Raw genomic sequence first — 143,776 nt, 5'->3', positions numbered from 1 at the left:
CAGCCCTCAGGCCCCACCCAGCTCAGTCACCAGAAGCAAGCTGCTTCCGGGAAGGTGTGAGGCCAACCTGGAGGGGCTGACAGCTGGGGGAGGCAGCAGACCACCCCTACAGTTGGGCAGTGGGTCCTCCCCGAGGCGTCTGGCACAGCTCTGTGTCTGTCGCTCTCATGGCACCAACAAATGTCATCTCTGTGCTCAGTGCCACCAAGGGTCTGGACGAGGGCACTGGGAGACCTGCTGCAAGGCAAAGCTCACCCAAGTGAGTGCTGAGAAAGCAAGACAATCACAAATGCTGGGTTATGACCATTTTTAAACTCCAAGGATTACAAAATACTTTCATATATTAACTTCTGTAATCCTTAAAACAACCCTGGGAGGTATGAACATTATTACCAGATTCATATACACAGACTCTGAAGTTCACAGTTTCTGACACTATTTGGCTGGTCAGTGGTGCCACCAGCTGTTGATCCAAATCTTCTCAATCCCAAGCCCATGTTTATGTAGATGCACTTGCCACGTCACACATGAACACTGGGCTATGCAATCCTAGATATGCACGAGTTTTCCACCTTACATAGAAAGAGAAAAGGGAAGGAACATTTGCTGGGAGCCTGCAGTGTCCAATCAATACTGTGGTCTGCATGTCCGAATTCTCAGTGAATTCTCCCAGTAGTCGTATAAAGTCAACATTCTTCCCACCACCTCACAGCTGGGGAAGCCGAAGCTCCGAGGAGTCGTGTGACTTCTCGGTTGGTGATGAAAGCAGGATCAGGATCTGAATCCAGACTCCCAGGTGGTGTCTGCGCTTAATCGCAGTCTAAGGACGCAAGCCCTATGCCTGGGATCCCAAAGGCAGGCAGAGAGGAACCGGGGGAAGGCATGAAGCGAAGGGAAGAGAGTTGGACAGGCAGAGAGGCCCGTGAGGGGTACAGGGTGAGCCAAAGCACGTTGGTGGGAGCCGGGGCTGAAGGGTGAAATGCGGTCACCAGGCGGGAGGAGGCTGGGGAGCATCCAGCTAGGGCGCTAAGGCGGGAGGGGGAGGGAGAGTGCCAGTGACTGGGGAAGGAGCTTGTCAGGGCACGCAAGGCTTTGCAGGTTCTACGAAGGTTCTGAGGCTAAGAGCAAGGGGAAGCCTTGCCAAGGCTTAAGCAGCAGCACAACAGTTTCAGATCTGCGGTGTTAGAGCAGCCCGGCCACAGCGAGGAGATGGCACTGGAGCAGCTCAGGTGGGAAGACGGTGGCGCATCAGTGGCAGAACCTCACAACGAGATGAACAGGCCCCTGGGCTGAATCCCTTTCTCCACCCCCTGCCTGGGGATGCTGCCAATTCATGCTCAGGCTCAGCTCTTTGCAGCTGCAGCAAAATTACCAAGTGACTTTTCCTCCCTGACTCTGGGGTGTCAACGCTGACAACGAAAACTGGCCCTGAACAAGCTTCACACACTGTTGGCACAGTGGGACCCTCCCACCCCACCCTCAATATTCCCTCCTCAAGCCAGAAAAGAAGGACTTGAAGTGTGGGGTTTGGTGTGGGATTTGGGGGAATTTTCACATTTCCGTTTTGGTTTTTCGTTTCTATTTAATGTTTGTTTTGTTTTGACCGCTAGAAAGATGTAATCTCTGCAACGCCATGTAGGTCAAGATTCTCAAAGTCCCTGGGGAGGGCTGTGTGTGAAATTGCACACACCTCTCATTTTTGAACAGGACCCAGTAAGCATCCTTTGCACTTAGTTCAAAGCTGAGGATGTCAGACCAAAGACCGAATAGACAGAGTCCTTTCCTTCCAGAAGCACATAGCTCCTGATAAGCAACTGAACTCACTGGGCTCCTGCGGATGGGTGTGGAATCGCTCACTGGGGAGATGCTCAGAGATGCCTTAGTCCAGCACCCAGGCAATCACTGGGAAGTTAGATCTGGAGAGGAAGTCTCGTTTCCAGCATTTCAATCTTGCAGTTCTTGTAGTTACTTAGCCAATTTTTGCTAAGAAGACTCTTCAATACTAATTGTTACTTCAGGCTTCTGAAAAACTTCTTGATACTCCTCCTACCCAAAATTGTTTCCATCTCTCCTCTCCTTTGTCCTCTAAGCTCCCGTTCATCCTTTAGGCCCAGGCCCGCACCTCCTGCTGGGACTGTTCTGTGGACACCCCTACACCTGCCTGAGGGGCGGCCCTCTTCACTTCCCCACCCCAGCTCCCATCTCAGCGCAGGGTAATTGTCTGCCTGTCTCAACTCCTGCCCCGGGGCACTGTGAGTCCTGCTGCACAGAGGACTCCCAGTGGTGGCCCCAGTGACCACCCAGCGCTGGGCGGACCCCTTCCAGCCACGTGGGCCCAGTGTGGCCTGCACAGCTCTTTAGCTACAAGGATTCATTTGAGGGTCAGCCCGTGACCCAATCCAGGCAAAAGAGATTAAAGCAGACTTCTAGGAACTTCTGGGAAGGAATGTTCTCCTTCTTCAGTGGCAGCTACCACAGAGGTGCACCGTCTCCACAACTATGAGTGATTTAAAGCCTAACAGAGCCCTGGTTGTTGCTGTCCACCTGCTTTCCACCCGGGGACAGCCAAGCCTCGGGTTGTGCCAGCATCGTGCAGGACCAGCCTCGAGGTGTGAGCAGAAGCAGGACCTGGTGCTGCTGACCCCACTGGTCCAGACCTTCACAAGCCTGAGTTTTTCTGGACTCTTCAGTTCCCTGAGTTAATACATTCCCTTTATCGTTTAAACAAGTTGGATTTGGTTTTCTTATTCTTGCCACCAAGAAAATCCTAGTCCTCAAATCCCACTGCACACTTAACTTCTCTCTGGATTATTCTATCATATCACAGCCTAGCAGAGCATCAGATTCTTACATCCAGTCGTCACCATCTTAACATTTCATAAAAATTATAAATGCACAGTGGCTCACAGCAGAACAATACTCTGGCTCATTACTGTGCTTTCAGCCAAACCAGCAGGGCCACCGGTCAGTGCGGACGCACATCCATATTCACGAACATCCAGAAAGTCCGTTTCTGTGCCTGCATCAGAGATGCTCTCTGCATCATTGACAATCTTCTCTGAGCACCTAACAACCTTAACAGCTTTCAAGTTAAACAGCTCTCGCCTCCTTCTCACTGTACAGTGTGACTGTGTGTTATGAATGCCCATTTGAGTTGGTTATGAACATTCAGATCCACTTTTCTTTCTGTCATTACACAGCCCTTCCCTAGATTGATCAACACATTCTACTCAGGATTATCAGTCTTCCTTGTTACAAAATTCCAGGCTGCAAAAAATAACGTCGGAAGACACTGGGAGAAATACTTGCGGCATGTATGACTGAGCACCATTCTCTCTTCCAGACCACTTAGAAATCAGTCCTCAGGACACAAGGAAGACACTGCAGCAGGGAAATGAGCAAGAGGTGTCTGCAGCCTCCTCCACTTAGTCCCTAGCTTCCAGGGCCCCAAAGCAGCCACCCCAAGCCCAGCCTGCATGACCTGCCGTCTGCCAAGAACCACAACCAAACCATTGCTAGTGTAGGGGTCAGCTGTGGCCTCAGCAATGCTGCATAATAAACTACCCTAAAGTATAGGGGCTTAAAATGAAAATGACCTAGTCTCATGCTCAATTCAACTGCAAGGCAGCAAGGCTATGCCAGACCTTAGGCTTTTAGACCCAGATTGAAGGTGGTTTGAAGTCTGCTCAGGCCTTGGCCCAGTGGCTAGGAGGTGCAGTCTACCTCACTGGGGCTCAAAGATGAGGGGACAGTGGCGGCCTGGGGCATATCCTCCTGCCAGACCATGAGAGCTAGGCACCATACTTGAGGCCTATGATTGGGACCATTTCATCTACAAAAGCAGGTTGCATGGCCAAGCCCAACCTCGATGGGCAGTGAAGCACTCCACCCGGACTAGGGAGGGAGACATGGAATAAATACTTCCCAAGCAATAATCCAGACCATCACAGCTGGTCTCTGTGACCAAATGCTCAATAGCTCATCTGATTGGCCCAGCTCCTGAGTCACTGATCAGGCATAGGCCAATCATCTTGGCCAGGTCCGGTGTTCACATAGTTCCACACTCAGTCCAGGGACCCACTTCTTCTTTCTTCCTCCAGGATGGAGGAGCATTCAGCACGCAGAAAGGGCGACGGGCATGAGGCCACCACCGGAAAGCTCCTTCCTCACTTTTCATCACTGGCGTCTGGACAACAGAGAAGAGTTTTGACCTTTGAAAGCCACACACTGAAATCCCAGCGCATGTGACAAGGGTATGTATGACTTTGGCATAACCCATTTATTTCAAGAAGAGAGTTAAGAGAACAATTTTAAAAACTGTAATGTTTAAAAATGTGTTTTATTTCAAAGAAACCAGTGATTTGAGAAATAAATATAAAACAAATTACATAGAATTTCACATGCAGTTTTCTTTCTTCCCCGGATAGCTTCTTTTCTTTTTCTTTTTTTTTTTTTTTTTTTTGAGACGGCGTCTCGCTCTGTCGCCCAGGCTGGAGTGCAGTGGCCGGATCTCAGCTCACTGCAAGCTCCGCCTCCCAGGTTTACGCCATTCTCCCGCCTCAGCCTCCCGAATAGCTGGGACTACAGGCGCCCGCCACCTCGCCCGGCTAGTTTTTTGTATTTTTTTTAGTAGAGACGGGGTTTCACTGTGTTAGCCAGGATGGTCTTGATCTCCTGACCTCGTGATCCACCCGTCTCGGCCTCCCAAAGTGCTGGGATTACAGGCGTGAGCCACCGCGCCCGGCCCCGGATAGCTTCTTTAGGCATGGAGAGGAGGTAAATAATGAGAGAAAGAAATATCAGTCAATCAAGAAATGTTTTTCAAAAGTATCCACAGTGGGTAGTAAAAGTCTGCAATGTAACGACAATCACAATGAGTGTTTACTCACTGTCTGCCTATAAAAGTGAGATATGTGTCAGTGATGGAGAATATATTTCTTCAGTCCCCACAGCAGATCATCGATATTAAGGTTTTACTGTTGCGATATTCTCTTATTTATTTCGTATTTTTAGAAACTGTATTTATTCATTTGGAAAGCTTGAGCCATGAGCTCTTTCGTAAGAGAGAATGCAACTGAGGGTAGTAGCCCAAAGCATTCCAGGTCCATTCTGTGGACCACACCTTCTGAGCTCATGTAGGTTGGCATTTAGACTTCTGCCATCATGCACCATTTACTAAATACCGTGTGAATCTAAATTTAAGTAGAAACTAAGGAAGAATTTTCATGGTCCTTCCATTTACTTCTTGAATTTCCTCATTTCCACACATATCAAAGACACACATAAAATAGATATTGGTCTTGGCCTGGTGTGGTGGCTCATGCCTGTAATCCCAGCACTTTGGGAGGCTAAGTTGGGTGGATCACCTGAGATCAGTATTTCAAGTCCAGCCTGGCCAACATGATGAAACCCCGTCTCTACTAAAAATACCAAAAGTAGCTGCGTGTGGTGGTGCACACCTGTAGTCTCAGCTACTTGGGAGGCTGAGGCAGGAGAATCACTTGAACCTGGTAGGCAGAGGTTGCAGTGAGTCAAGATAGTGCCACTGTCCTCCAGCCTAGGAGACAGAGTGAGACTCCATCTCAAAAAAAAAAAAAAAAAAAAAAAAACGATACTGATCTTTCAAAACTCGCATAGCCACTGAAATCCACAATGTGAAGCCACTGAAATCCACAAATGTGAAGAGGCACTGCCAGGTACGTTGCTAATCATCATAATTAATTGTTTTTTGCAATGAACATCTTTAGGATGATAGCTTTATCCTTCATTTGGACTATTTCCTTAGATAAACTCTCACCAGGGGGTAACAGGGTCTGCCTAAACTCTAGCAGTAATGTAAATATCAATTGCTTGCCTTAAAGACTAACGTTGTTAGTTTTCCATGAATGCTTCTTCGTCCTCACAAGTTTCTAGTTGCATGTGGATGAGTTAGAGGGAAAAAAGAAGCATTTACTCAAAAATACCTCTACACAAATCAAGCAGTGTTTCATTTAAAATCTGCTTAATTCTTGTCTAAATTATGCTACTATCAAAGTCAACATGTTTTCTATTAATAAGAGTGAAGTTCAATTTAAAAAATACTCAATAACAGGCTGGGTATGGTGGCTTATGCCTGTAATTCCAGCACTTTGGGAGGCTGAAACAGGAGGATCCCTTGAAGCCAGGAGTTCAAGACCAGCCTGGGCACCAAAGCAAGACCCCATCTCTACAAAAAAAAAATAAATAAAAATAAAATAATTAGCCTGGTGAGGTGGCATGCACCTGTAGCCCCAGCTATTCAGGAGGCTGAGGCGGGAGGATTGCATGAGCCCAGGAGCTTGAGGGAGCTGTGAGCTATGGTCACACCACTGCACTCCAGCCTGAGTGACACAGCTAGACCCTGTCTCTGAAAAAAAAAAAAAAAAAAAAAAAAAAAAAAAAAGGTTTTTTTTAAACGTGCTCAATAACAGACCGAATGTAAATCCACTCCCAGAAACTAAGGCAAGCAATTGATATTCACATTACTGCTAGAGTTTAGGCAGACCCTGTTACCCCCGGTGAGACTTTAAAGAAACAGTTCAAATGAAGGATAAAGCTATCATGATGAAGATATTCATTGCAGAATCATTCATAATTTCAAAAAAAAGTAACAATAGGATAATGATAAATTAAATAATTATGTCTACTGAGAGGACTATTACCCAGTCATTAAAAATTATGACACTCAAGGCCAGACACAGTGGCTCACGCCTGTAATCCCAGCATTTTGGGAGGCCGAGGCGGGTGGATTACCTGAGGTCAGGAGTTCAAGACCAGCGTGGGCAACATGGTGAAACCTCGTCTCTACTGAAAATACAAAAATTAGCCTGGCATGGTGGTGCACACTTGTAATCCCAGCTACTTGGCAGGCTGAGGCACAAGAATCAAGAATCACTTGAACCCAGGAGGCGGAGATTGCAGTGAGCCGAGATCGCACTATTGCACTCCAGCCTGGGCGACAGAGCAAGACTCTGTCTCAGAAAAAGAATTAAAAAAAAGAAAATCACTAGTCAGGTTTAAAATGTTTACAATATAATAAGATGCAAATGTACATTACGATTATAATCATGTTAGAATATTTATGCATTTGGACAAAGGCCTGTGGGAAATAAAAATGAAAATGGATTAGGGCATTGGGCTCAAAGATTGTTTTCCCACACTTTGAGTTTATTAATTTTATGATGCCTGACCTGGAGCATAATGAAGTTTGACATCAGTCAGTGCAAAGTTCCAAGGTGACCCCAGTCCCTGTAAGACAGGACAAGGCATACGGAATGCTTAGTGGTGCACCCATCTGATGGAAAATGGTACAGATGGTTTTTTAAATTTTTACATATATACATATATATATATGCCTATGGCTAAATGTGTGATCGCAATTTTGTTTAGGTAGATAGATGATTGATGGAAAACAATAGATAGGACTTTCAGAATCAAAGCAAACAGACCACAGATAACCAAAATTGTTACCTCTTGTTGGTACAATTATTGGTGAATGTTATTTTCTTCTGCATACTTTTCTCTAGTTTCCGATCTTCTACAATAAATATATTTTATATTTGTAATGACAAAGTATAAGCATTATTTTTAAAATAAAAAGCTGCGTCTCTCAGCGGTGTGTCAGTAGGGGATAACTTTGCAGAACTCTCTGGCCCACCCCAGTGGGCCTGACTCCCATCCTGCTCAACTCTGCTAGCTTTTGCTTTGCTCACTGGGTTCTCCTCCAGAAATTCGAGCCCCTGCTGACACAGTCAATCCCTCTAGAATGTAGCACCAGGTAACTCCAGCTTTGTTGCAATAAACACGCATTTGCCTCTGCTCCAACTCTTACCTTCCTCAGTGTTAGCTGGTATCATTTCCCCTGGGTTCTTACGTTGCCTTAGTTGATTCCTGGGCAGACCCAGCCCACAGAATTGAGACTCATGCGGCTCTTTGCTGCCCTCTCCTGATCGTAGATGGCACTACCTCAGCTGCCCCATGGAGGTCTGTCCTACCAACGTCCGATGTTCAGAAGAAACCTGACAACATCAGGCTCTGGTAATTCGGGAGCGCCGCCGTAGAATTCATATGCTGAAAACCTTTTACTCTATCTTAACCCAAATAGAGAGAACAGAACAAAAGCCTGCTGCATCTCTGTCAACTCGTGGGTCTCATTAGCCATAACAAAATTATTACTCATCACAGCTTCAGATAAGACTGGTGTATTTGGAACTTTTGGGATTACTGATGTTGCAATTTTCAGCAGCTCGTGATTGTTCTTAGGCTTAAATTTCACAGATGGATCAGATACTGCAGTGTCTACCTTTGCACAGGAATGTGAGAATTTTGAAAGGCTAGCCAACAAATTGCCAAAAACAAAGCTCATGTTGACACTTTCCAAATAAACCTCTTGGCTGAACCAAGCGTAGCCATTCATAAGGACCTAAGGGCACATCCTGACATGAGATGATGCTTTGCCACACGTCTCAGATATTAAAGGACAACGCCTGCGACAAACGATGCACACATCAGAGCAGGTGTTCTTGCATTCAGGGTCGGCAGAACAACGTAAGTGCACATGCCCCCAAAACAGATCTGCTCAGATCTAACCGTACCTGCTCCACCTCCACAGGCTGACTACTTGAAAGCTGTTTGTAAGGGTGTGAGGAACACATTCCACACTGAGGGCAGCCATGGAGATCTTCCTTCTTCACAGGCTTCGTCTTGCCCAGTGATGTGCATAAAAGGCCGTGAGAACGAGATGGAAATCAAGTGCACTGATCCTATTAGCTTCAGGACAGGAACCTTCCACAGCAGCGTCTCAGTCTGCTCTTTTGGGGGGGTTATGGGTTCCCCGCATTTTCCTTCCAGCTTCTAGGCTGTGTTCAGGGATCCATTTCCCCCACCACCGCCCACCGCCGAGAAAGCCAGGCACCCACAAGGTTTTGCTGATTCTGATCAATTCAGGGAGCCTGCTGAGGGGTTCTGGGGATGGTTCCTTCTCAGAGCTATAGGATGACAGTCCTCTTCTTCCTCTGGGAGTCACCAAGCGTGCGCACAACTCCGGGGACTACGAAGCCGTCCTCCTCCAGCGTGCACTTGGGCCATGGTGGCATGGAGCAGCGGACTGGACGCCACCTGCGAACCTGACTCACTTCTGAACCGGCCAGCTCGGAGGGGCCTTCTCCCTCTGGCCCACCCGCGGCTTAGGGGAGAATTAATTCCTCTTCTTAGGCTTGTCTGAGTCCGGGCCCTTGTGCTGCCGTGGGGTTCATCCTAAGCAGTACAGTCCTTTCCCCAAGCTGCTGATGCCCCGACGCGCTTCGGAACGAACGTGATTTCAGTGTCCAGACAGCGCAAGATGTGCGCGAATGAGCAAAGTTCCCACAAAGAGGCTCCACTTGGAATCAGCGCGGGGCCGCGGGGAAGCCGTGGGAAGAGCAGATCCACACCCCGCAGGTGAAACAGACGAAGCCAAACCCGCCCAGGCTTTCAGGCGCCGCCTCACCCGCCAAGTTAGAACCGTCTCCGCTGCAGGTGTGGGAGGCCGTGGCCATTAGGAAGCCAGATTTCTGCTCCGACGTCGGGAATCTCCCGGCGCGGCTGCAACGCGAGGCCCCTGCGGAGAGGAGCTGCACCTGCGCCGAGGAGCTGCACCTGCGCCGGTCCCGTCCGCGCAGATCCCCAGCGGCGGCGCTTGCGACAGCAGCTTTCCTTTTCCTCCATCCTGTCAAAGAACTTACGAACGGAGCTTCCCTGAGCGAGCCCCTTTGCAGCCCAGTATTTTCAAGCAAAGGCTGAAAAGATAGTGCAGGCTATGGTTTTTTTTTTTTTTTTTCCAGTACACATTGAATCAAATTTTTTTTTTTTTTTTTTTTTTTTTTTTTGTTTTTTGAGACGGAGTCTCGCTCTGTCGCCCAGGCTGGAGTGCAGTGGCCGGATCCCAGCTCACTGCAAGCTCCGCCTCCCGGGTTCAAGCGATTCTCCTGCCTCAGCCTCCCGAGTAGCTGGGACTACAGGCGCCCGCCACCTCGCCCGGCTAGTTTTTTGTATTTTTTAGTAGAGACGGGGTTTCACCGTGTTAGCCAGGATGGTCTCGATCTCCCGACCTCGTGATCCGCCCGTCTCGGCCTCCCAAAGTGCTGGGATTACAGGCTTGAGCCACCGCGCCGGCCTGTGTGTTGATTCTTATTATTGTAGGCTGCCTCTGTGCCAAGGATTAGCTTGAGGTGTAAACTTGAAGATTTCTTAGGTCTTTTCTGAGCCCGTGCCTTTCCCTGGGCATGTGAGATTACTCCTGGTGCTCCCTACTCCATTGTCTTCACAGAATCCTCTCTGCTGCATATTCTTCTTTGACTTTTCTCCTCTTCCTCTTCTTTAATAGTAGTTTGCAGACTCCTGTTATCTGCAAAATATTCCCCTTCACCTTTTTCAGTTACTTGCAGTTGTCACCCTCCTCACCCGCACCCAGCTCCAGGCAACCATTAATGTACTTTTTCTTCTATAGCAGGGGTCTGCAAACTACTGTCATGGACCAAATCCAGCCTGTGGCCTGTGTTTATAAATACACTTGACCCTTGAACAACACCGGGGTTAGGGACATCAACCCCATGCACAGTCAAAAATCCATATATAACTTGACTCCCCACAAACATAACTACGAATAACCTACTGTTGACTGGAAGTCTTACTAATAAAATAAATAGTTGATTAACATATACTTTGCATGTTATATGTATTATCTATTACATTCTTAAATAAAGTAAGCTAGAGAAAACATTATAAAGAAAATCATTAAGAAGAGAAAATATATTTACTATTCATAATAGTATGTACTGTCATAAAGAAGTGGAAATGAATTATCATAAAAGTCTTTATCCTTGTCATCTCCATATAGAGCAGACTGAGGAAGAGAAGGAAGTGGAGGGGTTGATCTTGCTGCCTTAGGAGTAGCAGAGGTGAAAGAAAATTCCTATATAAGTGGACCCATACAGTTCAAACTGTGTTGTTCAAGGATCAACTGTAGTTTTATGGGGACACAGTTCTGCCCATTCATTTATATATACGTTGTGGCTGCTTTCTCCTGAAAAATGCAGAGTTGAATAGTTGTAACAGAGCTTTGTTATATGGCCAACAGAACCTAAAATATTGACTATATTGCCCTTTATGGCAAATGTTTGTTGATATCTACTTCGTAGACTTGTCTTTTCCGGACATTTCCCGTACATAGAAATCATACTATATGTAATGTTCTAAATCTGACTTTTTTCATTTAGCATGTTTTCGAGGTTCACCCATGCTATAGCATGGATAACAAGTTAGTTCCTTTTTATTATTTAATGATATTCCATTCTAAGGATATATCATATTTTGTTTATCCATTCACCACTTGATGGACATGTGCATTTAGCTGTTGTGAATAATGCTTTTAGCTGTTATGATTCCTAAACAAGTCTTTGTGTGGACATACGTTCTCATTTTCTTTGGGTAGATATCTAGCAGTGGAATTGCTGGGTCATATGGTAAATTTATGCTTAACATTTTAAGAAAATGTTAAACTGCTTTCCAAAGTGGTGGCTGTGCCGTTCTACATTCCCACCAGCAGGGTATGAGAGCTCCTTTTTCTTTTTCTTCTTTTTTTATTTTTTTTGAGATGAAGTCTTGCCCTGTCACCTGGGCTGGAGTGCAATGGCGCAATCTGGGCTCACTGCAACCTCTGCCTCCTGGGTTCAAACGATTCTCCTGCCTCAGCTTCCTGAGTAGCTGGGATTACAGACGCCCGCCACCGTGCCCAGCTATTTTTTGTATTTTTAGTAAAGATGGGGTTTCACCATGTTGGCCAGGCTGGTCTCGACCTCCTGACCTCATGATCCGCCAGCCTCAGCCTCCCAAAGTGCAGGGATTACAGGCTTGACCACTGCACTCAGCCGAGGGCTCCTTTTTCTCTATATATTCTCCAATACTTATTATTGTCTGTTTATTTTGATTATGCCATTTTAATGGGTGAAAAGTGATATTGTGTTGTGTTTGAATTTGAATCTCTGAATGACTAATGATGTTGACTGTGCCTTTTAGCTATTCACACCTTTTGTGAAATGTCTATTTAAATATTTTGGCTATTTGTAAACAAGATCGTTTGCCTTATTATTGACTTGTAAAAGTTCTTTGTATATTCTGAATAGAAGACTTTTGTCATAACTATTATTTGCACATTTTTTTACCGTTATGCAGATTGTCTATTTATTTTCTTAATGACCTTTTCTGATGCACAAAGTTTTAAATTTTGACAAAGTCCAATTTGTCAATTTTTTTTCTAATGTATTCTTTTAGTGTCATATCCAAAACACCTTTCATTAACCCAAGGTCATGAAGATTTTTCTGTGTTTTCTTCTAATGATCCTATGGTTTCAGTTCCTAAACTAGGTTTTAAATCCATTTGGAATAATTTTTGCATATAGTGTGAGGTAAGGTTTAAAGCTGTTTGATCATTATTTGTCAAAAAGACTATTATTTCCCTACATGTATTGGCACCTCTCTTGAGAATCAATGGACGTAAGTATAAGGGTTTATTTTACATTTCATTCTATTGATCTGTATGTCTGTCTTTATTCCAATACCACACTCATTGTCTTATTGTGGAATTATAGTAATTTTTTAAAATCAAGAAGTATGAGTTCTTCCACTTTGTTCCTTTTATGAATTGTTTTGACTATGCTGAGTCCTTCGCATCAGTTTATAAATTTTAAGATCAGGTTGTTAATTTCTGCAAAAAAAAAAAATTGCTGAAGTTTCTATGGGGATTGTGTCAAATCCACAGATTACTTGGAGGAGAACTGACATCTTAACACTGAGCATTCCAATCCATGACCATGAAAGATCCCTCCACTTACTTAGATCTTTAATTCCCTCAGCAGTACTTTTTATAGTGTCAGTGTACAAGCCTTACACTTTGTTTGCTACATTAATTCCTGCATTATTATTGTTGTCAATTAAATTTTTTCTCTGTTTCATCTTTAATTTGTTCATTGCTAAGACATAGAAATACAACTACTTTTACATATTGATTTTGTATCACATAACTTTGCTGAACTCATAATTTCGTGAATTTCCAAGGATTGTCTATACATATCTCATTTTCTTGCTTGATTACACTGGCTAGAACCTGCAGTCCAATGTTAAATAGGAGTGTGAGATTGAACATCCTTGCCTTGTTTCTTCTTTTCTTTCATCTTTAGTTATGATGTTAGCTGTAGGTTTTGTAGATGCTTTGATCAGATTAACGAGGCTCCCTTGTATTCCAGTTTTATTGAGCGTCATCATGAAGGGATGTTGGATTTTGTAAAAATGCTTCATCTATTGAGATGATTGCGTGGTTTAGTCCTTCATTCTATTAGTACAGTGCAATATATTACTTTTCAGTGCAAAGTCACCTTTGCACTATGGAATAAGTCCCACTTGATCATAGTATACAAATCTTTGTATATGCTGCTGTATTCTGCTTGTTAGTGACTTGTTGAGGATCTGTGCATCTATGTTTGTAAGAAATGTTTGTCCGTAGGTTTTAAAAAAATAATGCCCTTTTTTGCCTCTGACATGCAAATACTATCCTCATAGAACAAGCTGGGAATTGTTCCCTTCTCCTTTATATTCTGGAAGAGTTTATAAAGGGTTAGTATTATTTCTCTAAATGTTTGAGAGAAATCACCAGTGAAACCACCTGGACCTGGGCTTTTTTTTGTGAGATTTTAAGGCATTAATTACATTTTTTTACTAGTCAGAATTTCTCGTTCTTCTTGAGTCATTTTTAGTATTTTGTGGTTATTTTTGTCTTTGAAGAAATTAGTCTGTTCAGTCTAAGTTGTCCAATTTGTTGACCTAAATATGTTCATGTTTTTCCACTATAGTCCCTTAATTTTTATAAATTTGATAGTGAAGTCGTCTCCTTTCTCATTTTACTAATTTGTCTTTTTTTTTCTTGATCAGTCTAGCTAAAGATTTGTCAGTTTTGTTGAATTTTTTAAAAAACTATTTTTTAATTTCACCCACTTTCTCTATTGCTTCTCTGTTATCTATTTCATTGATTTTTCATTCTAGTCTTCATTATTTGCTTCTTTCTTCTTGTCTTGAGTTTAGTTTTTTTTCCCAGTTACTGAGTGAAAGCTTTGTTTATTGATGTGACATCTTTATTTTCTAATATGTCTTTGTAGCTATAAATTTCCCTCTAAGTATGCATCCCATATGTCTTGATGTGTTTTTTTCATCCCACTTAATATATTTTGTGATTTCTTTCTTGGTCCATGAAAATAAAAGTGTATTAATTTCCAAATATTTCTGGATTTCCCAAATGTGCTTCTTTTATAAATTTCTATTGTGGTAGAAAAAATATTGTACATGATTTTAATACTTTAAAATTTATTGACATTTGCATTTCTTTGATAGTGATGTTGAGCATTTGTTCACATACCTGTTGGTCAGTTGTATGTCTTCTTTTTTTTTTTTTTTTTGAGACAAAGTCTCGCTCTGTCGTCCAGGCTGGAGTGCAGTGACGTGATCTAAGCTCACTGCAAGCTCTGCCTCACGGGTTCAAGCAATTCTCCTGCCTCAGCCTCCCGGGTAGCTGGAGCCACAGGTGCCCACCACCAGCCCAGCTAATTTTTTGTATTTTTAGTAGAGATGAGGCTTCACCGTTTTAGCCAGAATGGTCTCGACCTCCTGACCTCGTGATTCACCTGCCTCGGCCTCCCAAAGTGCTGGGATTATAGGCGTGAGCCACCACTCCCGGACCCCTTTGCCCACTTTTTAATGGGATTCCTGTTGAGTTTCTTGTTGTATATTCTGGATATTAGTACCCTGCTGAATGAATAGTTTGCAAATATTTTCTCCCATTCAACACATTCTCTCTTACTCTGTTATTTCTTTTTGTGTGCAGAGGCTTCTCAGTTTAATTAAGTCCCATTTGTCTATCTTTGTTTTTGTTGTCTGTGCTTTTGAGGTCTTAGTCATGAATTCTTTGCCTAGACCAATGTCCAAAAGAGTTTTTCCTAGGTTTTAGTATTTTTATAGTTCCAGTTCTTACATTTAAGTTTTTAATCCATCTTGAGTTGATGTTTGTATGTGATGAGAGAGAAGGGTCCAGTGTCATTCTTCTGCAACTGGCTCTCCGATTTCCTCAGCACCATATTGAAGAGGGTGTCCTTTCCCCAGTGTAAGTTCTTGCCGGCTTTGTTGAAGATCAGTTGACTGTAAACACGTGGCTTTGTTTCTCAGTTCTCCATTCTGATCCGTTGGTCAATGTATCTATTTTTATACAAATATCCTGCTGCTTTGGTTACCAAAAACTTAGAATGGATGATTACATTCATATATCATAAACCCTTTGTGGTTTTCCATTGACTTTAGAAAAATATCCAGATTTTCTCCTCCACCTACAGGGTCTTACGTTACCTGGTCTCTGCCTATCTCTATGCGTCCGTTATATAACACATCACTTTACTCAATTAACTCAAATAAGTTACTTTCATTTTCTGAATTTGAAGTCTTATTCTTGACTTAAGCTTTTGCATATGCTGTTCTCCTAGACTGGGGCGTTCTTGCCTTATGTGATTATTTGGGTCTGAGCTCAAATGTTACCTCTTGAAATCTTCTCCAACAATCAAACCTATTTTCTTTTTTTTTTCTTTCTTCCCCCCTCCCCCCACCCCCACCTCTGAGACGGAGTCTCTCTGTCACCCAGAGCTGGAGTGCAATGGTGCGATCTCGGCTCACTGCAACCGCCACCTCCCTGGTTCAAGCAATTCTCCTGTCTCAGCCTCCTGAGTACCTGGGATTACAGCTGCACGCCACCATGTCCAGCTAATTTTTGTATTTTTAGTAGCGACAGGGTTTCACCATGTTGGCCAGGCTGGTCCCGAACTCCTGACCTTGTCATCTGCCCACCTCAGCCTCCCCAAGTGCTGGGATTATAGGCGTGAGCCACCATGCCCTGCCTCAAACCTGCTTTCTACTCCACCTCCACTAAGTCTTTTTATTAAATCATTCTGACGACTTTCTTTATACGTTGCCACTATCTAAATTTACCAGTGGTCATTCTGTGCCTTGGACCACCTGCTGGGCTTGCCAGATAATAGCTGTTTTCATGAGTCCACAGGAAAAATTTATTGTTTTCATCATTTGTCCACTCAGGGTGGCACTCTCAATTTCCGATGGTAATTTTATTACTGCCCTCTCTATTTTATGTGCTGCCTCCTTCTGAAACTGCTCTGGTGTAGACTCTAGAGCTATTTCTATTTACCCTAAACCAACCCCCAACTACTTCAATGGAAATTGTAGTTTATAGTATTCTGTCTCCTAGTTAAGCTGTATGTGTGAGCTATGGGTAATTTTTATTTACTCTTCTTGTTAGCCCATGTGGGTTTTTTGTTTGTTAGTTTTTGGTTTTGGTTTTTTGAGACGGAGTCTCACTCTGTCATCCAGGCTGGAGCGCAGTGGTGCAATCTCGGCTCACTACAACCTCTGCCCCCCAGTTTCAAGCGATTCTCCTGCCTCAGCCTCCCAAGTATCTAGGATTACAGGCACCTGCCACCATGCCTGGCTAATTTTTGTATTTTTAGTAAAGACAGGGTTTCACCATCTTGGCCAGGCTAGTCTTGAACTCCTGACCTCATGATCCACTCTCCTTGGCCTCCCAAAACGCTAGGATTACAGGAGTGACCCACTGCGCCCGGCCACCTGTGTGTTTTTTAGAAACATTCAACTTTGCTTTTTTCATCATCATGATTAAGAAAATAATAATAGGCCAGGCATGGTGGCTCACGCCTGTAATCCCAGCACTTTGGGAGGCCGAGGTGGGCGGATCAGGAGGTCAGGAGATTGAGACCATCCTGGCTAACACGGTGAAACCCCATCTCTACTAAAAAAAAAAATTAGCCATGCATGGTGGCAGGCGCCTGTAGTCCCAGCTATTCAGGAGGCTGAGGCAGGAGAATAGCGTGAACCTAAGAGGCGGAGCTTGCAGTGAGCAGAGATCACGCCACTGCACTCCAGCCTGGGGGACAGAGCGAGACTCCGTCTCAAAAAGAAAACAAAACAAAACAAAAAAAGAAAATAATAATAATACAGTAGTTATTTTGTATTAATGCTGGAAAGATAATGTAGTTAATGGTAACTGCTTTAAAATATTAGCTATCACTATTATCATCACATAATGCAAAAGGCCTAGCACAGTGGCTTATGGCTGTAATCCCAGTGCTTTCAACTGCTGAGGTGGGAGCATAGCTTGAGGCCAGAAGTTTGCAACATGCCTGGATAACATAGCAAGATCCCTGTCTATACAAAAAAGTTTTTGAATTAGCTAGGTGTGATGGCATGTGCCTGTAGTCCTGGCTACTTGGGAGGCTGAGGCAAGAGGATTGCTTGAGCTGAGAAGTTCAAGGCTGCAGTGATCTATGATTGTACCACTGTGCTCCAGCCTAGGTGACAGAGCAAGACCTTATCTCTTAAAAAAAAAAAAAAGAAAAAGAATAGTGAAAAGATTTACCATGTGATCAACAGTGATATATTCACTTTTGTGAGAAGAGCAATGGATTTGCATATAGAGGTAACTTCATTTTATTACCAGTTTAGGAGAAGTGACACATGCCAAAAAGAAAGAAAGAAATGTTAGGAAGAAGCTGTTAAGAATTCCATTCAATTTACTGGTATGATTGGATTGCCATTGCTAGAAAAATTAATAGTTATAAATTATATGAAAAGCTGTCTGGAGAAAAGCTGCAGGGCTTGGTGGCTCACGCCTGTAATCCCAGCACTTTGAGAGGCTGAGGCGGGCGGATCACCAGAGGTCATTAGTTCAAGACCACCCTGGCCATGGTGAAACCCCGTCTCTACTAAAAATACAAAAAATTAGCCAGGCATGGTGATGAGCGCCTGTAATCCCAGCTACTCAGGAGGCTGAGGCAGGAGAATCGCTTGAACCCAGGAGGCGGAGGTTGCAGTGAGCTGAGATCACTCCACTGCACTCCAGCCTGGTGACAGAGTGAGACTCCGTCTCAAAGAAAAAAAAAGAGTTACAAGCCACACTGTGACATTTCTGCCTTACACTTATTTCTGCAGGCTTATTACCTTCTGACACCTAACCTTCATGTAAGTGGCCAATTGCTCTTTGCTGACTACTCCCCGAGTGTTTGCTTTTACAAAGTAAGTTGTATCCCACTGATAAGGTGTGGGGAAAAGAAAGAGAGATCAGACTGTTACTGTGTCTGTATAGAAAGAAGTAGACATAAGAGACTCCATTTTGTTCTGTATTTGAGATGCTGTTAATCTCTGACCCCACCCCCAACCTTGTCCTTGCAAGAGACATGTGCTGTGGTGGCTCAAGGTTTAACGGATTTTGGGCTGTGCAGGGTGTGCTTTGGTAAACAAGTGCCTGAAGGCAGTGTGCTGGTTAAAAGTCATCACCATTCTCTTAATCTCAAGTACCCAGGGACGCATACACTGCCAAAGTTCCCAGGGACCTCTGCCTAGGAAAGCTAGGTATTGTCCAAGGTTTCTCCCCATGTGATAGTCTGAAATATGGCCTCGTGGGAAGGGAAAGACCTGATCATCCCCCAGCCTGACACCTGTGAAGGGTTTGTGCTGAGAAGGACTAGTGTAAGAGGAAAGAGGGCCTCTGGGCAGTTGAGATAGAGAAAAGCATCTGTCTCCTGCCCATCCCTGGCCAATGGAGCATCTTGGAGTAAAACCCGATTGTATGTTCTGTTTACTGAGAAAGGAGAAAACCGCGTTAGGGCGAAAGGTGGGACTTGCTAGCGCAATGCTGCTCTTCATGCACTAAAAAGGTTTATGAAGATGCCTGTATATGCATATCAAGGCACAGCACTTTTCCTTAAACTTACGTCACAGAGATCTTTATTCATATATCTTACTGCTGACCTTCTCCCTACAATGATCCTATTATCCTGCCACTTCCCTTTTTCTAAGATGGTAAAGATAATTATCAATAAATACTGAGGGAACTCAGAGACCGGTGCTGGCGCGGGTCCTCTGTATGCTGAGCGCCGGTCCCCTGGGCCCACCTTTTCTTTCTCTATACTTTGTCTCTGTGTCTCATTTCTTTTCTCAAGTCTCTCGTTCCACCTAACGAGAAACACCCACAGGTGTGGAGGGGCAGGCCATCCCTTCAATAAGGGTGGTTGGAAATCTGCTTTTATATTTGAGAAGCCATGGTTGATGAGGGAAAGTGATATAGTTCGGATATTTGCCCCACCCAAATCTCACATTGAATTGTAATCCCCAGTGGTGGAGATGGGGCCTGATAAGTGGTGATTGAATCATAAGAGCAGATCCCTTATGAATGGCTTGGGCCATCCCTTTGGTGATAAGTGAGCTCTCGTCCTAAGTTCACATAAGATCTGGTAGTTTAAGCCAAGCTTGGTGGCTCACGCCTGTAATCCCAGCACTTTGGGAGGCTGAGGCGGGTGGATCACCTGAGGTCAGGAGTTTGAGAGCAACCTGACCAACATGGTGAAACTCCGTCTCTACTAAAAATACAAAAATTAGCCAGGCATGGTGGCGCGTGCCTGTAATCCCAGCTACTCAGGAGGCTGAGGCAGGAGAATCGCTTGAACCCAGGAGGCGGAGAATGCAGTGAGCTGAGATCGCACCATTGCACTCCAGCCTGGGCAACAAGAGCAAAACTCCAACTCAAAAAAAAAAAAAAAAAAAAAAGATCTGGTAGTTTAAAAAGTGTGGGACGCCTCCCCACCCACCACTCTCTCTCTCTTGCTCCTGCTTGTGCCATACGATGTGCCAGCTCTCACTTTGCCTTCTGCCATGATTGAAAGCTCCCTGAGGTTTCCCCAGAAGCTGAGCAGATACCATTGCCATGATCTCTGCACAGTCTGCGTAACTGTGAGCCAATTAAACCTCTTTTAAAATAAATTGCCCCGTCTCAGGTATTTATTGCAATTCAAGAAAGGCCTAACATAAAAAATTGGTATCAAGGAGTGGGACATTGCTATAAGATACCTTAAAATGGAAGTGATTCCGGAACTAGCTACAGGGCAGAAGGTGGAAGAGTTTCGAGGGCTCAGGAAGGTGAGCGAAAGTTTTCAACTTCTTGGGTACTGGCAAAATGGTTGTGACCAAAATGCTGATAGTGAGATGAACAGTGAACTCCAGGCTGACAACGTCTCATATGGAAATAGGGAATTTATTGGGAACTGGAGAAAAGGTCATGCATATTAGGCCTTAGCAAAGAACCTGCCTGCATTGCATTCATGCCCTTAAGGATCTGTGGAAAAGATTTAGGATATCCGGTGGAAGGAATTTCTAAGACAGAGAGGAATTTCTGAAAGAGGAATTCAAGCAGATTGTGGAGCAACCACTTGCTAGAGAAATTTGCATTACTAAAAGGGAGTAAAGTGCTAATATCCGAGAAAATAAGGAAAAGGCCTTAAGGCATTTCAGAGACCTTGGCAGCAGCCCCCCATCATCACAAACCCTGAGGCCTAGCAGGGCTGAATGGTTTCATAGGCCAGGGTCAGGTCATTGCTGTACTGTGAAATCTCAGGACACTGCTACCTGCATCCAGGTGACTGCAGCTCCAGCAAGGGCGTAAAGGGGCCAGGAGTTCAGGCTGCCACTTTGGAGAATGCAAGCCATAAACCTTTATGGCTTTCATGTGGTGTTAAGCCTGCAGGTGCACAGAATGTGAGAGTGATTGAGGCTTGGCAGCCTCCACCTTGATTTCAGAGGATGTATCAAAAAGCTTCGGTGTCCGGGCAGAAGCCTGCTGCAAGGGCAGAACTCTCACAGAGAACCTCTACTAGGGCAGTGACGAGGGAAAATGTGGGATTAGAGTCCCCACACTGAGATTCCACTGGGCACTGTCTAATGGAGCTGTCAGAAGGGGGCCACCATCCTCCAGACCCAAGAATCACAGATCCACCAGCAATTTGCACTCTGTGCCTGGAAAAGTCACAGGCACTCAACTCCTGCCTGCGAGAGCAGCATCTTGAATTGTAATCCCAACACGTCGAGGGAGGGACCTGGTGGGAGGTGATTGGATCATGGAAGCAGTTTCCCCCCTGCTGTTCTGATGCTAGTGAGTGAGTTCTCACAGGAGCCCATGGCTTAAAAGTGTTTGGCAGTTCCCACTTACGCTGTCCCTCCTGCCACTAAGTAAGATATACCTTGCTTCCCCTTCACTTTCTGCCATTGTTGTAAGTTTCCTGAGGCCTCTCCAGCCATGCCCAGCTGTGAGTCAATTAAACCTCTTTTGTTTATAAATTACCCAGTCTTAGGTAGTATATTTATAGCAGTGTAAGAACCGGACTCATACAGGAGCCCGCCTCTCGCACCACTGTGCCCTGGATGTAGGATACGCAGTCAGAGGAGATTGCTTTGGAGCTTTGTGATTTAATGACTGCCCTGCTTGGCTTCAGACTTGTGTGGGGCTTGTAGCCCCGTTTCTTTTGGCCAGATCTTCCCTTTTAGAACAGGAGTGTTTATCCAGTGCCTATACCCACCATTGTATCTTGGAAGTAAATAGCTTGTTTTTTATTTTACAGGCTTACTGTTGGAAGGAACTTGCTTTGTCCCAGATGAGACATTGAACTTTGGACTTTTCAGTTAATGCTGCAGTTACAGGTGTGCGCCACCATGCCCAGCTAATTTTGTATTTTTAGTAGAGATGGGGTTTCACCATGTTGGTCAGGCTGGTCTTGAACTCCTGATCTCGTGATCTGCCCACCTCAGCCTCGCAAAGTGCCGGGATTATAGGTGTAAGCCACCGTGCCCAGCCTGCTTTTATCTTCTTTGATGCCATTGAGGGTTTAACTGTGGTGTAAGCAGCAGTGCAGTGGGGTGTGCGTGTGTCAGCAGAGTTAGGGTACTGGTGGGAGCAGGATGGTGAGACTGCCGGTGGGTGCCAGCAAAGTGGTGCATGGGAGATTGCAGTGGGAAGAGGCTGTGGGTGGGTGGGTGTTCACCGGTAGGGGCCAGTCTGCTGGAGCTCTGTGGCAGTTAGGTATGGTCTGCCTGTAAATGAGCTATTTTGGCTGCCACTGGAGGGCACCCTAGTTGGGCATCTGTGGCTGTGCTGCAAACGGCCACGGCCAGGCAGGGACCCCCAGAAAGGCCAGATTAAGGGAGCAGGGGCACTCAGGTAGACTGGCCTTGTCCCAAGGGCAAGACCACCCTGCTCTTTCCAGGTCTGACAGTTGACAAAGCCAAAGTCACCCAGAGGAGTGTGGTGAGTCCTAGGGGATGGGTGTCCTTGGTTGTACTCCACTGTAGCCATTCCAGTGCCAAACCCTCTGGGTTCTGCAAAGGCTGGAGTCCCTTCCCTGCCACCGCTCCAAACAACTCTCCCTGTCAGCTTAAATGTCCATGGGGTTGTGGGGTTTCCTGCAGCCAGGATTCCGGAGGTCCATGGTAAGAGTGGGTCACTCGTCTGTTTAACTCACCCCTTCCCCAGGAGCCACTGAGGACCAGGAACAAATCCTAGTGCTCACCGGTCCTGGGCAGGGTTCCCCGCTTCCTTCCCCTTGAGCCCAGCGTCTGTATTTTCCCACTGTCCACTCTCAACACCTTCCTTCCAAAGATCTGCTCAGAGTGTGTCAGTTTTCTTTTTTCTTTTTTTTTTTTTTTGAGACAGAGTCTCGCTCTGTCGCCAAGGCTGGAGTGCAGTGGCCGGATCTCAGCTCACTGCAAGCTCCGCCTCCCGGGTTCACGCCATTCTCCTGCCTCAGCCTCCCAAGTAGCTGGGACTACAGGCGTCCGCCACCTCGCCCAGCTAGTTTTTTTGTATTTTTTAGTAGAGACGGGGTTTCACCGTGTTAGCCAGGATGGTCTCGATCTCCTGACCTCGTGATCCGCCCGTCTCGGCCCCCCAAAGTGCTGGGATTACAGGCTTGAGCCACCGCGCCCGGCCAGTGTGTCAGTTTTCTTGATGGTCTGGTCTCTTGGTGAGAGATGCTCTTCCTGGCCGCATCTAGTCAGCCAGCTTAGCTCCCTCCCCAACTCTTTTAGATTTCTCCAAACATCATTGTACTGATCTTTAAGGCTCTGGTATTCCTGTTTCCACTTCCTGGTTCTCGAGTGTACTGGTATCTTCCCTACCCTTGCAGGTAACAGGGTGACAGGGCAAAGGCAAAGGAGCAGTAGAGGGTAACTGAGCCGCGGACACGTAGGCACAGAAGACAAAGGCCCGGAGAGATCCTGCAATATTTGCTTCTGATGAGGGCCTCAGGCTGCTTCCACTCATGGTGGAAGGCAAAGGAGAGCTGGTGTGTAGAGATCACATGGCGAGAGAAAGCAAAAGATGGGGGAGGTGCCAAGCTCTTTTAAACCACCAGGTGTCATTGTTGTTAATTGGAAAAAAATTAACTTGTCCCTGGGAAATGAGCAAGAACTCACACTCCCACCACCGTGAGGCATTAATCTATTCATCAGGGACCCACCCCCATGACCCAAACACCTCCCACTAGGTCCCATCTGCAACACTGGGGATCAAATTTCAACCTAAGATTTGGAAGGATAAACATTCAAATTGTAGCACATTCCTAGGCAGAAGTACGTACCTGGGTGCACCAAAATTCATGTACTAGAGTATCTGGACAGTACTAGCTTCCAAATGGTAAATGAACCAAACAGCCGTCAGATAAATAGTATGTGGTTTATTCACACAATGGAATATTATACAACCATGAGAATGAAAAACCATGTACAAATACATGCAACAAAAATCTCACAAACATAATATGGGTGAAAAGAAACCAGATACAAAGAATGCATAATTCCATTTATGTATCATCCCAAACCAGACAGAACTAATCTATGCTCTTAGAACTCAGGATAGTGGTTTCCCTTGGAGAGGTAGTTAACTGGAAGGGAATCTGATAGGGGGCTTCTGGGGTGCTGATTGTATGCACGTGTTCCATTTGTGAAAAATCATTGATGTGTTTCTATAGTTACACTTTAATAAAAAGTTAAAATGATTTGCCTCTGTCTGGATACTCAACTCAAAACTGAAAAAAAGGCCTCCTTTTCTCAGCCTCCCTTTGGCTACACTCTTGTACTGCCATTCCCAGCTCCGGCCACTTGCAAACGGTGAGGGTGGGAAGAGAACCGTCTCCCTGTCATGCAGGCTAAACTAGATTTGCTACAGGTTGGGCTGCTAAAGGAGGAGGCCCATCAAACTTAAATTCAAGTCTTATCTTTGCTTCCTGCCAGTGCACTCGAGGGCCGTCTTGCTCTCTCTAACCCCCCCTTTCAACAAAGCCCCTTACTCAGAAAGAAACACTCCTCCCAGGGAACATCTACGTAGGTACCAACGTTTTGAACCAAAAGGATGGAGCTCTAATCGTGAACATCTCAAGCTGCAGGTGGTGGATGGGTGGAGTCATCTGGGCTGACACCCACGGAGGTATATAACAAGCACTTGGAGGGCAGGCCCGACTTGGGGAGGGGGTGTGGAAATCCTAGCTCTCCTTTGGGCAAGTCTGTATCCTCTATGACTCAGTTTCCTCATCATTAAAATGGGAATAATGGTGCTGAGATGTTGTAACAATCAAAATGAGTTACCACAGGTGAAGAATTTGGCGAAGTGACTGACTCAGGTAGGAGACTAATAAACGTGAGTTGTCAGCTCGGCTTTGTCCAAGGTACGCTGTCCCCAGAAAAGTACAACCCAGGAGAAGTCCAGGGCGCAGGGGACTTGAGGGCTTGCTCAAGTCTCCACAGCCAAACTGTGCAGAGTACCCTTGGGTGTCCTCAGCGTCCTCAATATCGTGGTGAGGCGCAGGCACTACGGAGTGGGGTGGCTTTTAGGCCTACGTGGGAGCAGAGGACAAACTGGGAAGCACAAGAGGGAGAGAAGTGCTGACAGTGCCCCGGGATCCAGTCCCGTCCATATCTGCTAAAGATCATGACAGAAGTGTAGCAGCCTTTGCACTGGTTGCCTTCAAACAATTAGGAATGTTGTTCTGTCCGAGGGCGGGGAATGAAAACGCTTGTCAAGTGTGTAGTATTTGATACAGCAGCAACTAGGGAGGTTCTAACATCACACACTCACACTTCCTATTTGACCAACAGGCCGTCAAGTACCACAGGGATTTTGGTACAACTTCCATTACTGGGGCCTGGTCCCTGGATTTGGCCTCTATTTTGCAGACCCTAGAGACCCTCTGTGGTGACTGGCTCGAGATAACCCAAACGCACAAGGCCTGAGGTAGACAACAGAAAGTCAGTTTTTCAACAAAAAACAATGTTCGGTAGCTAGAACATTCACACTGGCATTTTCACCGTGCAGGCAGATCTCTACAAGTAACCAAACCTTCATCACAAAGATACTTGAAGAGTACTTGAATACAAATCAAAATGACATAATGGCACTAAGCTAAAAAACAGGTTAAGAAGAAATTCCCGAGTTAACAAAACTGGATACCTGGCCCTCTCATGGCTCAGCAACCTTTGTCTGCTTTTCTATGATGCTGACCAATATACTCTCAGCTCTGCTCTGATTCTCTACTAACATGTGAAGTGAGACAGCGATCGTGCTCCCTCGATTTCCAAGTGTGGGTGGGGGAGCAGGCTGGGAAACTCACTGTGCTGGCAACCTGCCTTTCAGGCATTACGAGAAGGCGTTAACGTAAGTGAGAGTCTCCACCCCGTGTTTTCTCCGGCTGATGGCCAGTTTCTTTGCGAGTCACCCTGGACCCAGAGAGCGTGGCTGGGTGCTGAAGGCACAGGAGGGCCAAGCCGGACGCTGCAGTGGCTCTGCAGAGGCCCTCTCACAGAATCGCAATACTCTCCGCAGGTTAGAACACGGCTTCCTCAGAAGTGGTTAAAAACTGCCAGCTCCTCTCCCTGAACACAAGCCACTAGTGCTTTTTCTCAAGTATATCCTGGGCCCAAAGCATTGAACATCAGCAGTCTTCGTTCCATCACAATCCAGCCACGGTCCCAGATCAATCAGCGCAATCCCCAGTTCCGTCATCCCACCAATAGCTGGCTGGGTCTTCATTTCTAATTCCATTCTCGGAGGATAAACTGCACGGCAGGTCTGGGAGGGCCCCACTTCACTGAGCTTACGGCAACAGGTGCTCTTCCTGGCCTGATGGTGAAAAGCCACGCCCCCTCACAACAGTCACCTAAGTCCTGAGTAGAAAACCGAACATTTCGACTGCAAGGTGGGTCGAGGGCGTCCTACTAGGTCCCTCCACCTTGGTGGTTGGAGAGGATAGGCAGGGGTCCTTTTCCTTTTCCTAACAGTTCTTAAGTCAATGTCCAGAAACTTAATTGTAGCAAGGAGACACGGGCTGGGGGCGGGTGGGGGGTGGTGGAGAAAGAACTGATAAGGCAAGCGACAGGCAAAGCTCAAGGAGGAAGGCGGCTGCCTGAACGCAGTGCCTGCAGACGTGGCTCCAGTGAGCCTCCCCCACACCAGCAACAGTGGGTTCAGTCCCCAGAGCGTCTTCTCAGATCTAATCTCACTCTCTGCTCCTTTCTGTTCACTGAAGGCCTGAGGAACTCTACCTTTCTGCTTTGTATTACCACTGGTTACTCCATCCTTTGCAGGATTCTCCTCTCCCCCAAATTACCCATGGCGTGGAAGAGGCTGAAAGAGGCTAAAAGTACATGTATTATTATTACCTGTTAAGACCAGTAAATGCGAACTGAGGAAATGATGATGATGCTTTTCCTGTACCTACAAGCTATCAATACACTTCCCGGCACTGCGCTAGAATGAAAACGAACCGTGTATGTGACAGGACGACTTCCTTTCCCCACCTCACCAACACCATCTGCAAACTTCTCCTAGCTAATGGCAGCCACCAGAGTCAGATGCAGTATTACTTACTTCCCAAACGACTTAAGGCAAAAAGACTTATTTTTGTAAACTGGTAACACTTTGGAGATTCACAGGTTGCAGAAGGAACTGAAATGAGGAAACCCTATTTTCTTGCTAAAAAGCTTGCAACTCTAACACCATGAACGGTTAATAGACATAAACTAATAAAGACACTATGTTTTTAAAACAAGTATTGTGAATTACTACAGAAAGTGATGTTTTTGTAAACCATGGCTTAATAATTTAAAAAACAATACTCAATTGCTCTGCTTCATTCTTGAACTTTTTCACTACATCTACATCTAAAAACTGGCAAGTTTTCCAAATGGTGGTGTAAAGTAAGGACAACAGTTCACATAGGTACCAGTTTTGGAAAAGCAGTCAATTATACAAGTGACAATTTTAACAATGGCTCGTATGGTGCAAAGTGCTGAGGCTGTAACAGAAGAACAGGTATTGCTTATTTCTGGGCTGAAGTGGGTATACAGCATCAGTTGGTGAGAATATTCCTAATGCAGTTCTATCTATAAATTTGGAAAAAATGTGCAACATGTTTACATGGGAGGGATTTTCACTAAATTTTGAGAAAAATAACTATGGCACCATTTGTTCAATGAAGAAAGGTAAATGTGTCTAATCACAATCTTGGTAACTGGAAACATTAATTGCTGTGGTAGTAAATTCTCAAAAGAAAGCCCCCAAATTCCAAAATTCTATGCTGCCACTTAAAATGTTCTAACCAGCTCCTGAATTGTGGCATGTTAATGATTATTTCAAAATGCAATACATTGCTAAAATTTCAGCTAAGCAACTTTCATGAACATCTGAAATTGAGTTCTAAACTTTTAACTTGAACAATACATATTGAACACTTACATTCAACTGTACAGACCATTAAATCTTGAAAAATGCTATATAACAAAACCATAGAAATGAACATACTATGAAAATGCTCTCTGACCAATTCTACAACTGCAATAAATTGAATACTGTAGACGCACACAGGACAAATCTGAGCACTGAGGAAAGAGTTTAGTTGCTTTAACAAGTCATATTATATTTGTATGAGCTAAGATCATAGAGGCAAATGGAATTCTTAGAACATTACCTAAAAATAGACTTTTAAAGACAGAGGTCCCAATTCATTCTTATATACACATGCAAAAGTTCATCTGTCACAGACAGCAAATGCTGAATTTCTGCACTGCAGTTTCTGGCAGCATCCTGCACATTTAGAATTAAAATCAACAGACAGAGAAATGTCAAATATATCGAGATGAGTTGTTCACATCCGTGCAGGGCAGAACATGGCCCCTCTGGGACTACTGCCTGTGCTCACTGCTGTTTCTCAAAGGCAAACACCAAGTAAATACCTAAAAAGGAAATAAATAAGAGTTTAGTTTCTCATATGATTACAATAAATAAAACAATCTGTCTTGTTCATAATTTGGGGAAAATTCTTAGGCTCTCAAGCAGCTTCTGAAAAGGAAAATCCCCGTAAATTCTAAGAGTTCCTCTATTATCTGAATCATTTTTAGGCAGACATGGGATGGTATTTGTTTACTTTAAAACAATTATCTACTTACTATAATACTCAGTGATATAGCAGCCCATGGGAAAACCAGTTCAACAGCTCTAAAAATCAGTTTTTTTTTTTTTTTTTTTTTTTTTCTGGAGACGGAGTCTCGCTCTGTCGCCCAGGCTGGAGTGCAGTGGCCGGATCTCGGCTCACTGCAAGCTCCGTCTCCCGGGTTCACGCCATTCTCCTGCCTCAGCCTCCCGAGTAGCTGGGACTACAGGCGCCCGCCACCTCGCCCGGCTAGTTTTTTGTATATTTTTTAGTAGAGACGGGGTTTCACTGTGTTAGCCAGGATGGTCTCGATCTCCTGACCTCGTGATCCGCCCGTCTCGGCCTCCCAAAGTGCTGGGATTACAGGCTTGAGCCACCGCGCCCGGCCTAAAAATCAGTTTAAGGTAAGAAAAATCAAAGTATAACTAAACTAAAAGTATAACAAATTAAAATTATAAATTAAATTTTAAATTAAAAGTGTAACAAAGAAAACTAGAATTAAAATATTAAAGCTATTTTATAAAAGAAGAATTAAAGGAACATACATGTTAACAATTCACCCAATGACTGTGTTGCAGGGCCTTGTGAAGAAAGTGCGCCTGAAGCTCTATGACAATTAATACTTACAGACACTATTTCTATTTCTGCATGTACTGGCCCCAAGAGCTCTCTCCCTGAAATAAGGTTTCCTGCTTCGACTCAAAAGACAGCTAAATGAATTTACGATTCCTTGTTCTGAACCAAGCTGAAACCTATTAAAGGCATACCTAACTTTATTTAGCCTCACAGATTTTTTTTTTTTTACAAATTGTAGCTCTGTGGCAATACCACGTCAAGCAAGTCTACTGGCACCATTTTTCCAACAGCACATGCTTGCTTCAGGTTTTATATCACATTATGGTAACTCTTGCATTATTTCAAGCTTTTCCATTATTATCTGTCATGACGATCTGTAATCAGCGATCTTTGCTGTTGTTGTTATAACTGTTTTGGTGTGCCACAAACTTTACAGAAGTGCCTTTGTAAGATGGAGAACTCCTAAATGTCATGAGTGCTCTGATGCTCCACTAATTAGCTGTTCCCCCATCTCTCACCCTCCCTCTCCTCGGCCTCTCTGTTTCTGGAGATCCAACAATATTGAAACAAGGCCAGTTAATAACCCTACAATGGTCTCTACATGTTCAAGTGAAACGAACACTTGCACATCTCTCACTTTAAATCAGAAGCTAGAAATGATTAAGCTTAGTGAAGAAGGCATGTCAAAAGCTAAAATAGGCAAAAAGCTAGGCTTGAAATCAGGTGTTATGAATGCAAAGGAAAAGTTCTTAAAATAAAAGTCTACTCCAATAAACACACTGGAATAACAAAGCAAACAGCCTGACAGCTGATTTTCAGAAAAAGTCTGAGTGGTCTGCAAAGAAGGTCAACCAGTCACAACATTCCCTTTATCCAAAGCCTAATTCAGAGGCCCTAACTCGCTTCAATTCTATGAAGGATGAGAGAGGTGAGGAAACTGCACAAGAAAAGTCTGAAACTAGAAGTTGGTTCAGGAGGTTTAAGGAAAGCAGCCACCTTCATAATGTAAAAGTACAAGATGATGCAGCAAGTGCTGATGTAGAAGCTGCAGCAAGTTATGCAGATCTAGCTAAGATCACCGATGAAGGTGGCTACATTAACTAAGCAAGATCTTCAATGGAGACGAGGCAGCTTCTATTAGAAGATGCCACTGAGGACTTTCATAGCTAGAGAGGTCAACACCTGGTTTCAAAGCTTCAAAAGACAGGGTGACTCTCCTGTCAGAGGCTAATGCTGCTGGCGACTTTAAGGTGAAGCCAATGCTCATTTATCCTTCCAAAAATCCTGAGGCCCTTCAGAATTATGTAGAATCTGCTCTGCTCATGCTCTATAAATGGAACAAAGCCTGGATGACAGCATATCTGTTCACAGTTTACTGAGTATTTTAAGCCCACTGTTGAGACCTACTGCTCAGAAAAAGAAAATTCTTTAAAAAATATTACTACTCATTGGCAATGTACCTGGTCACCCAGGAGGTCTGATGAAGATGTATAAGGAGATTAATGTTATTTTCATGCCTGCTGATACAACATCCATTCTGCAGCCCATGATCAAGGGGTGATTTTCATTTTTAAGTCTTCTTATTTAAGAAATACATTTTGTAAGGCTATAGCTGCCATAGATAGCGATTCCTCTGATGGATCTGGATGAAGTAAATTTAAAACCTGATGGAAAGGATTCACCATTCTAGATATCTTTTTTTTTTTTTTTTTTTTTTTGGAGACAAAGTCTTGCTCTGTCACCCAGGCTGGGGTGCAGTGGCCGGATCTCAGCTCACTGCAAGCTCCGCCTCCCGGGTTTATACCATTCTCCTGCCTCAGCCTCCCGAGTAGCTGGGACTACAGGCACCGCCACCTCGCCTGGCTAGTTTTTTGTATTTTTTAGTAGAGACGGGGTTTCACCGTGTTAGCCAGGATGGTCTCGATCTCCTGACCTCATGATCCGCCCGTCTCGGCCTCCCAAAGTGCTGGGATTACAGACTTGAGCCACCGCGCCCGGCCATTCTAGATATCATTAAGAATGTTCATGCCTCATGGGATGAGGTCAAAATAACAACATGAACAGAAGTTTAGAAGAACTGGATTCCAATCCTCATGCATGACTTCAAGGGGTTCAACACATCAGTGGAGGAAGTAGCTGCAGATGGGATGGCAACAGCAAGAGAACTAGAATTATAAATGGAGCCTGCAGATGTGACTGAATTGCTCCAATCTTATGATCAAACTTGAACAAATGAGGAGTTGCTTATGGATGAGCTTGAGATAGAATCTGCTTCTGGTAAACACCCTGGGAACACTGTTGAAATGACAACAGAAGATTTAGAATATTAACATTACAAAATCTTAGTTGATAAAGCACCAGGAGAGGTTTCAGAGGAGTGACTCCAATTTAGAAGTAAGTTCTACAGTGGGTAAAACGCTAGGAAGCAGCATTGCATGCTACTGAGAAATCTTCTGTGAAAGAACGGTCAGTCAATGAGCCACAGCCACACCCATCTTCAGCAACCACCATCCACCGAGAGTATTTCTGTCATCGAGCAAAGACCTTCCCTTCACCAGCAGAAAAGATTCGGATTCACTGAAGGTTCAGATGACCTTTAGTATTTTTTACCAATGAAGCATTTTTAAATTAAGGTGTGTATACTGTTTTCAAACACTACTGCACACTTAACAGACCACAGTACAGTGTAAACCTAACTTTTATATGCACTGGGAGATCAAACAATCTCAGTGACTTGCTTTACTGCGGTGGTCTAGAACTAAACTTGCAGTATCCCCAAGGTATGCCTGTGTATCTTCTAATAAAATACCAATAGATTTTAGGGCAAGAAAATACCTGAAAAGGTGACAAATCCTGAAAACATCACAAGGATGTTCGGGGCACGTGCTAGGATACTCAACCGTGAGTCGAGATCAAGTCCATCTAAGCTGGAGGCCTCACTCCTTGAGACGACTTCTGAAGGGAGGGTAGATGAACACAGCTAACTGCCTGATGGCCTCCCAAGACTCCAGCTTCTTGTTCTTCCAACCCAACTTGTACAGGAATACCATGGCAGTTTTTCCAAAATACTACTTTGGTCCTGCTACTATCTGCTCCTTATTTACCGGTTTCCAATTTCCTTTAGTTGAAATGAAACGTGGCTAGCAGCACAGTGACAGGACAGAAAGCAGGCAGGTGTTCATCAAGTCTGCTGCTCCTGCCAGAAGGTAAGGAGGAACGCAGTCCCCAGCACTTGTAGCACATCAGTGTGCACAGCACGTCAGCACTCACAGCTGGCTACTATCACTCGTGCTGTCCCCCGCTCTGGGTGGCCTTTGTGCAGTCCAGCCTTGCCAAATCCCACCTCCCACAGGCCCGTACCAATTGCAAACAACCCCTCAGTCCTGTTCTCTCCTCATTTAGGGTCATCTGAAACCACTAACATGCTAGAGTCTGATTTTCAATACATTGTAACTTTCTAACTTGAAACTCCTAAAAAGTTCCACTTACTGTATAAAATGCCTTCTATGCAGGCATTTCAATTGGGATTTAAAAAATCAAATCGTGAACCACTTCCACTTCCAGAAACAAATCAATAGCAATTCTCGCCTTTCTCATTTAAAGCCATCTTCTAGAGGAGCAGCAGCTCTGATGATAGCTTAATGATCAGACCAGCAGAAGTCTAAAATATCGCTTGGGCCTTGTAGACTCGTGATGGCATGCAAGATACGCTCAACCCACGAAGCCCTCTAGCTTAGAACAGTGCAGTTCATCAAACAGCCAAACAATCCTGGGGTGCCACACTCTAGGTGCAATTTGGCCATTGCTCTCTTCACATGTCCAGCCCATCTCTTCCAATTGTCTGGGGCCATCTAATTTTTCATTTGTACATGATGACTGAAGTTCAGACAAATAGGCAATATAAAAATACAGTTCTAAGCCACAGCCAGTACCACCATCATGATGACTCTTGATCAAAATTTACACCCTACTTTGGGACTAGCAGGATATCTAAGACAGGTAACCAGTCTCCACTGAGGGAAAAAGTAATAAAATCCATAGTTTATGCACACGCTCACTAGTGTGTCCAACACGATCACATGTGTATAACACCCTCCAGTCCCAGTTCTAGTCATAGTACCAATGTTCAGAGACACACAGCCTCAAAATACTGGTCTTGTTTACTCCTTTGCTTTTCTTCTCTATCCAACTCAGGAAGTCTTACTAAATTTTCCTTCTGCCAGGCTTCCACAAAACACGGTTAAGATGACAGATCACTTAGGTAAGCTAATCACAGGTGAGCTCTGTGATCTTAGCAGTTTAGTTTTCTCATCTGTGAAAGGAGATATAATACTCATAAAGTCATTGTGAGGATTAAATGAGTTACAACATGTTATTATAAGGATTAAAGTTACACGCACCTGCACGTGTTCAACACTCAGTAATATCGATATTATTACTACCTCCCAGATTTCATTAGTTTTCATTAAGCTCTCCTTCACCTTTGTTCCCCACTATAGTAACATTAGCACTTAAAAGTCTGCCTAGTAGTATATTTATTTGTGTCTGTTCCTTCCACTACAGTGTAGATTTCTAGAAGGTAGAGATTTAACATCTTTATTTTACTTTACCTTTCACAAAACTTCATGTAAATCAATAATGTTTATCAAATGCATTGTCCTTAATGACCACTTGTGCCTCAACATTATCACCCACCATGTAAGGGGGATTCCTGGGGTAACAGCGAGGCTCTGCGGCCCGACTTCCTCACACCCACCGCTGAAGAACCACCGGTCTTCACAGATGTGCTGTGCTTCTGGCTTCTCTTCTGAACACAGGAACTCCCCTTCAGAGTATCTGTGCACCACGTCTGCCCCTATCGTGCACACCTGTAACGCGTCCTGCTCACGGATGGTTCACTGAACGTTCTAGTGTTATTATGCCTTCACGGTCACATCAGAGTGGCCAAATAAAAAGAAAAAGGCATGCAAGTATTCTATAAGCCAAAAATTCCACTAGAACTCTGAGGTAAACACTTCAAAAAGAGATGGCTACTGAGTAACAAATAGGCAATGAGATTGTCTACACGTGCTCACAAGTTTATGCTGAGGAGACCCTATGTACAGTGTGTCTTCTCTTGGCACTACACAGCTGTGCAAGAAACCAAGATTAGACATATATAGAGATACAGGTATTTGTGTGTGTGTGTAAACACAAACACAACCTAAAATGTGTCAGAAAAACTCAAAGTTTTCAGATTTTATTTTGAGACAGTCTCACTGTGTCGCCCAGACTGGAGTGCAGTGGTGTGATCACAGCTCACTGCAGCCTTGAGGATCAAGCAGTCCTCCTACCTCAGCCTCCTGAGTAGCTGGACCACAGGCACAGGCCACTACACCTGGCTAATTTTTTTGTATTTTTGGTAGAGACAAGCATTCGCCATGTTGCCCAGACTGGTCTCAACTCCCGGGCTCGAGGAATCTGGCTGTCTCGGCATCCCAGAATACTGACTTCTGGTGTGAGCCACCGCGCCCGGCCTTTCTGCAGGTTTTAATGATCATTTTGAAACAGGAACTTTGACATTATCAGTTAATCTATGCTGATGATATACTCACTTGTAGCTTCCCATTCTGATTTACTTAAGGTTCCCTAAAATTACAAAAGAGAAAAAGAAAATTTTAGATTCAAGATGGAAGTAAACATATGCTTATTTCTAAATAACCAGCACAGATGTCCAAAAGACCCTAACTTCATTGTAAATACACATTCAATTCACTCCTATAATGTGATTTGAGTATATAAAAGAAATCAGTGAGATTAACTTTGAAAGCCATCTTCTCACACTTTTACCCTCCTGCCAAATTCTCTAACTTGCAAATTCTCAAAGACTGAATGTATGTGAAGAGGGAATAGTGTGTGAGTGTGTGTGTGGGTGTAACTGGAAAATGCATCTATCTAATATTCTTAATCTGGAAAATGAAAAAACAAAAAAGGCCTATCTTGAAACAATAAACAGCACTGGTGGAAAAAATACAATTTTTGTGTTTTTTCAAAGGAGTAACAAAATAAAGTATATATTACACAAAGGAAATAAATTACATTTATGTAGCTATCAAAATATTAAAGATATGTGTTGCTTTGCACACACCATTAACTATAATAACAAGATCTAGCGGCAGTTCTAGTGATGTCATTTTTCCAGACATGATAAATGAAAACAATATTCTAAGATATTGGCAAAAATGTGCTATGAAAATATCTGTAATTTCCACTGATGACAAAGCCATAGTAGCAGCTAATTATCACTGTGGTACTATTGTAGTAATTATTTTTAAAAACTTTTACACAGAAATTAGTGTAAGTTAAGATGTAATTTTTTCCCATTTAAATTCCTGGACCCCTGAATTCTATCTATGAAATGCTGTGATTCATTGGTGCCTACATTAGCAGGGAACTTGCACACCAAGCCTGTAATGTTTTCACTATCTTCACTGCCTTAGATATAGCACTCCATCTCAGTCCATTGAACTGAATTTTATTCCATATTCTGTGGTTATAACAAGTCAACATCGCTTAGGGGAAACAACTGATTTGTAAGTCAATGAGCCCAAGTATTGTAAGCAAGTGAAATAATTTCCTATGTCTCCATATAAGGCATGTTCTTTTTCTCATTCTCTATAAAATACTTTCAAAAATTAAAACTTACCAAAGGTAACTTTACTTGACTGTTCTTCATGTACTTGGCTGCATGTTCATAGTCATCCACCCTCTCAGAGACAAGTTTAGAACTCTCATTTGCAGGATATGGCTGGGCAAACAAATGAAAGTCCTAGTTACAATAACACATTGAAATTTAAAATTCAGAATTACACATGCTAAATCACTGAAATAACATAATTAGAATAATTCATAAGTACTACTGCAGGAATACAAACTACAGATACTTTTGAAATATGAAAAAAAATAAAGGAAGAATCCTCTCTTAAACCAATTTTTTTTAAAAAATTATACTTTAAGTTCTAGGTTACATGTGTAAAACGCGCAGGTTTGTTACATAGGTATAGATTGGCCATGTTGGTTTGCTGCACCCATCAACTCATCATTTATATTAGGTATTTCTCCTAACGCTATCCCTCCCCTAGGCCCCCACCCCATGACAGGCCCCAGTGTGTGATGTTCCCTGCCCTGTGCCCATGTGATCTCAGTGTTTGACTCCTACCTATAAGTGAGAACATGTGTTTGGTTTTCTGTCCTTGTGTTAGTTTGCTGAGAATGATGGTTTCCAGCTTCATCCACGTCCCTGCAAAGGACATGAACTCATCCTTTTTTATGGCTGCATAGTGTTCCACGGTGTGTATGTGCCACATTTTCTTAATCCAGTCTATCACTGATGGACATCTGGGTTGGTTCCATGTCTCTGCTATTGTGAATAGTGCCACAATAAACATATGTGTGCATGTGTCTTTATAGTAGTATGATTTATAATCTTCTGGGCATATACCCAGTAATGGGATCACTGGGTCAAATGGTATTTCTAGTTCTAGATCCTTGAGGAACTGCCACACTGTCTTCCACAATGGTTGAACTAGTTTACACTCCCATCAACAGTGTAAAAGCATTCCTATTTCTCCACATCCTCTCCAGCACCTGTTGCTTCCTGAATTTTTAACGATCACCATTCTAACTGGCGTGAAATGGTATCTCACTGTGGTTTTGATTTGCGTTTCTCTGATGACCAGTGAAGATGAGCATTTTTTCATGTGTCCGTTGGCTGCATAAATGTCTTCTTTTGAGAAGTGTCTGTTCATATCCTTTGTCCACTTTTTGATTTTTTTTTTTCTTGTAAATTTGTTTAAGTTCTTTGTAGATTCTGGATATTTAGCCCTTTGTCAGATGGGTAGATGGCAAAAATATTCTCCCATTCTGTAGGGTGCCTCTTCACTTTGATGATAGTTTCTTTTGCTGTGCAGAAGCACATCTAATTTAGTTTAATTAGACCCCATTTGTCTTTTGGCTTCTGTTGCCCAGGCTGGAGTGCAGTGGCGTGAACTCAGCTCGCTGCAAGCTCCACCTCCCAGGTTCACGCCATTCTCCTACCTCAGCCTCCGAGTAGCTGGGACTGCAGGCGCCCACGATCACGCCTGGCTAATTTTTTTTGTATTTTTTAGTAGAGACGGAGTTTCACCATGTTAGCCAGGATGGTCTCAATCTCTTGACCTCATGATCTGCTTGCCTCGGCCTCCCAAAGTGCTGGGATTACAGGCGTGAGCCACTGCACCCAGCCTGCTTTTGCTGTTTTAGTCATGAAGTCTTTGCCCAAGCCTATGTCCTGAATGGTATTGCCCAGGATTTTTTCTAGGGTTGATATGGTTTTAGGTCTTACATGTAAATCTTTAATCCATCTTGAGTTAATTTTTGTATAAGGTGTAAAGAAGGGATCCAGTTTCAGCTTTCTACATATGGCTAGCCAGTTTTCCCACACCATTTATTAAATAGGGAATCCTTTCCCCATTGCTTGTTTTTATCAGGTTTATCAAAGAAGATCAGATGTAAACCAGCAATTTTTTTTTTTTTTTTTTTTTTTGAGACAGAGTCTTGCTCTCTCCCCTAGGCTGTATTGCAGTGGCAGGATCTCTACTCACTGTAACCTTGGCCTCCCGAGCTCAAGTGATCCTCTACCTCAGCCTCCTGGGTAGCTGGGACTACACGCACAAGCCACCATGCTGGCTAATATAAAAAAATTTTTTTGTAGGGACAAGGTCTCAGTATGTTGCCCAGGCTTCTGTTAAATTCCTGGTCTCAAAGAATTCTCCTACCTCAGTCTCCCGAAGTGCTGAGATCACAGGTGTGAACCACCACATCCAGTCTTACAGTCAACTTTTATCACAATCTTAGGATATTCACAGCTGGAAGAAGCTACATAATTTAATCACCATCAAGAACCATTTAGCAGCAAACACTTGCAACTTCTCTATTGTTAGCCAAAGGCTTTGTATATATAAATACAGAGCTTAAAGATGTCATAAAAAGAGCTAAATATTAAAATGATGGCGATTTAATAGCCATGAAAAGCATAAATAGCAATTACAAATAATACAAATAAAAAAGTCAAGTCAACAGAGAACCCTGTTTAATAATCTAGCCTCCAAATTACAGACATTTCCCACATTTACATAAGACTATGGAAAAGGGTCAGAAAAACATGCTGTGTTTTTAAGGGTATGCTGGCCAACTGTTTATCCAAATTACTTCAAGTGCTATTTTTAATCCATTTTAAGTGATATCCCTTCATAGTATCTGAATTTTGCCTTTTAATAGATGTAAATCAGGCCTGGCTGGGTGGCTCATGCTGTAACTCCAGCACTTTGGGAGGCCGAGGCAGCCAGATCACTTGAGCTGAGGGGTTCGAGACTAGCTTGGGCCAACATGTCAACATCCTGTCTCTACATAAAATAGAAAAAGTAGCCAGGTGTGGTGGCACATGCCTGTAGTCCCAGCTACTCAGAAGGCTGAGGTTGCCTTCTGAGTATCACTGAGGCCGGGGTTGGTGGAGGCGGGCGGGGGGGTGGGTGGGGTGGTGGTGGTTGTGGGGAGGGGTTACAGTGTGCCAAGATGGTGCCAGTGCACTCCAGCTTGGATGACAGAGCGAGACTCTGTCTCCCCCACTCCCCTACCAAAAAACAAACCAGATACATGTAAATCAAAACACAATAAATTACATAAAACATTTAACAGAACCATCTACTCTACAAAGTTTATATTTTTTAATAATTCATTTATAATTATTTGTCTTACAGCAACAAACCAGCTAGAAAGGAAGCACTGTAAACTTACAACTCCCTAATAAACTTTTAAGAAAGGATCTATGAATATCTGCTGTGCAGTCTTCTTTGTCTCTTTTTTTAATAAACATCCTGTGGCAAGTTCAGGCATTAGAAATTAACCCATTTATTTGCTGTTTTAAAAGTATTCGGCTATTTAGGACTGCTGTATCATTAGCATAAGCCACTTTACTTTGTATCACATCCCAGCACAGGGCTATAAGAAAGAACACAGACTATCAATCAGGTTTTTGGAACTTTAATTCTACGTGTTGTAGTTTTACCATATCACAAAGACTCAGAACTTCATTTCTAAATGCCTGCCAAACTATTTTGTTGTACACTTGTTCTTTAACTTATCCTCCATGTGATTATCTGCTTATCACTGGACACCCAGTTTCTCTTCTCTACCGATCATTTTGAAAGACCAACCAATACACGATTATAAAGCTGCAAAACATCGTTATTTTTTAAAATTTATTTTTTGAGACGGAGTTTCAGTTTTGTCACCCAGGCTGGAGTGCAGTGACATGATCTTCGCTTACTGCAACCTCCACCTCCCGGGTTCAAGTGATTCTCCTGCCTCAGCCTCCCGAGTAGCTGGGATTACAGGCGTGCACCACCACATCTGGCTAATTTTGTATTTTTAGTAGAGATGGAGTTTTACCATGTTGGCCAGGCTGCTCTACAACTCCTGACCTCGGGTGATCTGCCCGCCGCGGCCTCCCAAAGTGCTGGGGTCACAGGCGTGAGCTGCCACGCTGGGCCCAAAACTTATTAAAACATATATATCTTAGTGTCTCCTCTAAAAGCAGTTACTTTTCCACAAGTGTCCCTAGAATATTTTGCTGGTGGAAAAAAAAGAAAACAGGTGTCAGGACCTAGAGTTGCATGGCCTACATCTTTTCATTCTTTCTTCTCTCTGTTCCAATGCTCCAGGAAAGCAGAAAAGTTGTACTGGTTCTAGTGCTGAACCCAGACGAAAGCTGGATGCTTCAGGAAAAGACTTTTTGTGGCAAATATCAAGACACAGATCCATTTAAACCTCTGACCTGGTCAAAAGCAGTGGCATCTGACTGCTCTTTCCACCTCTGGTCTGATCTCAAAGTCCCTCCAAACCGTCCCCCATTATGCCACCCAAGTAGCGTCCTAACTCTTATCTGGGCATGTCCTTTCCTGCTCCCAGTCCTTTACATGCCCACCAGAGTGACTTGGTCAAGAAGTAGGAAAACCAAAGGACATTTCAAACTACATGCTATTACTGCTTCTGTCCGCAGACAGCCATGGTAACAGGTCATAACCCCAAGTGCAGTACTGGGAGAGACGGAAGACTGCTGAAGAACTGTGAAAGCCATTAGTACTAGTCCCTCAAACATCCCCTGTGCTCTCAGGTTTCTCTGCCTGTCCTCTACCAGTCTTCTTCCTTCCCAAAAGGCCCTTATATACACTCACTGCACTTGGAATGCTTCTTCAATACTTCAGTCCAGTTCCCATCATGGACTGCATAATTCACAGAAACAACATGCCATAAAATCCTTATTATCCCATACCCTACTATACCTAAGTACATTTTGACATAAATTACACAAGTGAATTCATCACCCATATGCTAAGAGAAAAGCTAAATAATTGACCACTGTCACGCAAAGCACCATCAAATAAAGGCGATATGCTAAAGGTATGCTGTGTATGTGGGACAGGGGGACTTATCCACACATGGTTTGCTAGTTTTCTCCTCTTCCTCAAGACAAACAAAACAAGCCTCCCTTCCTAATATAAAGCCAGTAAAAACATTCTTAGACCTAAAGTATAGGAAATACAACTAATGAGGAATATAACATTTTACTGATTATGTCTCTTTAAAGACAATTTAGAATTTATAGAAAGTTTTCTCACTCAACATTGTGGGAGTGGCTGGGTGCAGGTGCAACTTCAACAGGAGACTTTTGTTTGAGTATCATCTAAAAACTGAAGAACATCAAAAGGTTAGCATGGCCTTGAGATAGTCATTGATCCTCTGAGCCTCAGGCTGCCTACTAAAAAATAGTGAAAACTGGCCAGGTGCAGTGGTTCACACCTGTAATCCCAGTACTTTGGGAGGCCGAGGTGGGAAGATCGCTTGATGAAGTCAGGAGTTTGAGACCAGCCTGGGCAACACGGCAAAACCTCAGTACAAAAGTTTAAAACTGAGCCAGGTGTGGTGACACAAGCTTGTAGTCAGTTACTCAGGAGGCTGAGGTGGGAGGGTCACCTTCCAGAGGGTGAAGGCCTCAGTGAGCTGTGATTGCATCACTGCACGCCAGCCTGGGCAACGGTGTGAGATCCTGTCATTTAAAAAAAAAAAAAAAAAAGAATAGGAAAAATAAAGGAAAAGTTACTGTTCTGCCTACTTCATGGAGGTCATTAGAGCACGCTTAAAGTACCTAAACTGAATCAACTCTCTAAAGAAGTTTAATGTCCACTTGATGAATATAATTCTACTGATCAATAATAAAAATGCTCACTAAATATTTTAGGTCTGTCCAACCAGACATTGTCTGATAAGGAGAAAAAGGAAAAACAATCAATGGCTATGTGCTTGAAGCTTATACAGGTACCTTCATTGCTGCATTAGGTCAGGAGAGGTCTCAGCAACAGCACAGTCTAAAAGACTGGAGCCTGCTAAAGAATTACCACACAACAAAATTACGTACAGTGTGAGCTCCTCTGGACACTGGCCAGGAAGGTTCTAAATTACTGTCGTAACCAAAAGGCACTGTTGTAAAGAACGGGTTCTCAACCTGGGGCAATTCTGCCCACGAGGGGACATTTGGCCATGTCTGGAGAGTTTTCTGGTGATCATAACTGGGGACAAGAGTGTTACTGGAAGGCATCTAGTGGGCAGAAGCCAAGAATGCTACTGATATCCTACAATGCACAGCATCCCACAGCAAGGAAATATCCAGAAGAAAATGTCAACAGTCCTGAGGTTGAGAAATCCTATTTTAAAGCAGTACTATCCAGAAAACAGAATTTGGTAACAGCAGTATTCGTTCTTTCATCAAGCATTTACTGAGCATTCACCATGCAGTTTCTGTATTAAGCTCTGTCCTAAGTGCTGAAGAGCGCAATACATGTAACTACTTCATGATCAGATGGCCTTGCGAGGATGTCAACAACAGCCGAACAAGTTCACCATGACTGGAATTTTTACATCTTCTCTAAATACTCACCTCCAAGGCCTGCATTCGTTTTAACAGCATTTTATTTTCATTGTTCTTAATCTTTTCTTCGTAGAATTCCAGAAATGTTTTTTTGTAGACTAGTTTCATATTGTATTTCTTTGCCATTCTGTCCAAAAAAAGATACTTAATGAAAAGCTTCTGCATGTTTGTAATTCCCAGCAGTGACATCTTCTGGACTTAACTAAAGAAGCTACCATTTCCTCGATAAATTCACAATACAGTCATACCAAATGAAGCAAGAGTAACATATCACACCTAAAAGAAACGTGCATTCGAAATCTCAGGGGGTTTCAGAGAGCTCTACTGGTATGACACATAGGTCAGGAAGCAAATGGTCAGCTGTGGAAGGAAGCTGTGGAGCTGTGAGATGGGGAAGAAGTAGTGTAGGAAACTCTTTTCTACTGATTCCATTCTACTTTACTTGATCTCTCACAGCTGCACTGAACACAGCCGCCGACTTCCTTCTTAAAGATTCACTTTCATCTCTTGACTTCTCTGGCAAGATACACTATTAATTTTTCCCCTACATCGTGGACTGCTTCTTCACAGGTTTTTTTTTTTTCTTTTTACTTGCAGGTTTCTGTTTTTTACCCAACTTCTAAACTTCAAGGTTCTGAAGAGTACAGTCCACAGTCCCACTCACTTCCACCCCACAGCTATCGGTAGTTCAGCTCTCTCTCATCACTCATGGATTCTACCGCTTATTAGAAATCTTCACCTGCATGTGTCACTGGCACTCTCTAACTTCCCATATCTAAGGCTGAACATCACTACTCTTTTTCTGCCAATCTTTGCCACTTCAGTAAATCCATCTAGTGATCCATGCCATCTCCCCCTTTTGCCCGCTGTGCTCAATATACATCACTAAGTCCTTTCTATTTTACCTAGAAAACATCAATTTCAAATAGGTCAACTTCTTACCTCCTGCATTTGGCACCATCCTGCTGCTTCAGTCGCCATCACCACTCAGTGGTACCAGTCCATAAACTCACTTTGCTTGTCCCCTGCTTCCATTCTTACTCTCCCTCAATGAATTTTCCAATCGCAGCCAGATTAAGCTTCAGAAATGTGGACCTGAGTCATGTCTCTACCCTCCTTAACACCCTCCACGGGGCTCCAGTGCACGCAGGACACAGAACATGGTCTCTAAGACATGCATCTGTAAAGGAATGCTGCCTCGTTTTGGGACACCCCCACTATCGGTCACGATGGGCCTTCTTTCAACATCCTGGACTAGCCTAGCCTTCCCACTGCAGGGCCCTCACACACGCTGTCCTCGTGTCAGGAGCATTCTTCCCTCCAGTCCTCAGCTGCCCACCTACTTTTCCATCCTTTAGATCCTGACTCAAACATTGCTTCTTTACAGGTATCCTCCTTAAATCTTCTATTATATTAGGTCCCTCCATTAGATTCTCAGGTGTTTTTTTTCCTCACTGCATTTACCAAGTTTATAATTATATATCTGTAGACAACAAGAGGGAGCCTGGAGATGACTTCAGGCAGCAGGTAAAGGAAGAGTGGAAGGAAGTGGGGAAACCCTGAAAGTTAGGTTGGAGACCTCGTGTACAGGGTGGCACTTGAGGGGACAGGGCAAGGGCAAACAGAGGCCACCGAGGTTTCTATGTAAGAGGTTCACGTAGGGCAAACAGGGGCCACCGAGGTTTCTACGTAAGAGGTACACGTAGGGCAAACAGAGGTCACCAAGGTTTCTATGTAAGAGGTTCACGTAAGGCAAACACCAGAGGCCACCGAGGTTTCTATGTAAGAGGTAGAAGTAGGGCAAACAGAGGGCCACCGAGGTTTCTATGTAAGAGGTTCACGTAGGGCAAACAGGGGCCACCGAGGTTTCTACGTAAGAGGTACACGTAGGGCAAACAGAGGTCACCAAGGTTTCTATGTAAGAGGTTCACGTAAGGCAAACACCAGAGGCCACCGAGGTTTCTATGTAAGAGGTTCACGTAGGGCAAACAGGGGCCACCGAGGTTTCTACGTAAGAGGTTCACGTAGGGCAAACAGAGGCCACCGAGGTTTCTATGTAAGAGGTACACGTAGGGCAAACAGGGGTCACCGAGGTTTCTATGTAAGAGGGTCACGTAAGGCAGACACCAGGGGCCACCGAGGTTTCTATGTAAGAGGTTCACGTAAGGAAGACACCAGGGGCCACCGAGGTTTCCATGTAAGAGGTTCACGTAAGGCAAACACCAGGGGCCACCGAGGTTTCTATGTAAGAGGTTCACGTAAGGAAGACACCAGGGGCCACCGAGGTTTCTATGTAAGAGGTACACGTAAGGCAAACACCAGGGGCCACCGAGGTTTCTATGTAAGAGGTTCACGTAAGGCAGACACCAGGGGCCACCGAGGTTTCTATGTAAGAGGTTCACGTAAGGAAGACACCAGGGGCCACCGAGGTTTCCATGTAAGAGGTTCACGTAAGGCAGACACCAGGGGCCACCGAGGTTTCCATGTAAGAGGTTCACGTAAGGCAGACACCAGAGGCCACCGAGGTTTCTATGTAAGAGGTTCACGTAAGGCAAACACCAGGGGCCACCGAGGTTTCTATGTAAGAGGTTCACGTAAGGCAAACAGAGGGCCACCGAGGTTTCTATGTAAGAGGTTCATGTAAGGCAGACACCAGGGGCCACCGAGGTTTCTATGTAAGAGGTTCACGTAAGGCAAACAGAGGGCCACCGAGGTTTCTACGTAAGAGGTACACGTAAGGCAGACACCAGGGGCCACCGAGGTTTCTATGTAAGAGGTTCACGTAAGGCAAACAGAGGGCCACCGAGGTTTCTACGTAAGAGGTACACGTAAGGCAGACACCAGGGGCCACCGAGGTTTCTATGTAAGAGGTTCACGTAAGGCAAACAGAGGGCCACCGAGGTTTCTACGTAAGAGGTACACGTAAGGCAGACACCAGGGGCCACCGAGGTTTCTATGTAAGAGGTTCATGTAAGGCAGACACCAGGGGCCACCGAGGTTTCTACGTAAGAGGTTCACGTAAGGCAGGATTCTGTTACTTCAATGCATCCTCCTTGGAAAGGCAACATGAGCAAAATTAAATCTTTTATTCCAGCCCATTCTCTTTGTAAATCTCTAAAATAAACCTTTAGAAATGAAACCAAGTTTCACACCTAAAAAATCTCATGATTCCAAGAATTGAGGCCCAATTTGAGTAAGTTTTGCCACACAAAAAGCTTCTGTTCAATTTCTTAATGAAATGGCAAAAAGGCATCTCAAAACCCCTACACATTTTCAGATTCTATTTCATCCAATACTGTTTCAATAAATAATCTTTTAAAAAATTAGATATTAAAGTGATGACTTAGGTTTACCATCATTAGGCAATTCAAGTTAAAAAAAAAAAAAAAAACAAAGACCTCTAGGTCTTGTTCAGCATTTAAAACGAATCTTTTGTTTTATACTGTTAACTAAAACCTCAAGCTAACATATTAAACATTCTCAACAACATGCCACAAATAAGTTCTTTTTTAAATAAAGTTGAAGAGCAGTAACATTTCCCCCAAGTTTATTAGTTTTAAAAACTAAAAAGCAAAATGCAATTGATATTTTTAAATTTTGTAATGGTTTATATTTATAAAATTATGCATAGTATTTTCCTCATGTTCAGTCACAATGCTACTTGGCTTTCTTATACTATTGAATAAGCTATTACAGAACTCCTGAAAATACTGTAACCCTAATTTTAGACTGAGTTACAATTAAAATCATCACCAAGCAAAAGTAAACAGACAATATACCTCTTCTTTTTCTCAGCTAATATTCAAAACAAAAGATTTTTGTTTCGAAAAAGTAGAAAATCAAGTTCAATCAATCATGACATGGCCTACATTTAAGCTGACTTTTATACTCTCCCCACCAGGGAAACTCTGGAAACCAAGGTGTATCACAAGGCCTTGAAGCCTTACCTGGTAAGGCCCAGTTACCCCCAGCTTTTCCTGTGTCTACAGTTTGCCAGGACTCCTAGGAATTCAGGCACATGGGAGAATACATTCCTGAATCAGGATTTTAACATCGACACTGCCTGTGAGACACAGGCAATTTCAAAGCTGTAGTGAAATGCAAACAACTTTTAATGCTCATCTCTGTCAACAGGAAGACCTTTGATTTATGAAGACTCATTGTTTATCATCAAAGCGACCAACAGTCACTAAAAAAAAAACTTTCGCTATTTGCAGTGTCAGGCGTTTTGTGCCACAAGCTGAAGGCAACTGGTTCCCCTTTTCACCCACAGGATTAAAAAATTCCAGGAATGAGAAAAAACTAAGTTAGGCTATATGAGACCTATGGCAATAATCCCCCAGATTTGAGGCTAGTCTTTAAAAAACAAAACAAAACAAAACAAAAACCAAACCAAAACAAAACAAAAGAAAAAAACAAGACTATACTTTTTCTTTGGCCCCCATTTAAAATAAAGAGTAAAAGAAATACTGCTTTTCCCCCCTTTTCTTTCCCTTAAGACAAAAAGAAAAGAGTGAACAGATTAATCTTCTTACTCATTTAGCAATGGAAAATAGACCAAGAATTCAGGAACATCCACAACACCTTCCAGGTTGAAGTCATATTTGCAGCCAAATAAAGGATAATCTCCTTTCTTCTGAAATTTCACAGTATATATTTCATTTCCAAATGATTCTGTTTCTGAAGCTTCAAGGCGTCTTCTGTCAAGGTTATCCCCCAACCAAAATAAAAAGAATAAAATTGTGATTAATGTAGACTTATTTTGATCAGATTTTGCATGTGAAGAACTACATGATGCACACTTGATTAGCTTTTTAATTAGATATGGGCTTTTTTTTTTTTTAAAGTGACAAGGTCTTAATCTGTCACTCAGGCTGGAGTGCGGTGGTGTGATGATAGCTCACTACAGCCACCAGCTCCTGGGCTCAAGTGATCCTCCTGCCTCAGCCTCCTGAGTAAGGACTACAGGGGTGTGCCACCACGCTGGCTAATTTGTAAATTTTTCGTAAAGACAAGGTCTCACTTTGTTGACCAGGCTGGTCTCAAACTCCTGGCCTCAAGCAATCCTCCTGCCTTGGCCTCCCAAAGTGCTAGGATTATAGACATGAGCCACTGCACCCTCCTGATCCCAGTTACTTTTAAGAAGCAATATACTAAAAGATCATCAACAGTCACACCAATAAAATTAAGCTGGAAATAGGAATCACTCTCATGAGCGCTGGTTAAGTCTCCGTGACTGTCTGTCGGACCTGCAGTTTGTCTATCACTGTAACTTCAGTCTCTAACTCACACATGAAGATTGGTTCAGTCTCCGTGACTGTCTGTCTGACCTGCAGTTTGTCTATCACTATAACTTCAGTCTCTAACCTACACATAAAGATGAACTTTTAAAAGTTCATCTGTAAATTTGTCTATTGAATTTAAATTCTGAATGCCTACTCAAATACCTTATGAGTGTGTTCAATACTTATAAGATTAAAATAGCATACTTTAATAAAATCGACCTCTGGTAAACATTTGCTACTTAATACTGAATATTTTATAAACCACAATATATTTAAAAGTACTTACATCAATTCAAAGCTATTGGGAGTAGTACCAATAAAATAGCCCCCAGGGCTAAGTCTCTCACACGCATTTCTCAGCATCATGTCAGCCTGTTCATAGGACTCAAATGAGTAATGACAGACAAACTGACAACTGCAGATGTCAAAGCACATTTGTGGGTCACGAAATTTTTCAATCAGAAGTTCCTGAAACAAATTAAAATGAGTTAAGATTTTGAGGTAACTACAACACAGGTTAAAAACCTTTTAGTAAATTAACTTCTAGAATGTAAGGTTCTTCCTTTCCCTCACAATCTTCAACCTATGCTTTCCCTTGTACAATAAAGGACACACAGAAATCATGCACATATTCTAGTTTAACAGAATAATCTGATTCCCATTTTCACAGTATTTAAAAACTGAGGAATTCTGAAATCATGTTTAAAACATATTAGTCAATTACGACATTTGAAGTTGATTCTTTCATCACTTTACTTGACAGCTAAAATAAAATGACATTCAACAATAACTTGGGTCAAAAAACAACATCTGGGCCGGGCGCGGTGGCTCAAGCCTGTAATCCCAGCACTTTGGGAGGCCGAGACGGGCGGATCACGAGGTCGGGAGATCGAGACCATCCTGGTTAACACGGTGAAACCCCGTCTCTACTAAAAAATACAAAAAAATTAGCCGGGCGCGGTGGCGGGAGCCTGTAGTCCCAGCTACTCGGGAGGCTGAGGCAGGAGAATGGCGTGAACCCGGGAGGCGGAGCTTGCAGTGAGCTGAGATCCGGCCATTGCACTCCAGCCTGGGTGACAGAGCGAGACTCCGTCTCAAAAAAAAAAAAAAAAACAAAAAAAAAACAACATCTGGTGTTTGGCATTTTAAAAAAAATGCAAAAATGTTTTGAAGGTATTACAACTTTCTGGCAGTACACTCCCACTTATCTTTTTCACTTTCAAATTTCTTTTTTTTGTTTTTTTGTTTTTTTTTTGTTTGTTTGAGATGGAGTCTCGCTCTGTCGCCCAGGCTGGAGTGCAGAGGCCGGATCTCAGCTCACTGCAAGCTCCACCTCCCAGGTTTACGCCATTCTCCTGTCTCAGTCTCCCGAGTAGCTGGGACCATAGGCGCCCGCCACCTTGCCCGGCTAGTTTTTTTGTATTTTTTAGTAGAGACAGGGTTTCACCGTGTTAGCCAGGGTGGTCTCGATCTCCTGACCTCGTGATCCGCCCATCTCAGCCTCCCAAAGTGCTGGGATTACAGGCTTGAGCCACCGCGCCCGGCCCACTTTCAAATTTCAAACAAAATGTGTATGATTAAAGGTATCTACAACATTCAACGAGCTAATAAGTCAATGAAGAACAAAAAGTTCATGGTGAGACCTTCACCCCTGAAGCAGTTCTTTATAAGAAATTCAGAAACAGGTGGAAGGTAGGAAAAAACCAAACAGGCTCTGATATGTTGGGAAACTAATAAATTATAAGGTGAACAAGACATAGTATAAGTTCAGTTCTATTTCAAAGTACTGGAAAATAAATGATGTCCACACAGAAAAGCAACAGCTAATTTTAACTCGAATTGTTAAAAGCAAAAAATTACAAGTGTTCAGTGAGTCATTTAAGGGAATTTATCATAACAGAATTTCCAGTCGAAAGTGAAAATGTCTGTCCCAAGGTTTTTAAAGTTTCAAAACATATTTTAAAAAATGAGTGGCCAGGCACCATGGCTCAGGTCTGTAATCACAGCACCATGGGAGGTGGGCGGATCACCTGAGTTCAGGAGTTTGAGGCCAGCCTGGGCAACATGGCGAAACTCCATCTCTATAAAATACACAAAAATTAGCTGGGTGTGGTGGCATGTGCCTGTAGTCCCAGCTACTCAGGTGGCAGGAGAATTGTTTGAGCCTGGGAGGTGGAGGTTTCAGTGAGCTGAGATTGCGCCACTGCGTTCCAGCCTGGGCGACAGAGTGAGACCCTGTCTCAAAAAAAGAGAATAAAATTTTTTTAAAAAGTAAAAATTGAGTTGATTTTTAAAACAAATTATTTACCCAAACTGAAAATGAAACAAACTGTACCTTTGAGCAGTCAGCAGTTATAAATTCTGCACTGAAAATATATTCACTATCGCGACGATTTTTCATGTCCTCATACCGCTGCTGACACTGTTTGATAGAAACATCAGCAATATCTGGAAAGATGGAAGGGTATTAGTAAGCATCAAGACAGAATGCCAGAAATTGAGACATTGATCTCGACTGATAAAACTCTGGCATAAAAGTCAGCTTTAGTACCAGTGAAAAGGTTTTATTTCTTTTAAAATAAAATTAAAAAAAGGGCTTTATTCTGACGCAAATACCCCATCAGTTTTCAAGAGGAACTAAAAGTGTCTCAATAGGTATGGATGCTAGAAAAGTTCTATCATGATTTTTAAATGCTTATTCAAAGTAAAAAGGAGAAAGTTTTATTCCAATCTGAATTATAAAACCTAACACTATCAATAAGCCCAGTTTTGGAAATACCAAGGGTATATTTTTATAATAAAATGTTATCTGCCCTTTTCTTCCTTTTTTTTTTTTTTTTGAGACGGAGTCTCACTCTGTCGCCCAGGCTGGAGTGCAGTGGCCGGATCTCAGCTCACTGCAAGCTCTGCCTCCCGGGTTTACGCCATTCTCCTGCCTCAGCCTCCCGAGTAGCTGGGACCACAGGCGCCCGCCACCTCGCCCGGCTAGTTTTTTTGTATTTTTTAGTAGAGACGGGGTTTCACCGTGTTAGCCAGGATGGTCTCGATCTCCTGACCTCGTGATCCACCCGTCTCGGCCTCCCAAAGTGCTGGGATTACAGGCTTGAGCCACCACGCCCGGCCTACTTTTCTTCCTTTTTGAGAGAGTCTTGCTGTACTGCCCAGGCTGGAGTGCAGTGGTGCGATCTTCACTCACTGCAACCTCCGCCTCCAGGGTTCTGTGATTCTCATACCTCAGCCTCCCAACTCGCTAGATTACAGGTGTGTGCCACCATGCTCAACTAATTTTTTTGTATTTTTGGTAGAAGATGGGGTTTCACCACGTTGGCCAGGCTAGCCTTTAACTTCTGGCCTCAAGTGATCCACCCTCGCTTGCCCAAAGTGCTGGGGATTATAGGCATGAGCTACTGTGCCTGGCCTGCCCTTTTCCCTGTTTAAAGATTCACACTGATGATGCAAAGGCAATGGTAGGTAAAACACTGGGATCTTATCACAGATACAAAGTAGCAACACTAGGTAGTACCGGCAGCACTTCGTGTATTCTTCACCACTATACAATACAAAGGGGGAAAAAACAGTTTCATTTAAGAACGCCCTTGAAAAAATACTGAAAATTAATTTTATTAAACCTGGGCTTTTGAATACACACTTTTAAAAATGTTGTGTGATGAACTGGGAAGTAAGAAAACATTTCTGCTACCTAACAAGGTTTGATGGTCATCTTCAAGAACAGTACCGATATGACTGTTCTGAGTTTTGAGCTGTACTGGCCACTTTTTTTCTGAGAAAGTCATTTTGACTTGAATCACTGACAAACCATGGTTATGCAGACTTGCGTAACTGGCACACATTTTCCTGAAAATGAACAAAGTGAACCTGTCACTTAAAGTTCCCCCACCCCTGGGCTGCAAACCAGTACAGGTCCGTGGCCTGCTGGGAACCAGGCCGCACAGCAGGAGGTGAGTGGCAGGTGAGCCAGGCTGCACACTCCTTACAAGAATCTAACACCTGATGATCTGAGGTAGAATTCCATCCCCCGCTTGTGGGGAAAAACCGACTTCCATGAAACTGGCCCCTGGTGCCAAAAAGGTTAGGGACCACTGATTTAAAGGGAAACAATGGACAGCGTATTTGTTGCCAAAAATAAAACTGACTTTCAAATAAGAATTACAATCCTGAAAAACTTGTATTGATCACTGTGGGCTGGACTTCTTCCCAATACTTTTCTGATTGGCAGTGATACTAAACACGTGATTTTTTTGATTCTCAACAATTAGATCTGCATAACTTTAGTGAACAATATTTTCCAAATACTATAAAATTATGCAGGAAGTGCAAGACAGACCAATGGATTTTAATGTTACACAGTATAAAAAGTTCATCAGTAAGGTTTCAGATTCCATATTGTAACTACTCTTTAAGAAACTACCACTTATTGAGTTTTGATGTAGTAACAAAGATGAATATCTACAATTATCAAAAAAGGCTATTAAACTACTCCTTTATTTTACAACTACATATCAACCAAAATAAAATCACAACATATTGGATGCAGAAACAGGTGTGAGAATCCAGCTGTCTCCTGTAATTCCAAACTCTAAAGGGATTTGCAAAAATGTAAAAGCCAGCCTTCTTACTTTTATTTTAATGAACTAAAAAATATTTTCAAATTTCTCAGCTTTAACTTCTAATATAGTAAATATCAATAGCTACTTACCATAATTACATACAAAAAAGCTTTCTGGGGTCCTCAATGATTTTTAAGTGTACAGGGCTCATAAAACCAAAAATTTGAGAACTGCTAATTTGGGCAGTACTTCTGTAGTGGGGGTATGTATCTCTTTTAACTCACCACATCAGAAAGATGCTGACGTCTGCTCGTCCCACTTCAGTGTTTAGACTAACCACTGGGCTAAGGTGACTGATTGATTGATTCATTGCATTACTATCGACTTTTCCCTTAATGGCTTCGATAGTAAAAAAAAATTATTGCCTAGATCTATTATTTCATAAAGAATGAAAAAATAATTTTCTAATTCTATCATTCCTCTTCGATTTATCTGATTAAAAAAAAAAAAGAATTGCCCTTTTCAACCATCTGATTACAAATGTTTGATTCCCTCTCCTTAATTTATAAGTTTCAGAATAGTAAGTTTCTTAGCAACCTCCAAGGGTGAACAATGTTTTTTCTGATTTGATGTGTCCAACTGCTATTTTTTTTTAATGTTAAAATTGTCCTATTTTTGCCAATGGAAACCTTTTCAAGTCTGCCCTTTAGACATGACTCCAACCATCTTTGATAGCTTCCGTTCTTTTGGGAAGGAAACGTTATCCCAGGCTTATGTAATCTTACTATAAAATAAAACTATCAGGAAAGTCTTGTAACTAATTTTTTGTTGTTGTTGTTGTTTAGAGATGGAGTCTTACTCCGTCACTCAGGCTGGTGTGCAGTGGCGCGATCTCGTCTTACTGTAACCTTCACCTCCTGGGTACAAGCGATTCTCCTGCCTCAGCTTCCTGAGTAGCTGGGATTACAGGTGTGCACCACCATGCCCAGCTAATTTTTTGTATTTTTGGTAGAGACAGGGTTTCACAATGTTGGCCAGGCTGGTCTCAAACTCCTGACCTCAAGTGATTCACCCACCTCTGCCTTCCAAAGTGTTGGGATTACAGGCGTTAGCTACTGCGTCAGGCCGTAACTAATTTAAAAAAAAAAAAAAAACAAAACCTCATCTCATGCATAGTCCCAGATATCTTGTAATCAGAGATAATCCTTCTTATTTTCCATTTACCTGACTACAAATTATTCTTTCTCATATCATTATTTATCTTACCAGTACAAACTAGCTTGTTAATTCTTCCTTTTTTCCATTTGAGCAAATCTCCACCTTTACCACATCCCAGGTCCAAAACAGTGATATCACGTTTTTTCTTCTGTCGTACCTTTTCCAAAAATTCTCCTAAGAGACAGAAATCAGTCACAATAAACTACCTCTTCTTCAATTTTACTGAAGTATAAACTGTTACCTCTAATAACCTACTATCTTTTGCCCAATATGTAACATAAACGATTACACATCCATTTATGTAATTTGTAACTTTTGATAAGTAACTAAAAATATGACTAAGAGTTGATTGATCTGATCCTCTGTCATTAAAGACTATGTGTCTGGTGTTTTGGAAAATTAAGGCAGCATTTTGAATGTTACTTTCAAAAATGAATTTTAAATAGCAGATATGTAAAATTCTAATTAAGACAACACAACACTTGTTGAGGATAAGAGAAAAAGCTAAGTAAGGATGAGAAAAACTAATTATTCATAATTTGTTTTGTAGCTTTCTCTAGGTGTTTAACAGCAGACACATAAGTAAACCAAAGTTGTTATGGAATGATAAAAGAGCTTGATTACGAAAGATGTCAGGCTTACCACCAAGAGAAATATAAAAACTAGAAAAACAAAAAAAAATGCACTATGTCTTTTAGTTTTAGCATCATCAGAATTTGGTAGACCCCAGTCTACTAAATGACATTAACAGCCAACAGATAAAATCAGTAGGCCTCCAAACATCAATAGGCAAATTGTTCAAACATCAATTAAAGGCATATTAATACTCGCAGGCAAGTTAAGTATTCAACAGTTCTAAAACCTGATATAACACTGAATCCTAGACACATTCTCCTTGTCTTTATCACTGAGTTGAACACTTTCGAGCTCAAGCGTGTATTATTTTGATGGCTAAAATATCCTGTACAAGTACTTTCACCTTCTCCAGGAACTTAAAGTAACCTCAACAGAAGCACAAGTGTTCCATAAAATTTAACTTTCTACCATGAATCTTAATAGCATAAAAATACTGAAAGAGTGAAAAACAATTATAAAATCTTGCATTTATCTACAGTAAGACTAACGAGACAGGAAATCATCAAGAAACAATTTCAAAAAAGCCTTTATCACATTCCAGAACTGTACTCAACTGTTTACTTACCAAGCATAAGCACCAAGAAGAAAGAGAAAATGAGTGACAAAGAATGAGTGTTGAGAAAGGAAGAAGTCAGAGAGAAAGCTTGGAACAAATCACACTGATTGCATTAGGACATTAAAGACAGGTGCAAAGCACACATCAAGAGAGTTGCTAGAACAGTTGAAGAAGGAAAGAATACCCTGTATTTGCTGAGACAATTTTGCCAACTCTGACTTCAGTCCTTTAAAAAAAAAACCTCTTTTCTGATTATACAAATAATACAAGTTACAATGTGGAAAATATGGACTCGAAAAAGTTATTCAGTAAAAAATAAATGAATAAATAAGAATTCATAAAAAATCCAGTAAGTTATCTGCATCATTGAGGATAATGAAGGAAGAGAAAGGTTGAAAAGACATTAGGACTGGGGTAGAGAGAGAACCTTATGAGTAGAGACTGAAAATGCCATTACATTAATCTTGAGGAAAAAAAAAAAAGTGAACACTCATTGAGCCTAAGCTGACACATGGTAGAGTCAAATAAATATTTTTGTAACAAAACATGAATGTTAAAAACAAGTGATACACAAAATATTAAAATGTGTTCAAAATAAGCCTAATTAGTTCCTGCTAATACTTCTCAGAATAGGTAATTAATTTATCTTTCAAAATTAGTAAATTACCATCAAAACTAGTAAGAAGTACCCATAATTCGCACTTTATTCTTTCTAACATTATTAAGAAAGCATCCTCATTTCTTCTTCGACTGGCTTGAAAAAAATATTACGAAAAATTTTAAACCACTTTTTAAAGTTCTCTAAATTGAAGAGTCTGACTACTCAATGCACTAAACATACAGAGCAATAATTATATTCCTCTTTTACCCTATCTTATGGTGCTGACAAGAACTGTATTCTGAATCATATTTTCTCTGCTCACTTTCATTCCACAGATAAAATGTTGGCTCAAAAAAGTTGAACGTCTTTATCTATCCTCAATGTAATACACATGATCTTTATCAACTAATTGAAGGCCTACACAAATCAAGACACTGCCTATTTCTTGACTTAATGAAACCTAAATGTTTAACCAACGATATGCAGTTGCTCCAAAACTATGAGGGTAAAACAGAATCATTACTTAATAGTGCTGGGTAACCTTAATTCTGTGCATTAAAGAAACATATTGCCTTCTGAAAACCTGGTCAACATATCAACTAAACACCCATTAACATCTTACCGTCGTCAACGTATCAACTAAACACCCGTTAACATCTTACCGTCGTCAACCTATCAACTAAACACCCGTTAACATCTTACCGTCGTCAACATATCAACTAAACACCCGTTAACATCTTACCGTCGTCAACCTATCAACTAAACACCCGTTAACATCTTACCGTCGTCAACGTATCAACTAAACACCCGTTAACATCTTACCGTAGTCAACGTATCAACTAAACACCCGTTAACATCTTACCGTAGTCAACATATCAACTAAACACCCATTAACATCTTACCGTCGTCAACCTATCAACTAAACACCCGTTAACATCTTACCGTCGTCAACGTATCAACTAAATACCCGTTAACATCTTACCGTCGTCAACGTATCAACTAAACACCCGTTAGCATCTTACTGTCAACGTATCAACTAAACACCCGTTAACATCTTACCGTCAACGTATCAACTAAACACCCGTTAACATCTTACCGTCGTCAACGTATCAACTAAACACCCGTTAACATCTTACTGTCGTCAACGTATCAACTAAACACCCGTTAACATCTTACCATCGTCAACATATCAACTAAACACCCGTTAACATCTTACCGTCAACCACAAGTATTAGAAGAATCTGTCTTCAAGACCTAGTCTTGGCTCTAGCTTTATAAAGTCAAGGTTTGATAATTAAATGAGCAGGAATTAAAGACTCAGTCGCTTGGCGCTGGTTACACCAGTGGGGAGAAAAAAGGAAACATAAGCCAAAATGAAAAACGGCAAGCTAACAGCAAAAAACCACCCTACCAATGAGAACACTTTTCATCCAATTATTAAAGTTTCTTAGGTAAAAAATACGACTTTGACTACGCTTCTCCAAACCAACTTCCTGAAGTTCATTGTAATGGGCAGCCACTGCTGAGCTGTGTCCTTCTTCCAGATTCTGAAAATAAAACAGAATAGAAAAACATCAAGGATCAGAACATGGTAAAAATAAGCCTCAGAACATTTCACCTGGGAATGGATAAAATACTATTAGAATTGGTAAACTTCACTAAACAATGGCAATTAACCACAGAAGTCTCACTAATTATCATTAGACCTAAGATTTGTTTTCTGAGTCCTTGGGTATCAGTCCGTCTTCATGCTGCTGATAAAGACACACCCGAGGCTGGTAATTTATAAAGAAAAAGAGGCTTAATGGACTCACAGTTCCACGTGACTGGGGAGGCCTCACAATCAGGGTGGAAGGCAAAAGGCAGGTCTTACATGGCAGCAGGCGAGAGAGAACGAGAGCCAAGTGAAAGCGGAAACCCCTTATCAAACCACCAGATCTCGTGAGACTTCTTCATTACCATGAGAACAGTGTGGGGGAACCGCAGTGATTCAATGATCTCACACCAGGTCCCTCCCACACATGTGGGAATTATGAGAGCTACAATTCAAGATGAGATCCCGGGAAGGACACACCCAAACATATCACCCTATTTTGAAAAACATCTCTAGGTTTAAAATTTTCATTGTGATATTTCATCTGTATAATTTTAGTGTCAGTGTCTTAATAAACCCAGTACTCTTCCAGAATTCTGATTATTCAGTTTGATAAATGACAATGTTTGGTGTTTCTATAAGAGAATAAATTAGGAATAAGCTATAATTACATTATTTTTATAAAACTTGTGAAAATTAAATAAAATAATGTATATAAAGAGATTAGGGCTGGGAGAAGTGGCTCACGCCTGTAATCCTAGCACTTTGGGAGGCCCAGGTGGGAGGACTTGAAGTCAGGAGTTTGAGACCAGCCTGGCCAACATGGTGAAACCCCATCTCTACTAAAAATACAAAAATTAGCTGGGTGTGGTGGTGCAGACCTGTAATTCCAGCTACCCGGGAGGCTGAGGCAGGAGAATCGCTTGAACCCAGGAGGTGGAGATTGCGGTGAGCCAAGATCGGGTCACTGCACTCCAGCGTGGGCAACAGAGCGAGACTGTCTCAAAAAAAAAAAAAAAAAAAGAAAAAAAAAAGAGGTTAGAATTCAGTAGGCAATGTGCAGTGTTAGTGATTTCTATTATAATAATGCTATCATATACGTTATATGTAACCCAACAGTTTTCAATTTGTGCTTCCTGAGTCCCTAGAAATCCTGTAAAAATGCCATGATAGTTTGTAAAGGGCTTCAAATCCTCCTACGTCCCTTTTCAGCCAAAGTGCTGAATCTCACTGATGTGCTGAACGGCCTTTCAGCAAATCCTTGACCTATTTTACATAACAGGTTTAAGTGTAAGATTTTCATTTGAAAAAGGGGTTCTAGGGCTAGTAAAAGTTTGAAAACTATGTTTAAAATACAAGCTCCCAGCCAGGTGCAGCATCTCACGCTTATAATCCCAGCACTTCGGGAGGCTGAGGCAGGCAGATCACGAAGTCAGGAGTGTCAGGCCTCTGAGCCCAAGCCAAGCCATCGCATCCCCTGTGACTTGCACGTACGCCCAGATGGCCTGAAGTAACTGAAGAATCACAAAAGAAGTGCAAATGCCCTGCCTCGCCTTAACTGATGACATTCTACCACAAAAGAAGTGAAAACTGCCGGTCCTTGCCTTAAGCGATGATACTATCTTGTGAAATTCCTTTTCCTGGCTCATCCTGGCTCAAAAAGCTCCCCCACTGAGCACCTTGTGACTCTCACTCCTACACGCCAGAGAACAACCCCCCTTTGACTATAATATTCCTTTACTTACCCAAATCCTATAAAACGGCCCCACACTTATCTCCCTTTGCTATCTTTTCGGACTCAGCCCGCCTGCACCCAGGCTTTATTGCTTTACAATAAAAAGCTTTATTGCTCACACAAAGCCTGTTTGGTGGTCTCTTCACACGGACGTGCATGACAAGGAGTTCAAGACCAGCCTGGCCAATATGGTGAAATCCCATCTCCACTAAAAATACAAAATTAGCCGGGCATGGTGGTGGGCGCCTGTAGTCCCAGCTACTCGGGAGGCTGAGGCAGGAGAATCACTTGAACTCAGGAGGTGGAGGCTGCAGTGAGCTGAGTTTGCACCATTGCACTCTAGGGAGACTCTGTCTCAAAAACAAACAAACAACTCCCCTCTGTTAAAAGAATTCACATTCCATTAATGACAAAAGCCTCACTATCAGTCACTTTCCTCATAAGGGCCAATGGCAGAATTTTATTTACTCATTAAAGTACTTTTTTCCTCTAACTGCAAATTCTGCCTCAAATTCCTTTCTAATGTGGTACTTCCAGATGAAAACAACTTGCTCTGTAGTATCTTCACTACATATTAGGCATCTGTATTCACTTAACTAAAACAGTATGTAAAATACATTAATAAGTTGAAAACAGTTTAAGGAATTACATTAATAAAGGGATGTAAAGCTAGGTATAATTTTAAAAGTTATCATTTTTAAGTGATAACTTCTGACAAAAAAACTGGAGCCGAACACCTAATAAAAAAGAAAAATAGGTAAATCACTTGGATCTCATACTCTAGTATGAGTTTTTAAAAACACCAACAGACAGCAAAGTAGCTTTCAAGTTTCTAGTTACGGGTGAGGCCTGCTAATGCCCAGGAGGTTGTGACTGCAGTGAGCTTCGATCACACCATCACACTCCAGCCTGGGCGACGGTGCAAAGACTCCGTCTCGGAAAAAAAAAAGTTTCTAATAAAGAAGATTCTAAAATAAGATAAAGATTATCTCATTAGAAAATAAAACCAAACAAAAACTAAAAAATCTATCTCATTAGCAGGAGACGTTTCGCCTTAACAGAAATCGTAAGAGTTAAAAGCCTCCTTTGTCTTAAGACCACATCTATTAAAAACAGAACATTCTTACGCTATTAAGATTATGTAAAAAGATCAGTATGATTGCACAGGTGTTCCACATTTCAGACTTACATATTCCGAGTAAAAGAAAATACACTGAACATACTTTCTGCTTTTCAGGAACATCCTCAAGTGCTATTTTTCTCTTATTTTGAGTGCCATCTCCAGTAGAATATTCATCTTTTGGAACATCCTCAGTTTCTCTTTTTCTTTTCTTTGAATTGCCTTCATCATCACCACAATCTTTTTCCTCTGGGACAATTTCGGGATCAAGTTTTCTCTTCTTGGATGGAGTGCCTTCCCCACAACTAGAACTTTCCTTTACAAGATCATCTTCAAACTCTTTTCTCTTTCTTGCTGTGTCTACTTGTCTACAGACAGAAGTCTTTCCAGAAAGCCCAGTCCCAGAAGCTGTTGTGTTTTCATTAATACTGAACGAAGACTCTGCTTCAGAATTCACGGAAGCTTTTGCCTGTTCAACAGACATCTTTTCATATTCCTCTGCTTTTGTAGAATTTGCCATTTATGATTGCTTGAATTGATGGTAAAACTTCATGAACCAACACTAGAATGACAAAAAATTGGTATTACTTGTAAACACTAAGACTTTAAAACAATTTTTTTTTTTTGGAGACAGTTTCACTTTTGTCACCCAGGCTGGAGAGCAATGGCGTGATTTCGGCTCACTGCAAGCTCTGCCTCCAGGGTTCAAGCGATTCTCCTGCCACAGCCTCCCGAGTAGCTGGGATTACAGGCGTCTGCCAACAGGCCCAGCTAATTTTTTCTATGTTTAGTAGAGTCGCGGTTTCGCCATGTTGGGCAGGCTGGTCTCTAACTCCTGACCCCAGGTGATCCGCCTGCCTCGGCCTTCCAAAATGCTGGGATTACAGGCGTAAGCCACCGCACCCGGCCTAAAATAATTTTAACTAGAATTTGATCAAAAAAAAAAAATTTGATCAACTAGGAGTTTTAAAAAATCTCATTGTAGAGAGAATATTAAAAAATGTTAATCGATATTATGCACGAATTTCTGAATATGGTAATACTAAGTATAATCCCCCCGTAATTCTATAATCTTATTCATAAAAGTCACTGTTGGCATTAAAGCTGATGAATGAAGTGGGGATACACATGCACTAGCTCCATTTCAGTTCTGACCCTTACTCCATAACTCTGGTTCCCAAACTGCATGGTTGGCACCATAACAAACAGCACCACAGGACGTAACGTGGAAGATATCACAGAAACTACCAGCTTTAAGTGCAGCACAGTTCCAACTGAATAGACTGCACTACATACCTTTCAATGACTTTGTGAAGCTGAGATTTTGGTATCACAGAAAATCAAGGTGAAACAGGAGATGAGGTTGGCGGTGCCTATCTGATTTCGAGGCTTGAAGTTGTACAGTACCCAACAGGTTCACACATCCTGTTAGCAAGGGATTGTGATTAATTAAGAATAAAACACAAACATTACCTTTCCCCCCAATTTATGTGTATTAATTTTTTTAAACAGACATAAAGTTGTTAGACCACAAATACTTTCAAATTCTTTGGGGTAAACTACTTAATAAATGGAACTGTTGCATTTCTTTTGGCCTATGGACACTAAGGGCATCAAGAACAGAAAAAGTTTGGGATTCTACAGCAAGAACTTCTGAAATCATATTTCATAATGGTTTCATAATGAAATCATATTTCACAATTAGGTAGAAAGTGGAGAGAGCAGAAATGACTTTAGACAAGTTTCAAGACTCAGCCTGCAGTTTGATGACCATTAAGTCTCCTTCAAATATGTTCTTAGACCTACATTAAGATGGGAAAGAGAGAGAAATAACTGAACTATCTATTGGTTAAGAATTACGGTGGGTGATTTATTAAGTCATTCAACAAACTTAGTGACCTCCTACTACAGAGAAGCTCAAGGTAAATTATGTTTTCAAGATGTTTATAGCTTACATACCACTATTAAAATGTTAAGCTTTTGTTCGGCACAGTGGCTCACACCTGTAATCCCACCACTTTGGGGGACCGAGGTGGGCAGACTGCTTGAGCTCTGGAGTTAGAGACCAGCTTGGGCAACATGGCAAAATCCCGTCTCTACAAAAAATACCTGGCATGGTAGCACATGCCTTAGTTCCAGTTACTCAGCAGGCTGAAGTAGGAGAATGACCTGAGCCTAGGAGGTCCATGCTGCAGTGAGCTGTGATTGCGCCACTGCACTACAGCCTAGGTAACAAAGTGAGACGCCCCCTTAAAAAAAAAAAAAAGCTTTTTCATGAAGGAAGTGTTTGTGTTGTGCTAAAAATAGATAGATAAATAAATAAGCCTTTTGGATAACGAAAAAGAATAAGAAATTAAGTTGCTTAAAGGAATGGGTAACAAGTCACTACGAATGGGTAACGATTTCAAGGGTTATTAGCTTTCATGATCCACCATTTGAGGTAACAAAATACCAAGAGGTACCAAATAGAACTGAATGAGAGAACAACAACAACAAAAAATCAAAAAAGTAATTTTCAGAACAAATACTTAAAATGATTATCTAGAAAAATTGGCTACCAACTTATTAAATTCCTAGTTCTCCTCCTCTGCCATTGATTTCTTAATGGAAATTGGCTTTAAATTCAAATAAAGCAACGTGACTTATCTTTAGCTATAATTATTACCTAAAATTAGTATCGAGATTTAAGCATGAATTTTACTTATGTCACTTACTTTTATGGTATCACAGATGTGACATCATAAAAACATAATCAATTAGGTCAGCAGAAATGACACAGCATTCCAGATGACCACAAAAATGAGTAAGAATGTTTAAAACCAAGCACCATGTTTACAGCCAACTTGTTTTCAACAAATGTGCCAAGAACGTACATAGTGAACAGTGTCCTCAAAAAATGGTGCTGGGAAATCTAGACCACTCTCTCTCACCATATGCAAAAATCAAATAAAAATGGACCGAAAACTTAAATTTAAAACCCGCAAGTATGAAATTACTTGAAGAAAACATTGTGGAAATGCTTCAAGACACTGGTCTGGGCAAAGATTTCTGTGGTAAGACCTCAAAAGTACAGGCAACAAAAGCAAAAACAGACAAATGGGATTATATCAAGCTAAAAACTTCTGCACAGCAAAGGAAACAAGAATGAAGAGATAACCTACAGAAAGCGAGAAAGTATCTGCGAAACCATTCATCTGACAGGGGATTCACAACCGGAATATAGAAGAAACTCAACTCAATAGCAAAAAAAAGAAGCAATCCTACTACAAATGGGCAAAAGATCTGAATAGACATTTCCTAAAAGACACACAAATGGCCAACAGGTATATATGTAAAAAATGCTCAATATCAGTAATACCAGGGAAATGCAAGTCGAAACCACAATGAGATACCATCTCATCTCGGCTAAAATGGCTTTTATCAGAAAGACTTTTAAAAAATGGATACTAAGGCCGTCGCGGTGGCTCACACCTGTAATCCCAGCACTTTGGGAGGTGAAGGTGGGCAGATCACTTGAGGTCAGGAGTTCGAGACCAGCCTGCCAACATACTGAAACCCCATCTCTACCAAAAATACAAAAAGTAGCCGGACGTGGTGATGTGCGCCTGTAATCCCAGCTACTCTGGAGGCTGAGGCATGAGAATCGCTGGAACCCAGAGGTAAAGGTTGCAGCGAGCTAAGATCAAGCCACTGCACTCCGGCCTGGGCGACAGAGCAAGGCTCCGTCAAAAAAAAAAAAAAAAAAAAAAAAAATGTCGATGAGGATGCAGAAAACAGGGAACACTTGTACACCGTTAGGGGGAATGTAAATTAGCAAGCCACTAATTTACATACTGGGAAAAGTATGGAGGTTCTTAAAAAAAAAAAAACCAAAAAATAGAACTGGCGCTATTGAGATGAGTTTCTTCTATATTCTGGTTAATCCCCGTCCGATGAATAGTTTTGCAAATTTGGGAATAGATCCAAAAGAAGGGAAATCAGTATATCCAAGAAATATCTGCAGTCTCAAGTTTATTCACAATAGTCAAGATATGGAATCAACCTAAGTGTCCATCAACAGATGAATAAAGATAATGTAGCACATATACACAATGGAATATGAGTCATTAAAAAGAATGAAATCCTGTCATTTGCAACAACATGGATCAACCCGGATGTCATCATGTTAAGTGAAATAAGTCAGGCACATGAAGACAATATCATGTTGTCACTCAAGTGGGAGCTAAAACTGTGGAGGTAAAGAGTGAAATGGTGGTTACCACAGACTGGGAAGGGTAGCAGGAAGACGGGGATGAAGAAGAGAAACTGGTTAGTGGGTACAAAAAAACCCCAGAAGAAATAAAATCTAGTGCCTGATAGTACGGTGGGGTGGACACAGTTAACAGTAACTTATTGTGTAGTTCAAAATAGCTAAAAGAAAAATTGGAATGCTCCCAACATAAAGAAAACAAATGTTTGAGATGACAAATACCCCAACTGCCCTGATTTGGTCGTTACACGTTGTATGCATGTATCAAAATATCACCTGTACCTCCAAATATGTGCAACTTCTATGTACCAATTTAACAAATGGGGGGGAACAAACCGAACTCAAAGTGGAATAATGAAAACACTCCAAAGGAAAGAGAGCTGTCCCTCAGAATCCTCGGGAGAAACCTTCCAGAGGTGGTCGCCTGACATCGAGATGGATACGCGATAAATAACCACCCGGACGTTTCGACCTGGCTTTCCAGCCACACCTCCGGAGCAGGCTAAGTCTCTGCGTCACTTCAGTTCCTCGGGGTACGACCGAGCGGGCCGCCAAGGCCGCGGGGATAAAGCCCACGCGGGATAAGCTCTTAAGCCCCAAGCCAGCCGCCTGACCCTCTACTACGGGCCCGAGAGGACGCAGCGAGGCGAGACGGACTCTTCCAGCCAAGTTCTCCCCTCCGTCATTGGCGCGGCCTGTTACTCAAGCTCTGGTTCAGGTTTCCGAGGCGCCGCTCAAGACAGACCTGAGGACCCCGCGCCCCTCCCCAGCAGGGCCCTGGGGCGCGAGCTGGAACAGCTCTCGGGCTTCTTCTCCCACCCGGGCTCGCTCAGTCTGGAGGAGCAACAGCGCCCGCCCACCCCAAGCAGTTCCCATTTCGCTTGGGACTGCGGACACAAGGCGACAGACGCACGCCGCGGCCAGTGAAGCACAGGGCTAATCGAAGTGAGCCCATGTCAGGAGCGGGAGTGCCATTTCCACCGCTCCACGGCAGCCGAGGAATAAACACAAAGAAAGGAAGGGCCGGAGTTCCAGCCGTCACACTCACCAGCACACCCAAACGCGATTCTGTTTGCGGAAACGGCGGCCCGCGCCACGCGTGTCTGGTCACGTCACTTCCGGAGGTGCGGGGTCACGTGGCGCCGCTCAGGAGAGCGTGCCGCGACGCAAGTCCTCCGCGCCGGAACTACGAGTCCCGACGTGCCGCGCGCGGCATGCGGAGGCTTCGCTGAGAGGGCACGGGCGGCCGCGAGCACGTTGCTAGTGGGCGCGGCTGGCGGGCCGGAGGCGGTAGGGGGCTGGCGTCCGGCTGAGTCCCGCGGGTTCTGGCACCCGGACCCGCACTCGGTCGGGGTCCTCTGCTGAGTAGCACTGCCGTGGCGTTCGAGGAGCTGTGGTCCAGCCCGCGCGGCGGGAAGCGGCGGCCCGAGCGTCCTAAGAGGTAGCCTGGGCCCCAGGCCTCTGGGGGCAGCGGGAGGGGTCTAGAGGGCACCTTCAACCCTGGGCGTGTGTCCGGGAGCTGACTCGCGGCGCGAACCCGGCAACTGCTCTGCGGACGCCGCTCTTCGGACTGCGGCAGTGTATGACCGCCAGACTGGGGTCGTCCACAGCCGCAGACCCCACCGCCCCCGGCCCAGAGAGGCTCCCCCGCCCTTCCGGGTTGAGCCAGTGTCCTGGCAAATCTTGCTTTGGGACTGTTTTTCTGCCTGCTCTGCTGTGACCCTTCACCGTCTTCTCTTCTCTTCCTCGGAAGCCGGTTGAGGAGGGGTCTGGAAGCGCCCGCGGTCGGAGTGGTTTTAAAAATCAGCAATTTCTTGTTAGGAGCTGGCAGATTGGTCCTTACCGCCGTATTTGGGAAGCCACAAGAGGCCATTCTCACCTGTTAGGTTTTGAGAAAAGGGACCGACTATACCTCTTCTTGACGAATACGTAAGGGTGCATTACTCTGCGTTGGCTGAACTTGGCATGGTGTGGTTTGGGGGAGACAACACACTTTTTTTGGCCATCACCCCAGATTTCTACTGGGGAGTGAAAGCGCCTACTGTGCTGAAACTCGAAAGCTCCATAGTTGAGGACTTTCAACCTGAGATCAGGGTCAAAACTACCTGTGGATTATTGATGCGTGTACATGTTAACATCGTGCGTCAAGTCCCCACCTTCCAAGGGTGTAAAACTGAGCAGCTTTACAATCCGTCTTGAATTACTTTTTACCAAAATTGATCCCTTTAAAACAGCTTTGAAAATGTGCTTTACCAGCCTGCCTTCTTGTCAGTAGGCACAGATATATTAATGAATGGACCTGGCTTTGGGGAAGGCAGCATTTGCAGCGTTGTAGTTTCCAATCTAATCACTTGTAAATTGTGGGCATCTGAGGTTGTTGACCTCTTACAAACTTTGAACCGAGAATGAGGCCTGTTTTTCACAAATAGGGATGAACCATCAATTTCAGATGACTGCTTGTATTATTATATGAAATGAGCTAAGTTGAGAATTTCATTTCATGAATATTGACAATTGCAAAGGTGAAGGTCTTAAAGATCGAATACATTATAGGCATATCTGTCGTGCGCGTCCGTGTGAAGAGACCACCAGACAGGCTTTGTGTGAGCAATAAAGCTTTTTAATCACCTGGGTGAAGGCAGGCAGGCTGAGTCCGAAAAGCGAAGGGAGATAAGGGTGGGGCCGTTTTATAGGATTTGGGTAAGTAAAGGAAAATTACAGTCAAAGGGGGGTTGTTCTCTGGCGGGCGGGAGTGGGGGTCACAAGGTGCTCAGTGGGGGAGCTTTTTGAGCCAGGATGAGCCAGGAAAAGGAATTTCACAAGTTAATATCACTTAAGGCAAGGACCGGCCGTTTTCTCTTCTTTTGTGGTGGAATGTCATCGGTTAAGGCGAGGCAGGGCATTTGCACTTCTTTTGTGATTCTTCAGTTACTTGAGGCCATCTGGGCCTATATATACGTGCAAGTCACAGGGGATGCGATGGCTTGGCTTGGGCTCAGAGGCCTGACAGTATCCAAGCATTAGAACCAGGCAATTACATTCCCTGGTCCTGATGCTTAAGTTTCTTGAGATAATTGCTGTTGTAATTTTACAGAAAATGAATGTAATTTAGACTTTTAAAAGCATGTTTTAATGTTTTTAAACACCAGGCACGGCGGTTTACTCCTGTAATCCCATCTCTTTGGGAGACCGAGGTGGGCGGATCACGTTCAAGACCAGCCTGGCCAACATGGTGAAACCCCGTCTCTACTAAAAATACAAAAATTAGCGGGGCGCGATGGCACGTGCCTGTAATCTCAGCTACTCAGGAGGCTGAGGCAGGAGAATCACTTAAACCTGGGAGGCGAAGGTTGCAGTGAGCCGAGATTGCACCATTGCACTCCAGCCTGGGCGACAGAGCGAGACTGTCTGTCTCAAAAATCAAAACAAAAAAATTTTATTTGATCAAAAGCCCCTTAACTATGTGTTTATGAAAACTCCACGATAGTGGGATATATAGAGATTACGTTTTGTAGTTTTTATAAAACTAGAAGTTATGTAAATTCATTTGAGAAGAGAGAGGAAGGATTCTTGAAAGCAGTTAATGTAAGAAGTAAATGAGCCAGATAAAAATGATTTTAAAATTACCATTAGTGTTATTTTTCTCTTATTACCTGAGTAATCGCTGGTTTTCTGGACATTAAAATAATAATAGCTAATACTTGAGTACCTTTTAAAATTTTAAATTGTAAAAAAATTTAGTAAATTTTTTAGTAATAAAAAAATAATAACAGCGAATACTTGAGTACCTGAGTAATCTCTGGTTTTCCAGACATTAAAATAATAATAGCTAATACTTGAGCTTAGTGCTTTATTCATTTGCCCTCGTTTAATTCTAACTGAACCCAGTGGTATAATTATGAGTGTTTTACAGATGAGTGTTAAGTAACTTGGCCAAGATCATGCAGCTTGTAAGTAGTGGGATCAGGATTTGGACCCAGGCAGTCTGGCTGATTGACCAGATTCTGCTAATAATGAAACAGTGCTGGCTAGAAGGTCATACTCAGAACTGGAAGTTGCCTAGCAAATAGATTTTCAGAAAGTGTTTTGATACTTCTTAATGCCTGGGTTATTATGTCCAGAGAGAACATAGTTAGATAAGGATGTTATCTTGCTGGAATGTGAGCTCCACCAAGACAAGGAAAGGACGTGTAGGATTTATTTCAACCCATTTGTAAGAAAGTGAGAGCGCTTCTGTCAGAGGTATAATTTTAAAGTGTGATTTCTGTTGTAGAGTTGGAGATCATATTTTTGAAACATAGAGATTGTTTTAAAAATGTAGATACAATGTTACAGTTTCCTAAGATAGTGTTCTGTGAAGAGAGGTGGTTCATGGCAGCTTTGTTCCTCCAAATGGTTTTGAATGAAGGACTTTTCCTCTGTCCACTCAGAAAAGTGTTCTTACTAAAATTTCATGGCCTTTCTGGAGCAAATAAAATATTATTGTTTAAAAGGTTTTTCCTTCAGTTGGAAATAAGATTTTGTTGAGTAATACTGTGTGTGATGATTAGTTTTATTATGTCAGCTTAGCTAGGCTATAATACCTAGTTATTTAATCAGATACTAACTTGGTTCATGCTATGATGGTATTCTGAAGACGTGGTTAACATCTATAATCAGCTGACCTAAACTAAAGTATATTACGTTAAATAATGTGAGTGGACCTCATGCAATCAACTGAAGGCCAAAAAAGCCAAAACAGGTGTCCTGAAGAGGACAGTATTTTCCTCAAGACTACAGCATCAATTCCTGCCTGAGTTTCCTGTCTGTAGATTACCCTACACATTTTGAAGTTTCTAGCCCCTACAATTGTGTGAGCCAGTTCCTTAAAATACCAGTATCTCTATATTTGTCTATATATAGATGAAGATATTTATGTTTTTATCTACATCTATGTATTTTTTCCTATCAGTTCTGTATCTCTGGAGAGCCCTGACTGATTCAAATTTGGGTGCTGAGAGTGCTTCTAGTGAGCAGAATCTTAAGGATGAGTTTTCTGAATTGATGATAGTGTTTCCGGAACTGGTCTTCTTGACTGATCAGATTTAAAGGCAATAATGAGTGTTCCCAGTGGAAAAGAGGGCGCTGGTAGTCCATGGTGTGATGTGGCAAGAGATACGCACAAGATCACGCTTGGATGCTCCCACTCGTGCTTATAGACAAGTTTCAGAATGATCAGGTGTTTGATACCTTAGAACATTTTAATCAAATTAATGAGTATAATAAGATAGGCTGGTTGCTTTTAACTGTGCTGGGTAAAGTGAGAAAAGAAAAGGACTATCCCAGCTACTGGGGAGGCTGAGGCAGGAGAATCGCTTGAACCCAGGAGGCGGAGGTTGCAGTGAGCCGAGATTACACCACTGCACTCCAGCCTGAGTAACAGAGTGAGACTGTCTCAAAAAAAAAAGAAAGAAAGAAAAGAAAAGGGCAAAAGCTGAAGGCTTCAAATTCCCGATTGAAGCTCCACATGAGTGACCCGAAAAGCTTCTGGGTCTGCCCTGAAGAACCCGTGTCTCCTGTAGCTGCAGAGCTGGGGTTGGTGGAGACCAAAAGCCCAGAGGCTCACCCTGTAGGTGGCTGAACTCAGTTCACACGGCGTCTCCCCGTGTGTGTGTCTGACTGAGTCCCCTCTTCACCTTGGTCTGCTGTTATTCAGTTCACACGGCATCTCCCCGTGTGAGTGTCTGACTGAGTCCCCTCTTCACCTTGGTCTGCTGTTATTCAGTTCACACGGCATCTCCCCGTGTTGGTGTCTGACTGAGTCCCCTCTTCACCTTGGTCTGCTGTTATTCAGTTCACACGGCGTCTCCCCGTGTTGGTGTCTGACTGAGTCCCCTCTTCACCTTGGTCTGCTGTTATTCAGTTCACACGGCATCTCCCCGTGTTGGTGTCTGACTGAGTCCCCTCTTCACCTTGGTCTGCTGTTATTCAGTTCACACGGCGTCTCCCCGTGTTGGTGTCTGACTGAGTCCCCTCTTTACCTTGGTCTGCTGAACTCAGTTCACACGGCGTCTCCCCGTGTTGGTGTCTGACTGAGTCCCCTCTTCACCTTGGTCTGCTGTTATTCAGTTCACACGGCGTCTCCCCGTGTGAGTGTCTGACTGAGTCCCCTCTTCACCTTGGTCTGCTGTTATTCAGTTCACACGGCGTCTCCCCGTGTGAGTGTCTGACTGAGTTCCCTCTTCACCTTGGTCTGCTGTTATTCAGTTCACACGGCGTCTCCCCGTGTGAGTGTCTGACTGAGTCCCCTCTTCACCTTGGTCTGCTGTTATTCAGTTCACACGGCGTCTCCCCGTGTGAGTGTCTGACTGAGTCCCCTCTTCACCTTGGTCTGCTGTTATTCAGTTCACACGGCGTCTCCCCGTGTGAGTGTCTGACTGAGTCCCCTCTTCACCTTGGTCTGCTGTTATTCAGTTCACACGGCGTCTCCCCGTGTGAGTGTCTGACTGAGTCCCCTCTTCACCTTGGTCTGCTGTTATTCAGTTCACACGGCGTCTCCCCGTGTGAGTGTCTGACTGAGTTCCCTCTTCACCTTGGTCTGCTGTTATTCAGTTCACACGGCGTCTCCCCGTGTGAGTGTCTGAGTTCCCTCTTCACCTTGGTCTGCTGTTATTCAGTTCACACGGCATCTCCCCGTGTGAGTGTCTGACTGAGTCCCCTCTTCACCTTGGTCTGCTGTTAAAATGAGGCATTGATTGGGAAGGAATGGGATCCTCACACTTGGAATAGGGCCATATGGGAAAATCCTGATGAAGTTGGGGATGTTAAACTTCTAAATTTTACTCACTCTTTTTTGCCAATAGAAGCAATTCTTCCACCTCTGTTTGAGGATATTAACTCTGCTTTGCCTGAAGAACCTGTAATGATGTCCCTTGAGGTAGTTACCTTGTAAGACGTTGCTGGTTCTCCTGAGGCACCTGTGAAGAGCTCTGGGGTTGCTCTTCTCTGCCGGTCAGAGATTGCAGTGAAAGCTGCTGCCACTGACTGCAGGTCCTTAACAGCAGCAGGGATGGTTGGATCCCGGGTGGTGGGGCCATGTGATCACCAAAGACTAAGTGGGTGTGTTGCCATCATGGGGGACAGCGGAGTCAAAGCAGCAATCTGAACAGCCTGACTTGGGAGTCCTGTGGCGTTGGGTAGGTGGTCATGGTGTCCCTAGAAGAGAACTCGATGGGCAGTCTACTGAATTCTGACTTAATCTGGGTAAGCAGAAGAGTTCTAGGTCAAGTGAATGGAAGCCTTACTTTAATTACCAAAGAAAGAGTCATGGCCCCTCAATCAATTCCCAGATTTGAGTCATTTTACAGACGAAGAACCCCTTGAATGAGGGGAGGCTGGATCCTTTTGAGGACGGACCCCATTGTGCTGCCAAGAATTTATACCATTAATTTTTTTCTCAGCGTTTCCCGAAGGGGCCTATGGCTTATCAGGGTAAGTGTGCATTGGAGAAGAGGAAATAGACTTCTCATGGATTAGTGAACACTTAACTCTGAACTGACACTAATTCCAGGACTCTCAAAGTGTCGTTTTGGCCCACCGTTCAGACTAGGGGCTTGTTGAGGGTAGGTGGTCAGTAGAGGTTTAATCCAGGTCCTCCTCACAGTGAGTCCGCATATTCGTTCCAGGATGCGTAACTGGTATAGACATACTCAGCAACTGGCAGAATCCCCACACTGGTTCCCCGACCTGTGGAATGAGGGCTATTGTGGTAAGAAAGGCCAAATAAAAGCCACTAGAGCTGCCTCTTCCTGGAGGGGTAGGAAGCCGAAAGCAATACCTCATTCCCGGAGGAACTGCAGAGATTGGGGCACTTAAGGATACAGGTGATGATTCCTGACATATTCGCATTCAGCCCTCCTATTTGGCCTGTGCAGAAAACAGATTGATCTTGGAAAATGACAGTGGATTATCATGAACTTAACTGAGTGGTGACTAATTGCAGCCGCTGTTCCATGTTTCATTTCTTTACTTGAGAACCTGTCCCCCAGTAGCTGGCATGCAGTTACTGATCTGCTGCATGCTTTGTCTTACTGTCTGTTAGTAAAGATCACTAAAAGCAGTTTTCTTTCAACTGACAAAGCCAGAAATACACCTTCACTGTCCTCCCTCGGAAATATCAACTTTCCAACACTGTATCATAACTTAGACCACAGAGATCTTGTTACGAGTTGAATTGTGTCTTCTAAAAATTTGTATATTGGATTCCTAGCCCTCATTACTTCAGGGTATGACCTTATTTGGGAATAGGGTAGTTAAAAATGTGATTAGATAAGATGAGGTCATACTGAAGTAGGCTGGGCCCCTAATCCGACACAACTGGTGTCCTTGTAAACAGGAGGAATTTGAACACAGACATTCACACGGGGAGAATGCCATGTGAAACTGAAGTAGAGGAACACCAAGAAATGTCACACGTTTTCAGCAAACCATCAGGAGCAAGGGGGGAGGCATGAAGCAGATGCTTCCTCACTCCCTTTGAAGAAACCAGTGCTTTTGACACCTTAATCTTGGACTTCTAACCCCATAGACGGAGACATACATTTCTGTTGTGTAAGCTCCTCAGTTTGTGGTTCTCTATTACAGCAGCTGTAGCAAGCAGACAGACCCTGATTGCCCTTCCTTTCCACAAGACATCATCCTGGCCCATCACATTGATGGTGGTGTGCTGATTGGACCTGGTGGGCAAGAAGGAACAACTACTGTTGACTTACTGGTAAGACATTTGCATGTCAGAGGGCGGGAAATAAATCCAGCAAACGTTCAGGGTCCTTCTACTTGAGTGAAATTTTTTTTTTTTTTGAGACGGAGTCTTGCTCTGTGCCCCAGGCTGGAGTGCAGTGGCGCGATCTCGGCTCACTGCAAGCTCCGCCCCCCAGGTTCACGCCATTCTCCTGCCTCAGCCTCCCGAGTAGCTGGGACTACAGGCGCCGCCACCTCGCCCGGCTAATTTTCTATTTTTTAGTAGAGACGGGGTTTCACCGTGTTAGCCAGGATGGTCTCGATCTCCTGACCTCGTGATCCGCCCGCCTCGGCCTCCCAAAGTGCTGGGATTACAGGCGTGAGCCACCGCGCCCGGCCTTGAGTGAAATTTCTAGGGGTCCGCTGGTGTGGTGTAGGGCGTGTTCCCACCTATAACAGAAAGAGAGAAGCAAGGTCTGGTGGGCCTGTTTGGGTTCTGGAGGTGGCATAGTCCTCATTTGGGTGTGCGACTTCAGGTCGTTCACTGAGTGACCCAAAATGCTGCTAGTTTTGAGTGGATCCCGGAACAAAAGGCGCCTCTGCCACAGCTACAGGCTGCTGTGCAAACTGCTCTGCCTCTCAGGCCATATGACCCAGCAGATCCTACGGTGCTTGAAATGTCAGTGGCAGACTGAAATGCTGTTTGGAACCTTTGGCAGGCCCTGTAGGAGATAATTACAGTGTAGATCCTGGGATTTTGGAGCAAAGCCTTTGCATCCTTTGCAGGTAACCGCTCTTTTAAGAAACAGCTTTTGGGCTTGTTACTGGGCTTCGTAGAGACTTCACGCTTAACCATGGGCCGCCAAGTTATGCAACCTGGCTAGAAAAATGACTAGAATGTTTCAGCAGTTAACAGCACAAGCAGATGGCATGTGTTCAAATCCTGGTTGTGTTATATTTGCTAAGTATGTCGTCCTTGAGTAAGTGACCAAACATTGTGTTTTAATGTCCTCATGGAGCGATTTTACAGAAGAAATGAGATGATACAGTGCTTAGCACAGAACCTGTTAATTTTTAGCTTCTCTGAAACTGAACAGCTGAAACTGCTACTGCGATGTCGTGAAGTCATTAGTCCATGTCTTTAAATGTGATTGTAGAATTTCTTTGCCTTGGTACAGCAGAAAAAAATACAGTGATTTTTTTTTTTTTTTTTTAATTCATGTAAAGCAGAGCAGAAGTTTGAAATAGTGAATAGTCTTGTAGGCATTATGTGCTTTCAGGTTCTGAGTTTATTACTTCTGAGAATTAACCAGGGTAGCAGTGGTCTCCAACTTCTGTGGGTGAAAGGGTAGCTGGGCTTTAAGCATGTGCAGCAGTGGGCAAAGAATGGAGGTGAGGGAAGAGGCATCAGACATTAGGAAGGGATCCTCGTGGAGAAGTGGGAGGTAGGTGGTTCAGATTTTGTGGATGCCGATGGCAAGATGAGTCCTATTAGAAAGTCTCACTGATAAGCAAAAATTGTTTTCAAGGCAGACTTAAAAATTAGGGCTTCCCCATTGTTAGTTCTTTTACATTGCCTTGGTGACTTCTTGGACATGATAAATTGAATTAAACATGGTGTTTTATTTGGAGTCCTTGATTTTTAACGTAAGCATGGATTAGAGTAACTCTTCCTTGCTATTTGAAATACTGCAATTCCTGTTACAGTTTGGGCTGCTTAGTAAGCTGCATTGTAATTTGAGTCATTTCTTAAAATTAGAGGAATTAGATAAACAGTGATGGGCCTGCAATGTAGTGTTTGCCAAATGAATGTCATATATAATGTTCAGAAAAATTTTATTTGTGTGGCACACGTTATAAAATAAAGCAGACTTATGTCAAGTTCTAAATGCAAGTTTTTACTTCACTTTTCTTGCCATCTTCATCACTGTAAATGCAGGTTTTTAAAAACACATATTTTAAAGTTGGACCCAGAATACAAGAGCTCTTTATTGCAACATGGCTTCTGGTACTCTGATGATCAAATCACATTTTCTGAAATATGCTTGATACAGTAAACACTGACAAAAAACTAGTTAACCCCACAGAGAGGGATGCTGGTATTTTTCACCAAAGCCAAGCTGAAACAGGTTTTATTGCAGCTTACTTCGTGTAAAATATATGTATAATTTCTCATATGCCTTTTTTTGGTTTAGCAAGCATAGAGCTTATTTATCAAGTGAATTCCTATTGCTAAGCATGTTTTAGTTAATTAGTAACAATAAATTTGTGTTACAATTGATTTTCATGTAGGAGATAGAAATGAAATTTATAGTTTGGCTCTCAATCCTTTATTTTCAGGGAAAAGACACAATTTATACATATGAGCAATTTGTGAAGATGTGGGAAATTCACTAGATTAGCAGTTCTATTTTCTTTTTCTTTTCTTTTTTTTTTTTTTTGCCTTTAATCAGCTATGTGATCTGGAACAAGTTATGAACTATTACATGTCCTTGCATTCCTTATCTGTAAACATAAAGAATGGTACTAGGGGGCCTCTTAGTTTCCTTCCAAGTCTTCCTGTAGTTCTAATGTAGACAACTGTGACTAAACCTAAGGTTGCTGCTTTTATACAGTTGTACTCAGGGTCTGTATGGCCTGCCATTTTTGTAGTCCCTCTAACAAAGACTTTGAGAAGATGAAAATAATCCTTACTCATGCAATGGTTGGGAAGGTTTAGGAGAGAAGGCTTGTGTTTTCTATTGCTGTGTAACAAATTACCCCCAAATTTGGCAGCTTAAAACAACACAGGTTTATTGTCTCGCAGTTTCTCTGGGTCAGGAGTGTGGGCACATCTTAGCTGGTTTGCTGCTGAGCATCTCAAAGTGTCAAGCAGGCTGCATTCTCATCTGGAGGTTCAACTGTGGAAGAACCTGTTTGCAAACTCATTCAGGTTGTATGCAGAGTTCATCATTTGTGCCTGCATGAGTGAGGGTGCTGTCTTCTCCCTGCATGAGTGAGGGTGCTGTCTTCTCCCTGCATGAGTGAGGGTGCTGTCTTCTCCCTGCATGAGTGAGGGTGCTATCTTCTCCCTGCATGAGTGAGGGTACTATCTTCTCCCTGCATGAGTGAGGGTGCTATCTTCTTCCTGTTGACTGGTGTCCTCCCTCAGGGACTAGGGCTGTTCCCTGTATGCGACCCTGTCCATAGCCAGTTCAGCATATGGCACTTTGTTTCCTTGAGGCCAGCAGAAGACTGTCTCTCCAGTCTGCGAAGATGGGGTCCTTTCCGTCTTTTCTACCATGTGGTCTGCTGTACCACAAGTCTTTTCTTGAGCCTATGAGACAACTTTTTAAACCTGACATTCCGGTGCATTGGGCCCTTGCAGTTTTCATGCTGATTAGTAACTTTCATGTTACCAAAGGACTCACTGGAGTATGCTTTTTGCTCTCCAATCCATAATTCAAAATGTATCTTCTTCTTCTTCACCTCTCTGTGCTTTATTTTTTTGGCAGACTTTTGATAGTAGATTTCTAAACATTCAGTTTTTCCTTTCTTTTCACAGTGTCACGCAGCTGACCAACATAAGTCCAAAGTGCTTTAGAATTCAAATAAATCTACAAACCCTGCTTTACAGTTAGCAGTGCAGTGGTGAGGTTCAAAACTTAGACTTGGGCTGGGTGCAGTGGGTCACACCTGTAATCCCAGCACTTTGGGAGGCTGGGGTGGGAGGATCACTTGAGCCCAGGAGTTTGAGACTAGCCTGGGCAACAGAGTGACACTCTGTCTCTAAAAAACAAACAAACAAAACTTAGACCTGAATGTAGGTAACAGGTGGCACTAATCTCTACTTCAAAAGGATCCTTTATCAGTTCAAGTCTGAAAGACTCCATGCCGTAAGCCTTGCTTGGGGGGATTAACATAATGTGAGAAAGGGCAGATGGTATTTCCTGCGTTCTGGAGAGCCTTAGCGTGTTGGATGCTGTCTGTCCACCCCCGCCTCAAGTAACAGAAACTGGCGTTCACAATAAAGAGGGACGTAGTAACAGGAAGTCCACAAGCAGAGCACTCCAGTGCCTTAGTTCAGAGCTTCGGCTCTGCTTTGTCCGTGTCCGCTTTGTCCTTAGGCTGACTCCCTGTGTTAGTCCATTCTCACACTGCCATAAAAATACTACCTGAGGCTGGGTAATTTATAGACAAAAGAGGGGTAATTGACTCACAGCTGGGCATGGCTGGAGAGGCCTCAGGAAACTTACAATCATGGTGGAAGGCAAAGGGGAAGCAGGAACCTTCTTCACAAGGCAGCAGGAGGCAGGGAGAGGGCACCGGGGAGAGTACCATTTTTAAAACCATCAGATCTCAGAACTCCCTATCCTGAGATCAGCAAGGGGGAAATCGCGCCCCCGATCCAATCACTGCCACCGGGTCTGTCGCTCAGCACGTGGGGATTACAATTTGAGATGAGATTTGAGTGGGGACACAGAGCCAAACCATGTCAGTTTCTTTAAGGTTACAGAGTGGCTGCCAGAACCCCCAGAATCCATATGTTTCTTTGTCCGTCAGTTTGGGAGAGAGAATTAGGTCCCCAAACCATGGAATATAAGTTCTCAAAATCCTTAGATTCTCCTAAGTCACATGCCCACCCCTGGACCAGTAAGAGTCAGCCAGCCACACAACGCTCTGAGCCCTATCCTTTTGATCGGGATCCATCATTGGAGCTGGGGGCGCAGGTAGACAGCCACCTGAGCAGAACAGGGCCTCTGAAGAGGGAAGAGGGGAGTAGATGCTTAGTAGGCAGCCAACACTTTCCATTATCTCATCTAACCAGTAATTTAGTTAACACTGTTTTATCTATTGTTCTTTTTTGTAACTATAGAACATCTTAAAGTGGAAGTCTTTCTGTATACTATGAAGCCATGTTTTCTAATACAGTAGCCGTCAGCCACTTGTTACTATTGTACCTTAAAGTAATTAAAATGGAAAAATTAGTACTTAAGTGACACTAGTTATATTTCAGGTGTTGGGTAGGCACCTGTGTGTGGTGGCTACCTTACTGAACAGCACAGATACAGAACATTTTCATCATTTCAGAAAGATCTGTTGAACAGAGCTGCTCTAAATTGTTTCAGGTAAAGTTTTTGTGTAAGCGTTGAACCGCAGTGGAAACAAGGATAGTGCCTACTTTACTAGGTTTTCATCTTATGTTGGGGATTATAGGATCTAAAATTTAGCCAAAATGGGAAATAGGAATTCATTCATATTGAGGTGATTGAATATAACGTTTGATACTACTTAGGACTTAAAAATATCTTTTTTAAAGTTTTTAAAAATATTCTTTTTTCCATTAAGAAAGTACAAATTATTTTTTGTTATGTAATAACTCTGTGCAACTTTGATGATACCTCGAAGTTCAGAATATGGAAAATGTTGTAATGTGAACAACTTTACGTGGTGGTCACATACCCATGATAATGATTCTCACAGTAGAGTGAAAGTGACTGCTCAGTTTGTCATTCTAGTAGAGTATGCTAAACTTTCCAGGGAATATAGTCGAATATGTATTAGTGCAATCACAGATACGTTTGATATAATCCTGTCTCCACTATTCTGAGGCTGTATCTATCAAACCAGAATTAGGGCTAAAGAATTGTTATATTAAGTACCTCAAAAATAGTTATGTCCCCCTGTAGTCTCAGCTAGTGGGGACGCGGGAGGATCACTTGAGCCCAGGAGTTCTGGGCTGTAGTGTGCAGTGCTGATAGCAGGTGTCTGCACGAAGTTCGGTATCAATACGGTGACCTCCCTGGAGCAGAGGACCACCAGAGTGCCTAAAGAGAGGTGAACTAGCCCAGTCTAGAAACTGAGCAGGTCAAAACTTTCATCTCATCAGTAGTGGGGATCCCTGTGAATAGCCACTGTACTCCAGCTTGGGCAAAGTAGCAAGACCCTGTCTCTAAAACAGTAAATAAATATTTATATATGAGATTATATTTATACATTATATGACTAGGTTATTGGAGATGTGTACGTGTGTGTGTGTGTGTATATATCTATCTATCTATCTCCAGTAACCAATATATTGTATCTTCAATAACCTAGTAATACTACTCATAGGAATTTCTTGAAGAACTTAAAATATGGACAAAAATGTTATATATGAGGATCCTATTTATAGTGCATTAAAACTGGGGACAATCAAAGCTTCTAAGAGTAAGAGAATGACCAAATCAATAATGGGATGTTATATCCCCCAAGATAATGAATTATTTCTTATCCAGCTGTTCAGACTCATATTTTTGGTGACTGTAATGGTGTATGCATAAGGTAATGGTAAAGAATGCAAAATTACATGTAATACAGAAAGCAGTAATCTAGGATCTAAAATAAGTTCATGCAGTTTAGTTCTCAGCTGGCTCCTGTGAACAAAATCCAAGGTCAAAGAAGACTGAACAGCCAGATAATTGTTTTGAGCAGATTTCTCTACAAAGTAAAATATAGTTTCAGAAGCAACTGAGTTCACTTTATCCTTCTTGCTGTATATTAACCTGCTTTTATCATATCACTCTCTTGCTCAAAACATCAGTTACTCCTTAGGAATTAAAAAATGCTCTAGAATTCCAGCCTCATTTCTCATTACCCTGAAAAGGCCCATGTTTACATATTGACACTACGTGCCTTTCCGAGTACCATTTCCACTTTACCTAGAATGACTTTCCATCTTCTTTTCCAATGCTCTGAAGTTGGGCTTTCAAAAGTATCCTGCAGCCTTCAGCTGACCACTGCAGTTCAGTTAGCCTTTTCTTTTTCCCCCTAATACATAGAATGTTTTATAAACTTGTAACTCATGTCTGACATGTCTCCTATCTTGGAATATTTAATTACCGTTTTCCAACTAGATTGTAAACTACTTAAAGACAGTGAAAACATATATTATACTAATTTGTTCTAGGTGCCTAAAGGGTTACAGTTCTGTGTATTGTCCACCCTTTGGTAGGGGTCAGTGAAGAGCTGCACCGTTAAGTTCTTTTGTAACTGTTTTATGTTGGTAGATTTTAGGTACTCTGAAGATATAGAAGAAAATCCCCTGGTTTGTACCCCTAGAGGAGTTATAATTTAGTTGAGAAAACGAAGAGTTAAATTTCCTGGAGTAATGTTGAACAGCTGGGAGATGCTTAGTAAATATTTCAGGCCCAGTGCTTGGTATGCTACCTGAGAGGCAGAGGCAGGAGGAGAAATCCTTGTCATTTCCCTGTGATGACAGGAAAGAGGTGGAACTGCATCCTCTGTCCTCAGACATGGTTTAATGGTCTGTGCTCACTCACCAGGCGTTACCTTCAGAAACGGCAAATAGATTTTTGTTAATTAACATGTTTACATTTATTGAGGATTACTTGTATGTATGTACACATGGGGCGATTTAAGTGTTGTTGTGAGTTTTACTAGTTTAAGAAGTACTCCGAAGGTTGAGAGGGTTTCAATCAGTAGTAAGGAAGACGGGGACTAAGAATACAAGGAATACATCATGCTAACTTGGACAAAAGGCCATAAAGGATGATAGTGGCAGAACATAACATCTCAGGTATGGAAATTGTAAGTTATGTTGTTAAGTTATGTTGAATTTATGTATCAACATACAAACATACATTCTAGACTCATATCAGGCAAGAACAGCAAAAGTTAATTTATGCTTTAAGGATAAGGTAATGGTTTTAACATCAAAAAAGTTAAATTTTTATTGGTAAAAAAAAGTTGTGCTGTAAGGAAAGAGGCTTTCTTACAGGTATATAGTTCAAACTTGTAAGTAAAGACAAGAGTATCACGAAGTCATCCCTTCAGGAGCTGAGCATCTTAGCTGTTAACATCTCTGGGGTTTGTAGCAACGAAAGATAGAGCTGGGCTGGAGGAAAGCCGGGCGGCAAATGAGCTACCCCAGTAGGTGACGTGCCTGTTCCAGGTCCACAAGCACTATCAGTCCTTTCTCAGGTTTGCGCACCGCTATCAGCCTTTGTATATAGCAGCTTCCATGTTTTGAAGTACTTAGTTTTGAGTCCTTCTATTGATGGAAATAATTTTCTCCGGAAGGATTTGTGGTGTCTGAGTCCGTTCAGGCTGCTGTAGCAAAATACTGTAAACTGAGTGGCTCAAAAACAGTGGAAATTTATTTTTCATGGTTTTGGAGGCAGGAAAGTCTAAGAGCAAGGTACTGGCAGATAAAGGGGTTTGGTGTGGGCCCACTTGCTGGCTCACAGACAGCCCTCTTTTCACCGTAACCTGGAGGTGATGGAGGGTCCATGAGCTCTCTTGAGTCTCTTTTATAAGGCCGCTATTCTCATTCAGGAGCGCTCTGCCCTCATGACCTAATTACCTGCCCCGAAAGCCCTACCTCCCAATGCCATAAAACTTGGAGGTTAGGACTTCCAATGTGGAGGGACACAAATATTCAGATCATATAGTGTGTGTAGGATTTGGCAGCTTTTAAATATTTGAAAATGTCTTTAACATGACTGCTAAATTAAAATTTCTTACAATTTTTAGGTTACAAGCTTGTCTCTTTAAATTCTGCAATTAATTGCTCTGCTGTTTTCTGGTTCGTAATAAAGTTGAAAAGTCTAAGGCCAGCATGATAGGTCTGTGAAGACAAGGTGTTTTTCCTGTGTCCTAATAATATGTTTTTTCTTATAATTTAAACAAGTTCATGTAAGGAATTTAATTTGCCTTAAACATGTTGAACCTGTTGATTTTGCAGTCTCTGGTCTTTTCACCATTATTTTTCTAATAACAGTTTTAGGAACCTAAGATCTCTTTTGAATCTGTGTATCTGTGAACTTTTCTTTGTCATTTTCATCTTCTTGGCCATTTCTCTTTATTCTTACACTGCTTCTCTAGTTTGCTCAGTATTCTCCACAGTACCGATTTTAGGAGACTTGATAAATTGCTGAGTACAAGGGAATAGGAAGATCCTCGGCTGACTTTGATATAGCTTTTTGTCTTGGACAACTTGGGCTCCAAAGGAGGCACATATTTGGGGAGTGGGAGGAAGAGGTAGTCATTGAGTACCAGTAGGATCTTTTGTTACCCAGATACAAAAGATGTTGAGCAATCCAGGTGGCTAAGTCCTATTCTAGTTTTAAGGTGGATGCTGAGAGTCAGAAAAAGATCTGGACAGGAAGCATAAATTGGGGGTTCATCACCTAATGGATATAAAAGTTACTGCCCAGAAAAAATGTATAGAGCCTGCTTTCAGATTTAAGAGAAAAAGGAGCCTATTCCCACGACCAGGAAGGCAGCTCCATGATAAGAAAACCAGAAGAAAGGAGCTGGAGCTATAGAAAGGGAAGTCTGAAAAACTTTGAACAGGTAGGACGCACGTAGTGAGGGTTAATTATGTGTAACAGAACGAAAGGCCTGAAAGGTATCAATAGAGGCTCATTGCTGGTTTTAATAGCATTTTGGTATGGGAGGTAGTGAAAAAAGGAGGCTGGTTTTTTTGTTTTGTTTTTTTCTTTGGTTTTTGGGTTTTGTGGTGGTTTTTGTTTTTGTTTTGTTTGTTTGTCTTGAGACAGAGCCTCTCTGTTGTCTAGGCTGGAGTGCAGTGGCACAATCCTGGCTCACTGCAACCTCCACCTCCTGGGTTCAAGGGATTCTCCTGCCTCAGCCTCCCAAGAAGCTGGGGTTACAGGCACCCACCACCATGCCTGGCTAATTTTTGTATTTTTACTAGAGACAGGGTTTCACCATGTTGGCAGACTGGTCTCGAACTCCTGGCCTCAGGTGATCTGCCCACCTTGGCCTCCCAAAGTGTTGGGATTGCAGGTGTGAGCCTCCATGCCAGGCCAAGGCTGTTGTTTTAAGACACTTTGCTGGTAACAGGAAGAAGAGAAATTGGGCACACATCACATACAGACCTGCTTTCTTGATGGCGTGTCTATACAGCAGTGAAGGAAAGAGGCCAGTGGTGTAATTGTCCAATGAGTTCTTTCTGCCCGCTGCACAGACAAAACCAGTTCCCTGAGACTTTGCTATTGGAGTACACAAAGAATTTTATTAATGTGAAGCTGGCCATACAGGAGACAGTTATTACTCAAATCAGTCTCCCTGAAGGCTCAGAGGTTAGGGTTTTTCAAGGATTGTTTGGTGGGCAGAGGACTAGGGGATGGATGCTGCTGATTGCGTTGAGGATGAAATCGTAGGATGTGGAAAACGGTCTTTGGGTGCCCAGCGTGTCTCTGGATGGGGGCAGTAGGACTGGTTGAGTCATGAGTCACAAGTCCAGGTGGGGTGAGTATAAAAAATACTTAAGACCAATCTTAAGTTTTACAATAGTGATGCTATCCACAGAAACCATTAGGGAAGTCACACATCTGGTGACCTTTGGCCCCATGACTCCTGAACAATAAGGGATTATGGAAATTATGCCCACATTTAGGCCGGGCGTGGTGGCTCACGCCTGTGATCCCAGCACTCTGGGAGGCTGAGGTGAGTAGATCATCTGAGCTCAGGAGTTCAAGACCAGCCTGGGCAACATGGTGAAACCCTGTCTCTACAAAAAATACAAAAATTAACTGGGCACGGTGGCGCACACCTGTAGTCCCAGCTACTCGAGAGGCGGAGGCAGGAGAGCTGCTTGAACCTGGGAGGTGGAGGTTGCAGTGAGCTAAGATCGCACCGTTGTGCGCCAGCCTGGGCAACAGAGTGAGACCTTGTCTCAAAAAAAAAGGAAAAAGGAAACTATGCCTACATTTAATCAGAATTTAGGCCCCTCCCATAATCCTAATCTTGTGGCGTTTCATTGGTTTTACAAAGGCAATTTCAGTCCCCAAACGAGGAGGGCATCGGTTTTAGGGAGGGATATTATCTTGGCTTCAAAGTTAAACTGTCAACTAAATTCCTCCCCTGGTTAGCTTGCTCTGTACCCAGGAACAAGCGAAGACAGCCAGCAAGTGAGGCTGGCAGCACGATGGAGTCAGCCATGCTAGATTTCTCACTGACAGAATCTTTGCACAGGCACTTCTGATGGAGTGAGCAGTTGAAGGGACAGGAAAGAGAATAGCAGTAGAAAAATACAAGGAAAATGGGGTCAATAACTTGGGTTCACTTTCAAGGGGAGGAGGGAATAGTTTCATCTAATTATTCCCTCAACAAACATTTATTGAGTGCCTCCTGTGTGCCAGCAAGCCTTAGTTTTAGGCACCTGGGATGCAGGGAAAAAAACTCTACTCTTGGGTGACCATAAGTAACAAACATAATAAATAAGTAAATGACATAAGAAGTTAGAAGATAAGTGGTGTAGGAAAAATGAAACCAAGAGAGCAAGGTAAGGAAGATTGGGATACTGGGGCCAGAAAGGAGTGGTGCTATAGTTTTAAATAAGATGGTCAAGGTAGGCTTTACAGAGCAGGTGGCAATTGAACAAAGACTTGTAGGAGGTGAAGGAGTTGGCCATGTAGGTATCTGGAGAACGACTTGTTCCAAGGAGAGGGAGCTGCAAAACGTCTTAAAGCAGGCACTTTTCAGCCTGTGGGCAGAGCTGCAAGCCCAGGGTGGCTGGAGCAGAACGAGCAAGAACACTGAGAGCGATGCGATCATGGATAGGGGCGTGTGGAGAGGGTACGGATTACTTAGGACCTGGTCTGACAGTTTAAGGACTTTGGCTCTTACTCAAAGAAAAATGGGAAACTTTTAAAAAGAGGAGAGTCATGATCTGACTTAGATGCCGTATATATGGTCAGCTTACATTCGAGGCTTGAAGAGATTTGGAAAGGTATGGAATAGTTTCTGAGAGGAATGTGAGAGGAATCTGATCAGAAATTGTCATGGACTGTCACAGAGCAGATAGAGCCTGTCTGAGATATGATGATGTACTATCAATGTATGCTGGCATTATTTTACTCTGTTGTTTTTGTTAGCAGTGATTAGTGAGATGTGATTGTGGAAGAAACAGATAATAGGACTGGCTGAAGGTTGGATTTTGTTGAAGGGCAAGGTAGTAATTCAAGTAATGTGCTGTAGAATCCAGGCTGATTAAAGATTTCAGCGTGAAACCAGGAGAAGCTGTTAGATTTGAGCTAGGGAAAGGACAGGGTTGGGCAAGGCGCTGATACTAGGCTCTGGAGAAAAGGGAATGGAGGCTGGAAGCTGAGAGTGAGATAGTGTAGTGTTCAGAATTTCAGTTGTGGAGCAGTATCAGATGATTTCAAGGCCAAGGGCATGACCAGTGAAATGAATTGCTGAAGAAGCTAGGTATAGTATAATATGAAATATATTTGGTCTTTTTCCCCCATACTTGCCTCAGAGCTCCTAAAACCCTTGGAAATTTCCTGATAGGAGTACCTTGTATTAATAATGATCCCTTTAGGCTATGCTAATGAGCTAACTTAGAGTAGGGCCTCTGTAGCTTCAGAATGGGGCGACTCCCTAGAAATACAGATGATTAGAGTGGTGGAACTTTGAGACTCACCCACCATCCTCCAGGAAAGGCTAGGGCTGGAGATTAATCTCTACAAAAACTCTTGAACAACAGACTTGATAAACTTCTATGTTGCTAAGCACATGGAGTTGCCGAAAGGGTGGCACACCCAGAGAGGGCGTGGACATCCAGACACCTCCCTAATACCTTACCCTCTGCATCTGCATCTGGCTGTTCATCTGTATCCTACAGCAATATTTTTTTTTTTTTTTTTGAGACGGAGTCTCACGCTGTTGCCCAGGCTGGAGTGCAGTGGTGCGATCTCGGCTCACTGCAAGCTCCGCCTCCCGGGTTCCCACCATTCTCCTGCCTCAGCCTCCTGAGTAGCTGGGACTACAGGCGCCCGCCACCGCACCCGGCTAATTTTTTGTATTTTTTTTAGTAGAGACGGGGTTTCACTGTGGTCTCGATCTCCTGACCTTGTGATCCGCCCGCCTCGGCCTCCCAAAGTGCTGGGATTACAGGCTTGAGCCACCGCGCCCGGCCCAGCAATATTTTTTATAATCCAGTAAGTCCTTCTTAGCAAATTAATCAAACCCAGTGTTAAAGGACCACCAGGTTCTATTGCCCATTGCAAGGCAACAACCAATATTCAGAAACAGTGGGAACAGCAGCAGAGAAAGACTTAATAATTGTAGGGCAGCCAAATGAGAAGATAAAAGAAAACCTTGTTAAAAGAAAAACTTCAGCTGAATTAAACGTAAAGGAGTTTGAGCAATGAACTATTCGCAAATTGGGCAGCCCCCAGAATCCCAGCAGATTCAGAGAGACTCCTGTGCAGCCACGTGGTGGAACAAGATTTATAGACAAAAAAAAAGGGGAAATGATGTACAGAAATCGGAAGTGAGACATAGAAACAGCTGGATTGGTTACAGGTTGGCGTTTGCCTTATTTGAACACAGTTTGAGCACTTAGCAGTCTGTGAGTGGTTGAAGTGTGGCCACTGGGATTGGCCAAGACTCAGCTGTATACTCCTGTGTTAGGTTTTCAGTCTTGTCTGCCTTTTAAACTAGGTTCCAGTTTGTCTGCAAGGACTCAGATGTGGAAGTACAGACTCTTTCTCAGGCCGTGTTTACTTTGCTTTAACAGTTCCCCTCTGTTGGTCATTTTTTCAATTTTGAGAGATTGACCAAAACGTTAGTCCTTGATGTCACTATTACCATCATAAGTATACTTACTTGGTTTTGAAAACGACTGGGAAACAGTAGAACAGTGAGTTTTGCAAAGGCAGGAATAAGGACTGAGCAGAGGCACCTCCTTATACTAGAATGTCCCGTGTATAAGAGAAAAAAAAACCTGCTCTGTTCTGGTCTAGGATCTAGGTGTTTCCTTAAAGTTTTAGTTTGATTATGTCAAGCTAAACTACTTAATTTTCTTACATCAACTATGAAAATTAAGTAGCTGTAAGTTGTTAACAAGAGCGGCCCCACTTTGGTTTGATTTAGTCTGTTGGGGCCTAGTGCATGATCTTAGTCCAAAACAATGGCCTCCCATAATTTAAAAAATTCCCCCTTCTGTTCTGGTTCTCACTTAGGTGAGAGTGTGACCAAAACTGAGGGCCTTAGTGCCACTCTCAGTTCCCATTGTTTTGGGTTTTCAGTTTCAGCATGTCATTTATAGGTTATGGTGTCCTCATGGCTGCACATTTCTTTCAGCTTTGTCATCCCAGTTGAAGAGAGACCATGTGACATTTTAGAGATGGCTGCATGCAAACATTTAAAACCTTTGAGAGAATACAGCACACCAGGGAGACTGTTTTCATGACTATTGGGAGGATAACACCAAGAGTTGGGAGTATGCTTCTTACCCAGGGTCCCAGTAAACCAAGCCACCTAAAATCAAATAGATCAAAGAATAAGCTAAATGAAGAGACTACTCACTTAACTAAGTGGTTTTTTCCGTTAATCGCCTACAACTGAATTTTTATAATCTACATTTGATGTATTTCTTCATAGGCCACAAGTGCCAGCAGCTGCACAGATACTTTCCTGTTTAGCCAATTCTATTATTTAGCATAACTTTCACAAGATAATTTAAAGTCTGTTGTGCAACGATAGCCTTTACAGTAGAAACTGCTATAAAGCCTATCATGAGGGATACATTTTAAATCATTCCCTCTTTTATTCCAAACTGTGGAAAAAGGACCTAACACACAATGCCCTTCTAGAAGAGTGAAGGCCTCCTGGCAATGTTCTCTTTAACCTGTGTGGGTTAAGAGGAGTGAATCAATGTTCTGTTTCTGACTGATTATGAGGCAACATATGTACCATTAAAGTTTCTTACCTACGTTGGGCCTTCATGTTTTATCTGTGAAGGCATAAGGTTATCCATTTTGCTGGCTGCAAAATCATTTTCAAATAAAAGTATACCCCATAAGTGCACGCAACAGACCCCCGTGTTTTCATGTCTGTTGTTCATAGAGGCATAAGGAGGGGAAAGGTATTTAAAGGTAAGAGTCTCATGGTAGTAGAACTCTTGCTCTGTGATCTTGGGAAAAGCTGTTTACATCAAGGATGCCATCTTTTTCTGGGGAGAAATTTCCCTGGTTAGCTTTACCTTGAGGTTTCCAACAACATTGTGGAGGGACCCTTCTCTATTGTGAGATGATGAAGCCAAAATACAAGTCCTGAAGTTTTGCTGCAGTGTGGATAGCAAGGACAATCTTTCTGTGATGTTCTCAGAATATTCAGTCTTCGGGTTCTAGATCATGAAGGGATTGATTTTCTTCAGTGAACCATAAAATTACAGTGTGGCATAATAACTTAGTGTTATAACGTCAGTCCTCTTGCATGGGAAAACTTTTATACAACCAGAAAACATGCATTGAAAATGACAATTGAATGAAATCCCTCTACAAATGTTTAAATGACCCATCAGGTAGCCAAATATACCTGAAGCTTTGATTGTCTTCTCAGGCATGTGGGTTTGACAAACTAAACATTGGTTATGAAACTATTTTAGCAGGCCGGGCACAGTGGCTCACGCCTGTAATCCCAGCACTTTGAGAAGCTGAGGTGGGAGGATCACCTGAGGTCAGGAGTTCAAGACCATCCTGGCTAACATGGTGAAACCCTGTCTCTACTAAAAATACAAAAATTAGCCAGGTGTGGTGGCACACACCTGTGGTCCCAGCCACTCGGGAGGCTGAGGCAGGAGAATCGCTTGATCCCAGAAGGCAGAGGTTGCAGTGAGCCAAGATCGTGCTACTGCACTCCAGCCTGGGCGACAGAGTGAGACTCTGTCTTAAAAAGAAAAAAAAAATTATTTTAGTAATGTATAAGTTACCACACCAATATATTTAATTCAAATTATATTTTATCTTTTCCATGATGAGTCATGGGAAGCATAACTTTTAGTAACAAAAGCTGTAAGGACTCAGGAAGGACAAGGTGGCCATCCTGGTTCTCCATGTGTCCATGCTTGATTAACTTTAGACTTAAGTCCTCTTGAATGCCAGTTGTTTTTCCAAATTAGGTGCATAGCACTGATAACTGATGGGTTGTCATAGGCAGTTTGACTTAGACTATGGAGTTCATTTAAATTGTGTTTTTAAACAATTTCAGTACCAGCTGATTTAACGTGAAAATCTGGCAAAGGATTTTCTTGGTATTCAATTAATTTCTGTCTACTTGGGTTAGCAGTTTTATGAACCAGTCAGTCTTTTAGTCAGTCTTTTTATTAAAGTTCCAGGAATTCTTACCCGGTTTAAATGATAGGATTCTAAGGTTACTAGAAAACCTGTATTCAAGAGTGCTTTTTAGGTCGTTTCCATCCTTTCATGAGTCTTTTAAAAGACACCATATTCTAGGCTTTTATGTGCTTATGAAGTTTTTAGAAACTGCATTAGCATTAAGCAATTAACTGTGGAAATGACTTTAAATAGTTATGAAGACACAGTTGACAAGGAAATGTGGTTATTTCCATGGTCTAAAACAACATAATAACTGTAATTATGGATAGCATATACACAGACATGTTAATTTTAGAAATCTTACACAATTTTGGAACATATATTAACAGTCACTAAAATATAACTTGAAGAAGGTTAAACATAATTTTTTATTTGACAATTCTTCACATGTAACTTAACATGCCAAATAATCCTGTGCTTACCTCTCTCGGATGCTTCAGGGGCCCTATGTAGTATCCCAAAGTTAGAAAAGACAATTTCTGAAGCTGAAAGTTGATTTTCAGAAGCCTATCAAATACGTTAAAGGTTAAAACACTTTGTATTATACTTAACCAGTTTGACCATGAGGTGAGATTTTTGTAAACCTTATATAACCCTTTGCAATTTTTGTGAAAGAGTAGATCAGCGCTTTAAGAAAACCCTATTGTGCTTTTATTTCAAGGTTTAATTTATGGAATGCTGAATCACACCCCTTTAAGTTTAGTCAATATGTTCACAAACAATTTCTTTTTACAAGATTAATTTTTATAAACCTTACACAACTTAAACCTTTAATTTTGTGTTATCTAATTAAAAAACCTCTTCACCCTCTAGGCAAAAAGTTATACTCCCATGCCTTACAATCTTTTATCAAAAACACAATTCACTTTCCTCACATGCCTTGCATGTAAAACTTTTTTTTTTAGGAATTTTAATTACACGTTATTATGGTAACTCTTAGCATCTTTTATTTTTGGTGCATAAATTTCTTTCATGACTTAGACCATCTATGGCATGCTTGGACTTTGACTTGTCCTAAACATCCCTCTTTTTAAACAACTAGTTATTTTACTTTGGGAAAAGAATTTGCCGTCCAAAATTGTTTCTTACATAAAATCTCTTTTTTTTAAAAGGCAAGTAGTTTATGACCTTAAAGCATTTAGCAAACCTAATATCTGACCTGCACAATTTAGACCAAATGTTTTTATTTTACAAATAACCTTCCAAGCTGTTTTTATTTCCCAAAGATCACTAAAGTTATGTGAACTAAAAGATACTACAGTTTTTATTTTTCTTTCAAAATGTTTAAGTGCTTGTTTTTCTTTAAGGCAATTAATTAGAGCTTTTTTACATAAACACTATATACACAACACATATATAACTACACAGATGGAAGAAAATTAAGTAGTTGTAAGGTTTTTTTATTTCCTAGTTTCTAAGTTTCTTAATTGGATTACTGGCTTTAGGGTGGAGTCTTTGGAAGAACTGGCTAGGGAAACATGCAGTTTCTAGTGCCTAATAAGCAGGCACAGCTGGAAGGCAAAAAGAGATCACCAAAATTAAGGGTTCCATTTTTATGGGTCCCCCAAAAGAGGGAGATCCTATTGGAAAAGACAGTGCAATGCTTTTACTGTGCATTTAATTGTAGGGCAACCCAAAACCAATAAGCCTATTTGTAGTTAGCCCATCCCCTACAGGAGTCTTATTTTTCAGTGGGGTTGGGGACATCTCCATACTTCCTAGGTTGCCAAGAGCATGCTTCTCTGATCCAAACGTGCAGAGCTCAGTATTTCCCCATAGCTGGCACCAGACATCCCTAAAAGTATATTTCCTACCTAATTATTACATACCAAACCTCTTTCATAATGTGAAGCAATTGCTGATATCCCCAAAAGTAAAAAATGTTAGATACTACAATGCAAAACAGTACAGAGCCTTAGATTTTGAAAGGAATCTATCCACTTCCAATTCCTGAGGTTTCATGAGGAAAATAGAAGTTTTTCCCAAAATGGGGTCTCTGGTGCCTCCTGTTTTTCCCAAGGGGTCCCATGCTGTTAGAGCTTGAATATCTGCTTGTAATTAAGCTGACTTTTAACCACAGCACTCTTTTTTTTTTTTAAAGTCCTTTTAAATTTCCTGTTACCCAATTTTAGCCAGGCTAAATGGCTGATATTGTTGGCATTTAAACTTTATTAAAAGCAGCCTCACAGGTGCTCTGAGAAAGGAGAATTAGACGGTTCCTGGAGGGGAAGAGAATCAGCAAATGGTAACGGTTATGCAGATATCAAACAAGAAAGAACTCATTCCCTAAGCCAGGAATTGGACTCAGATCACCACCATGAAAGGAGACAACTTTGGCTGCTGAGCTGCAGCACTGGGCAGCCTCCACTGCGCTTTCCAGGAGGAGTCTAGAGTAATTAATTTTGAGCTTGCAAAGGCTTTTAACTACTCAGGATGATTTTTAGAGCTACCTATGACATGAACCTTAAAATTCCTGTTCCCTGGAAGGCAGAGAGCAAGAGAAAGTGTAGCCACGTGGTCACAACATCAGGCTCCCAAGGACGTAAAACAAAATGGAGACCTCATACAGGTTTTGTGTGTGTGTGAGGGACCCACAGCAAAGTCTGTTACCGACCCGCTTACTGGGATGTCTTGAGCAGTGGGCTTATGGGGTTTCAAGCCCGTGCTCTGTTTTAAGTTAGCTGTCTTTATGACAGAATGATACAGGAAGACACATAAAGCAAGCATACCAGATTGGCTACAGCTTTAAGACTGGCCTCATAAATTCTTTTTCCCATTGCTCAAAACTTTACAGGAGATAAACTGATTTTTACCATTCATTCAGCCAGTTTGCACAGGGAAAGAGGTAGAAGGCTGACTGGCAAGAAATTCTTACCCTTTGGCTGACATGCCAGGCTTCTGAGTCCCTTCCTCTGAGCAGCCCTGTGACCTGGCTGGCGGCACCACAGCCCTGGGGGCCAAGCCGCAACACAAAGCAAAATCATCTTTTTCTGTTTTGTGGAACCACAGGTTAAAAGTCTCTTGATTTTGCAAGTTGCTGCCCAACCGGCTGCGTGGGGGCGCCGCGTATCTAACCGGCAAGGTTCCAGTTTTCTCCTGATTGGGCCCTGTCACCTGTAACCCATTTTTTGTCCAAGAGAGACTTTACTGAGGGGAGGGCCTCTAACCCAGTTCCATCCTTACTCAGGTAAAATGTACTTAGCCAAAGTCAGCCAATTGATCACTGCAGTCTATTTCCTTTGGATCTGGATAATAACTAAGCTCAAAGGTTAGTAGATTGAATTTCTGAGAGCCTTCATTTTTAAATGCACTTCAGTGAATTTTGTTTATTCCCACCGTTCCACTGTAGGTTAGCTTTAGTAATATTTGGCCATTCTGTAAGAGTTTGCTGCTTTCTGGGCCTGATGTATAAGCTGGAAGGAACCTTGATTTCCAGAAATTAAGGATCCTATTTTTGCCTAAAATGTTGGCTTTACCCTCAGGTTCCCTTGATTAACTTAGCCAATGATTTTTTTTTCCTACCTAAACACACAAGAAAAATGAAACAAAGGGGGGTAGAACACAAAAATCGTTCCAAATTTTTAAAAACCAAATTTTATACCCCCTGCAATATTACCATTTACCACCAGTTTCTTTCTGACCCAGTCAGATGTAAGAGGCCCCTAACTGGATCCAAACCAGTTAATTACCAGGTCCAATCTGATCCTGAACCCAGTTCAATTTCTGTTGTGATTTCTAAACCCAGTTGGATCAGAAATTTGCTCTGAGAAACTCGAGAGCTCAAAACGCAAATGTGTAGAACTCCGAAATCTGAGAGAGAACTTACCACGATCCCCAGCTGCTCTGAGAGATAGAAGGACACAAGTGGGTTCAGCAGGTACGCTGCTTGTTCATTCAGCGCTCCTGGGGGTCATTTGAGAGATAGAAGGACACAAGTGGGTCCAGCAGGTACGCTGCTTGTTCATTCAGCGCTCCTGGGGGTCATTAGAAGCTCTGCTTCGGATCCCACTTCTGACACAATCTGTTAAAAACTTAGGCTGGATGACATTTAAAGGAGTTTAATTGAGCAGTGAACGATTTGCAAATCAGGCAGCCCCCAGACTCAAAGCAGATTCAGAGAGACTCCCATGCAGCCACGTGGTGGAAGATTTATAGACAAAAAACGGGAAGTGATATACGGAAATCAGAAGCAAGGTATAGAAACAGCTGGATGGGCTACAGGTTGGCATTTGCCTTATGTGAACACTTAGCAGTCTGTGAGTGGTTGAAGTATGGCTGGCCGCTGGAACTGGTCAAGACTGGGCTGTTGTACAGGTGCATACTCCTAAGTTGGGTTTTCAGTCTTGTCTGCCTATTAAGCTAGGTTATAGTTCGTCCACAAGGACTCAAACATAGAAGTATGGAGTCATTCTTAAGCCATATTTAGTTTGCTTTAAGAACTTCAAATCTGCCTCCTCGAGAGGTTTGGAGATGGAGATTTTAAGGATTCTGGACAAGTGATGGGCTAAAGTGTGGGGATTGCTGATTAATCGAGAAGTGAGAGGTGAAGTCTGGTGACAGGGAGATGAAGAAACTACATTCCTTTGCTGAGTTCGTTCCTTGGTGGGAGTCTTCAGACAGTTTGGAGTCTTCAGACAGTTTGGTGTGAGCTGTTTTGCTGGAATTCAGGATCGGATCTGGAAAACATTTTAACCAATTCTTAGGTTAAAAGATCCAGTGTCAGAGATTCCGTTTATAGGAACAGTGGGGAGCAGGTGGTTCAGCACGCTGTGTGACTCTCAGCAGCTACAGGGAAGTGGGCCAGAGTGCACCAGCGCATGCATCCTGGCCAGGGCCTAACTGTAATTCTGCCTAAAACCTGGCTTGTAAGTCTTGTTAGTTTCTCCAACGGAAAGTTTATCAAATTAATTGAACCCAAGGTGGGAACCTGAATGTATAGCCTGTTGAGAAGTATGGGTAACAACTTACTGCTTGTGATTTGCATCTGAAGTGGGGAGTAGGAGTAGTCTTGTAGGACTGAGCCCTTGATCTGTAGATTCTGGCTCTTAACTCAAATACGACAGTATCAGAATTAAATTGAATTGTAGGATACCCAGTTGGCGTCCTCCGGAGAATTGCTGGATGTGTGGAGAAAACGCCTTCACATTCAGTTGTAGAAGTATTCTACATTGAGTGTGACAGTAGAGAAAGAAAAAGAGTTTTCTTACCCTTAGCGTAGGATTTTGCATGGTCACCCAAGTTAAATAATGGCAAAAGTTTAGATGAAGGAAGAATATGAACTTGGTTTGACCAGGTCATAGATGAGAAGATGATGAAGGGAGCTAGAACTAATAATTATTGGTATAGCGTAGTAAGTGCTAGACTCTTAACCATCTCATTTATCTCATCATAAATACCACGCGATAAGAGGATAACTTAGTTTTACTGATAAGGAGAAGGCTAAGAAAATGTTAGCGCTCAGGTCTTTCTGATGGCAAAGCCTCCGTTCTTTATTGCAGGCTGTCAGAAGTGAAAAGGAGAGGATGCAAGGGAACTGGATTCCGCGTTTATGTCACCATTACAGATAGTAACTATGACTCAGATCCTCTAAAAAGATACAACGATATAAATATTTTTTATAAATGAATAGATTTATCTAGTGATTTTGGAAAATCATTGATTTTTTTTAAAGTGGGACACTTGGCATTTAAGACTGCTCTGGAAATGAGTGAATTATTAATGAGCTTCCATAGGAATTCACTAGGGGGGCAGAATTTAATCTTTTCTGAGAATTAAGAATTTAGCCGCGGCTCCATCCTTCATTCAGCGTGTTTATGTGGTGTTAGAAAGCCCCCAAAGCAGATTAGGCTGAAGGAGATGGATTATATAGTAGAAATTAAATTGGAGCCATCAGTGCATTAGGGAGTAGGAAAATAAGAACCGAGAAAGTACTATCAACAAACTTGCACACCGTTTTCCTTCCTCTAAGCAGCAAACTGAATATGATGTAAAACAGCAGCCAAAGTGTGATTAAGAAAGAGATCGAGGCCAGGCATGGTGGCTCACGCCTGTAATCCCAGCACTTGGGGAGGCTAAAGTGGGATAGCGTGAGGTCAGAGTTTGAGACCAGCCTGGGCAACATAGCGAGTCCCTGTTGTTAGGTTTTGAAGGGAAGACGAAGGTTAAAGAAAGACACACACAGAAAGAGGGTGGCTCTACAGCAACTGCGGGCATTTATGTCCAGCATAAACCTGAGAGGTGGGGGACCAGTTTAATGCCAGTACCCACTGCCGCTTGTAGGCTGGAGTGCTTACAGGTATGGGGGGCGGGGGGTCTGGGCGGTACGGCTTGCTGCCCGGGAGGATATTGGTAAGATGTTTCTATCATCTGCCCGTTTGGCCAAGTGTGTTCCTTGGGCCCTTTGCCCAGCAAGATATGATAGGGATGTTCCTTCAGCTGGGCCTCTGCCTGGCGGCGTGCGGTAAAAATGTTCCTGTGCCTTGTGGTCAAGTGGCTGGGCAGGGTGTTCTCATGGTCTGAGCCCCGGGGATGTTTCACTTTGACCAAGGTCTGCAAAATGGCGGGGGGCTTGCAAAAGCAGTTTGGACTCACCTGTCTCTGCAATAAATAAAAAGAAAGAAGTGGAAAGGAATGAATCCTAGGATATTTGGATATTATTAATCTGAATTAATAAGATTAAGATCCTGATTTTAGGATCTTAATCTTAGGATCCTCAGATATTCTTAGGATCCGAGAATATTCAGATATTCTTAATCTAATTCTTAATTTTTTTTTTCCTTCTTCTTTTGAGACGGAATATCACTCTGTCGCCCAGGTTGGAGTGCAGTGGCGTGATCTCAGCTCAGTGCAACCTCCGCCCCCTGGGTTCAAGCAATTCTTCCGCCTTAGCCTCCTGAGTAGCTGGGATTGTGGCGCCCGCCACTACACCCAGCTAATTTTTGTATTTTTAGTAGAGACGGGGTTTCACCATGTTGGTCAGGCTGGTCTCGAACTCCTGACCTCATGATCCACCCGCCTCGGCCTCCCAAAGTGCTGGGATTACAGGCGTGAGCCACCGCGCCCGGCCAGTTCTTAATTCTTAAGCTGGAATTACAGATGTGGGCCACTGTACCTTGCCAAAAACTGTTTTGGTGTTTGTGTGAGAGTATGGAAAGTGTGATTTCCCAGAATAACCTTTTTTTTTTTTTTTTTTTTTTTGAGACGGAGTCTCACTCTGTCGCCCAGGCTGGAGTGCAGTGGCCGGATCTCAGCTCACTGCAAGCTCCGCCTCCCGGGTTCCTGCCATTCTCCGGCCTCAGCCTCCCGAGTAGCTGGGACTACAGGCGCCGCCACCACCGCGCCCGGCTAGTTTTTTGTATTTTTAGTAGAGATGGGGTTTCACCGTGTTAGCCAGGATGGTCTCGATCTTCTGACCTCGTGATCCACCCGTCTCAGCCTCCCAAAGTGCTGGGATTACAGGCGTGAGCCACCACGCCCGGCCCAGAATAACCTTTTTAAGCTGGCTTCTTTGACGTAGCAATATGCATTTAAAGTTCCTCTATGTCTTTTCATGGCTTAATAATGCATTTTTTATTACTGAATAATGTTCTGTTTGTATGAAGGTGCCACAATTTGTTTATCCATTCGCCTATTGAAGGACATCTTGGTTGCGTCTAAGTTTTGGCAATTATGAATAAAGCTGCTTTAAAGATTTACGTGCAGGTTTTTTTGGTGCGTAAGTTTTCAGTTCATGTGGGTAAATAGAACTTGACTGTTGAATTTTTTTTTTTTTTTTTGAGACAGAGTCTCTCTCTGTCTCCCAGGCTGCATCATCCACCTCCCAGGTTCAAGCGATTCTTGTGCCTCAGCCTCCTCAGTAACTGGGATTACAGGTGTGTGCCAGCATGCCTGGCCAATTGTTGGATTGTATGGTAAGAGTATGTTTATCTTTTTAAGAACCTATTAAACTCTCTTCCAAAGTGGCTGCACCGTTTTGCATTCCCACCAACAATAAGTGAGAGTTCCTGTTGCTTCACACTCTCACCAGCATTTGGTGGTGTTGATGTTTTTGGATTTTAGGCATTGTAATGAGTTTGTAGCAGTGTCTTACTGTTTTTAATTTGCAATTTTCTAATGATGTGGCATTGAACATCTTTTTCTGTGTTTTTTGCCATCCGTAGATCTTAATGAGGTCTCTGTTCAGATCTTTTTCCCATTTTGTAAATGGGTTGTTTTCTTATTGTTGAGTTTTAAGAGTTCTTTGTATACAGTCACACGCTGCTTCACAGAGATGTGGTCTGAGAAATGCATAGTTGGGCAGTTTTGTCGTTGTGAGAACATCACAGGGTGTACTTACACAAACCGAGATGGTGCAGCCTGTTGCTCCTAGACCACAAGCCTGTACAGCACAGTACTGCATACTGGAAGCAGTTGTAACACAGTGTAAATATTTTTGTGTCTAAACATACCTAAATGGGGAAAGGTACAGTAAAAGTACAGTATAAAAGATGGTTCACCTGCACCAGGGCACTCACCGTGAATTGGAGCTTGCAGTACTGGAAGTTGCTCTGGGTGAGTGAGTGAGTGAGTGTGAAGGCCTAGGACATTACCGTACGCTACTGTGGACTTCATAAACCCCGTACACTTAGGCTACACTAAGTTTATTTTTAAAAATTTCTTTACTGACAAACCTTAGCTTACCTTTATTTTTATCCTTATAAGCTTTTGCCTATTAACATTTTTACTTTTATTTTATTTTTTAAAGTTTTTGTTAACAATGAAGGCACAACACACATTAACCTGGGCCTACCCGGGGCGGGATCATCAGTATCACTGTCTTCTGCCTCCACTGTCATCACCACAAACACATGAATACGATGTCGCTGAGCAATTGGAGTTTTTCCGCTCTGTTACCTTACGGCACCATCTTTTATGCTGTCCATTGCTGGCTGAAACTGAAGCTAGGCGATATGTGACTGGATTGCATACAAGTCCTTTGTCATGTACATGTTTTACAAATATTTTCTGCTTAGTGACTTGTCTTTTCATTCTCCTAGCAGTATCTGTTGCAGAGTAGATGTTTTTTATTTTTAGTGAAGTCTGCCTTACCAATTTTTTCTTTCACAGATGCTGCTTTTTGGTGAAGTCTAATAATGTGAGTCTACTAACAAATGTCAGTCCTTGTTCTTCTCCAGTATTTTGTTGGCTGTTCTGAGTATTTTAGCTTTCCATATAAACTTTGGAATCAGGTTGTTGATATAAGAAACAGTTTTCTAGGATTTTGATTCGGATATTATTGTTGAATCTGTAGATCATATTGACAAAAACTGGTATCTTAACAGTAGTGAGTCTTTCTATCTGTGAATGTAGACTGTCTCTCCATTTATTTAGACCTTTGATTTCTTTCAGAGTTTGAAAGAAAACAGAATTCCTTATATAGGTCTCATACATATTTTGTTTATACTACCTAAGTATTTTTGGAGAGTATATTATTATATAAATGGTATTTTTTAACTTCAAATTCTTATGTATCATTGCTAGTATCTATAGACAGTTAACTTATATATTTGATCTTGTAAAATCACTGTACTTGCGTATTAGTTCTAGGAGTCTTTTAATAGATTCTTTTGGATGTTCTACGTAGACAGTCTTACTACATGCAATAAAAAGTTTTTCATCTTCCTTTCCAATCGGTGTACTTTTAAAATTTTTGTTCTTGCCTTGTTGCACTAGCCAGGACTTGCAGTGTGATGTTGGATCAGGGTGGTGGTAGAGGTTGTCTGTCATCTTTGCCTTGTTCCCAGCCATGGGCGAGTGTCCAGCCTCCCACCATTAAGTATGCATGAGTTTAGCAATAGGTTTGTTGTAGATGTTCTTTATCAGGTTGAATAAGTTCCCCTCCAAGTTTGCTGAGAAGCTTGTTTTTAATCATGAGTAGGTGTTGGGAATAGGTGTTAGATTTTGTCAGCCTTTTGCTCCATCAATTCATATGATCATATTATTTCTTTAGCCTGTTGATATGGTGGGTTACGTTGATTGTGATAACCAAAGTGAGTGACTGAGGCAGATGTCCTAGTCAGTGGCGGCTTATTGGGCCAGCTTGAGGGCGTGCCCAGAAAAAACACAAGTTACAGACACATCTGTGGCTGGTTTTTTGGTTCTCAGGAGGTTTAGTGACAGGAATGCTTGTATACTTGTGAGGTTTTAGTGCCTGGTAAATGTACATTTTACACAAGATAAGATGAACCTTTGAAGGAAAAGGGAGCAGAGGAAGCAGATACCTCAGGGAGGGATGAAGGAACTGATGCAGGATATTTTCTTGACCCCTTCACAGGACTTGCGACAGGGGTTCCCTGTTTACTCGGCCTGCCCCACTCAACCCCTCACGGGAGGGAGCATGTGAGCAAATGAGCGTGGGAACCGGCCAGCCACTTTGGTGCCGCCAGCAGGAGCAAAGTCTGTCCGCTGTGCTCCACCCATCATGGGAGAAAGCGCGCACGCGAGTGAGTGCAGGAACCGGCTGCTTTCACGCAAGCTGGAGCAAACTCCGTGCAGGCCCTGTGGCGGCATCCAGGCGGGGGTGCCTGCGACCCCAAGGCCCCAGAGGCCGTGATGCAGTGCTGCCTTAGCTCCGCCATCTGCAGACAGCAGCGTTACCCGCTCAGTGGACCCTTTGGCTAGTCGCGTGGGGTGGCTGCCCTCCGCCAGTGACGGTAAAGAGCCAGAGTGACAGCCTTTGTGGGGACCCGCACTAGCACCTCCTGAATTCTTGTCCAGTGCTCAAGAGGGATGAGGTCATGCAGACGGTTGAAGGATGGTGAATATGGAGAATTTTATTGAGTGATGAAAGCCTGTTTCAGCGGGGCGAGAAGCTGGGAAGGGGCTGAAAAGGGCAGGTTGCTCTCCCCTGAAATTAAGTTGCCTCTGCCTCATCCAGCCATCGTCTCTAAGTCAAGGTGCCTCTCGATGTCCAGCTGATTTCACTGACGCCCAGCCACTTCTCCGCTCTGTCAGCTGAGTCTGGGGTCTTTATAGGCACAGGATGGGGCCGGGCTGTAGGTAGTTTTGGAAAAGACAACAAGACGTTGGTAGGTAACAAGACGTTCAGAAAGAACCAGTTAGGAGAGAGCGGGCACACAGGTTTGGAAGTTCTCACTTTGGGCTGTGCGTTTCAGGTTTTTCTGCTTGAACGTGGGGTTTTGCCAGGGACCTGCTCCTGTCTGCCTAGAATTTCTCTGCCTCCTGCCCCTGTCATTGTATCAGAATAATTACTCTCATCTTGTCTTTATTCTGTACCTGGGAAGATAAGCTAGTAATCGGCATTATCAGTGTGGAGTCTTTTGGAGAGCCGGTTTCTGTTTATCTCCTGGGGAAGTTAGTGAGATAGGGGTATGTTGAAGGGTGTGTTACTGGTGGAAGGTATCCAAAAGTTAGCAGTGGCGAATTTGTACGGGTCTGCAGCAATCTCGTTTCTTGCCTCCTGAGAAGAAGGCATTTGACTGATGGGCATAAGGAAGAAAAAGAGACTGAGGCAAGTTTCAGAGAAGTAGTGAAAGTTTTTTCAAAAAGGCTTTAGAACAGGAAAGAAAGTATGCTTGGGAAAGACCCAAGCGGGCATGTGAAGGGTAAATGCAGTGTTTAACTGTGATCCTAGGACTTCACAGGCTGACCCACTTCCAGTGTCTTGCACACTTTTCCCATGATTCTCCTTAGGGTGGGCTACCTGCATGTACAGTGCCCTTCTTACACTTGGGAAGTGAGCACGAGCGGTGTGTTCAGGAAGTTCTCTGCACGTCCATCTGAGGCTTTCTTCCCTTTTCCTGTGGGGTGCCCCTGGAAGGTCATACACAGCCATTTTGTCTCTTAATGCGTGCCCGGCTCACTCATCCAACACCTGAGATTTTATTGGAAGCCATTTTTGCTTCTCCCTGGTGCCTGCATTCAATTAACGCTTGAGTGTAACAGGTGTGGACCATCAGGAAATGTCCTCCCTCTGGCCCCTGCTGCCAATTGATCACGTTTAGAAAGGTAGTGTGATAATTGCTGAACCATCACCAGACATCTCTAGTGGGGGGAGAGGGCTCTCTCCTGCCCCCACATGCCTGTCTAACTACCTGTAACAGGTGTGTGACCTGAACTCAGCTTCCAAGGTTTCGCCAGGGTCCGCTTGGCCAAGAGGAGGTCCATTATTCTCAGTTGATTCTTAAATGTTGAACTACCTTTGCATATCTGGATTAAATCAAGGTGTGTGATTGTTTTTAGACATTGATGGATTTGACTTGCTAATACTTTGTTGAGGATTTTTACTTTCTATGTTTATAAGAGGTATTAGTCTGTAGTTTTCCTTTCTTGGATTATATGTAGCTGGTTTTGGTATTAGGGCACTTTTGGCCTCATGGAATGAGTTAGTCTTCTCTGCCTGTGTTTTCTGAATTGTATGATGTTTTCCTTAAATGTTTGGTAGAATTCACTAGTCAAATAATCTGAGCCTGGGTTTTTTTTTTCTTTTGGAAAGGTTATTAATTTTTGATTCCATTTCTTTAATGAATAATGAATATAAGATTATTAAAGTCTTTTGTTTCTCCTTGTGTGGGTTTTGGCAATTTGTCTTTTTGAGGACGTGGTCTATTTCATCTAAGTTATCAAATTTGTGGGTGTCAACCTGAAATAAGCTGAAGCAAAATTATTTTAAGTAGAGAGTTTATTTGAGCAGAGCCTGAGGATTGCAACCCAGGAGCATAGACTCAAGTTGCCCTGAATACACACACTTCCTAGCAGCAGTTATAAGTAAGTGGATTTTTAAAGGCCAAATTGTGGGGGACAAGGAATGAACTAATAAAGAGTTGCTTGTCAGGAGTTCTCACTGGTTTCCAGAGGTAGCATTGAGTTATTGGCTATATGTTGTGAAGCTATAGATTGTGAATTATAGCATTATTAAGTTAATTCGTAGCTACTTACGGCAATAACAAGCAGTTTCAAGAGGTGAATACACAACTCAGAGGAGGTGGGTTGGTGAGGGGAGGTATGGCGTGATTTCGGTCTCATTTTAATGTCTCTTTGGGCCTGGTAGTTAAAAATACTTGCATTCCTCAGATAAGATCTTTTCTCACAGTCATCGAGTTAAAGTTATTCATAGTATTCCTGTATTACTTTGTCAGTATCTGTGGGATCAGTTATGACTCCTTTCATTTCTAATATTGGTCATTTGTTTTCTCTCTTAGTTATCTTGGCTAGAGATTTATCAGTTTTATTCATTTTTTTCCCAAAGAACTAGGTTTTGGTTTTGTTGATTATTTTTTTGTTTTCTTTTCCTCATGTTCGTTGCTTTCTGCTCTGATTTTTATTATTTCTTTCTGCTTGCTCCTCTTTTCTAGTTTCTTAAGGAGGTAACTTAGCTTATTGAGTATAGATCTTCTTTTCTAATATGTGCATTCTTCCTGTAAGCTGTTGATGAAAGAGTCAAACTCTGTGAAATGTTTAAGGAGGTTTATTTTGAACCAACTATGAGTGACAAGGTCTGAGACAGTCTCAGGAAGTTCTGAGAACACGTGCCGTAGGTGACTGGGTTACAACTTGGCTTTAAACATTTTAGGGAGGCATAAGACATCAATCAGTATAGGTCGGGTATACATATACATTGGTTCCATGTGGAAAAGCAGGACAGTTCAGAGTGGGGACATATGGGTCATAACTGGATTAGAAGAGTTTCTGATTGGCAATTGGTTGGAAGAGTTATTATCTAAAGACCTGGAATCAATAGAAAAGAGTGTCTGAATTAAGATAAGGGGTTGTAGATACCAAGGTTCTTAATGCTTAGATGAAGTCTCAAAGGTGGCTGCCCTTAGAGACAATAGATGGCAGATGTTTCTGGTTCAGACCTTTAAAAGGTGCTAGACTCTCCGTTAACCACTTCAGGATTGAGAAGACCTGGAAGCGGGGTTCAATTATGTTAATAGAGTCTTTACAAATACAGTTTAAAAAAGGCTTTGTAGGATCATTTCAAAATAGGGCAAAGAAGCATGTTTTGGGGTAAAATATTTTGATTTCCTTCTTTATCTGTCATGTGAAGTTATGCCAGAGTCCAGTTGGAAAGCAGCCATTTATATAGGGTTAAATAAAACCCCTCTGATGAAATTTCATGGTTTGCAGGGTGTGACTCCCCAGACCTGTTAGACAGGAATTTGAGCAAGAGGAAAAAGGTCAAAGTTTAGTCTTCAAAGCTCTGCTTTGCTGTATCCCACAGATTTTGTTAAGTTGTATTTTTGTTTTCAATTACTTCAAAGTATTTTTAAATTTCTTTTTAGAAGTTTGAAGATTTTTTTTTTAGAAGTATGTTGTTTAATTTTCCACATAATTGGGGTTGGGGCGAGTTCCCAGCTATCTTTATGTTAATGGTTTCTAGTATACTTCTGTTGCAGTTTGAGAACATAACTTTGCATGATTTTCATTTTTTAGAATTTGTTACAGTATATTTGATGGCCCAGCATGGGGTCTGCTTATTGAATGTTCCATGTGAACTTGAGGGGAGTGTATATTCTGCTGTTGTTAAATGTAGTATTATGTAAATGTCAATTAGGTAAAATTGATTAACATTGTTGTTTAGTTTAACTCTATCCTTACAGACATTCTGCCTGCTGGGTTTATCAAGGTTGTTGACCGGAGTATTGATGTCTCTAAGTGGATTTCTTTCTTCCTTTCTGTTCTGTCAGTTTTCACCTCATTTATTTTGGTCCTCTCTTATTAGGTATATGCATGTTTAGGATTGTTATGTCTTCTTTTCATTATTGTTATTATACAGTGCTCCTCTTTAACTCTGATAATCAAAGAATGTTTGCGGTCTGCTTTGTCTGAAATTAGTCCCCAGTATCACTTTTTTTTTTCTTTTTTTTTGAGACGAGTCTTCCTCTGTTGCCCAGGCCGGAGTGCAGTGGTGCGATCTCGGCTCACTGCAGCCTCTGTCTCCGGGCTTCAAGTGATTCTCCTGCCTCAGCCTCCCAAGTAGCTGGGATTACAGGCGTGCACCGCCATGCCCGACTAATTTTTTTTGTATTTTTCACCATATTGGCCAGACTGGTCTCGAACTCCTCACCAGGTGATGTGCCCACCTCGGCATTCCAAAAAGTACTGAAATTACAGGCATGAGCCAGCACTCCTGGCCCAGTATCGCTTTTTAAAAGACTTCTTGGGGGCCTATTTATTTTGCAAGACTTGTAGTTTCCCTTATCAACTCAATTGTACTGTTGTCGGATTATCTGTGAGAGTCTGTTAGGCGCTGATGTTAATTTTTCATTAGGGAGGGATGAGTCAGGGGATTAATTTTTATTGGTGGATAATTACTAACGAATGTTTTTATACGATGACAGTTTTTATTTTGCCAGTCAACTTTGTACACCAGATAAAGAATATTCATGTAAGATGGAGTATTTGTATTTATTGGAGTGCTAATTTATTGGGGTGCTAATTCAGATCTCACTCTGTTATTTAGGATATAGTTAAATTGTCTGTTCTCAACATGTTAGAAGTAGTAAGGTAGAGCTGGCGTTGGGATTGGGAAGGCTTGTGTGGCACCACCTGATGTTGAAAGAAGGGGACTGATTGACTATATGGCAGTGGCTACTGTAGTTACATTTGCCACTGGGAAAACCTTTGTCTAGAGAGGCTAAGTAATTATCTGGAAGTCTCTATGATTTTTTTTTTTAAAAAAAGACTTGCAGTGTTGCTGTATTGTCCAGGCTGGAGTGAAGTAGCTGTTCGCAAATGCACTATAGCCTCAAATACCTGGACTCACGCGTCCTCCCATCTCAGCCTCCCGAGTAGCTGGAACCACAAGCCCAAGCCACTGTGTCTGTTTGTCTTGTAAATCTTTGTTCTGTGCCGATGCCGGATCAAATAGTGAGACGTCACCGTACACTTTTTTCTCTTCCCCCATTGATGTGGGGTGGGGAAGAAAATAAATACCAGGCTATCTCTTCTTGCCATTCAATAGCATAAGTGATTTATAACTTGATAACAGTCTGAAGGCATTATAGTGTAAATAATGCTATATCAACTGTTCATCAGATCTCAACATTTGTAATCATAAATAACACTTATGATGCTCATTAGTTTACAAAAGTGTCTTTACATCAGAAATTTTGTGTAGTTCCTGGTAACAATCCTGTAAGTAATCTTCATTTTAGTAGTGGACCTGGGCTTGGAGTCTGAAAGGGAATTATGTGGAATTGTATCCCCAAAGCATCAGAACCCAGATCTTATTTTTTCCCACACTGTACTACACTGTTTCTATAGAATAAGAGGCTTCAAAACATTATTCCCCATGGTGTCAGCTGGAGTAGTTTACCGTATCATATTTAAATGATGTGTTTTATGAGATTTTTATTTTATTTTATTTTTGAAACGGAGTCTTACTCTGTTGCCCAGGCTGGAGTACAGTGTCATGATCTCAGCTCACTGCAGTCTCCACCTCCTGGGTTCAAGCAATTCTCCTGCCTCAGCCTCCTGAGTAGCTGGGATTACAGGCACGTGCCACTGTACCCGGCTAATTTTTGTATTTTTAGTAGAGACGGGGTTTTGCCGTGTTGGCCAGGCTGATCTCGAACTCCTGACCTCAAGCAATCCGCCTGCCTCGGATTCCCAAAGTGCTGGGATTACAGGCGTGAGCCACCGCACCTGGCTTATTTTATTTTATTTTATTTTTCTGAGATGGAGTCTTGCTCTATCATCCAGGTTGGAGGGCAGTGGTGCGATCTCAGATCACTGCACCCTCTGCTTCCTGGGTTCAAGTGATTCTTCTGCCTTGGCCTTCTGAGTAGCTGGGATTACAGGTGCCCACCACCACACCTGGCTAATTTTTGTATTTTTAGTGCAGATGGGATTTTGCCTTGTTGGCCAGGCTGGTCTCGGAACTCATGATCTCAGGTGATCCACCCACCTTGGCCTCCCAAAGTGCTGTGGTTACAGGCGTGAGCAACCGCACCTGGCCTTTATGAGATTTAAAAATTACACTGTGCTTAAACTGTATACCCTAACATCAGTTTTTGTGGAGTATGTAGCAGTGTCTCTTTTTACTTCCTGATGGTTAATGATTGATTTTCAAATGAATTGATTTAAAATGGAAGCCTCAGTATTACCTAATTTTTTAAAACAATTGTCTTTATAGAAACTGAAACCTATCAACACTCTTCAAAATGCAGTGGAGTGTACCACGGACTGTATCTCGGCTGGCACGCAGGACATGCTTGGAGCCACATAACGCTGGTCTTTTTGGACGCTGTCAAAATGTAAAAGGACCTTTACTTTTGTACAATGCTGAATCCAAAGTGGTTTTGGTACAAGGCCCTCAAAAACAATGGTTGAATTTATCTGCTGCCCAGTATGTTGCAAAGGAAAGGAGGCCATTGGATGCTCATTCACCCCAACCAGGAGTCCTTCGCCATAAGCAAGGGAAGCAACATGTTTCATTCAAGAGGGTTTTTTCATCCAGTGCCACAGCTCAGGGAACTCCAGAAAAAAAGGAAGAGCCTGATCCTTTGCAAGACAAATCTATTAGTCTTTATCAACGATTCAAGAAGACATTTAGACAGTATGGAAAAGTTCTGATTCCAGTGCATCTAATAACTTCTGGTGTTTGGTTTGGAACATTTTATTATGCGGCCTTGAAGTAAGTTTTTGCTTAGTCAAATGTCTTTCCCTGTCTTACTAGAATATGAATCTTTTTAATTGTACTAATGATAGCTTTAGATTTTTAAATGCTTTAATGTGTTTCATCCATAGAGGATAACTGTTTTTCATAGCTTTTTTCACATTTTAATAATAATAGCTAATATTTGCTTCCTGTTTGGAGCAAGCATCTGGTGTAATTTTTAACTGTTTCATCTTATTTAATCGTCCCAGCAACCATATAAAGCAAGTTACACAATTACACCCATTTTATGAATGAAAAAACAGATTATTAGGCAAGGAGAGTAAAAATAGTTCAGCTTTTCCCAAAATAACTCAGCTGCTAGGAAGTGGTGCCTGGACTAAAAACCCAGTTAGGTGTCTGATCTCAAAGCACACGCTCTCCTATATGCAGATCTCATCCTGGCATTCAGGAGAGCACAGACATAAAATAAAATCTCAGAAATTTGGCAGCACCATGACTCCGTAATTATGTATTTCTTAGAATGTTCATAAATATGAAAAGATATCTGTTTTGCCATATGTGTGGTTTTGGTGGGAAATTTGCAAGGTTTTCCCAAAGCCCGGCTAATCTGTTTGCATTGACATTACTCAAGTCCAGTAAGTGTCAAGGAAAGGTCTTACGTTCTGATCAGAAGTGAATCTGGTAGGTCTAGCCTCCCAGTGTTTTGAAACATACAATTTTAAGTGCATCTGTCTTGTTAATACTGTGCCTTCCCCTTACTTAATAAGGTAAGTTATTTGCTTCCCACTGCTTTAGGTGCAGGAGGACCAGTGATTCCCCATTTCTGCCGCTAGTCGACCGAGTGCCCGTTCCTCTGTGTCTGGGCCTGGTGTGCAGGAAGGACTTTGACACTTCAGTAAACTCTCCTAATGGGTTGAGAATTACTTTATACTTTCCAGAGTTGAGTGGTTTTCAGTGCTTGATTATATTTAACGGCTTGATATCAAGACATTAACAAATTATGGTTAGTGTTGTACATAAAGCTCACTCCTTAGAAGCAGCCTATTGCAGACTAAGCTGTAAGTAGCTCTTCCAGGGTGATGGAATAGAAACTACTTATTATTGGGAACACAGGATCACATAAGTTTCTTGACAAAATTTCTAAAAGGATTTTTTTTCACCTTGTGTAATTGATGCTGTTCTGTTTCACTTTGTATCTTTACATTATGTTCCTGTTATTTAATTATATCCTTCTTTGTTGCATATCATTTTCTTTAAGAATTGTATCTTTACTTGCAGAAGATTCTTTAGGTGTATATTGTATGGAAGTGTTTCTTGGTTTATTAATGACATTTTTGGACATGTTTAATATTTATGGAAGTCTTCAAAACTGCCCTTGGTTTTTTCACAGAACATAAAGTTACCATTTTGATCAAAAGTTATTGTAGGCATTCAGCCCTGTTGTGTAATGAATGGATTTCTACGTATTAACTTTTCTTTTTTGAGTCATGGAGGATTTTGTGATTCAGTCTGTGAACGATAACATGAAAAGTGCTTCTTTCTTTGCCCTTGTCAGGTTGACATGTAAGGCAAGGCGTTCAGCCTCCAGGGTGGCCTGAGAGGGAGAAATTCAAGCATTTAATTAATTGAATATGAGATTCTCATTTAGGTTGTTAAGAATAATATTTTTGTTCCTTTTACTTTTCCTTATTCTTTTTGGCAAAAGTTCTGTAACTGAAAAAGTAGACCCAGAGTGATCTAGTGATCTTAATAATGCTTAAGATTTCTTCAGTGTTGTGTGGCACCTAAAGCAGTTGTGGGTGATGCTCTGCCATCCCCTGTAAAATGCAACTTTGTTAGTTTTATTTTCCCCCCTCTTTTTTTGCAAAATGCTTATACGTAAACATGGTGGTACAACTGTCAACTTTAAAATAATACCCTTCCCCATTACGCCTTGCTTTGGGGCTATTAGCATAGGAATCTGGTTGCCAGACCACCACTACTGCCTGCCACGACCACTGTGTCAATTCTGTCATAGCATCACGGAGAGAATTTAACATGGACAGGTCCCTGAGGTTTTTATTAGCTCCTTCAAAATGTGAAAGTCGATTTGTTCTAAATGAAGATCTTAATCACAAGTAATGCTTAAAAAAATCAGACTAATGGATGAAAGAAAAAGGAATTAGAATATTTTCACTGTAGGATGATTGTATTGTAGAAATTGAATTTGATTATACTAAATACAGATTGTCAGTTCACCTGACAAGGGGCTAGTTATATTTTAGTGTTGTTCGTTTGTTTGTTTTAGCTGACAAAAGTTCTGTGTTATTTGCTTGTGGCCTATTACTATTAAAAGAAAGGGAGAAAAATAGTTTGTAGCTGGAAAGACGGGCATTTGACATCATGCCTCATTACTGACCAGTGTTTGTCTTAGTTACTCTGACAGGTCGCGTTACTGCCTTTCTAGGACTGTAGAGCAAAATGTCATTCTATATTTAGTTAACAGAGTGATGAAGTTCTCAGGCTTTTGAAATTCTTTATTTCAGGGAGTTCTAAATTGTGCATGCTAATAGATTTTATTTTAAAGTGAGCTTTGTTGCCACTCCTCTCTGGCAAAGCCTTGCAGAGATCTGATGTCTTCTGTTCAGAAGTGCTTTAGTTTGGTCAAATGTGGCTCAGCAGTGGTGGTGTGGTTCCTGCATTTAGATGCCTTGTGTTTGAGACCTCAGGTTCCTAAAGTTACAGACCTACTCTGAGGCAAAACCCTGATTACTTCTACTGCACTGTATCCAGACGGCGAATGTGCTTTTGTCCTTGTGTGTTTCTTCCTCTGTGGAAACAGTTGTAAAGCTGGCAGTTTGTGAAGCACAGATTCCTGGCTGGCTGTGGGCAGTTCAGAGTAGAAAGTGACAAACAATAGATGTTTCCGTTTGAATCAGACCCTCATTAATACTTCACATTCAGTACTTCCAGGAGAAATGAAAGTTATTTTTAAGAAAAGTCAAATCAACAGAAATAAGTGGGGCCGGGCGCAGTGGCTCTCGCCTGTAATCCCAACACTTTGGGAGGCTGAGGTGGGTGGATCACCTGAGGTCGGGAGTTCGAGACCAGCCTGACCAACATGGAGAAACCCCATCTCTACTAAAAATACAAAAATTAGCCGGGCATGGTGGTGCATTACACTACAGGATTACAGAGCCTGTAATCTTAGCTACTCAGGAGGCTGAGGCAGGAGAATCACTTGAACCCAGGAGGTGGAGGTTGCCGTGAGCCGAGATCATGCTATTGCAGGCCAGCCCAGAGCAAAACTCCATCTTAAAAAAAAAAAAAAAAAAAAAAAAAAAGTGGACCTTGATGCTTGCTTTTTCTGACAGAGGACACAAGCCAGTGACGATGCAGCTTGTTCCTGGAGTCTCAGTCCATTGTTGTATGATCTTTTATTTTTTAATTTTTTTATAGAGACAAGTGTTGACAGTGTTGACACAGCGCCTGCCCTAAACCTTATGTTAATGAGATTTAGTTGTTATCTAGAAAGAGATTTGAAAACGAATTGAAACTGAAGATAGAAGAAAGAATGAAGGTAGAAGAAATGAGATTGGACTCATAGTTTATTTTTTAATTTATCTGTTTAAAGTTTCCTTACATTGTTCTGTTTTCCTCTGACTTCTGATGATAAGTAATTTTAATAGTCCTTTCTTGAGGATGATCAGCCGTATCTGCTGAGGGTGCTCCCTGAACTGCTTAGTATTATGATGAAGTCACAGAGTGGGGCATCTTTTCCCTAGTTAATATTAAAAATATTCAGAATTTACCATACCGTAATCACAATAGATCTAGGCAATGCTCTTTCTTAATGTCACAGGGAAAGCTGCTTTTACAGTGGAGGTCTACGGGCCCTGCCTTCACCAAGAGGCAAACTCAGTAATGCTAATAAGGGAGGAGACCACCCCTCATATTGTCTTATGCCCAATTTCTGCCTCCAAAGAAAGAAGTAAAGACTAAAAGACAGAAATGAAATCCACAGGCAGACAGCCCGGCCCCACACCCTGGGCCTCGTAGTTAAAGATCGACCCCTGACCTAATCGGTTATGTTATCTATAGATTACAGACACTGTATGGAAAAGCACTGGGAAAATCCCTGTCCTGTTCTGTTCCGTTGTGATTACCAGTGCCTGTGGACCCCCTTAGAGTTTTAAGCTCTTAAGAGGCACAGGAATCGCTCACTCGGGGAGCTCGGTTTTTGAGACAGGAGGCTTGCCGATGCCTGTGGCCGAATAAAGCCCTTCCTTCTTTAACTCGGTGTCTGAGGGATTTTGTCTGTGGCTCGTCCTGCTACATTTCTTGGTTCCCTGACCAGGAAGCGAGGTGATTAACGGAGGGTTGAGGCAACCCCCTTAGGCGGCTCAGGCCTGCCCTGTGGAGCATCCCTGCGGGGGACTCTGGCCAGCTTGAGCGCTGCAGATCCTGAGAGTGCTCCCTGGTAGGCAGTTGCCCCAGTGGACCGCCTCGCCAGAGCAGCACATGGCAGGCCCCTGCGGAGGATCAACGCAGTGGCTGAACACCGGGAAGGAACTGGCACTTGGAGTCTGGACATCTGAAAGTTGGTAAGACTGGTCTTTGAAACTTGCCCACTCCATTTGAGTGGAAGCGTGGCCAGATCACCCACGGCTTGCCTGTACCGGCACTTTGGTTTTTGTTTTTGACTTGACTTGGATTGCTCGATACTTTGATTTTGGTTTTGAGCTGGCTTGGATTTCTTGATACTCTGATTTTGGTTTTGATTCTGGTTTGGTGTAAACCATAGAAGTGTGTGTGTACCCTTTTTGCCCGTTCTTTGTTTTGTGGTGTGTGTGTGTTGTCTCGAGGAAGCATGGGTCAGGCACAAAGTAAGCCCACTCTGCTAGGAACTATGTTGAAAAATTTCAAGAAAGGATTTAAGGGGAGATTATGGTGTTACTGTGACACCAGGAAAACTTATAACTTTGTGTGAAATAGACTGGCCAGCATTAGAGGTAGGTTGGCCATCAGATGGAAGCCTGGACAGGTCCCTTGTTTCAAAGGTATGACACAAGGCAACCTGTAAGCCAGAGCACCCAGACCAGTTCCCATACATAGACACTTGGTTAGAGCTGGTTTTAGATGCCCCCCACCCCCCCTCTCCACAGTGGTTGAGAGAACAGCAGCATAAGTGGCTGGCAGAGGCAAGGAAAGACCAGCAGAGAGAGAGAGAGAGAGAGAGAGGAAGGAGACAGAGAGGAAAAGAGGCAAAGAGAGAGAGAAAGAGACAGAGAGACAAAGAGGGAGTCAAGGAGAAAAAGAGAGGAAGAGACAGAGGCAAAAGGAAAGTCAAAAAGAGAGAGAAAGACAGAAAGTCAAAGAAAGAAAGAGAAATATACAAGTAGTTAAAAAAATAAAAAAGGGATGATTTAACATTAACCACTGAAAATTCCCTTAACCCAGAAGTTTTCCTAACAGGGCATCTAAATCTTAATTACCATGCAAAGGTCCGACCAGACCTAGGAGGAACTCCTTTCAGGACAGGATGAGCGATGGTTCCTCCCGGGTAATTGAAGGAAAAAAAAAAAAAAAGCCATCACTACTGAGTTAATTTGGACAAAATAAGGTCTTATTAATAGCAAAGGATAATTAAAATCCCTAACTTACAAGGTTTTCAACAAAAGTAAAGTTTGCTGAAAGTTAACAGTGTGGCATATATGATAGTAACTTTTGATCTTGTGGCCTTAGACAGTCTAGTCCACCGACATAAAGAGTTCACTTTGGAAAAGAATGGTCATCATCTTCAAAAAAAAAACGCAGGGGGGCAGAGTTTATGTAAAAAGAGTACTATATAGTAAATTCTTGTCCTGAAATGAATTAACTGGTTGTTTAAACAAAGAAATGTTTGTATTAAGTCAGAAAGTTGAGGCATTTCAAAGAATTGTCTGCGAAAGTCGTGAAAGAGAAAAATGTTAAAAAAGGAATTTATGCAAGAAATGTTGTATAATTTAAAAGTAACTAGGCCTCCTTAATATACAACTATTGAAAAAAAAAACAAACCAGTTGATGTGCAAGGTGTATAAGGAAAGTAAAATATACTTTTGATAAAAGGATTATAAGGAAAGTATAAAAATGTATATTTTTACCTACATTAAAAGGTTAAAAAATTATTGTTTTGAAGGTCTAAGCAAGTTTTAAAACTTTAATTGTAAAGAAAATTCTGTGTGTAAACATACTAGCTAAAGTTAAAGGGGTGTTATCAGGTTTTCTGTGAACTGGACATTAAAGTAAAAACACAACGAGTTTTTCTTAAAGCACTAACCTGCTCTTTAACAAAAATTATAAAAGGTTAAAAAGAGTCTATAAAAATCTTACCTTATGGTCTGACATTAAACAGTTGACTAAATATGTATAGAAAGGTTTATTAAAACTAAGTTTAACATTAATAACACACTAATATAAAGGTGAAATTTAGCTTATCTGGTATAAAAATAATACAGGAAGCATTGTCAAATATAAAATGGTGTTTGGCTTCTTTGGTCCAAAAATTAATAAAAACAGGTGCTAGAGGAAATTTCTCCGTAGAAAGGCACCAAGGACTATAAAGTCCACTGCTGATGTCCCCACATTTAAAACAAAAGATCAATTTCTTAGAAATTACATACTTGGTTTATCTTCCACTTTCCCTTCTCTCCAAAGTAAAAGTCTGTTAGCACAGGTACCACCCCTAGAGTTTCCGGTAAACCAGCACCAGCCTGAAGATCACGTTCTCATCAAAGGGTGAAAAGAAAGGAAACTCAAGCCAGCCTAGGAAGGACCCTACCTTGTGCTGCTACCCACCAAGACTGCTGTTCATACAGTGAAAAAAGGACGGACTGATCACAACTGAGTCAAGAAAGTACCACCCCCTCCAGAATCATGGGCCACAGTCCCAGGGGAAAACCCTACCAAACTAAAGCTAAGAAACATTTAACTCTTTCGTCTATTCTATTACTCTTTCTTCTTTCCTCGCTCTGTTGCTGACCATCTAGTTATTAACATAACCAAATCAATTTCGCCTCAAAGTATTGCATTTAATGCTTGCCTTGTTACACCCTGTGGGAACTGGCCAAGTCAAGGACAGCTCTCTGCTTCAGAAAAGTACCTCTGTCCCTCCTGACTGTCCTCAGACTGGGCATTAGTAAATTAGGACCATTTAATCCGGGGAAGTTTCGATAAAGACTCCAGTGTTAACCGGGAGTCTCGCTCCCCAGTGTAGAGCTTTTATGCCGTAGTTGGTCCAACATTCTATGGACCACTAAAGAGCAAGGATGGACCGCCCCAACTGGGTTTTGTAATTTCCTGAAATCATACATTCATTTTGCTAGAGGATCATAGAAGTTAAAGACTTAAAACAAATGTTGGCAATTAAGACAGGACACCAAGATGGAAATGCCTGATTGGAATGGATCAAATATTCCATCCGCACGTGAAACAAAAGCAGTTGTTATGCATGTGCACATGGTAGGCCAGAGGCCCAGATTGTCCCCCTTCCACTAAGGTGGCCCTCCAGTTGACCAGGCATGGGCTGCATGGTAGCTCTTTTCCAGGATTCTACAGCCTGAAGTGGTAAGTCGTGCCAAGCTCTCTCTGCTATATCCCAAAGTCCAGCACCCTGTGGGTCAGCCCCCGAGGGCCATGCAGCCTCCGTCTCCCAACACTAAGTTCACTTCGGTTCTCTCATGACAGGGAGGAAACTTAGCGTTCCTTGGAGACCTGAAGGGATGCAGTGAGGTTCAGAATTTTGAAGGGCTTATCAATCAGTCAGCCCTTGTTCATCCCCCAGCGGATGTGTGGTGGACCTTTACTGGGCACTCTGCTGAATAACTGGAGTGGCACTTGTACTTTAGTCCAATTGGCAATGCCTTTCACCCTGGTATTTCATCAACCAGAGGGAGGAAAAATAAGACCTTGTAAAGTGAGAGAAGCCCCTAATGGGTCTTTTGACTCTCACGTCTATTTAGACACAATTGGAGTCCCACGGGGAATACCAGATGAAATTAAAGCTTGAAATCAAATAGCTGTAGGATTTGAGTCAATATTTTGGTGGGTGACAGTTAATAAAAATGTAAATTGGATAAACTGCATCTATGACAACCAACAGCAACGAGCTTTTCATGAATTAAAAGAAAAACTCATGTCGGCCCCAGCCCTGGGGCCACCTGACCTGACAAAACCCTTTACACTGTATGTGTCGGAAAGAGAAAAAATGGCAGTTAGAGTTTTAACCCAGACTGTGGAGCCCTGGCCAAGGCTAGTGGCCTATCTCTCAAAACAACTGGACGGGGTTTCTAAAGGTTGGCCCCCGTGTCTAAGGGCCCTGGCAGCAAGGGCCCTGTTAGCACAAGAAGCAGGTAAACTAACCCTTGGGCAAAACCTGAATGTAAAGGTCCCCCATGCTGTGGTAACTTTGATGAATACCAAAGACCGTCATTGGCTAGCAAATGCTAGATTAACCAAGTACCAACGCTTGCTATGTGAAAATCCCCACATAACCATTGAAGTTTGCAGCACCCTAAACTCTGCCACCTTGCTCCCGGGATCACAGAGCCCAGTTGAACATAACTGTGTGGAGGTGTTGGACTCAGTTTATTGTAGAGGCCCAACCTCGGAGACCGTCCTTGAGCATCAGTAGACTGTGAGCTGTAGTGGACGGGAGCAGCCTCGCCAACCCCTGCACAGTGACTCTGAAGAGGACGACAAGCCCCGCTCCAGTCACACCCGGAAGCTGACTGGTCCACACACGGCCGAAGCGTGAGAAAACTCATCGCAGGACTCATTTTCCTTAAAATTTGGGCTTGTCCAGTAAGGACTTCAACTGACCTTCCTCAGACTGAGGGCTATTCCCAGTGTATACATCAAGTCACTGAGGTAGGACAAAAAGTTGCTACAGTCCTATTTTATGGTTATTATAAGTGTACTGGGACTCTAGAAAGAACTTGATTGTATAATGCTGTTCTATATAAGGTGTGTAGCCCAGGAAATGACCAACCTGATGTGTGTTATGACCCATCTGAGCCTCCCATGACCACAGTTTTTGAAATAAGATTAAGGGCTGAGGACTGGTGGGGCCTCATAAATGATACGAGTAAAGTGTTAGCCAAAACAAAAGAAAAAGGGGTGTCCAAATAAGTCACCTTGAAGTTTGATGCCTGTGCTGTCATTAATAGTAACAAGGTAGGAATAGGATGTGGTTCTCTTAATTAGGAAAGAGGCCATATGGCAGAAAATAAGTACGTTTGTCAGAATTAGGACTGTGTGGAAATGAATGTGGATACTGGTCTTGTGTCGTTTAGGCTACTTGGATAAAAAATGAAGAGGATCCTGTCCACCTTCAGAAAGGGAAAAGTGGCCCTTCCTGTACCAGTGGTCAGTGTAACCCCTTAGAACTAGTAATAACCAACTCCCTTGATCCTCGCTGGAAAAAAGGGGAGCGTGTAACCCTAGGAATGGATGGGGCTGGACTGGATCCTCATGGTTTGAGAAGAAGTTTACAAACGCTCTCCTGAGCCAGTATTTCAAACCTTCTATGATGAACTGAATGTGCCAGTACCAGAAATTCCAGGAAAAACAAGAAATTTGTTTTTGCAATTAACTGAGCATGTAGTCCAGTCTCTTATTGTCACTTCATGTTATGTATGTGGAGGAACTGTAATGGGAGATCAGTGGCCATGGGAAGCCCAAGAATTAGTACCTGCAGACCCAGTTCCTGATGAATTCTCAGCTCAAAAGAATCAGCCTGATAACTTCTGGGTCCTAACAGCCTCAATCATTAGACAATACTGTATAGCAAGAGTGGGGAAGGACTTCACTCTTCCTGTGGGAAGACTCAGCTGCCTTAGGCAAAAACTGATAGTGCTACAAAAACAGCCCCCTGGTGGAGTTCAAACCACACTAAGAAAAATCCATTTAGTAAATGCCCAAAGTTGCAAACCGTGTGGACCCACCCGGAGTCCCACCGGGACTGGACAGCCCCCACTGGCTCATACTGGGTGTGTGGGCATAGAGCTTACACCAAATTACCGACCAGTGGGCAGGTAGTTGTGGTATTGACACCATTAAACCAGCTTTCTTCCTACTGCCCATAAAGGCAGGCGAACTCCTGGGCTTCCCTGTCTATGCTTCCTGTGAAGAGAAGCATAGCTTTAGGAGATTGGAAAGATGATGAATGGCCCCCTGAGAGAATCACACAATATTATGGGCCTGGTACTTGGGCACAAGATGGCTCGTGGGGATACCAGACCCCCATTTACATGGTCAGCTGAATCGTATGGTTAGAAGCTGTCTTAGATATAATCACTAATAAGACTGGCAGAGCCTTGACTATTCTGGCCCAGCAAGAAACTCAGATGAGAAATGCTATCTATCCAAATAGATTGGTTCTCGACTACTTGCTAGCAGCTGAAGGAGGGGTCTGTAGGAAATTTAACCTTACTAATTGCTGGTCTACACATTGTTGATCAAGGGCAAGTAGTTGAAGACATAGTTAGAGATATGACAAAACTGGCACATGTGCCCGTGCAAGTGTGGCATGGATTTGATCCTGGGGCTGTGTTTAGAAAATGGTTGCCAGCGCTAGGAGGATTTAAAACTCTTACAATAGGAGTCGTAATAGTAATAGGAACCTGCTTACTGCTCCCTTGTTTGCTCCTGTACTTCTTCAAATGATAAAAAGCTTCATCACTACCTTAGTTCACCAGAATGCTTCAGCACAAGTGTACTATATGAATCACTATCGATCTGTCTTGCAAGAAGACATGGGTAGTGAGAACGCCCACTATTGAGTGAAGTTCTCAAAGGGGAGGAATAAGGGAGGAGACCACCCCTCATATTGTCTTATGCCCAATTTCTGCCTTCAAAGAAAGAAGTGAAAACTAAAAGGCAGAAATGAAATCCACAGGCAGACAGCGTGGTGTCACACCCTGGGCCTGGTAGTTAAAGATCGACCCCTGACCTAATCGGTTATGTGATCTACAGATTACAGACATTGTTTAGAAAAGCACCGTGAAAATCCCTGTCCTTTTCTGTTCTGTTCTCATTACCGATACATGCAGCCCCCAGTCATGTACCGCCTGCTTGCTCAGTCGATCACGACCCTCTCACGCGGACCCTCTTAGAGTTGTGAGCCCTTAAGAGGGACAGGAACTGCTCACTCGGAGCTCGGCTCTTGAGACGTGAGTCTTGCCGATGCTCCCGGCCGAATAAAGCCCTTCCTCCTTTAACTCGGTGTCTGAGGAGTTTTGTCTGCGGCTCGTCCTGCTACACTAAGGATGGACAGACTGACTTGTGTGTCCCTTGTTGTGATGTGCTGAGGTGGACAGTGTCCACTCTGTTGTTTTCCTGTGGAAAGTACTTAACGTGAATCTCATCTTGAGGAAACAATCGGACAAACCCAAGGTGAGAGGTGTCCTTCGAAGAGCGGCCAGCCTGCATGCTTCAGAAATCTCAGAGTCAAGAGAGACATCCTGCCCTCCTCCACCGTATCATGCTGAGAAGCACTTCTAGAGAAAAGCAGACTAGAGAGACAGGAAAAATAGCCATAAGGGATATACTGGGACAATTTAGGAAACTGTCATCTAGATTATATATTAACTGTAGACTGTCGTGTCTGTTATAAATGTGATGTTTGTGTAGGTAAATGTCTTCGTTCTAATTTAGGGGTGAAGGATCACAGTGTCCAGGGAGAGCAAGAGCCATTGTGGCAAAATGTTAATAATCATGAAACTGGAATAAAGAAGCCAAGGCTCAGGAATATTAATAACCAGGAAACTGGAAATGAAGAAGTCGGGCTCAGGACTGTTAATAATCAGGAAACTGGAAATGAAGCAGCCAGGGCTCAGGACTGTTAATAATCAGGAAACTGGAAATGAAGGGGTCACGGCTCAGAAATGTTAATAATCAGGAAACTGGAAATGAAGTCACGGCTCAGGTTGAAGACTTTCTCTGCCTTCTCTCCTGCCTCCAGAAATTTGTTGTGATATATGTTAATTGCTTCTTCACCTGCCTTAAGAATGTTAATAGAAGCATCCTTTTAGAGTAAGTGAAGTTTTCATCAAACCCATAGTATCATTTATTCTTTGCATGATAACACACTAACGTGATGTTAAAATGTCTCTTGCTTTTACGATGCAGTGTTACACATAAAATTACATGTAATTGGCTGGGCACTGTGGCTCACGCCTATAATCCCAGCACTTTGGGAGGCTGCGGCGGGCGGATCATGAGGTCAGGAGGTGGAGACCATCCTGGCCTATGTGATGAAACCCCATCTCTAAAAATACAAAAATTAGCTGGGTGTGCTGGTACGCGCCTCTAATCCCAGCTACTCAGGAGGCTGAGGCAGGAGAATCGCTTGAACCTGGGAGTCAGAGGTTGCAGTGAGCTGTGATTGCACCACTGCGCTCCAGCCTGGCGACAGAGCAAGACTCGGTCTAAAAAAAAAAAAAAACACCAAAAAAAACCCCATGTAATTTTAAAGGTAAAAATTTTAGGTCTTAAAATGTGAGTGGGAGCATTCTAAGGAAGTGGTGTTTGGTTGAGGAAACTAAGACCAGGCAAATGATTCTAATCCTTTTCTCATACTTTACTTAAAGCTGTTAATTTTATTCTAATAACTGCCTCTTTTTCTAAACATACTAGGATGCCCACATGAAGCAAATAGGAGTTGTAGGTGGTAAGATACTACGTGATGTGATGTTTGTGTGTATGTTGCATTTTGTACATCAAGTAAGATGTTCTCTTAGAGTAAAGGTAAAGTGCTTGATAATGTAGAATCAACTTTTAAGCAAAATTTAGTAAAATTATAGTGTGGTTTTGGTATTTTCAGATAATTTTTGAAAATATCCTTAAAAGTTTGTACATATGAAAGTTACCTTTTTTTTTTTTTTTTTTGGTAGAGGAGTGAATGTCGTTCCTTTTCTGGAGCTCATTGGGTTACCTGACGGTGTGGTGAGCATCCTGAAAAACTCGCAGAGTGGAAACGCGCTCACGGCGTATGCATTGTTTAAGGTGGGTACCGTGACAAACCCTTGCTCCTCAGACCTCACCAGGGGCCTGCTCATCTCCCCATGAGACTCCGTCTTAGCTTCCGATTGTATTTTGTAACTTGAAACACTGTATTTCGTCTCTGATATGTCTGGTGAATAATGTAAGATAACAGTTTTTTTTTGTTTGGAGATGGAGTTTCACTCTTGTTGCCCAGGCTGGAGTGCAGTGACGCCATCTCAGCTCACTGCAACCTCCGCCTCCCGGGTTCAAGTGATTCTTCTGCCTCCGCCTCCCGAGTGGCTGGGAGTACAAGATAACAAAATAAAGCAGAAGTAAAAATGTGGTTTTAGGAAGAAATGCCTTAAAAATTGGTAGATGATCCATGACTTGCTGTGATCAGATAGTTGTTAGACTTGTGTGATTTTCCACGGCACTAGCCATCTGTTTGACATTTTTGCTCCTGTTGATAAATGGAGACAGTTATTTTAAGATATTAATTATATTTATTTTTCTTATTCAGTGATCTGCATGCCACCTGACTTGTTAGCAAAATTTAGCATTTATTTTACTGTTTTTTGTTTTGTTTTCTGTGTGTGGTTTTAAGGAGCAGAGAGTTTAATAGGCAAGAAGGGGCAAGAAGGAAGGGAGAAGGAAGAAGCTCCCCTCTACAGAGACAGGAGGAGGGGCCTCCAAAGCCGAAAGAGGAGGTCCCCTATTTTACTGCTTTTAATAGTTGATCTTTTCTTAGCAAGTAAAATAGGTTTAATCCAAATTGTCTTATAAACCCTTTTTTGTTAGATTTTAACGTAACATATGTTTCATTTTAAAAGTTGATAATCTTTATAACTATTCTCTGGATTCAGACATCATCTTTTTTTGTTGTTGTTGTTGTTGTTGTTGTTTTTTTTTTTTTTTTTTTTTTTTTTTTAGACGGAGTCTCGCTCTGTCACCCAGGCTGGAGTGCAGAGGCCGGATCTCAGCTCACTGCAAGCTCCGCCTCCCGGGTTCACGCCATTCTCCTGCCTCAGCCTCCCGAGTAGCTGGGACTACAGGCGCCCGCCACCTCGCCCGGCTAGTGTTTTGTATTTTTTAGTAGAGACGGGGTTTCACCGTGTTAGCCAGGATGGTCTCGATCTCCTGACCTCGTGATCCGCCCGTCTCGGCCTCCCAAAGTGCTGGGATTACAGGCTTGAGCCACCGCGCCCGGCCCATCTTTTTTTTTTTTTGAGGCAGAGTTTCGCTCCTGTTGCCCAGGCTGGAGTACAATGGCGCGATCTCAGCTCACCACAACCTCTGCCTCCCGGGTTCAAGCAGTTCTCTTGCTTTAGCCTCCCGAGTAGCTGGGATTACAGGCGTGTGCCACCATGCCTGGCTAATTTCGAATTTTTTTAGTAGAGACGGGGTTTCTACCTGATGGTCAGGCTGCTCTCGAACTTCTGACCTCAGGTGATTTGCCGGCCCTTGGCCTCGCAAAGTGCTAGGATTACAGACATGAGCCACTGCACCTGGCCTGACAACGTCATCTTGATAGCTTCTATGCCTATGGGTCTTTATTTTGGAAGGGAAGACTCACTGTAAATTGTGGAGTTTAGCCATATTAATCTCATTTTCTAAATTGACAAATATTTTTGAGAGTCTGTGAAACTTCAACCTAAGAAGGTGGAAAACACTGAGAAGCTAGATGTTTTATTTTACTTCTGTTGTATAAGAATTTCTAAGAATTACGGTTTTATAGCATTACTGAAAAGTAGCATTGTTTCATTCTGTCATCCTCATTAGCATCCTCTGAAATCTTGGTAGATTTCCTCTTTTATTACAATTTTGATGAGAGGGCTAACATTTAATTGCTGAGTTTTTCTACATTAAAGTGTATTAAATTTAAAAATTACCAAGTTTCTAGTTATGGTGGGTATAACTTTAACCCAAGTAAGTCAAACTATCATGCTGATGTAAACCTTCCCTAATTTAATTGCTCCTTATCCCACTCCCATAGCATGACAGTTGATAGCACAGTCTGTGCTAGGTGTTAAGTGTTTGTTTTCTTTATTTGATTAGGAGCTCCCAGGAATTCAGAATCATGTCTTCTTTCTTGTTGTTTTTTCACTGCCCCTGGTATTGTGTTCTGTAGGTGAATAAAATGCTCAGCGTGTGTTTGTGGAGTTGGGACTGAAAACGAAGCTGTAGGCGTCATGGTAGGAAGATGAGTGCCGGTGGTGGTTCTTCCCCTCGCTCTTCCTCTGTGAGGCAGGAGGTGTGGAGGGAATTCTCCTGCGTGTTGTCTGTAGTTTCTCGGACAGAACAACAGACACAGATTTTTTGCTTCATCAAGACAAAGCCCCCAAATGAAGTGTGGCATGTGTGGTCTGGCGGCAGTTGGCTGCAGGACGTATTCACTGACTGCCTCATAATCTCTTTGAAATACACCCAGAGTTTTAGTCAGCCTCTTCTGTGTGCCAGATACCATTCTAGGTACTGGGAGTAAATGGATCAAAGAAGACAGTGCAAAATACCTGCCTTGTGGAGCAGATAGTGTAGTGAGTGATGGTGGGTTGGGGAGACAAGATAAAGTTAGAAGTGCTGCACACACACAGTATGTGCACATAGATGATGGTAAGTGCTAAGAAAGGAAACCAGGGATGGGGGTGTGTTTGTGGTGTTTGTTTTTCAGTGGGAGACGGCACACCTTGCTGAGAAGGTGAGATAGTTGCTCCTCCAAGAGGGAGAAGCTTTCCGAACGGAGAAAACTCGAAAGGCAAGTTCTGAGGCTGCGGGATCCTGGGAGTATTTAAGGGATGCAGGGAAGCCAGTGTGACTGGAATCGGTGAACAGGGCAGAGAATGGCACGTCATCAGATCAGGAAAGCCTTGTCGGCTCTTACAGGGACTTTGCTTTTTACCCTGAGGACAGGGAAAGCCACTGGACAATTTTAAGCATCTTGCCTCTGTTCCATCAAAATCACTTTGGCTCCTCTAAACAGACCATGGCAGGACCAAGGGAAAAGCCAAGGGACCTGGTGTGAGGTGAGGTGATTACAGTACTTGAGTCGAGAGGCAAAAGTGGCCAGAAGCCAGGTGGTAGCAGGAAGTAGTTGGATTCTCAATGTATTTTAAAGACGTGGTTGCTGGGGTTTTCTGATGATTTGGATATAAATTATGGAAGAGAAAGAGGGGTTGAAGCTTTCTTGTAAGTTTTTGGCCTGGGCAGCTGGAAGCATAGAATTGCCATTTTCTGAGACGAGGAAGACTTTGAGAGGAGCAGGTGTGAAGTAGGACAGTTGAAGATCTGAAGGTCAGTTTTGAACATGCAGTCATGTGCCACCCAGTAACATTTCGGTTAACCGTGGACTGCAGACAGTGATGGTCCCACAGGTCCCATGTTTTTATGAACATCATGTTTTTACTCTGCCTTTTCTATGTTCAGATAGTTTCGGTATACAGATACTTACTGTGGTCTTACGATTGCCCGCTGTATTCGGCGCAGTGCTGTGCTGTCCAGGTTTGCAGCCTAAGAGCAATAGGCTGTACCTTGTGGCCTGATGTGCAGAGGGCTGTACCATCTAGGTTTGTGTAAGTACACTCTGTGATGTTTCACACAACAACAAAATCACCTAATGACACGTTTCTCAGAACGTGTCCCTATTAAGTGACTCACCTGCATTAAGTCTGAGATCTTATTAGACATGCAAATCTCCGGAGGTGGTTGTACATACTGGAATTCAGGGGACAAGTTCAGTCTGGAGATTAAAGTTAACAATCATCCATGTATAGACGGCACTAAAGACCAGACAGTGAGATAGGTAGAGAAAATAAGAGGTCCAGGGATCGATTGTTGTCACACCGTGTTCAGAGGTGGGTGAAAAGGGAGGAACTGGCAAAAATGAGAAGCCGCCATGAACCAGAAGGAAGCCCAGCAAGTTGAGGGCCTGGAGCCAAGTGAAGAGAAGTGAAAGCTGTCTTGGATGGTTCCAGTGGTTCAGGGGCTGGTTCCAAATTGACAACTGGATTTAGTTTTGTAGAGGTCACTGTGACTTTGAAAGCAGTTTTGGTGAAGAGGTATGGGTGAAAGCTTGCTTAACGTGTTTAGAAGAGAAATTAGAGATAGAGCAGACAGCTCTTTCAGAGTTTTGTTATACGGCACACCTATGCGTTTTGTTTTGTTTTGTTTGAGACAGGGTCTTGCCCTGTTTTCCAGACTGGAGTGTAGTGGTGCAGTCACAGCTCCCTGCAGCCTCAAACTCCTAAACTTGAGCAGTCCTCCTGCATCAGCCTCCCAAGTAGCTGGAACTACAGGTGCATGCCACTTACTCCCGGCTAATTATTTTTCTTTTCTTTTTCTTTTTTCTTTTTCTTTTTGTTTTAAGAGACGGCACGGTCTCATTATGTTGCCTAGACTAGTTTTGAACTTCTGAACTCAAGCACTCCTCCTGTCTTAGCCTCCCAAAGTGCTGGAATTTTAGGCGTGAGCCATTGTACCTGCCAACACCTATGAATTTTTTTTTTTTTTTTGAGAGGTAGCTTCACTCTTGTTGCCCAGGCTGGAGCGCAATGGTGCGATCTCGGTTCGCTGCAATCTCCGCCTCCGGGTTCAAGCGATTCTCCTGCCTCAGCCTCTCGAATATCTGGGATTACAGGTGCCTGACACCATGCCCGGCTAATTTTTGTACTTTTATTAGAGACTGGGTTTCACCATCTTGACCAGGCTGGTCTTGAACTCCTGAACTCAGGTGATCCACCCACCTCAGCCTCCCAAAGTGCTGGGATTACAGTCATGAGCCACTGCACCCGGCCTGATTTTTGACTTAGATATATGATGCAGCCTTTTTACTTTTATGTTTCTCTTTGACCAGTCATCTGCTATTTACCATTGGTCCTAAAAGTTACGATTAACGTTAAACCTGTGCATATCTGCAGCAGATGTGCCATTTTACTACTTTTGGCCTCATGTAAATTACTGGCTAGGATTTGAGACTCAGGGTAGATTGTAATGAGAAGGTAGAAGGAAAGGGATTTGGAAGTGAAGCTAACCTAAATCCAACAGAGAGTGGATTCATGCTCTGCCTCTCACCATTTGAAGACATTCAGTTCTAGTTTAGCTCCAGATAGAAAGCATTTGGCAGGATGGCAGGAGTTTTAAGGAATAGAAACATGTGTTCCTTTGTTATTTTTAGTGGTACTGAGTCCTGTTTCTGATTTCCAGGTTGAGCTGTTCCCCAAGTTTACTAGCATGCGATTAGGGATGTCAGTGCTATGATTCTGTTATCTGGGTCAGGATTGTGTGGAGGACAAACGTTCATAAAATGAGTTCACAGAAGAAGTGTCTCTTGTTAGGAGGGAAAACCATATAGGATATTACTACATTAGCTTTGTGAAACAATGAGGCAATTTATTCTGATTGGTTACTACCAAGAACTTTAATTTTAACTTGTTTTTGCTTAAGATGATGGTAATAACCAGGTTTTGATTTGTCTCTGTTTGCTTCTTGCTTAAGATTGCAACACCTGCTCGGTATACCGTGACTTTGGGAGGAACATCCTTCACTGTGAAGTATCTGCGCAGTCATGGCTACATGTCCACGCCACCACCCGTCAAGGAGTATCTACAGGACAGGATGGAGGAGACGAAGGAGCTTATCACAGAGAAGATGGAAGAAACAAAAGACAGACTCACTGAAAAGTTACAAGAAACCAAAGAAAAAGTTTCCTTTAAGAAAAAAGTGGAATAAGGTGCCTTACAGCAGTATAGAAGTATAGCAGTGTGGAAAATTCCTGCACTTTAACCCTTTGGAAACTGTGGGCAAAGATACATGTGTCTGATTATTTTTTTGGTTAGTTGTCTAAATATACAAGTTCTCTGAGGGTTAAAGAAGTAAAATACCTTTTTAAAGTTAAATATCACTAGAAAAATCAGTGTTATTACAAGGAAAGAAATGAACCCAGTGTAAGAATTTCCCATCAGTAGCAGTATTAAGCAGTGGTGAACGTCGTAGAAGTCATACTTCTTTTTCCAGGTCTTCAGAACCACACTTGATTTCTGTTTTGTTGCAGCTGTAATTGATGCACACTAGAGGCAGTTGACTCCTGGAATAACCAGTGCGACCCATAAAATAAGCTAATACTGGATCTTAATTTTTATGTTATTCATTAAGGTTTTAACTATATTCAGTACGTAATTTGGAGACAAACTAGCATCATCAAAACTGCCTGTGAATAAGAAGGTATTTAGTGTTTCTATAAAAACAGAATAGAGCAGTTACCTACCAGTTAAAATATCTTATATGAAGAAAATAGAATAAAGATTCAGTCGTATATATGTAAATACGATGTATTGATTGTATGTAAATGAAAAATGGACCCTTTAAAAATTATTTTTACCTGAAGCTTGTCATAATTTTTTTAAGCAAATATATATATGGTGATGGTATTTTTCGAAGTGTGTATTGGTGGTGATCGCCTCAAACATAAACCTCTCATGAATTATTTGTGTCGTTTTCAGCTAATCTTTCAGAGGAAAGGTGAACAATCATTAAACCTTAAATATATTGTTAAAATCAAATGTTTTTCAGCAGTAACTCAAGCTCATGGTTCTCAAGCAGACAAAGGTTGGGAGACTAAAAATGGAGTCAGGTTGTCATGGAGACTGCTAACTCCTTGGGGTAGGCACGGGCCTTGCCTCTGCAAACCAGTGCAATTTCCCAGTATCTTCGTTTCAGAATTCATGCTGATTTCATTATGGAGTAAAGTTTTAAATTGTGGCTGCTGCTTTTTATCTTGCATTGAAGGGAAATTATCCTTGTTTGAGCATTCGACTTGATTTTTTATTTTTTTATTTTTTTATTTTTTTTGAGACGGAGCCTCCCTCTCTCTCCCAGACTGGAGTGCAGTGGTGTGATCTTGGCTTACTGCATCCTCTGCCTCCCAGGTTCAAGTGATCCTCCCACCTCAGCCTTCCAAGTATCTGGGCGTACAAGCATGTGCCACCACACTCAGCTAATTTTTGTATTTTTAGTGGAGGTGTGGTTTCACCATATTGACCAAGCTAGTCTCCAACTCCTGACCTCAGCCTCCCGAGTAGCTGGGACCACAGGCACCCGCCACTGTGCCCGGCTCATTTTTTGTATTTTTAGTAGAGACGAGGTTTCACCGTCTTAGCCAGGATAGTCTTGATCTCCTGACCTCGTGATTCGCCCACCTCAGCCTCTCCGAGTGCTGGGATTACAGGCATGAGCCACTGCGCCCAGCTGATTTTTTTTTTTTTTTTTTTTTTTTTTAATAACAAAGCTATAATTAAATCATTTGCTTGTAATGAAATTCAGCCATTGTCAGCTGTGAGCGTTGCTGGGGTGGTAGGGTGTGTTTGAGTATGTGTGTGTCTGTTTCCTATGCTCTAACAGTGATTATTTCAGTTCTAACCCTTCCATTGCTAATTGGATGAGGGAATGGCCTCCTTTTAGATTGTCCTTGTTTTAACTTACCTGCTAAGGCAAGAGGATGTCAGAGTTTGCCACACAGTTTGCAGGGACCCCTGCTCTTTGCCAGCATTTTTGTATCAAGTACTTAGTTTGGCCAAATTTAAAGAGTAGTTTAAAGGGGAAAAAAAGTTTGCATTTGATGAGTCTGATTATTATATTAGAATGCTTTTTAAATGAATGCGCTGTGATTGGAATCTTTCTTCCTGGGGGTCTGCAGTCTTGGCGGGCAGCTCTGTTGTCTCCTGACACAGAGGGCTGAATGCACTGCTTCACACTGACGCCACGTTTTCAAATCTAAACATGATTGACATGTTTTAAGTATTTATCAAATAATTCACACTTTTGCATATTTAAATGCTATTTTTTAGATATTAAACACATTCCTAGTTTTTTTCTTTTTAACCACTGGAGACTGCCTATGTTAAAATCTTGTGTTATATGAAATTCTTCTAAAACAATTTCCTTTTGCTTTTCGTGTTGCATATTTTTCAGTGGGGATAAATTGGAGGTTCTTATTACTAATAATCCTGAAACTGAAATTTGCTTTTCCTGCATAGTCATCTTTTGTTCAGTCCATTTGAGTTTTGTTGCCATCCAGTTTCATAATCATGTTGTGTTTATCTAATAGACAATGAGGTACTGCTTGAGTGATATGAAATTCTCTAGTAAAAAATTCTCTGGAGATGTGAGAAGTTCTGTTGTATTACTTGGCACCAGGAATGTTACAAAGATGCTGTTGCCAGCATATTGCTAACCTAGTCTTTAAGCTTGAGGGACCCCTGTAGTATGTTGAGTTGGGAGTATTAATAGCAGGCTAGCAGAATATAGTACCAATATGCCACGTTAAATAATTGAGAATATATACAATAAATTATAGTTTGCTATATATAATAGACCTCATTTCATTTCATTTACAGTACATCTTACAGTTGGGATTAATTCACCTATAACCTCTGTGAACTGCGAGTGCTCGGCAGAAGCAGGCCCGTGTCTCGTTGAATGTCTACATTTATATTTATTTTTTTGAGACAGAGTCTCAGTCTGTCACCCAGGCTACAGTGCAGTGGCATGATCATAGCTCACTTGCAGTCTTGAACTCCTGGCTCAAGTGATCCTGCCACCTCAGCATGCTGAGTAGCTAGGACTACAGGTGCACACCACCATGGCTGGCTAAATGCATGTCTGCGTTTATGCAAGGTATGTTGACCGGGTGGGGAGGGAGCTAGGACTGAGATTCGCCTCTGTGAAATGCACAAAAAGGGTTTGCTAAGCAAATTGGTATTTGAAGTGAAAGATGGATTAAGTGAGAGACTTAGTTTATTCAGGAATAAGAGCAAAACCAACCACATGAAAAAATGTATTTTACTGAGACAGCCTTTTGTGCATACCACAGGGTGCTGTTTACAGATTTCAAGAAAGGAGAAAAAGAATGCTTACATTGAGATTACCTACCTCCCAGTAGTGAAAATAATAAATTATCCTTTGAAATATAATCGTGTTTATTTGTCACAGAATCTACACTCATTTACAAGTGCTTTATGCTTAGGATGAAATGGAGATAGTGGCTCTCTTGTTTCAATGATCTTAGAAGATAATTCCAGGAATTTTAAAGATCTTAATGGTATGAGCAGAACAGGTGTTTGAAGAAAAGAAGGAAATTGTATGTTTGACACATGGAGCTTCTTTCTGTGTTCTTAGTGTTGGGTTTGGGTCATTCAGGATTTCTTAACTAATTCAGACGTAAATCAGGCTACTGTAAAAGATAGTTGTAATGGATTGGACAGAAGATGATTTTTAGCCAATGAGGCAAAAAAAGTCATCTTTCCTGCTTTTTCTGAAATGATATGTTGAGAAGACGTTTCTGTGAGATATGCATTTCTGAATTAAAGGTTCCTTCTGAAAATACAGATTGTTAGGTAATGTGAACATATTTTTTCTGTTGGTCAAAGTTCATTTTTTGAAATGAGGGCCTTCATTTATTTTTGATTTTCAAAATTGAGTCTCTGTAAGGCCTAAAATAAAATAAATTAAATGTTATCCAAGTTGTTTGCGCCTGTTTAAATATCTTTTTTGCAAGTCGTTTATATTTCTTGGTACTGAAAGCTCTACTCAATTGTCCTTACGAGCATGAAGGTCACACAGTGCATCGGATCATACTGGCCCAGATGCCTGAGGGGCACATGTGCACTCTGGGAAGTGGGAGCCTCTTCGCTGCCTGCCTTGGAATTCAACCACCTAAGCCAGAAATCTACAGAACCAGAGGTGGGGAATTTTACCTGTTCATTTTGCAGATGTTAACGTTGTTCTCTTTTGGATCATTTGTATGTTACGTGGTATCAAGTTACTATTACATGAGATTGCAGAACGTGCTGCATCGTGTTCATTTTGCAGATGTTAACGTTGTTCTCTTTTGGATCATTTGTATGTTACGTGGTATGAAGTTACTATTACATGAGATTGCAGAACGTGCTGCATCATGTTCCCTGAAGACAGTGGGAGTCATGACCTCTTTCTTCCTTTCTGGCCTTGAATGGTCTGGGAGACCACACCTGCTTCCCACAGTTCCTCTACAGTCATGAATTTTGGCCTGACCTTCTGGTTCTTGAAAGGTCTTTCCCCTGCACTTGGAGCTTGTAACTTGTTTTAGAGAAATGCCAAGTCAGGCCAGTTGATGATATTTTCCCTCTAGAATTTTTCCTTTGTGACTTTTGTGTCAAGTTTGTTCATTTTAACTAGTCAAAACAAGCTTTTAATTGTCTTGCTTCTTCAGGGTTAGGCTTTGAAAATCAAGCTGTATTATTCTTTATGCATCATTGACAGTCACCAACAATAGTAATTTTAGATCATAATTATCCCGTGGCAATTACGATAAGAATTATTTCCTTAGTAGAAAGAATGCATCCTGATTTCAGAAACCTGCAGGGCAGAGGAGATCATGAAGCCGGTTCTTTATTCTAGTGACTTGATTGGACAGTCACAGTAGAGAGATGCACAGGCCGCCAGAGGCATTCTCAGAGTGTCACGTCTCTGCGGAGGAAGGGTGCTTCTGGAGAAGCACGTTTCAGTGTGTTTTCTCCGGGACAACATGCCCCATGAGAAAAGCTGAGCACGGTTAGACGCATCCTGCCTGCCGCCGAAGCAGCTTTTCACTCTCCTTTAACGTGAGGATTGAACACAACCTCTCGTCTTTTCCTTCCGTCTCCCGCCCTCTGTCCAGCTTCTTCTGTTTCGGATTTTGAATAATGTAAATGTTAGAAAAACTTTGAAGTGAGAAAGAAAAAGACAAATTTGCCCTGAGCATGTCAGGTCCACGTACTGCTTGACGTTTCTTTTTTTTTTTTGAGACGGAGTCTCGCGCTGTCACCCAGGCTGGAGTGCAGTGGCCGGATCTCAGCTCACTGCAAGCTCCGCCTCCTGGATTCCTGCCATTCTCCTGCCTCAGCCTCCCGAGTAGCTGGGACTACAGGCGCCGCCACCTCGCCCGGCTAGTTTTTTATATTTTTTAGTGGAGACGGGGTTTCACCGTGTTAGCCAGGATGGTCTCGATCTCCTGACCTCGTGATCCGCCCGTCTCGGCCTCCCAAAGTGCTGGGATTACAGGCTTGAGCCACCGCACCCGGCCTGCTTGACGTTTCTGTGTGGACCTCCCTGCTGCGGTCTCTAGGGGAGGATGGGCACGCTGTCTCCACAAAGAGGAGGACGGTGAACTTCCAGCTGCATTTGACTGATACTAGGTCATTTTTAGTTCTTAGAGAAACAACATTAAAACCTAAACTTCATCCTTTTTATTTTGCTAAAATGAACTTCCCCTCATTTTTTAATCAAATACATGGCAAAAGTCAGCCTTATCCTCTGTTTGGATAGTTCCATAAAGGCTGTTCTAAGTATGGGATAAGAAATCATGGCAATTCTGTATCTTCTCTTACACCAGTTAGATGTTTAACTCTAAAACCTGTGATTTTTTTTTATTAAATGAACACATGGCATTTTCTCATACACGTGTATTCCAGCCTTACTGTCTGTGCCCGTCTATGTACAAGATTTGCGACTTTATAATGGCTGAAGCATATTTCGACTAGTGTGTATTTTATTCCATTTGAGTCAGTGTTTTCTTTGGACACTTAATATGGTGACTTAATTAGCGCAGTTGCTTTACTAAGAATAGTGGCGACTCCGGTTCTTTTTCTTATAAGGGCGCCACAAGTCCTCACGTACTCAGCTGCAGCCTGGAGCTGGAATCACAGGGCTCTGTTGCCATAGCATTGCATCAGCACGCACTTCTTATCCTCTCATTATTCAAGAGGATGCAGGACGCGGTGCGTCGCAGTTTGCATTCCTCACTTCTTTTAGTCCTGAAATAAAAGTCTCATATTCTAACAAAAAAGTTGAAAATATTATGGAACAAATATGTCCACAAAACCTAATGCAATTTTTGTTGAGAAACAATCATTAATTGCATTTCAAACACATTTTAAATTAATAGTTTTTTGCAACATAAATCAAATCCTACACCTATAGAACCAGCCATTTCATGGGTCACATTAGAACCAGTATTTTTAGTTGAAGAAAGAAGCACAAGAGAACTGGATTTAAAATTGGGATCTCAACTTCCAGTTTAGTGCTTTCCTTTGGTGCCAGTTATTCAGGTAAGAGGCCAGACTTTAAGACTTCTGAAATCCCTTGTATTTTTGGAGACAGAAGCTCAAGTCAATTTATTATAAATATTCCTTAGCTTCCTCCTCTGCTGGTGCTTTCATCTTCTTTAGCTTAGCTTTCAGCTTCTTTTAGATCTCTTCATCTTTTTGTCTTTAAAGTGATGGGATGGGAAGATAGTCACTGTTCTGTGACCTCAGTTTCTGACTGTAGGAAGGAAACGTGTATTTATTAAAATCTCTTGTGCTCCAGCTTCGTTTTCTCCCTCACCTGGGATGGACCGTGAGATAGGAGACTTATGTGAGCCAGTTCAGTGATGTCTGTCACTTTCTGGGTGAGCTTGGTGTTGGCAAAGCCATTAGGTAGCTATTTCCATGTATATATATATAGAGAGAGAGAGAGAGAGAGAGAGAGTTTGTTTTTTGAGATGGAGTCTCGCTCTGTCACCCAGGCTGGAGTGCAGTGGCATGATCTCAGCTCACTGCAACCTCCACCTCCCAGATTCAAGCAATTCTCTGCCTCAGCCTCCCGAGTACCTGGGATTACAGGTGCCCGCCACCTCGCCTGGCTAATTTTTGTATCTTTAGTAAAGACAGGGTTTCGCCATCTTGACCAGTCTGCTCTTGAACTCCTGACCTCGTGATCCACCTGCCTTGGCCTCCCAAAGTGCTGGGATTACAGGCATGAGCCACTGCACCCAGCCCCTTTTCTTTTTTTTTTAATTGAATATTTATTTTTTTAGAGACGGAGTCTGGCTCTGTTACCCAGGCCACAGCACAGTGGCAGGATCGTAACTCACTGCAATCTCAAATTCCTGGGCTCAAAGAATCCTTGCACCCCAGCCTCCCAAGTAGCTAGGATCACAGGTGCACACCACCAAGTCCAGCTCATTTCAGTTTTGTTGTTTGTTTCTCTGCTTGGTTTTTGTAGAGCCAGGGGTCTCACTGTTGTCTAGGCTGGTCTTGAACTCCTGGCCTCAAGCAATCCTCCCACCTTGGCCTCCCTAAGATTACAGGTGTGAACTGCTGTGCTCGGCCACTATTTTGAAACATCCAAATCCATACTAGAAGGCAAGTAATGGAAACAGTTATTAAATCTAGTTTCTTTACGTCTAAGCTTAAATATTTCACACATCCAAGGAGGATTTGACCTCAGGAAATTCCCCGTTGCCCTGCTGGTACAAACTGAGTTTGCTGTTTCGTGTTTTGCTGCCATGAGGAGGGTCAGACAGTGGTCACAGCTTCCGATCCTGTACTTGGGGCATACTGGGAGCCAGCTCAGATTGGAATTTTCCTCTTATTTGCTACCAATCACTGGAACATCTGAAGTAATGAGGAGCTGGCATTTGTGGAAAATTTTAGTGCTGAGTAGTTCGATTAAGAACTGTTAGTTTTCACCAAAATACAGAGGTTGGCCTCTGAATTCCATGAAAATTACCATCCTTAAAACAAAATGTGTACTGTATTATACACTTAAAAATGTGGTAAGAGGGTAGCTCTCATGTTAAATATTTTTACCACAATAAAATGCAAAGCAAACAAAACCCTGGCCCCTCATATGCCATCTGGGCAGTTCTGCACTGCAGCGCCTGCTACCTAGCCAGGCTGTGCCCCCCGCAGTGTCTGTGTGCGGGGTTTGGTGTCTCATGCAGCTGATGGGCTTAGAATTGCTGTGTGGCATTTGCCTTTGTCACTCATGGTTAAACAGCAAGTGTGGTGAGAACGCTGTAGGGGCAGTGGCCCCTCCGTCAGGCTGCTGAGGACCCAGCGGGTGGAGGCACCCTGCCTCTCCCATCTCCAGTTCTCCTTGGCTGGAACCCTCACAGAGGGAGACCAGCAGATGGTGGAGGAAGTATCAGAGCGAGAGAGAGAGCGAGAGACAGGAAGAATGTGTTCTGGGGTTTAGAGCGGAGTTGTCAGTAAGGCACAAGGCTAAGTGCTTGCACGTACCATGCCGAAAGGAGGCAGGTGGGCCAGTGTCAGCGGAGGGAATGCAGAACGAGAAGGCCCATCAGCAGAAGAGGCTGCCCAAGGGCCCTGGGTACATCCAGGGCTGCTTCAGGACAGTGCTAGGCAGGTGGAGAGAATGGAGAGTGACAGTGCCCAGACCCACGTGTGCTTTCCCTGAGTCCTTCAGACAAGGAAAGCCAGGGGAAAGGAGGAAGGGCAGGAGAGGGTGTGGGGGAAGCAAGGCAAGAAGCCAAATGATTTGGAACCATTTATTCTCCCACGGTCCTGGGTTTTCACATTTTGTTACAAAGACTGTAATAAACCCTGCCCCCACTGCAGTGTGCTTCATTAAAACAACAACTGTATAGCTAAAATAAAGGAGTAGAAGAAACACGTTTTACTTATTTATTTATTTATTTATTTTGCAGTTGCAAGATTTAATAGAGCGAAAACAGAGCTCCCGTACAAGGGAGGGGACCCAAAGCGGGTAGCCGTTGCTGGCTCAAATGCCTCGGTTTATATCCCGATCATTGTCCTTCCCCCTGTGCTCTCAGGCGATAGATGATTGGCTATTCTTTACCTCCTGTTTTAGCCTAATTAGCATTTTAATGAGCTCTCTTTACTCCCTGATTGGTCGGGTGTGAGCTAAGTTGCAAGCCCCGTGTTTAAAGGTGGATGCAGTCACCTTCCCAGCTAGGCTTAGGGATTCTTAGTTGGCCTAGGAAATCCAGCTAGTCCGGTGTCTCAGTCCCCGTCTCAACAGGAAAACCCAAGTGCTGTTGGGGAGGTTGGCGGACGACCGTTCTAACTGCTTCCTGCTGAACTGGGGCGTAATAGGGGTGGTGCAGTTGAGATTTCCTCAGGAGGGGTGCCTTCCGTGTTAGCAACATCGGAGCGTGAGCTATCAGGCTGGGCCAGGGGTCCACGGTAGATCTTAGCCATGGACTGCATCTGGAGCTCCATTTGAAGAACGATTTGTAGTTTTACAGCTTCGATTCTGGAAGAGACAAACAGCAAGGAGGTTAAAAGATACAGGGATTGAAACGTACGGCCTACAGTGTAAGGGATTATTTCCTGGGCACATTTCACAGGCCCTGACCATCTGCTTGACAGTTTTGGAAAGGTCTGGTCCAATAAATAGTGATTTGGCCATCTGAGGGGTGCTGTCGATGCCTAAGTTAAAGATTTGGTGAAGGGTTTTAAGTAATTTCCACTGGTTAGCTGCAGGCAAAAGTATTTTTCCTTCTTCGGTGGCTAGCCATCCTGAGGGGAGGAAACTATGTCCTCGTGAGGTTCCCCATTCTATTTCTCCTGCTGAGTACTGGGGCTTGGTTTCCCGCAGGGGATTACCCCACACTAGGGGTCTTTCTGTAAGCATTTCTAACGGAGGGTCCTGCCTTGTGGCTTTTTTGGCTTCAATGTCTGCTTGGCGGTTCCCTTCTATTTCCCTTTCCTTTCTGATGACCCGGCAGTGTAAGACTGCTGCCTCTGTAGGTTTCTGTCCAGCCAATAATAATCTCCTCATGGCTTCCTGATGATTGATAGGTGTTCCCTTGCAAGTTAGGAATTACCTTTTTGAGATGAAGTTTCACTCTTGTTGCCCAGGCTGGAGTGCAATGGCACAATCTCGGTTCACTGCAAACTCTGCCTCCCAGGTTCAAGTGATTCTTCTGCCTCAGCCTCCCGAGTAGCTGGGCTTACAGGCGGCCACCACCACACCCAGCTAATTTTTGTATTTTTAGTGGAGACAGGGTTTCACCGTGTTGACCAGGCTGATCTCGAACTCATGGAAAGGAAGTTCTGGGCCCAGGGACTTGGTCTGTACCTTATCACTGGGTGCTATAAGCCCCTGTGGTACTCATGTAGGTATAAAATCAGCACCTGTTTATTTCACTGGGATTTTTTTTTTTGAGATGGAGTCTTCTCTATTGCCCAGGCTGGAGTGCAATGGCATGATCTCAGCTCACTGCAACCTCCTTTTCCCGGGTTCAAGCGATACTCCTGCCTCAGCCTCCTGAGTAGTTGGGATTACAGGCACCCGCCATCATGCCCAGCTAACTTTTGTATTTTTGTAGATACAGGGTTTTACCATGTTGGCCAGGCTATTCTTGAACTCCTGACCTCAGGTGATCTGCCCCCCTTGGCCTCCCAGAGTGCTGGGACTATTTCACTGAGATTTTAAGCTGTGGCCATTTAGTGTGGAGGGCATTCACAAATCTGTTGTATTTGGGCAAAAAAAATTTAAATCTAGAATATGAAAGGTTTTTTTAATTGTTTTTTTTTTGTTTTGTTTTTTGAGATGGAGTCTCGCTCTGTCATTGAAGCTGGAGTGCAGTGGCACGATCTCAGCTCACTGCAACCTCCACCTCCCGGGTTCAAGTGATTCTCCTGCCTCAGCCTCCTGAGTAGCTGGGACCACAGGCGCCGCCACCAGGCTAGGCTTATTTTTGTATTTTTAGTAGAGACGGGGCTTCACCGTGTTAGCCAGGATGGTCTCGATCTCCTGACCTCGTGATCCGCCTGTCTCAGCCTCCCAAAGTGCTGGGATTACAGGCGTGAGCCACCGCGCCCGGCCTAGAAGGTGAAAGTTTTAGCGATAACAGCCATGGTTCACGAGGAGCCCCACATGTCAGGCCTTACGGTGTGCACATTCCTTGGGTCTTCACAGCTGTCCTGCCGGGTAAGTATTGCTGTTACTGTTCTATAGATGAGACTTTGAAACCTGTCAGGGACGTTAATTAACTTGAGATGAAGCTAGCATTCAGACCACCCAAGTCTATTAAGATTCAAAGCCTGTGCTGCCCATTCACTGTAAGCAGGAAATATTCAAGGAGCCGGATCACCTGGGAATCCCACGCCAAAGACAGCACCCACCCGTGCAGGAGCCGGACCCCCGGGCCTGTGCCTCACCCGTGCAGGAGCCGGACCCCCGGGCCTGCGCGGAGTGGATTGCTCTAGGTGCTGGTGTAGGCTGCTAGAACATTTTGTGCTTCTAGATGACTGGTCACAGTGAAGACAAACGCAACTCTGTAAATGCAAATGGCTTTGTAAGCAGGGGAAGTTATATGAGAGCCGCTATATACAGCTGTGCTTACTAGTGAGTCCTTTTGAAAGTATTTTTAGTCACCACTCTGCTATGTTCAAAAAGTGAGCTTTTGCACTTCTGATTTTTTTAACATGAAAGTGTAAAGTAGGGTGAATGAGGTTTGCATTATTAAGGCAAAAGCTAGAGTCTTGACAGAAACATGACATTAAGACTTTTGGGAAGCTATTTTAAAATGTGTGTTTGAATTAGAATCCATTCAAACAAAACATCAAGGCAGTGTAGTGAAGGAAATCTAATTAGAATGTTCCCAGCAACAGACTCACACGCTGTGCACGCGTCGTCATGGGAGAGCAGAACAGGGGGCTTTATTCCGTGGCCCACGCTGGGCGGGTCTCTGGAAGGTTCCAAGGGAGTCTTTCAAGCATGCCTTTCTGAGTGTCTCCCTGGGTGCTGGGGAGAGGGCGACCAGGTGAGTGTGTGACTAGGTGGATTCTGCTCAGCTGTTGATACTTCTGTTTGCAAAACAAATGACTAAAATAAGTGGGTGAAAGAAAGCCAGGAATTGCTTAGCTTCAGAAGTTGGAGGGGTTTGGGAGCAGTCAGGTGGCCCTGAAGTACAATGGAGAACTTCCCAAATTCGCCAGCTTTGGAGCATTAAGGAGGCCCAGGGCAGGGTGGTGTCGAGACCATTGTTAAGGAGGGGTTCAGACAGAAAGCAATGGTGTGGGCATTGGACATACGCGCTTGCCCTCTCCCCCTGCCGTCATCCCCTCCACCCCTGCCCGTCCTCTCAGTCTCGGTCTGCGCTGTCTCTGAGGCATCTGAGCCAGGTGCTTCTTGGCTCCCACACCAGCTCCAGCCACAGCGGGCGGTTCCTTTATGCACCAGCAGTTTCCAAGCACTTCCAAGCCTTTGTTGTTCTGTCTCAGGTCTCTTGCTGAAGCCTTCTGAGCTTGCTCAGTCTACAGCCAGGGTGGCTGGGAAGGTGAACCTGGAAGGGCACTCCGCAGCCGTGGGCAGGTGAGCTGTCCCAGCCTCCTGTCCTTCAGAGGCACGGCCTGCACGGTTTCTCTAATGTGGCTGAGCCCCTTGGCCCGCAGTGGGAACCAGCTCAGCATATACCTTTCGTTGTCTTTTCTCTCTCCTCTCATTTGCCTGTTTCCTCTGCTAACAGCTCCCACACCCTTGGCTCTGAGACAGCTTCCAAAGTGACAGCTGGTACAGCCTCCCAGGGACAGTGGGGGCGAGGCGAGCCCTGTCTCCACTGTGACAAGCCAGCCCCAGGTTTTACTGGATTTGCTGCTTGTGGTCTGCAGGAGCAGGGATCCCAAGCCTGGATTCCCCTCATTCCTTCTGTGCAGAGCTGTCTCCAGGAACAAAGTTTGCATAGTGTGAGCGTTAGCAAATTTGGGGGGTATCTTTAATATTTCTCTAGTGGTCTGCTGAGTTCAGAGATTACAGAATGTATTCCAGAGTGTGGGTGGTTCATTAGTGACTATTTGCTGTTTGACAGGAAAGAAACTTTGCCTTGCTGTCTCCTTCTTAGAGCTCTCTTCAAATCCCCTTTCCAAAATGATCTTAAAGAATTCAAATCAGAATCTAAAATGGAGGTACCATTAGAATTTAGGCCCATACCCAGACTTGGGGCCCATACCATTTTGAATGGTATTTTCAAAATTTCAGTTTCCATTTGCTCATTATAGGTACATAGAAATGCAAAAATAAATTGCATATCCTGCAACCATGCTAAATCCACCCTAGTAGTTTGGTAGATTGGGTGGGGTTTTGTGCACACACAGTCATCATCTGTGAACCCGTATTCTTATTTAGAGCATAGAGATAATACCGTTCTAGTCTCTTGGGGTGGGAAAGTTAGAGCCTTTCTGTTGTTATATTATCACTGACTAGAGACCTCCGATGCCAAAGAATTTAAAACACACCGAGGAGGTCTGTTCTGTTGTGGAATAGTTGCCATTGTTAGGAATCTTGTTCATATTTGGGCTGAGCATTTGGGTTCTGTGTGGGAGCTGAGCCTGTGGGTTCTGTGTGGGAGCTGAGCGTGTGGGTTCTGTGTGGGAGCTGAGCGTGTGGGTTCTGTGTGGGAGCTGAGCGTGTGGGTTCTGTGTGGCAGCTGAGCGTGTGGGTTCTGTGTGGCAGCTGAGCGTGTGGGTTCTGTGTGGCAGCTGAGCGTGTGGGTTGTGTGTGGGAGCTGAGCGTGTGGGTTCTGTGTGGCAGCTGAGCGTGTGGGTTGTGTGTGGCAGCTGAGCGTGTGGGTTCTGCGTGGCAGCTGAGCATGTGGGTTCTGTGTGGCAGCTGAGCGTGTGGGTTCTGTGTGGCAGCTGAGCGTGTGGGTTCTGTGTGGGAGCTGAGCGTGTGGGTTCTGTGTGGGAGCTGAGCGTGTGGGTTGTGTGGGAGCTGAGCGTGTGGGTTGTGTGGCAGCTGAGCATGTGGGTTCTGCGTGGCAGCTGAGCATGTGGGTTGTGTGGCAGCTGAGCATGTGGGTTGTGTGGGAGCTGAGCATGTGGGTTCTGTGTGGGAGCTGAGCATGTGGGTTGTGTGGCAGCTGAGCATGTGGGTTCTGCGTGGCAGCTGAGCATGTGGGTTCTGTGTGGCAGCTGAGCATGTGGGTTCTGTGTGGCAGCTGAGCGTGTGGGTTCTGTGTGGGAGCTGAGCGTGTGGGTTCTGTGTGGGAGCTGAGCGTGTGGGTTCTGTGTGGGAGCTGAGCGTGTGGGTTGTGTGGGAGCTGAGCGTGTGGGTTGTGTGGCAGCTGAGCATGTGGGTTCTGCGTGGCAGCTGAGCATGTGGGTTCTGTGTGGCAGCTGAGCATGTGGGTTCTGTGTGGCAGCTGAGCGTGTGGGTTCTGTGTGGGAGCTGAGCGTGTGGGTTCTGTGTGGGAGCTGAGCATGTGGGTTGTGTGTGGGAGCTGAGCGTGTGGGTTCTGTGTGGGAGCTGAGCGTGTGGGTTGTGTGGGAGCTGAGCGTGTGGGTTCTGTGTGGGAGCTGAGCATGTGGGTTGTGTGGCAGCTGAGCATGTGGGTTCTGCGTGGCAGCTGAGCATGTGGGTTGTGTGGCAGCTGAGCATGTGGGTTGTGTGGGAGCTGAGCATGTGGGTTCTGTGTGGCAGCTGAGCGTGTGGGTTCTGTGTGGCAGCTGAGCGTGTGGGTTCTGTGTGGGAGCTGAGCATGTGGGTTGTGTGGCAGCTGAGCATGTGGGTTCTGCGTGGCAGCTGAGCATGTGGGTTCTGTGTGGCAGCCACCCAAAGACTTCAAGGTGTCTGGAAAGTCCTCCTGGGCGCCTCCTGCGGGGTGAGCAGTTTCCCTGGGGACTCCTCGCATGTGGGCACCTGATGACTGTCTGAATGACCTGTGTAGAACCCAGCACTGGGAAAGGAATCATGATCTGACCAGAATTGCTTCTAGTAGAATATGAAGTAGTGATTTTTGAAAAGTCAGAGTGACCACAAGCTGAATGGGAGGTTTAGACAGGGAACCATAAGAAGTGTTTCTTTGAGACAGGTCTTAAAACACACGGCATTTCCCCCATGCATGTACTTTGTTGCTGAAAGATAAAGAAAAAACAAAAACCCAAGGGACAAATGGATGCCGCTGATTATTTTTAATGATTTTGTGCTATGGTTTGACCACAGCATTAAGAACAAGCAGAAAAATCTGATTTCATAACTAACAAACAGCACTTAGAGCAACATCTTTCTTTAAAAGTATTGCAATTACAGACCTTAGGTCTAAGAACTACATCACCATTGCTCAGGTAAAAGAGGCAGATACGTGACAGGTGGAAATCATTTTCTGTATGTAACTGGGAATTATGTTGAAAAGTAAGCACAAATGTTTGCTAAAAGAAACTTTAATGACTTGATTATCATAGCTCACAACCAACTATTGAAAAGTTCAAATACAGTTGTACTTTTTTAGTAGATTGCTTTATAATAAAAATGAATTAAATGCTGTAAATAGTATTGTACATATTTTAAAATAGCCTTAAACTAGACAAGTATACAAGTAGCATGATTTTTGAAAGCTATGAAATGAAAAATAGCAACATACCAACGAGCACATTCAAATGAACCAGTATCATTAACAGTCAAGTTTAAGCCTCAATTCGTCCTGTAGAAAGGAAGCAATGATATGGTCACAAATTTCAGTACCTCTGAGTTTAGAACATTCTCATGCTCAACAGTTCTCCCACAAGGTTGAACCTGAGGGGTAGGAGCTTTGTTTCTGACAGTAACGAGCCTCAGTTCTTAATGCTGAATCCCAAGGGATGCACCCTACAGTATATGATGGAACCAACACGTGGGACCCACAACAACACGAGTGTCACCTTGTCACGGCCCTTTCAGACAGATCCTAAAAGGGCTGACTTTTAATCCATTCAGCATTAGGAGTTGCCTTGTAGACTCCATTTCAGTTTAAGGATAATCGGTTGTTTGTTTCTTGGATGTTAGGGGTATGCGTCTATTGTGATTTTCAAAGAACATACACCATGGGGCAAATAAAAACTTTGGAATTTATTAGACTCCACTTTTGTGGCAGAATAAGCTGATAATATGGGTCAGACGGGCAAAATTCCACAAACTGCTCTTACGGGGCAACACTCGAAAGGATACCCACACCCAAGATTCAACCGTGGTTTTAATGAATACGGTGTTACACACTTCTCTCGTTCGTTCTTTTTAAAATTAGGGTATTTGAAGATAAATGCAGAGGTCACAATCAGACACTAAAAACTAAGCTGGAAGAGAGATGTAACAATATACAATTCAAAATGTAATTTCTAACTGATGGCAAAACCGAGTTTGCTTTTCGGGTCAGGATTATGATGGGACATGCGTGGGGATGGATGAGAGGTCCTCACCTGGCTGGCTGACAGCCACGTCTCTGCTAACCCATAACTGGACGCTTTTTCTAAGAACAGGGTCTTCTTGTAAGTGGGTTTGTTTTTCCTGAGGTATTTCCCTACAATCTCTACTGTTACTTCATTGGCTCCACAGCTTCAGTTTGTAAAACAAAAAGGCACAGAGAGACTTGGACACAGATGGTCACAGATGCCTCTGGAGCTGAACAGAGTCCTCTGCTGCAGGCTGATTGACTTATTCCTCTGACACAGTTTCTGCAATTTAACAACAAAAATGTGCACTTTTCACTAAGGCTGACACCTTCGTGATGCTGCAGCAGGAGACAGATGCAGGAGATTACAAAGCAAGTTGAAAAACATTTTTCTGACTCAAATATAACTAACACTGGTCCAGCTGAGCATTACTAAAATGATTCAAATAAGAAGCGTCTAGTGGCAACCAAAAAGCTGTGGGATTTTTTAAAAAGTATTTTCTTTAAAGTGTTTTCACAGCAAAGATGCAACTTTCCATTGCTATATATACGCTGGTCATAAACTTGCTTGTTTGTTCACACTTCTTTCTCGTGTTATAATATTGATATTTAATAGGAAAATAAACTACATAGACTTTAATCTGTATGCATCCATTTGCAAATTTCCTTACAAAAGAGGACAAAGCACATAGGCATTCACAAATTCTATGCCATTTCTGTTAAAATTGGTATCATCTATACATTATATTACAGTATTAACAACTTGTTCTACCCATTGGGTAGGATATGTGCATAATATATTCAACTTATATACAGCACCTTACAAATAAAAACATAAGAAAAGACAGACAACTGAAAAAAGCACCATTTTAAGTGAGGCACAACAAAGGTGGGAGCATCAAGTGCAGGAGGGGGCGGCTGGGTTCCTGTATCTGCTGAACTCAGAACACGAGGCACCTTCGTCGCTGAAAAACTGACATGCAGATCTCTGACATGATAGGGGTCTGTATCTACATATATATAATGTACACGGATGGTGTATATATAACCTCTATAGCTCTGACCCTCTCCCACATTACACAAAACAAGGACACGCAGAGGGAAGAAAGACAAGGATGAAGGAAGACGTTGCTTTCCCAGCAAGACATTCTCCACTCAGACAGCAGCTTCCTAATGCACCCAGTGGGAAGCAGCAGCAGCGAATGACCGTCTAACCCTGGCAGTAACATAAACGTGAACTCTGCGAAGCACACGTGTGCTGGGTAGTAAAGAATGCTGAACTCTTGGTTCCTAAAAAGTACAGACCACTGCAAGGCTGAGAGTGCTTTCCATTGTCTGTTCACATCTCTGATCTGTGGAGGTGCTGGCAGCTGGCGGTGGTGGAACTGGTGAACGGTAAGCCACGCGGCTGCTGAGAACTGGCATTTAGGATCTGGGCTGGAAGCAACATTTAATTTGTGACTTTCCTCGCACCAAGAAGGGGAGGTTTACCCTTTGCCCATCTGTCATTCAGTTGTCCTTTCCCCTCAGTAGGTCAGTGTGAGCAGGAGAGCAGAGGGCAGGCTGTGGGCACGTTCATGGCATGAAGCCTTGGCTGCAAGCACTGGCTTTAATCACTTAAGCAAGAAACGCAAAAGTTAACAGAAACCAAGTATCTTTCCCAGTTTTTTCTCTCATACACGGCTGAGCTTTGGAAATTAAAAAAAAATGAATGGTACACAAAGTTAATGTTGCCATTCTAAGTAGCAGAATTCAATAAGCGAGCAGTGCAGCAAGCCCCGAGATGGGGGCGCATCCAGTCAGGGCTGAGTGGGCGGCCGGGCTCCCTGCGGCCACAGCGACCGTCTCTGAGCCTGCGAGTGACCAACGCCACAAGCCAGTCCTTTGAGGGAGGGCCCGGGGCTGGGTGCTGTGTGTGCCTGTGCTAGCGACCAGTACCTGGCCTGAGGACGTATTTGAAGCGCTCTGCACCAGAGCCTTCCTAAAAAGAAGAGCCACCGGATGGAAGATAGAGGATGGCCCCTGTCAGACGGGAACTGTTGGTGCAGAGAGGAAGGCAGGGAGTTGGATGAATTATTCTAGGTCAGAGCAGCTTTTCTAAAAGTGCTTCCTTTTGAGCCTTTCTCATTCTTACGAAGATGAAATAAAGGTGAAAGAGATCAGATGGAGATATATGTAGAAGTCCTTGCCTGGGTACAAAACTCCTCTGCTGGTGTCAGGAGGCCTCCCCCATTTACTTTTGGCCCCTATTTCCTGCCTCATAAGTTTGAGCCAACATAGTGAATGGAAATGCGTCTGCATGATAAATCTTTTGAAAGTTCTCCTCTGCTCTCTCGGGATTTCTTGTGCCTTGGGTGTGTGTCCCTGTGTGTATGTGGTGGGGAGGGTGAGGACATGCTTGTCAAGCTTCTGTATTAGTAAATTTTGGACACCAAAAAGAGATCAACTATTGGAATACATAATTCGTTTCATGAAATCTGTTTTCCATTAAGGATTGCTTCAGTATTTAAAAAGAATGCTAGAGCTTGTGAAAAAGTAAATATATGCTGGAAGTTTGTGTTCTTATAGATGGGAATCAAGATGCCTTGGGTCTGCTACACCTGGAACAAGGGACAAAAGTCAGCCGTGTGCCCAGCAGTGTTCACTCCCACCAAATGTTCTTCCTAACAATGCAATCCTCACTTTGCTGGAATAATCTGAGATTATAAACCTGTCATTGATTGCCTAAATCAGCGGTTACTAAACTGGACCCGTGGGTTCTACAAGCTAAAAGAAGG

General features: G+C 42.9%; 3 protein-coding genes across 54 annotated transcripts in view; 1 reads left to right on the top strand and 2 right to left on the bottom strand.

Annotated features, from left to right (window-relative positions):
• Window positions 1–23,652: 23,652 nt before the first annotated feature.
• On the bottom strand, window positions 23,653–64,664 carry RNMT (RNA guanine-7 methyltransferase). 12 transcript variants are annotated; one of them, XR_010582721.2, is made up of 13 exons: window positions 64,608–64,664; window positions 60,607–60,735; window positions 59,414–59,872; window positions 56,273–56,408; window positions 53,117–53,242; window positions 49,618–49,730; window positions 47,569–47,750; window positions 46,533–46,697; window positions 42,007–42,124; window positions 35,680–35,802; window positions 34,589–34,622; window positions 31,830–33,306; window positions 27,880–28,221 (listed from the first exon to the last, which is right to left on the bottom strand). XR_010582721.2 is itself a non-coding variant. In XM_015439772.3 (12 exons), exons 3-12 carry the CDS (start codon window positions 59,828–59,830, stop codon window positions 28,184–28,186), a joined length of 1,452 nt encoding a protein of 483 aa, XP_015295258.3. In that variant the 5' UTR covers window positions 59,831–59,872; window positions 60,607–60,735; window positions 64,608–64,664; the 3' UTR covers window positions 23,653–28,183. The 12 variants fall into 12 exon arrangements, 6 of the variants coding, with proteins under 6 accessions (XP_015295258.3, XP_005587335.3, XP_073879094.1 ...); XR_010582723.2 differs by having other exon boundaries at window positions 35,680–35,781; XM_015439772.3 differs by lacking the exon at window positions 31,830–33,306 and having other exon boundaries at window positions 23,653–28,221.
• A 122-nt stretch (window positions 64,665–64,786) lies between these two features.
• Window positions 64,787–128,547, top strand: FAM210A (family with sequence similarity 210 member A). Of its 6 annotated transcripts, none has more exons than XM_065533568.2 (6): window positions 64,787–65,000; window positions 72,185–72,311; window positions 75,084–75,209; window positions 105,551–106,051; window positions 118,948–119,059; window positions 124,526–128,547. In XM_065533568.2, exons 4-6 carry the CDS (start codon window positions 105,579–105,581, stop codon window positions 124,757–124,759), a joined length of 819 nt encoding a protein of 272 aa, XP_065389640.1. In that variant the 5' UTR covers window positions 64,787–65,000; window positions 72,185–72,311; window positions 75,084–75,209; window positions 105,551–105,578; the 3' UTR covers window positions 124,760–128,547. The 6 variants fall into 6 exon arrangements, with proteins under 6 accessions (XP_065389640.1, XP_015295380.1, XP_015295381.1 ...); XM_015439894.4 differs by having other exon boundaries at window positions 72,182–72,311; XM_015439895.4 differs by lacking the exon at window positions 75,084–75,209.
• Window positions 128,548–139,752: 11,205 nt separating this feature from the next.
• The window catches only part of LDLRAD4 (low density lipoprotein receptor class A domain containing 4), a 449,266-nt gene continuing 445,242 nt past the window's right edge, over window positions 139,753–143,776 (bottom strand). For all 36 annotated transcript variants that reach the window (XM_045377669.3, XM_065533564.2, XM_045377677.3 and 33 more), the window contains one exon: window positions 139,753–143,776. This exon is cut by the window's right edge and continues 3,487 nt beyond it. The gene's annotated coding sequence lies outside the window, so the exon portion shown is untranslated.

This window comes from Macaca fascicularis, chromosome 18 (genome assembly GCF_037993035.2).
Source record: "Macaca fascicularis isolate 582-1 chromosome 18, T2T-MFA8v1.1".
Taxonomy (NCBI): Eukaryota; Metazoa; Chordata; class Mammalia; order Primates; family Cercopithecidae; genus Macaca; species Macaca fascicularis.
This window is presented reverse-complemented; position numbering and strand designations above follow the sequence as displayed.

Excerpts from the sequence above, each read along its gene's own strand:
- RNMT (XM_015439772.3), bottom strand. The coding sequence starts at position 59,830 with ATGGCAAATTCTACAAAAGCAGAGGAATATGAAAAGATGTCTGTTGAA. Across the intron at positions 56,409-59,413 it reads ATGTTCCTGAAAAGCAGAAA|AATCTGGAAGAAGGACACAG; the intron begins GTATGTTCAGTG and ends TTTTATTTTCAG. Across the intron at positions 47,751-49,617 it reads TAACTGCTGACTGCTCAAAG|GAACTTCTGATTGAAAAATT; the intron begins GTACAGTTTGTT and ends AATTTGTTTCAG.
- FAM210A (XM_005587275.5), top strand. The coding sequence starts at position 105,579 with ATGCAGTGGAGTGTACCACGGACTGTATCTCGGCTGGCACGCAGGACA. Across the intron at positions 106,052-118,947 it reads TTTTATTATGCGGCCTTGAA|AGGAGTGAATGTCGTTCCTT; the intron begins GTAAGTTTTTGC and ends TTTTTTTGGTAG. Across the intron at positions 119,060-124,525 it reads CGGCGTATGCATTGTTTAAG|ATTGCAACACCTGCTCGGTA; the intron begins GTGGGTACCGTG and ends TTCTTGCTTAAG.